Source organism: Spermophilus citellus, assembly GCF_964194105.1.
Source record: "Spermophilus citellus genome assembly, chromosome: 15".
Taxonomy (NCBI): Eukaryota; Metazoa; Chordata; class Mammalia; order Rodentia; family Sciuridae; genus Spermophilus; species Spermophilus citellus.
The window spans coordinates 44,716,798-44,858,566 of NC_138195.1; the positions used below are offsets into that span (position 1 = coordinate 44,716,798).

The following is a 141,769-nucleotide window of genomic DNA, read 5'->3' on the forward strand; positions in this document are numbered from 1 at the left end:
TGGTGAGATTCACTGTGGTGCATTTATATATGTACATAAGAAATTTATGTCCAATTAATTCCACTGTCTTTTCTTTTCCTATTCCCTTCCCTTCCCTTCCCTTTATTCCCCTTTGTCTAATCCACTGAATTTCCATTCTCTCCCACTCCTCTTACTGTGGGTTAGCTTCCACATATCAGAGAAAACATTCGACCTTTGGTGTTTGGGATTGGCTTATCTCACTTAGCATGATAGTCTCCAGGTCCATCCATTTACTGGTGAATGTCATAAAGCCATTCTTTAGGTCTGAGTAATATTCCTCTGTGTATATATACCACATTTTCTTCATCCATTCATCTATTTGAAGGGCATGTAGGTTGGCTCCATAACTTAGCTATTGTGAATTGAACTTCTATAAACAGTGATGTGGCTATATCACTGTAGTATGCTGATTTAAAATCCTTTGGATATATACTGAGGAGTGGGATAACTGGGTCAAATGGTAGTTCCATTCGTAATTTTTTGAGGAATCTCATACTTTTACTTACCAAGTTCTTTCTTCCTTCTTAATGTTCTTCTATTATTGTGTCCTTTGTACTTAAGAGAATTTCCTTTACCTAATATATATATTATACACATACATATGTATATATACATTCATTCATACATACATACATATGAGGATATGAGGGATTGAACCCACAGGCACTTGCTTAACCACTGAGGCGCATCCCCAGCCTTTTTAAAAAATATTTTATTTAGAGACAGGGTCTTGCTGAGTTGCTTAGGGCCTCACTAAGTTGCTGACTGGCTTTGAGCTTGTGATCTTCCTTTCAGCCTCCTGAGCTGCTGGGATTCCAGACATGCGCCACCGTGCTAGACCTTGATGGATATTTTTAATTAGGTTTAGGATGCTGGGTTGACTGTTCTGAACAATGTCCCACCACTTCCTTTTAACTGCCAAGATTTCTTATTTGAAAAAAAAAAATTGTTGTCAATCTAGTTTATTTTCTCCTCTTAGTTAAGCTCTTAATTCTTCTCTGACTATTTTCAAGAATTTTTTTCTTTTATTTTCCCCTTTGTCTTTAGTTGTCAGACATATAATAATGATGCATCTTTTTTTAAGAAAATCATTTTTATAGTCCATGGGCCTTTAATTTTTTTTTTTTTTTTTTTACATTTATTATGCCGTGAATTCATAGGGAATAGGTTCCAGCAGTTTGGGCTCCTTTCCATTTGTTCTCACAAACTTCTCTGGGTGGGGCAGGCTGGCGCTTCAGCTGAACCCAGGTACCTTTCTCTTTGGCTTCCTTCTTTTTCTGATCATTTTCCTTCACACGTTTCAGGAAGCTGTCTCGGCTCTTAGATGCTTAATATGCTCAGTACGCACATTAATTCTCTTGGCAAGGATCTTGCCCTTAACTTGCTTATTCACAACAATGCCAACAGCATGCTGGGTACCATTGTAGACTCTCCCAGTTTTGCCATGATAACATTTGTGGGGCATTCCTTTTTGAACAGTACCCATTCCCTTGATGTCTACAACATCACCCTTCTTGTAGATTCACATATATGTGGCCAAAGGAACAACTCCATGTTTTCTTAAAGGCCTAGAGAACATATATCGGGTTCCTCTCCTCTTTCCTTTGTATTCGTCATTTTGGCAAATTATCGGAAGATGCCGTCCCGGCCGAAGCTAATAATGATGCATCTTGATGTGGATTTCTTTGGATTTATTCTGTTTGGTTTGCTCATCTTCTTAAATCTGTAGGTTTATGTCTTTTCCCAAATTGGGGGAGTTTTCAACCTTTACTTTAAGTACTTTATCAGCCTGGTCTGTTTCTCTTATTCTTCTGGGACATTTCTGATGACATAAATGTTAGAAATCACCAAGGCTCTGTTCATCTTTTTTCTTTTTGCTCTAAGTCTCTGTTTTTCAGGCTGTTTTCCAGTTCCGTTTTCCAGTTCACTAATTTCTTCCTCTCCCTCCTCCATTCTTCTTTGGTTGAGCTCATGTATGGAGATTTTTCACTTCAGTTTTTGTATTTTTCAGTCCTAAAATTTCAAATTCATTCTTTATCTCTTCTATTTCTTTCATTCTTTCTTTTTTTCCTCCCCCTTCTTTTTCCTCTCCCCTTCCCCCTCATCCTTTTCCCCTTTTCTTTCTTTCTTTTTCTTTCTTTCTTGGTGTGTGTGTGTGTGTGTGTGTGTGTGTGTGTGTGTTACTGGGGATTGACCCCAGAGTGCTTTACCATGAACTACAACCTCAGCCTTTTTGAAACAGGGTCTCACTAACTTGCCAAGTCTGGCTTTGAACTTGTGACTCTTCTGCTTCAGCCTCCTAAGTCACCTGGATTCCAGGTGTGCAGCACTGTGATGACTATACCTTCAATTTCTTTGTTGAGATTTTCCCTTTTTTTCTTTCATTTGTGTTTCTAAGTGCTCATTGAAGTTTTTCTTTTTTTAAAGAAACCATAGATGCTATAACATATATGTCAGATAATTCTAACATCTCTGTCATTTCAGTGTTTGTATATATTATGTTTTTTTCCTAGGATTTTTCCATATCAAGTATATTTTCAAATTTATTGTTATAGAGGCCATATTTGTAATGTTTCTAGGAATTATAATAATAATGTTTTTTTCATGCCCGATGTTGGACTGAATTTGTCTCCTCCCCCCTCCTTTCCTTTTTTAATCCTGCAAGGGGTTATTATTTTCTATTAATTATTTTTTCAAAGAACCAATGTTTTGCTCTGTTTGTCCTCTTAATTATTATCATTTTTCTACTCTCCTTGGATTTAGTTTGCTGTTCTTTTCATAGCTTCTTGAGATGGATATTTAAGTCATTGTTTTTAGTTATCTTCTTTTCAAATATATTATATCTTTAGGGCCATAGTTATTGGAGAAACTTATTGGCCAAACTTATTGGAGACAAATGCTACATCAGTATGGCTTTAATTTGCATTTCTTTGATGAGTGAAGTTAAGCATCTTTTCATATGTGAAAGTGCCATTTGTATAGTTTTTGTTACCTGTTAGTTCATTAGTCTTCTTACATGGACAGATGGAGATTAGAGAGATTATCCTCTTGTAATATGAGTAATAATTTTATCTGGTTTCTTTATGCTATAAATTCATATTCCAGATGCTTCTCCTGCTAAACTGTTACTCCAGTGGGGATGCACTTAGCTTTGGAGCTCAGAGAGGAGATCTCACGTCAACTCAGTGTGTTTTATTGGGCTCTCATTTAACCCCATGAAAATTTCCACACTACAGAGCCCCAAAACACAGATCCAGAGAGACACAAGCATCCATTCTCCAGCTAGTGACTGTAGGTAAATTTTGATTTACCTACAACCATGGGGCTTTTTTTTAAATAATTTTTTTTAAAGAGAGAGTGGAAGAGAGAGAGAGAGAGATTTTTTTTTTAATATTTATTTTTTAGTTCTCAGCGGACATCTTTGTTGGCATGTGGTGCTGAGGATCGAACCCGGACCGCACGCATGCCAGGCGAGCGCGCTACTGCTTGAGCCACATCCCCAGCCCCCATGGGGCTTTTTGATGATTAAATAGGAAGAAAGGGGAAGGGAGTAGGAAAGACAGTAGAATGAATCAGATATAACTTTCCTATGTTCATATATGAATGCACAACCAGTAAAATTCCACATCAATACAACCACAAGAATGGGATCCTAGTTAGAATAAGTTATACCCCGTGTATGTATAATATGTCAAAATACACTGTAGTGTCTGTCATGTGTGTCTAAAAAGAACAACAACAACAGCAAAGAGCTAGTGCCTATCTGATCACCTAGCACAGAGCCTGGGCCACAGTAAAGGCACAATGTAAGGTATTTGTTTTTGATTACTGTTCCCAGAAATGGAACAAGTGGCTCTTGTATTTTCATGTTATTCCCTGCAGTGTGGAGGAGAAAATCCCGTGAGCACATTCTCCTGGCTCATCTTGACGTCTTTCCTCCTCCCTGTTGGATTGCAACCAGTTCCGATGGGTGCTCTGATGAGGGCTGGCTGCTCTGAGGTTGAGTCTTTGCCAGGCTCTTGAGGTGCACCTACCATGGCATTTCCTGTGCCTTTATTGTCCCGAGGTCTTTGCGACGAGTAGGGCAAGTCTGCCAGACTTTCAGAGAAGGAGGGAGGAAAGAAGGGGCCCTGGCTAAAGACCCCACACAGCTCAACCCTCTGTCTCCCCTGGGATGACCACATTGCCTGGTTACCTGTCATCTGAGGACAGGGGCAGACTGCTCTAATCCAGCACTTAGGAAGGTCACTGGACTGGAAGAGCAGGCAGAGCAGAGACAAACCCTGAGCTCTCCAGAAAGTCCCAGGTCAGGAACCAAATGAGCTTCTTAACCTGTATCGCTTTCCAACTTAAGTCTCTTCTCCCTCCACTCCTCCTTCTGCCTTCGCACTGCCTGTTGATTCTTATAATTATATGTATCTCTTCTGCAGGCCTGTGAGCTTCCAGAGGTCAGAGGCCACACTGATCTGGTTTATCATCAAGCGTAGGACCCTGATATGTGCGGTGGTTTCATGGGTGTGTTTGTTTTGCACTAACTCATCAAGTTCCTGGTACAGTGCCTGGTGCCCAGTATTCACTGAATAAGGAAAAAGTGAATGACTGAAGTAATGAATCAATCAATCCTAGAGTCTTAGGTATTTACCCAAAACCATTTGTCTCCTGCATCCTCAAACCCTGGCTCCATTCTTACCAAGTGTTTGCTGGTATTTACCAATACATCACCTCTCGTGACAGAGCTCTTATCTGCCCAAGGCTTTCTCTTCATTTTCTGTATAGTTTTGTTCACTGGAAAGTTGTTAATATTGAGGTGAAATGTATTTCCTTGGGACCTTCAAGTGGCTATTCTTGTTCTAGTCTTTATGGCCACACAAATCAAATAGAGGCCTTCATGAGATGAAAACACTCCTGATGTTGGAAGTTACTTCTCTCACCCACCTCTTCTCCAGGATAATCACAAAATCATTTATTAGACATGTATTTGTTGAGCATCTACAACCAGAATAGGTTAGAGAGTACAAAGGTGAAAAAATATAATACCTGAGTTAGTAGTTACTGGCCTTCTGGGGAATCAACGAAACTAAGATAGACATTGATTAAGTGTTAGGAAAATAGGGAAGAGAGTCTAAGCCCCCCCTAGGAACCTTAGAGAGGCTCCACCAAGGAGTGGGCTACAGAACTTACTACAAGTAGGCTAGAAAGGGGGTGGATAAGCCAAGAAAAGAGAATAGCATATGCAAAAATATGGGGTTGTAAAAGCCTGTGGCATATTATGGGAATTCTAAGTAGTTCCACATGGCTAGAGACACCAGATCTCCAAGATTTCAGAGTAGTCTGATTCATGACTCTTGTCCCAGAAAACTTAAGGATCTGTCTTCAGTCTCAAAAGTTCTCAGACTGGATGAAAAATTGTAGGGTCACTATAAGTTTGGTTGGGTCGCAAAGTGTAAGGGTGAGGTGAGAACGGAAGAGAAGAAGGTGGAGAGAGGCAGAGGCGGATCCTAAGGGGCCTGGTGTGTGTACCAAGTTCAATAAAAACACTTTATTAACTGGGCTTTGTATGGAGTCCTTCCCTTCACTGTGACCCGATGCACAGGGATCTCCACCATCCATTGACAGATGATCACGGCTATGAGTTGCTGCTGAAGGACAGCTTACAGGTAGGTGCTTTCCACATGGCTTGGGGTAAGGCCCAGGCAAGCTCTGCTGACCCTTGTTGATGCACGTGCTGGAACTGATTCTCTGTGTTTTAGTCAGCTTTTGGGTTGCGGTGACTAAAAGACCTGACAACAGCAATTTTAGAGCAGGAAAAGGTTATTTGGGGGCTCACGGTTTCAGAGGTCTCAGTCCATAGAGAGCTGGCTCCATTCCTCAGGGTTCGAGGTGAGGCAGGACATCATGGTAGAAGAGTGTGGCAGAGGGAAGCAGCTCACGTGATGGTCAGGAAGCAGAGAGAGACTCCATTCTCCAGATACAAAATAGGTACCCAAAAGGCACGTCCCCAGTGCCCACCACCTCCAGTCACACCCCATCCACCTTCAGTCACCACTCAGTTAATCCCATCAGGCATTCATTCACTGTTGGGTGAAGGCTCTTGACACCCAGTCATTTCTCCTCTGCACTTTCTTGCAAAGTCTCACATATGAACTTTTGGGGGACACCTCACATCTAAACCATTACGCTCTGCCAACAGACCTTAGGTTTTGATTTGTTTTTACCGTTGTAAGTTTGAGTCCGGAAACAACACTGGGTAATATCTAAACGGCCTTCTGCTCCCAGCTAGAAACTTTGTAAAGAGGGCAGCTGGGGTCAGAAGTAGGCCTATTAGCTATAAAAATTTGTTTTAAAGGAATGTTAGGCAGTGTCACACACCTGTCATCTCAGCTACTCAGAAGCCTAAGGAAGGGGAATTGCAAGTTCAAGGCCAATCTGGGCAACACAGAGACATAAGAATGCCGCAGTCTGGCTGGGCACAATTCATGAGCCACTTATCAAGCAGAAATGAACTTTATTTTTAGAACACACACACCACACCACAAGAGCTCTTCAGGAATTCCCTCAGAGCCCAACTGCTACCACCGGCTTCCCACAAGCCTGTCAACCCCCAACTCCTCCTGCTCTTGAGGCCAATTGGCTGGGTTGCATGGGCGGAGCCAAAAGAGTCCCCCAATAAGCAGCTCCATGGTCTGAAAGGGCAGGGAAACAGCCCAATGAGCATCACCGCAGAGGAGCCAATCAGCTGGCAGCTGGAAGTTTGCTGGGGCCCCTTGGGCTGTGGCTCTCAACATAAGAAGACCCTGTCTCAAAAAATAAATAATTAATTAAAACAAAGGACTGATATGATTTGTGTATTGAAGGGACGTGTGAGAATGTTCTATGAAATAAGTTTAATGGACTTTAAGATAATGATGTGATTACAGGGACATGGAACTGGCTGTTTGGATGGACAGCCAGTAGAAATGGCTTAAACATTTGAAATATTTGAATTAAATGGATAGTGGATAGTTAGAGTGGACATCTGAACTGTGTCTAGTGGTTTCCTCCCAGTACCCCCTGCAACATCTGCCCCTAAGTGGCAGGCATTGGGTTGCATCCAGAGCTGAAAGTCAGAATCCCCAAGGACTAGCTTCAGGCTGCTTCTCCCTCTCCCAGGAAGCTGGGGGTAGGGGGCGGGGAGGGAGAGGGTGGCTGCAGCAGGGCTCTGGGTGCTTCCCAACCCGGTCCCTGCCCCACAGGAGGCTCAGAAGGGACCTGAGCTACTCTCTACTGAGAATGGCCCTGTCGCCCCGCCCTTTCCAGTCTCCTCAGCCGCACTAAGGGCTGAGGTTATGTCATTAGTCCCTTTTGTGCTGCTTTAATAGAATACCACAGACTGGGTAATTAATAATGACCAAAAATTTATTGGCTGATGATTCTGGAAGCTGAAAAGTCCAAGATTGGGGACAGGCATCTGGCAGAGTCGTTCTTATTTATTTAATTTTAATTTGTTCTTTGAAGATATATATGACTGTTGAGTGGGTTTGACATATTATACATACATGGAATATAACTTATTCTAATTAGAGTCCCATTCTTGTGGGTGTACATGGTGTGGAGTTACACTGGTCGTGTGTTCATGTGTGAACACAGGAAACGTGTGTCCGATTCATTCTACTATCGTTCTCATTCCCATCCCCCTCCCTTCCCTTCATTCCCCTTTGTCTAATCCAGTGAACTTCTATTATTACTTCCTCCTCCATTGTTGTGTGTTAGCACCCACATATCAGAGAGAACATTCTGCCTTGGTGTTTGGGCATTGGCTTATTTCACTTAACATGATAGTCTCCAGTTCCACTCATTTACCAGCAAATGCTATGATTTCATTCTTCCTTAAGGCTGAGTAATATTCCATTGTGCATATATGCCACAATTTCTTCATCCATTCATCTTGTAGGGCATCTGGGTTGGTTCCATAGCTTAGCTATTGAGAATTGAGCTGCTATAAACATTGATGTGGCCCTGTCACTATGGTATGCTGATTTTAAGTTCTTTGGGTATACACCAAGGAGTGGGGCAACTGGGTCAAAGGGTGGTTCCATTCCAAGTTTTCTGAGGAATCTCCATACTCCTTTTCAGAGTGGTTGCACCAACTTGCAGTGGCAATTTGCAATTTACTGTGTCCTCCCACAGTGGAAGGGCAAGGGGGCAAGAGAGGACAAGAGGGGACCAAACTCGTCCTTTCGTCAAGACTCCACTTCTGCGATGATGATAACGGCATCACTAATCCATGTGTGAAGCAGAGCCCTGGTACCCCGCTGGTTCCCTCTAAGGCTCCACCTCCCAACACAGCTGCATGGGGGATCCAATTTCCAACACATGAATTTTGAGGACACACTCAAACCATGGCAGGTAAGTTTGTACACCTAGGTACATTTGTTGATATAAAGTGCTATCAACGGTGAACAACAGAAATTGACTGCCTCACCCTTCTGGAGCCTGGAAGTCTGAGACGGTGTTCACAAGGTGGGTTCTTCCTGAGGGCTGTGAGAGGGGCATACCTGCGTCTCTGCCCGTGTGCCCTGCCTTCTAAAACCATCATCCCATCTCTGCCTCCCAGCTTCAGGACTGTCCTAATTTCTCCTCTTGATTAGGGCACCACCCTGTTCCAGGACCACATCCTGACTAATTACATCTGCAATGATCTATTTCCAAATACAATCACGTTCTGGGAAACGGGGGTTTAGGAGTTCAACACAGGAACTGTTGGGGAATATAATTCCAATCATCATACTCAAGGTGGATGGGCATAGCACAGCACTATTCGTTACTGTTGCAAACAGCTCTACTTTATGGGAAACCATGAGTCAGAAAGAGTCTTATGGTTGAGGAAGAGACACCCCAATTCTACTGCACCATGTTAAAGGCAGAGCCACAAGGTGAGTGGGCTCCTTACCTTGAGCCACATGTGTGACTCCTGCCTCACCCCCTATTCTTGGCTGGAGGGCACAGATGGGAGCCTGCTTTTTAGGCACGGGGTGACCCATGGCTTGGGAGTGTTGTCTTAATCTGTTGTCTCACTTTCCAGGGTTTCATCTTCTGAGCTGGTACAGTTGGATCCGTTGGAACCTGATCCCTGCCACTCTCTGCCAGGACCCCGCTACTTTCTTTCTTTACCTGGGCAAATGCAAAAAGCCTCTTCACTGGTCTTCTCATGTGGGTCCTCTCCCAGCCACTCTCCAAGCTGTGCAGAGGGACCCTTTTAAAACACATAAGTGATACTGTAGCCCCTTGATGCAAATAATCCCAATGGTTACTTGTGGCTCTTTAGCTGAAGATCAAAACACTGTGTCCTGTGGGACCCTGACAGGAGGCTTGCCTCCCACTCCCGCCTCAGTTGCATCTATTGAAAAAAAAAAATTGAACTGGTGATGTTTCTTTTTTTTCCTTTCATGGCACCGGGGGATGGTGCTTCTAGATCTGGGTGGGGCTGAACGATGGTGTTCGCTCAGTGAATATTCATATAACTCTACCCTTGGGAGTGTTGTGCAGACACGTCTGCACATGTGTATGTTGCAATTTAAAATACAAAAACAAAACAAAACTTCAAAACAATCAAAGGAGATGCCCAAAGTTCTGGAAATTCCTTGGTGAAGCTCTGCCTTATAATCTTTTGGATCTCTTTGGACAATCAGTGAGAGACTCCCCCACCCCCACCCCCACACCTCCATTTTGGGGATAAACCAAAGACAGGATTAAAAAACAGAAGTGATTCATTCAATAACATCATGGTCACAAGATAAACTCTGCATATCGCAACAAGAAAACAATATGGTCAAAATCCTGTGATCTTTTTGTCCAGAAATTGTGCTGACGGGCAGTTTCCTGTTGCTAACTGAGAATCAAGCACTCTTCCGTCCGCCCCAGTGCTCAGAGGACATGAAGGAGGTGCTGTGGATGGCAGCACTGTACATCTTTCTTCTGCTATGGGGACATCATTCCCCATGGAAGCAACAGTCCTGTCTTCCCAACAAAGCTTGGGCGAGCAGAGGGCTGCCAGAAACCTCTCTGCATCTGCCACCAAAATACAGGCGCTCTGAGCAGCCGGGGCAGATGGAAAAAAGGAAGTCCTCCTCACAGTACGCTGAAGGCCTGTGAGTCAGGGACAGCCCTTGAAGTACTGAAACTGCTTCCATTGTTTAACATAAAGAACCCAACTATGGGCTGGGGACACAAAGCCCTGGGTTCAATCCCTAGCACCAAAACCAAACAAAAACCAAACAAACAAAAAACCCACCAAGTAGGCCCCACAAAGAGAAGAGAGGCCCTCCTAGGTTCCCAGGACATCACAATATTAAAACCCAGAGAGGGCTTGGGGTGGAGCTCAGAGTATTTGCCTAGCACGCGGGAAACTCTGGGTTTGACCTACCCACTACCAAAAATAAAATAAATGTTTAAAACCCCTTCAACGATTTCCGTCTTGGAAAACTGAAGGTTGGGCCTCCTCTACCACTGTCTTGAAATCGGCAGCACCCATGACGTCCAGCCGGAGCCCCTCCTCTCTGTGCCCTGTGCTCCGCTTGGCTTCTTCCCCATGGTCCTCAGGACCTGCTCATGGCCCTAGAGTTGACTTATTTATTATGATTATTTATCTGTCTCCTTCCATGGGGTGTCAGCTGTGTGGGGCAGGGTGCTTTGATTTGCTTAGTGATCATTCCATGCCCTAGCATTTAATATGGCAACCTCGCCTTTCATAGCTGAATGAGTGAATGAATGAAGGAGCCCGAGGTCTCTATTCCCAAATGGCAAGTGTATTCTCTGCTGGGCCACTGAAGTCAGTGCATGTGCCACACCTTTACCTCTGCCCCTCACCTCTGCTCTTGCCGACCTGCATGCCGGGCCTTCCCTCCCTGGCTGCACTGGCCTCCCTGCCCCCAGAGTTGGCTGGGCAGGTACCTTTGATCCCATGAACCTGATCCCTGCCACTCTCTGCCTGGTTAACTCCTGCTTGCCTGCACTCCCAGCTCAGACCGTCCTGCATCCTTCTGCCTAGGTCAACCCCCCTGAGCAAGGAGGAGAACTCTGCCCTTAGAGTTTCAAACCTACTAAAGTAGGTTTTTAAAGACATAAACGTCTTCTCATCCTCTGTGGAGAGGGCCTCCCCACTCCCTCCCCTGACCTCTGAGCTGGGGCTATAGGTGCTGCCCAGCCTCCCGAAGGCCTGGCCCTCTGAGTCAGCCCTGGGAACGGGTTCTGCAGGGCCAGGCAAGGAGAAACCGTGCTCCAAGGCTGGTAATTACCCCATTGATCCTCTGTTTACCCAGGACTTATTTTACCTTGGGCCTCTTCATTAGGTCCCATCTGTGTCAACAAAGCAGAGAGCCCGCCTGGCCTCCCAGGGCATTCTGGCAATACCGCTCATCCTCACAGCAGGGACAGAACAGACACCCTCCCCAGCCAAATAACCTTGTGACAGATGGTCCTTCCTGGGAAACTGGAGAGAGAGAGAGAGAGAGAGAGAGAGAGAGAGAGAGAGAGAGAGAGAGAGATAAAGTTACCAAACAGGGGCTTCTGGGAAGCAAACCCAGTGGGTCCCAGAGAATTCTAGACTGATAGAGGTGGACAGTAGTTTCCTCTCTCTTCCAAACTTTGAGATGACAAAATTGTAGTTTAGAGATAGTAAGGAGGGTACCCAAACCCACACAGCATAGGAGTCTCAAAGTCACTGCAAGAAACCATAAGTTTCACTACATTTTCTGAGTGTGGGCTTTTGGAGCTGGAATACCGGGAGATCTAGGTTCAGTCTCTTCCAGTTGCAGTACTAAAGCCTAGAAATAGATGAAATTAGAATTAACAGGTGTTTTCCAGGAGTGCACTATTCACAGATGTCTAGGCCCCATGATTCCCTCAGTCCGCAAGAGAGCTCCAACATGGGAATTTGGAAAATCTCCTCGCAGATTCTGGTATTCAGTACTAGACAACAAACACAGGCCTGGAGGGTGCTTCGGTCCTTTTTGGCTTGATGAATATCCAGCCGGAGTATATTCCTGAGGTCAGCTTGCAATGGCATCCTCAGCGGGGCCCTCTGGCTTCCAGAGAGCATCCTGGGAATGAAAAACTGTCTGGTGGTCTCGAGGATGTGAGCCCTCTGGCCCTCGGTGCTGGGACACAGCTCCGCACAATGAAAAACTGTCTGGAGACCTGTACCTCTTCCATCCTGCCAGGGCACTCACCTGCATGAAAAACCAGTTCGTAGGCACAGGAGCCAAAATCTTGACTTTACATACAAAAAGTGCCATTCTGTTTTTGTAAACTACAGTTTTTTTAAAAAATTGAATCATTTTATTTTTTATACAGATGGAACACAACTTTTCATTTCCCTGGTTGTTCATGATGTAGAGTCGCACCATTCATGCAATCATATCCATACATAGGGGTGATAATGTCCATCTCATTCCACCATCTACCTCCCCACCCTCCCCACTGCTCAATCCAAAGTTCTTCTATTCTTCCCTTGCCCCCCTGTCCCATTATGGATCAGCATCCTCTTATCAGAGAAAACTTTTGGCCTTTGGTTTTTAGAGATTGGCTTATTTTGCTTAGCATGGTATTCTCCAACTCTGCCTATTTACCCATAAATGCCATAATTTCATTCTTCTTTAAGGCTGAGTAATATTCCATTGTGTATATATACCACAGTTTCTTTATCCAGTCATCTATTTGAAGGGCACCTAGGTTGGTTCCATAGTTTAGCTATTGAGAATTGAGCTACTATAGACATTGAGGTGGCTACATCACTGTAGCATGCTGATTTTAAGTCCTTTAAGTATAGACTGGGGAGTGAGATAGCTGAGTCAAATGGTGGTTTCATTCCAGGTTTTGTAAGGAATCTCCATATTGCTTTCCTAAGTGGTAGCACAATTTTATTCCAGGCATTTTCTAGAGCACAATTACCACGTGAAAAGTTGCATGTACACTATTCTTCATTGTGTTTAGAACTTCATCAGCTCAACCATAGTGTTGGACAATAATATCACTTGTGGCAAAAATGCTCACATGGTAATTGAGTCACCAAGACACCTCCTCTTTCCTGATCTGCTTGGTCAGCTTCCCATTCATGGTGATTGTGCATGCTGTATGACATTCTGATCTAGTTTTTAATGCTCTGGTATTCGAACTAAAGGACCAAGGTCTCTCTGACCTTCTCCTGCCCTCCTCTCTTGCCCTTCTTTCTCCTCTGAAGTATAAAAAGAGACTTTCTCCAAATTTCCCTTATGCACTTGACAGATCCTACTACAAGTAACTCAATTGCTATGCACCCCCCTCAGCAATCTCATCAACCAGGGAAAAAGAACTAATTGTGTCACAGGAGAAGACACTGGAGGTGACACCACCAACTCTGTCACAGGCTAGCACTTGTACTTGTTTTTGAGGTGGGGTACTAGGGATTAAACCCGGGGGTGCATTAGCACTGAGCTACATCACCAGTTAATTTGCTGAGGCTGGCCTCGAGCTTGCAATCCTCCTGCCTCAGTCTCCCGAGACACTGGAATGACAGACATGTGCCACTGTGCCTGGCACAGGCACCTATACTTCTGAGAGTTGTTAGGCCACCTTTACTACCCAAGAAAGATATATTTATCTGTATACTAAGACAAGCTTTATTTACCATAGATGTCCCCATACCTTGTGTCCCCTACCATCCCCCCAGAAGCCCCAAGCCCCTCTTCCTTTCTGTAACTCAGGATGCTATATAAACTTCAACCATGTGGTTCTCCTTGAGCCTCATAATTTTGTGGGGCTTCTGTGTCTATGCCCATAACCAACATGCTTCCCCTCCAGTTAATCTGTCAGTTTATTCATAGACAAATTATCAAACCTTTAGAAGATAGAAAGAAGGTATTTTCTCCTCTGTAGTTATAGGAATTTGATTTTAGAACAATGAAAGGGAATCAGCCCGAAGCAGTGTGCATGCCTGTAACTCCAGCTACTCAGGAGGCTGAGGCGGGAGGATCTCAAGTTCCTGGTCATGTTGGGCAAATTAGCACTGTCGGGGGCCATTCTGACGCGTGATTGGGTGACTCCCGTTAAGGGCCTGAGGCGCTTTGGCTGTGTCAAAGCTTTCCCGACCCTTTCCTGATGAGAGAGCCCATCCGTGTGGGGTGTGCCTGACCACTGACCCCGGGGACCCAATCACTGACCCTGACCTTGGAGTGCAGCCCCCCCTCAACCTTCATTGGATGGAATTCTCCCCTGAATCTCTTGTTCCCCAAATAAAAGGCTACTCCCAGGCGTGTTCGCTCTCTCTCTCTCTCCTGCTAGCCCAGAGTAATCCTCGCTGCCCTGCTGGGCGGCTAGAGGTGGGAACCAGAGAGGTGAGCCGTCTCGGACCTAGCAATATAAATAAGGTAACTGGTTTGTGTATTTTATTTCGATCTCTTCTAACTAACTTTATGCCTAGAACCTCATTAATGAAACCACTGCGCAGGCCACGTGGTAGAAGCACGATCTTGTTTCAGAATCAAATGTGAATAGTGGGGGGGGGGTAGCTCTGGGGTAGAGTGCCCTGGGTTCAATCCTGGTAGCAGAAAAAAAAAAGTTTGTTGTAAACAAGGATGTTGGATTTGTTGATTCGGGACTTGACTGCTCTGTGGCTCTCGGACAAGCCTAGCAAAGGCCTGGGATATCCTGGAGAGGGCAGAGGCTCAGTAATCGTCATGTCCCGATCAGATCCTAAAGGGGATGGGAGCCAGACGTATGGCAAAAGCTGGACTGGGCTTAGCTGATCACAGAGCTCTGACTGGGATCTTGTTTGCACACATCCATGGTGTGGGGGAAGGGTTCCATTAATAATTCTGGCATGCCTCCCCTGGGTCAGGTCCCACGTGTGATGCAGTTGTCAAGCCAGTCCTAGGGGAGATGTGATTCACCCTCTTTTTACAACTGCAAAATCCCAACTCAGACGGCTAAAGAGCCTCGCTGTGCCTTGCTCGGCTTCCCTGGCAGCATATGGCGGAGACGAGGAAACTTGATAAGGTGAAACTGAAGAACACAGCCACCCAGGAGAAAAACCCACTGCCTTCCAGAGAAACCACGGAATGGAAGAAGCAAGCAGGCCAATCCGAAAGAGGCGAGATGCACGGTGCACACCGCAGAGCTGGCCACCGAGGGAAGGAGGGCTAAAAGCTACTGGACGTGGGAGCCTCCTTATCTCACTTATCTTTTCAGAGTAGGGAATGTGTGCTCAAGTCTGAGGGGAAGGGATGTCATTATCTTGGCCATGGGTGGCTGTCATTTTGTAAGATGCAGAGAGGTTGGATCCAGTCCACTTTAAATGACTCAGCTGCCCCTTTCACATCAAAGAATCAAGAACTTCTGAAAAGGAAGGCCGTGCCTGCCTCTCCCATCTGCCCGCCTCCTGCCTGTCAGGGAAGGAAAAGGAACTTCCATGTTGGTGAAGGAAGCAGCTCTGGCCAGGATGCTGGTGAGCTCCCGGGTGAAACCCAGAGCTCAAACTCCCTCACGCTGAGAGTATAAACCACCCCTGGCCTGTCCCAGTGCCATGAAGTGAGGCCTCCTCAGCTAGCACAGACTAGCTACGCACACACATCACCAGGCTTTGTTCTATCAATTGCCATGGCTTCTGGGGGACCCCAAAGAAGCCATCCAGCTGCTTCTCCCCAGTTTGATCCAACTGCATAAAATTCATTACTCTTGTCTCCATCACTTTCTTCTGCAGGCAGGCCGCTGAGTCTGGCCAGCTGGGATCCAGGAAGCCGCCCTGGCTGGGTGGTGGGTCCAAGTTGTCCTGCAGGCTGTACAATCAATCCAGTTAATCAGAGTGCCATCTCGTGTGTGTGTGAGTGCAGGAGTGCAAATGATTTTAAGTATTGGGATGAACGAATGTTAAATACGCAAGTAGAAGTTTTTAAAATTTGGAGGGAAAAATACAACTCTGCTGAGGACCACACGATAGCCCCCGAGGAGAGGCCCATCTGGCCGCCTTCAGAGTTGTTTTGTCATCGCAGGTCCCAGCTGGCTTCCTTCTGCCAGAGGAAGTTTGTGTTTCTTTGCTTTTTGATAAAGTCGCTGTTTTTGATGTTTTGCTAGGGGTGACAGGGCGGCTCCATGGTGGCCTCTTTGGGAAGGGTGGGGTTTCCTTGGGAAATAAGTCTCAGTCCTCTGAGGGTTTGGCCACACTGACTTGGGTTGAATTGGCACCTGGAGTATGTACCTGGGAAGGCATTAGAATGCGGTGACTCTGTCCCTTGATGCTCACTGCAGTGTGGTCAAGTCTGGGCACTGGCTTCCTGCGTGGGTGCTCCCACGTCTCTGTTGGGATCTGCCCAGCCTGCTACTGGAACTGACTTCTGGGCTTCTGTCCTTGCTTGGGCATTCTGCCTTGGGGCCGCTCCTGTGGGTCATTCCTTTCCAGTAGAGGCTGAGAGGCTGTAAACCCCCTAACCCTGGCTGTCCTGGGGTGAACTTCCAGCTGAGCAAGGATATCAGGGACAGGAGAGGAGGCCTGGATGGGGGAAGTCCTTCTTCTCAGAGTAGGGAATGTGTATGAGAGGGGGGGATGTCATTATCTTGGCCATGGGTGGCTGTCACTTTAAGCAGAACCAGATTTGCTGGCATGAAAAAAAATTATTTTTAAACAATCAGTAGATGCAGGCACTGCAGTGAGATCAGCCTCAATTAAAGATGTCACATGGGAAAAATCCTACGGCATCTTCCTCCACTCTCCCCACCCCACCCAAACCCACTGCCATCGACAGGAATGTCAGCTTCTCACTGGTTCCCCACAGAAACTTCCAGTTCCTCCCAATTTTTGGTTATATTGGAAGGTACCAGGAGGGTACCAGAGGACAGTTTGGGGAGCATTAGCCCCGCCCTCCCCTGACACATACATTTTCTTCATTAACCTCCTGAAACTAACCCAAACACACAATCAATAAAAACATTGTGCTTTCTCTGAAAACAGGGTGTCCAGGGAAGAACTTCTCAAATTTTATTGCGCATATACAGCACCTGGGGATCTTGTTAAAATGTAGATTCTGATTCAAGAGATCTGAATTGGGGCCCCCCAAACCTGCATTTCTAACAAGCTCCCAGAGGATACTAAGGCAGCTCTTGAGAAACCACACTTTGCTTCTGGAAGCTCCAGGCAACCCCATCCCTGCCTCCCACCAGTCAGCTAAATGCCTCCTGATCTTCTTCCACAGACTTCTGGGAGGGCTGTAGGATAGGAAGAGGGTGCCCTGAAGTCAGAGTCTTTCTGCTGTCTCCTCTGTCTCATACCCACACACCTCGGAGACTCAGATTGCCAAGTCCAGACCCAAGCCATAGTCTCGGCTCAGCAGGGAGTTTCCAGGGGTTGCATCCTTCTCTGGGCCTCAGTCTCCTGATCTGAGAAAGAGCTGAAGGCTCCTTTAGCGCCAACATTGTTTCTAATTTATCAACAAGCATATCTGAACCCTTCCGTACACATCTGAGGCCTTGGCTTCCCATGCAAACTCCACCCCATTTTGCTTATGCACCTTTGAAGGATCATTACCTCCTCCGGTCTTGGTGCCCTTGTTTACCAGGTAGGGGATGACAAGGCACCTTATCTGGGCAAGTCAGGATGTAAACAGGGCCTTGTACCGAAAGGTGCCTAGCATAGTTCTTGGCAAAGTAAGGATCAGTCGATGCATTTGGATTGGTTCATGCTTGTGGGGAGAATCAGGCTGCCTACCCTGTGTCGCTGTAGAGGGGAATCAAACTGGACCCTGCCCTCCAGTCATCAGAGTGCACAGATTCTAGGTGAAAGGATGGGAGGTGGCAGCTAAGGAGACCGGGAGGGGATGCCTTTCCTGTGATCTGAAGAAGAAATAAAAGAAGGGTAGGGGATGGTGAGTGGGAAGGGCATGCCTGATGTAACTCCTGATGAGCAGGCATTGGTAGGAGACCCCTGACCATATTCTGACTCAAACACTGAAAATGCATGTTTGTTGGGGGAACCGCAGCAAGAGGGGCAGGAGTATGGCGGTATCTAGATTTGGGGGCTTTAGATGGTAGAAATGTGTGGGACTTCTGATGGGATGAGGGTGAGGAAGGTCAGGGATAATCTCTGCCTGACTTCTTCTGGGCTTTAATCATTCTGGCTGGGAAACTGGAAAGTGCTGACAGGGTGTGCAGCAGAGGGCAGCTGTGATAACAAAGAATTTCATCCTAAAAGCACCCAATCAGGATAATGATGGTGGTGATGACATGCCCTAATTTTAATGTCATGACATTTCACCAGGGGGATGGAAATGGATACCCTCACTGATGACATTTCTGTTTGGAAGCTCTCAAGATTCCATGTAGGTGTTTTAAAAAATTTAAAATTTATTTTATTTTAAAAATTTATTTACTGATAAAAACATACTGTTACCGCTGTTGAAGGGTGAGGAGTCCTTGCTTCCCCAATGTTGAAGAATAACACCAGAGAAGCACGCCGAGGCAAGGTCAGAGTAGAAATTAGAAGTTTATTAAAGGACAGCAGAAAAGACTTCTCCTGGAGGAAGAAGAGGACCCAAGAAGAGGACCCAATCCTTGAAGGATGAATGTGTTCCCCTTTTTATGGTTTTGGTGATGGAATGTAAGGGGGAAGGGTTGGGACACAGGTGGGCCAAACAAGTAATCTGGGCCGGAAGGACTTCATTATCACTTCTTTGGGATGGGCTATCTCCATATCTGTTGGGGGCTGTTTCCTGGGTTCCATTAACCTTTCTTTGGGGTGGACTTTGGCCTAGGGCTTTTCCGGGATTTCATTAACATTCCATGAGTTGTCCTGCGTTTCCCGCCATCATTGTCAGCATGGCCTCCATTTTAGATTTCACTCGGTATTAGACCCGATTTACCTAGCTACACTGACTACCTAATTTTAAATCTGGCTTCAATACTGTATGCAGGTCCTGGATGCAACTATGCTGCCTTTGGCTTCCACTTAATCAGTGTCATAACAATATGGGCAAAATCATGGAAAACCTATTTAATAGTCAAATGGAAATGAAGGGTGCCCTTTGTGACCCTGATGGGTCCTTTCACTTGACTGTTGTTAGATGATTCTCAACATTGCTAATAAAAATAAAGTGGGCAGCATGTTTGCCCAACCCCTGGTGTAGGAGAGGAAGGAAAGGGGCACTTGGGCCCTTTAAACAGTCTACATGTGCCCTTTTGTCATGCACTCAATGGAACAAATAGTCTCTGAGCTAGGAAAGTGACAAGGGGCAACATACTTTAAAACCTCCAAGCCCTCCCCTAGAGACCATGTTGGCCTAGCCTCTCAGGGGCTTAAAGTTACCAAAAGTGACCTAAAGTTGTTTTTAACAACGTGGCTTGAATGAGAAGCTGGTAACCAACAGGGACCAACTGCAGTTCCAGGCCTCAGTGCCGGAGACCTTCCCTGGAAGGCCCGGGAACCCCTGCCTGGCCAGCAGGCGGCGCGCACGCGCTGTGGGGCCCGGAGGAGAAGGGGGACCTGGTGCCGCGACGGGACGTGCTCGCGGCCGGCAGCGGCGGGACCGCGCACGCCGGGGCTCCGGGAGGCAGCTGGCTCCTCCAGAGCCACTTCCGGGAGGGGCGGGGCCGGCGGCGGTCCGACCTCCAATCTCTGCGGCTGCGGCCACCCTGGGAGCTCCAGCCCCGCGCTCCGCGAGTCAGTCGTGCGCTGAGGAGGAGACGCGGGAGGTGGGACGGCCGGCGAGGGAGAGTACCCTGGGCAGGAACCGGCCAGCTGGTTCCGGCTGAGGAGGTGGAGGGGCCCCGCGGGCTCGGGCTGGGGAGAGCCGGCCCGCAGTGAGCCCGGGAGGCGGGCGGCCGAGGCCCGGCGGGCGCGGGCCGGGGGTCCGGGCTGAGCGGATGGGAGGCCCGGAGTGGACGGAGCGCGGGAGCAGGGGCCCGCCGCCCGGGCTCGCTGGCCCTTCTGTTGTGGAGGGAGCCGGGGCGGGGGGGACCCCAGGTCCGACCCTCGGCCCGGGTTAGGTGCTTGGGGGGCTGGGACTCGGAGACCCCTGACGAGGGTGGGCGGGGCGTGTCCCCTGGTGTCTGCCCGTGTGCACTGCTTTGTGGGAGGCTGGATCTGGGTCCGTGTCGCCTGCTGTGGGAGGAAAGCAAGTTGCAGCAGGATTCTGATTTTCTGGTTTGGGGTGGAGTGTGATATCAGGGAGTGAAATCGAAGCGATCCAGAAAGGGAGAATATTCTGTCTTGGCTGCTTTGGTGAATCTGGGTGGACCATTGGGGCATTCTCAAGCTTTAGAAATAAACAAACTTGTTTCCCTTTTTCAGAAGCTGCAAAAGTGGGGCGCCGAGAGGACGTCGGAAGAGGAAGATGCCTAATACCGACCTTCTGATGTTGGTGAGTCTTTCCCCGAGGTCGTCCTCCTTAGACGGTTCTTGTTCCTGAATTTTTATTTTTAGTCGGAAGGATCTGAGTGTGGGGATTTTACCCCTGATGTTTTCTTTTGGTAGCCGAGCGTTGTTGTCATCTTTTTGGGGAGATTCATGATCAGGATGAATAAATGATTGACTGAAATATATTAATACAGCACACAGAGACCTTAGAATCCCCGCCTCTGTGCTGGAGATCAACTCGGCACCTTGCCCACACCAGGCAAATTCTCTACCACTGTGCTGCATCCCCAGTCCCTTTAAAATTCTTAAATCTTTTTGAAAATTCTTGCAGGTGACTTTAATCTCTTTATTTTATACTACCAGAGCAGTTTAAAAACTCCTGTTTATTCATTTTATGCTGCTCTTTCATGTATTAGATTAGCAGTATTTGTCTCCTAGAGTTTTGATTCCTTGGAAGGCAGATAACATGGTTTACATGTTTAGAGATGAGTGAACAAGTATCAAAGGGCTCTGAATATAGTAAGTGCTTAATAAATGCTTGTTGAATTTTTTTTTGAACTAGTCTTAAGTTGATGCCTGATTTTGTGGAAGCTGTTTTCTTGCTTCCTGAAATCTTTTTTTAATATTTTTTTTTGTTATAGACCGATGCAATATCTTTATTTTGTTTATTCATTTTTTTTTTAATGTGGTGCTGAGGATTGAACCCAGTGCCTCACATGTGCAAGGAAAGAGCTCTGCCACTGAGCCACAACCCCAGCCCCTCCTGAAATCTTTGTTTTTTTTTTTTTTTTCCACTGAGCAGCAAGAAAAGCATTACAAAATGCACAATGACATTCTATTCTTAGGACATTTATGATTCCGTGATTCTGTATAGGCTCTTTAGCGTGAAAGTTGTGGGGAGCCCACAGCAGTACAGAAAAAGTATCTGGGTTTAGTGTTTTGTTGAATAAATCACTACTCTGAGTCTGGTATCTCCTTGTGCACTATCAGTGATTTAAGAACAAGTTTTCCACGGCTGTGGTTATGGCTCAGTGGTAGAGTGCTTGCCTAGTATATGCAAGGCACCACATAAAAATGAATAAATAAAATAAAGGTATAATTTTTTTTTTTTAAATAACAAGTTTCTCTTTATCTCATTAACCTAGAGAGTTGGTTGTTGTCATTGAGAAATTGTCAAAAACTAGTTGTATAGTTCTTATATTAGCGCTGACTTGCTGTAGTGGTAAACCTGTAAAGTCTTCAGGAGGGATAATGAAGAGGGAAACTAAGTTGTGATCCCTCCTGGTTTAAAGTGGTTTTTCCTGAATGTAAGAGCAAAGGAATACTTGGTTTATATACAGAGCCTGATGATAAGTTCTCAAAATATATTCTTGCCCCAAGTTTCATGGATTTTCAGTAGATGATAAATAGCCTTATATAATTTAAAACTTGTATTATAAGAGCATTATGTTAGAAACATTGTAAACTGTAAATAAGAGAAGGAGACAAATCTCTCATGTCCTCTCCTGCTTGCAATAATTTCATCACCCAGACATAATCACTATTAGCATTTTGGAATGTTCATGCAGAATGGCTTATAACAATTGGAAGTTTTTTATTTTCCTCTTATAGATTGATATGTTTACATAAATTATAGATTTCTATATTTAAGTAGGATATTTCTCCATATACAGAGTTGTGCTTATTTCTTCTAGGGCTTATGAGTGTACTTTAGCAGTCTAAGCAGTGATTGCATTTATTTAGAGTATTAACTTTGGAGTCAGTTTTCTTTTGAAATATTTCTCAGCTATTGCCATTTTACTTCCTCACCTAATAATCTAGAATGTTCAGTATTGCTTTGCTTTTTGCTGTAAGGATTAATTTATGTAGGTGTGAGTGGCCCTTGATAGTTATCATTTCCTGAAGATAATGTACAGGTTGTGTGAAATGCTTGTACTGGAAAAGCTGTCATCCCCTCCTTGATTGCAGTGTTCTATAGGCTAAATGGTAAAGAACCAATGGCCAGCACTGGGGTTCTCAACTGGACACTAAACTGTTATGATCGAAGTTCAGCATGCTCTAAATAGTTTATGTGATATATAAGACAAGTTCTTGGGCCTCTGACTGGGAAGAAAGGATGCAAGTGAATGAAAAAAAACCTCGGTGCAGGGCAGTATCTCATAGACTCTCACAATTAAAAACTGTTAATTATGATATTGGGGATGATGGGAGGGGAGGGGAGGGGGGATAGTAGGGGATAGGAAAGGTAGCAGAATACAACAGTCACTAATATGCCATTATGTAAAAATGTGAGTGTGTAACCGATGTGATTCTGCAATTTGTATTTGGGGTAAAAATGGGAGTTCATAACCCAATTGAGTCAAATGTATGAAAGATGATATATCATGAGCTTTGTAATGTTTTGAACAACCAATAAAAAAAATTATGATATTGATCATATAATTATATGATGCAGCTTCTTATATTGCATCTCTGTTAAATGGATACCCAAGTCACTCATCCTTTCTGCTAGCAGAATAAGAGGAGCAAAAGCCAGGAACAAATACAAGGTGGAGTCAGCAATAATAGCATCACTCTTATAGTTAACTTTTATTGAGCATGTATTATATACTAGGTATAAAATATATATATTCTACATATGTACTCAATTTTCATAAAAACCATTTGAAAAATATGCTGGCATCCTTTTTTAATAGTTGAAAAACTATACTTATAGCAGATATCACAACAGTGAAGTAGAGGGCCAGATCATACCTCAGATGGTCTGACTTCAGATCCCTCCCTCTTATCTACCTTGTGCCAATGGTGTATGTTCATGATATGGAACTGAGTTTGCTGACTATCCACTGGGACTGACAGGAGAGGGTTAGTGTAGAACACAAAGATTGGATTGCTCTGCCCTCTAGGGAGCACTTTGGAAATGTTGGGGTGAGGGAGAAGGGAGTCTTTGTCTTCTAATATAGTCTTGTCTGAAAATACATTTCATTATAAAATTTTCTTGTTAGGAACACTATGTAGAAGAAGGGATTGAGAAGGAGGGAGGAAGGGATGGCCTGGGGAAGTACAGAGGAATGAAATCTACCAAGTTATACTGTGTCCTTATGTGAGTATACCGCAATGAATCTCATGTCTGTGTGTGTGTGCACATGCGTGTGCATACACACACACATGATTACATATAATTATAATGCACTAATTAAAATAGCTATGATAATAATAGAAGGGAGATTAGTAGAGCAGAGCAAGTGGTTTGAGGGAGGCAGGAGGGAAGGTGTTGGGGAGTGAGATTGATTATTTTATGTTATGTGCGTGCACAAATAAGATATAATGAATTCCACTATTATGTATAATCATAATACACCAGTAAAAAAAGAAAAACATTAAAATCTTGTTTATTCTACATTGTAGTTAGGTCATTATATTGAAATTTAAAGTTTGTATCTCTATAGATACAATATTATAATCTTTGGATTTCACTTCAGAATAGTAAAGGGGCATTATAAAATATTTGTTATTAAAAAAGATTGGGTTTGATAGGGGTGAAAACTGCTTGTGTGGACAGATGCTGAGAGAACACCTGAAATCATCTGACACTCACACATAACAGCTGAATCCACACGAGGGAGCTTGGGCTGTCACTCCTCAGTGCATTTCTGCTCTCAATTTTGTCCTCATTTGAGGAGGGTGGTTTGCCTGCCTTTTCCCATTTGCTCACATGTGCATGTCAATGACTGTTAATACTTTCCACCTGTGTCCCAGTGAAAATAAAACAAGTATGTTCCTCTTCTGAGAGTCATGATGCTTTCAAAGGGAATTCAAATCCAGCAACTTGGTAGCCTCCTCTCTCCTTCAGCAGCCTTTCTTTTCATCCATATTCTTCTAAGTGCCAGTGGGCGGCGTTACTTTGCAAGTTGCCAAATACTTGTAGTTTAAAGGAAAAGGTACTTAATAAAGCCAGGTGTACCCCTTAGATCACTTTTCTATTTTCCCATTCAAAGATGATGATTAAATTAGCTGGTATCACAGGTAAATCAAGGTTAGCATTTGTGGCCTGGTAGTACTTCGTGGGGTTTGAGTGGTAATTGTTTATCTAGGGCAGTGGTTCTCAACCTGGAGCATGTTTGCTCCCCAGGAACATCTAGCAATCTCTGGAGACCTTTTTGGTTGGCACACCTGAGACCTTCATCTGTTGGGTGGGAATGAAGAATGCAACCAAACATCCTACAATGTACACAGTTCACATATAGAATGATCTAACTAGGGATGTCAGTAATGCTGAGGTTGAGAAACTGTAGTCAGAAGTTCCCTAACAGAGATAACTGGGTGTCAGTGTAGTCTGTGCTTTACTGTAGATTGGCAAATGAGTCTTTTCTTAGAGTTGGTGGGTCTGTTCCCTTGTTACTTACAGTTGTTGTGACTGTGAATCAAGCCCTGCTGCTTTAGAATAGACCTTGGAGAGTGTGTAGCATGGACTGCAGCAGAGCAGAATTCTTTTTTTTTTTTTTAAACTTTTTTTTTTTTAGATTTTTTTTTTTTTTTTTGAGAGAGAGAGAGAGAGAGAGAGAAGAGAGGGAGAGAGAGAATTTTAATATTTATTTTTTAGTTTTCGGCAGACACAACATCTTTGTATGTGGTGCTGAGGATGGAACCCGGGCCGCACGCATGCCAGGCGAGTGCGCTACCGCTTGAGCCACATCCCCAGCCCCAGAGCAGAATTCTTAAGAAATGCTTTTCTTCTCAGTATTTCATCAGTCTTCTTGATTTCAAGAACAGCAAACCTCCCTCAGTTTGGGGTTTTAGTTCTTGGTTCAAAGTCAAATCTTTATATGTCTTTGAGTTTTATCTTTGAACTCCCTGAAACCTTTTTCAGGATTTTTTCCCTCCTGAATTTCAAATGGAATGTAAGCAATAAACTGACATTAAAAGCTCATTCATATTATTTGTGCCTATTTTTTGTTTGTTTATAAAATTAGAAGAAAGATAAAATTCATTGGAACTGGTAGATAGGACATTTAAAATTTATTGACATTTGGGTGGCCATTATAGGATGAACAATATTTGGTATTGTTTCAATCTTATAAATGAAGTGGTACTATGATAACTTCTACAGCCTTTGGTCTAAAGAAAAGGGGAGTTATAAATAGATAAACCCCCAAATCCCAGTATTTGGTTTAGTTTTGCAGTCTGTGTGTCAAGAATTTTTAGTAACATTTGCCTTCTTAATTCGGCATTGCCCAATCTAATATCATATACAGTTTGTACACCTAGGTGGCAGAGTTAAGAACCATCCTGGGGTTAAGAATTTTCTATAGAGAATTGATTTGTAGTGAATCAGTCCACTTGTGTAAACATCGAGAACCCAATTACTGAAAGGAAAACCATACTGTGGGGTGAGGGGAGATAGGAATCTTCTGGAATGATGCAATAGTGAAAGCTGTAAGTAGTGTGTTGAATGTACCTCTTCTCTCTGCACACCCCCACAGCGTGATTGAGGTTAAGAGACTACTTAGGAAGGCTGGTCAGGGTTAAGGAAAACCAATAGGGGATGGCCAGACGTCCCAGGGCTGGGGGGAGCCTTTGCCATTCTTAGGCCTGAGAGGGCAGGGAAAAAAGTAGTTTCTGGAAACTTGACAGAGTTTGGCTAAAGGAGGGGCTAGCCTGGAGGATTGCAGCCACTGTCACCAGTAGCCCAGGAGGAAGGGCATCATGTTTTCCCACCCTCTGATTCCCTACCCAGCCCGGCTGGAAACCGGAGGAGAAGGAAGCCTGGGTTGATTAATTCTGAGGGCAGCCTTGTGAGACGCACAGCAGAGTTGAGAAAGTTGAATGGAGGATCTGGAGGAGAAAGGAAGAGTAACCAGCATGCTGAAGTTGAGGTCAAGTTAGTTTTAAAAGGTACAAGTTAATGCTTGAGCAGAATCTTAAAAATGGATAGGATGTAACTGTTATGGAAAAGAAATATTCCCACTGGTCACAATGGAAGAGTAGATTCAGAGGCAAAGTGTTGTTAAGGCTTTGGCACGCCCAGAGCTGCTTTGTTCCAGTGGTAACCTTAGCATCCTAATTGCCTTCATGAAGGGCCTTTCAAAGGCCTGTGGTCCAGCTGCCTTGGTGCATAGCAATCCCTCCTACACTGCCCTGTTGGGTGTGAGTGCTGACAGTGCTCTCGGGGAGTCTTTCTGCTGTTGGATGACTTCATTGTGGGAAAGTTTTTCATTTGTCCAAATTACTGCATGTGTAAGGATTAGGCTTGACTATATGTAACAGAAAAAGCTTAGTAGAGTTTTTAAAAGACAAGGATGTATTTCTTTAAAGTAAGAGAAATTAGGAGTAGGCACTGTTGCCCCATATGACCATTCCTCTGGGTCTTTGAGGTTCCAGGCCACCTCTGTCTTGTGATCCCACCATCAGTAGTGGGATCCCCTTCTGGTCGAGGGTAGCTGCTCTGGGTTCCACTTAATGAGGTTCATGTTTCATTCAGCATGATGAGGAAAGGGAAGAAGAAGGGCTCATTCTCTATTGAAATTATAGATGCTTTTATATGAAGTTTATTAAACATACAGAAGAGCCTTTAAAGCACATATCTATATTTTACAGAATAATAAAGAAAACAATCATGTAATGTGCATGTTAAGAAATAGAACATTTACCCTGAACCTCTTGTGCCCACCCTGTTACAGACATCTCCTTCTGTTCCTTCTAGGGGTAACCACTGTCCTGTTAGGATAATTATTTCCTTGCCATTTTTTTTTTAAGCCGTGTTATCACCTATGTGTGCATCATTAAGTTTCATTTCTTTTAGTTTGAAGTAAATGGATTTATGTGTATTTTTTGTGATTTTTTTTCTTTGTTGTTCAGTATTTGAGATTTGTCCACATTGTCACATGTCACTTAGTTTACTCATTTTCATTGCTATATGGCATTTCGTTTTAGGACTAAACTGTAATTTATCCTCATTTGTACCCAGGAGTGATATTGCTGGATTGTAAAGCCCATACACCCTTGAATTTGCTAGATGCTGTCACACTTTTCTAAAAAGGCCAATGCATACTGTCAACAGTTTGTGGGAGTTCTTATTTCTGTACAGGTGTGATGAATTTGACATTTATAAGTCTTTTGATTTTTTTTTTTTTTTTTTTTTTTTGCCAGTCTGGTAGGCAGGTAAGACTTAATGTGGTTTTCATGTGCATTTCCTGGTTACTGTTGAGGTCAAGTACCCTTTTAAATGTCTGTTTTAAGTTTGAATTTCCTATTTTGTGGATGTCTCTTTAAAACATGTGTTTTAACAATCGTCTGTTTCTCCTTGTGATTATATTAGATTTTGTTGTAGTATATGTTGAAATTTTGTGCTAGATGTGTACATATTTTGGATTGTTACATCTTACCTAGTGAGTCAAGTTTTTAATCTAATAACTTTTTAAAACTTAATATAGCCACATTAGTTTTTTTGACATGAAATAGGCATATGTAAAATTTGATGAATGAATGAATTTCCTGTTGTATAGGCAGAAGATGCAGAATAGTCCTCCTAGCCCCGTCTTCTGTCATATTGTCATTTGTGTGTCCTGTTGTCCCATGAAGTGAGTAAATTATATTTGAATTAAAAAACAAAAAATACAATGAAGGGCACAAATCTTAACTGTATAGGTCAGTAAATATTTCCATATGGATGCACTATACTACTGTCCAGATGAAGGTCTAAAAGTTTTCAGCACTCCAGTGGGCTTCCCACATTCCTTCCCAATTGATATCTACCAAAAGTAATCATTCTTCTCACTGTAGATTAGGTTTGGTGATTTTGAACTTTAAATGGAAACATACAGTATATTCTCTTCTGTGAATGACATTTAAAAAAATTTTAATTTGTGGTACTGAGAATTGAACCCAGGGTTGCTCTACCACCAAGTTACATTCCACCCCACAACCACCACTTTTTTAAAATTACCAAGCTAATTCCTAACCCTTCTCATTTTTTTTTTTTGAGATAACATCTTGCTAAATTGCACAGGCTGGCCTTGAACTTGTGATCCTTCTGACTTAGCCTCCTAAGTAGCTGGGATTATAGGCATGCACCATTGTGCTGGTGCATTGATCTTTTTTTTCAACATTTTGTCTGTGAGATCTAGCTAGGCTCTTATGTAGCAATGCAGTGTATAATATATACAATGTATAAATGTATCACAATTAATTTATTCATTCTGTAATTGAAGAACATGTGTGTTTATAGTGTTTTGGTTATTATGAATGTTACTGTTACATTCTTGAACTTGCCTTTTGTAACCCTAAAACATAAATATATAAGTACACTTCCTGTATCACAGTGTTATGCCAAACAGGTTTCCAAAGTGGTTGACCCACTTTTCATACCTATTGGGTTTTCTTAATATAGAACTTTTAGATTTAGCTTTGGGCAACAAATGTTAATTTCTGTCATCTGCAAGTAAACACTTGAAGAGAGCACCAAGAACCCTTCCTGAAGCAGCATAGGTACTTTGTAAATGTGAGATGCCCTTCCTTTTGAGTAGAGCCTATATTATAATATTTATAATATCTATAAATATTAATAACATTTGATGGGAACAAAAAAGCCTTGATTTTTATTATTTAAAGGGTCCTGTTATGGTCAAATTTAGAGTTGTAAAAAAACATTTTTAATAGTTAATTTCATGGCTAAAATCATAATCCTCTGGAACATTTTAGAGTTGAAGTAGCTCTTGTGGTTTATTTACACTCTATGCTCACTCAGTATTGGGGAGCCCATGGTATCTGGATGCTTCTTCTGAAGTATTTAAATGTGCTGTTTTGAACTGCATTTTGGCAGATGGTTCTAAAATCGAATAGATTTAGTTTCTGAATTCCAATCTTAATGGTATCTAGTCTTTGAGACATTTGAGGCAAATAGAAAACAAGTGTTCTAACTCTTAAGAGAAAGCAGTCCAGGGCAGATATGAGAATGCTGTGGAGGACTTGTTCCTTGTCTAGTTTTAATTTTTTTTATTTTTAAAAATGTGTGTGTGTGTGTGTGTGTGTGTGTGTGTGTGTGTGTGTATGAGTCTTTTGTTTGTTCAGGGTGGAAGAAAACTTGGGGTGTATCACTCAGTCCATTTTGAAAAGCATTTTCTTCAGATGATTTTCCAAGAATCATGATGCAACAGTTAATAGCTTCTGTTTGAATGACTGAAAATATACAAGTTTATGATTTGCAAACATAGTGGGTAAGTGATTTAATTCTATTTTTTTGGTAGGTAAGAGGGCACATGCAGCCTTCTGACTGATTCAGTAGGTTGTTGACTCAACATAATTCTTACCAAACTGAGGCGCAGCTCCTCACTAAAATGCATTTTATTACCACCATCTGCAAGAAAATGTAACAGAGGTGTGGGAGTTGACCTGTTGAGAGCCTCTCTGGCTTCTTTGTCATTTTGCTTGAACTCAGCAAAGGTTGCTTATCCTAGCTGATTGCTAAGAGGAAAGGAAAATGTTTACCGTCAGAGAATTCAGGCTTATCAATATTTATTAAGTATTTATTATCTGCAGTCATTTTCTTACCTCATTTAATATTTATAACAACCCTAGGAGGAGATGGTAGTGGTTTTTTTTTCCCCTGTGAATTTTTTATTTTTGCAGATGAGCAAATTCCAGTCACATAGAAGTTCAGTAATGTGACAAAGTCTCACAGCTTTTTAGTAATTGCTAAAGTTGGAGCTTTTGATTACCAGTGGTGACTTTTTAGGGCCACATAGCTGCCTTTCTGCAGAACACATCAACGTGTCTTTCAGAGTCATAGAAGTGATGAGAAGTCAGTTCTGGGAGGAATCTAAGGTGACTGTCTTTCTCACATGTCCTAGGGAGTTGCTGTGGTGTGTATTCAGGAATTGCCAAAGAAAAACAATGGTTTTACAGAGTTTCATCATTTTAACAGTAATTGTGTTTCTAAGTTCTTAAAAATAAGCTTTTAGACAGTAATGACTTTCTTTGTCTAGTTTTATACATAATTGTCCTACAAATTTATTTTTCTCCTTTTTTTTTCCCCTCTTTTTCAGTACCAGGGATTGAACCCAACAGATACCCAACCTGTTTTTTTATTTTTTATTTTGAGATGGGGTCTTGCTAAATTGCTTAGGGCTTTGCTAAGTTGCTGAGACTGGCTTTGAACTTGCCATCTTCCTGTCTCAGCCTCCCAAGCTGCTGGCATTGCAGCCGTGTGCCACCACATCCAGCCTGTTCTGCAAATGTCTAAGTTGCTTAGAAATTTATGTTCGATCTTATTTGGAGTTCAGAATTGTACTCTCAATTCTGGAATTGCAGTTTCTGCTGTCTTTGGCTCATTTGGAAACTTTTCAGAAGAGTCCCCCCATCTTTTCTTAAAGAAAGCTCGTTAGTCCAAAGAATCTTAGGGAGCTAGTCTTAGCTGAGAGGACATCCAGTGATCACAGATGGCATTGCTGGGTCATGGTGCTTTTTAAGTGTAAAGCGCAGTGAATGTTTTGTATATTCAGAGATTTGTGCAGCCATCACCACAGTCAATTTTAGAACACTTTCCAAAGAAACCTTGTATTCTGCAGTCATTTCCTTATTTTCCTCTACTTCTAGGAAACTACCAGTCTACTTCTGTCTGCTGATTTGCTTGTTCAGGACATTTTATATTTAAAAAAGTTTCATTGAATTTCATATATGTAGTTTCTCATGATGTGATCTTTTGGGATTGACTGTTTTCATTTATTACAGTGTTTTCAAGGTTCATCCATGTTTAGTATGGGTCAGAACTGCTTTCCTTTTTATTTCGGCTGTAGGGCTTTTCCTGGAGAATTTTAAATAGTGGCTATATACAATAGTGTTTCTAAAATTCTCACCTACCAAAGACATAGGAATCTTGGGCTTACTTTAATTGTAATAGGGCCTTTTATAATACCAAGGCTATGCATTGTTAATTAGGGAATATGGGCCCCAATGACTGGCCTTCAGGACGTCCTTAACTCTTTTATAATTATTTATACAAGCTTTTATGTTTCTAATCATTTCTGGGGAGGGGTTGAGATTGGAGGAATTATAAAGATCTCTAGCTTTTGTTAAAAGATAATGTTCATCAAGTGAAATCATGACCTGCATATAGATATAAAATGAACAAGTTGAGGATTTTATTTTAAAGGTTATTTATACATGTTATTTTTTACATGAGTGCCACAGGGGTTATATGAGGATTTTATGTACCTTTCTATCAGTTTTTCTGTGAACCTAAAATTGTCCAAAATGTCTTATTTTTAAAAAGAAGATTTTACTCAGAATGAGGAAGTCAGGCAGATGTTTTAACTAGTTCAAAGGCCAGTAATATTGAAATGAATATGCAAATGGAGGCAGAACTAGTTTCCACAGTGGAGAGGGAAGTCAGCTGAACCTTACAGGACCTGGCACAGTTCACTGGTTTATAGAGATGAAAGGTAATTTGTATTGCTGTCAGTCTTTAAAAATGGCTCCTTGGAGACTGGACTTGGAAGGCAGACTTTTCAAAGGCAATTTTTTTCAAAGGCTGAGGGTCAGTTGGAGACCCGCAGATAGGTACCTGTTTTATTCTTTAGAACAAATTTGCATTTCAGAAATCTCTAGAGAAGTAGCCTTAGCAACTTAGGTTGTTCAGATGTTTAGTATTTCTCATCTCTGATAGCAGCATGACTTTCAAAGGGATGGTATTTTTACAAATAGTTAAAAATTTGGAAAAATCTGTGTTTCTTAACTCCATGACAAAGGTTTAGTAAGACAGGTAAATGGAGGGAGAAACTCAGCTCTCTTCTTCCCTAGCTGTTGATGTGTTCAGAGAAATTAAGGCTGTTCTGGGTGAAGAACATGGGCTTATTTCAGTAGATCTTATTATCCAAGAAATTCCCTTTTCTAGTCTTCAAAAGTCAATACACTTCTTTTGTACTTTGAAAGATAGACTCTGTGCATATGCACAGTAAGTCACTTAGCTATATATTTTAATAGACTCTGAGAATTCATAGCAAATTTAATAAGACATCATATGCAAGCTTGAATGAGTTTTTCCCTTTGTCCTACCTAGTTGCCTTAGGCCAAGAGTGTATTTACCTAAAAAGCCCATAATCACTCTTTTCCTCTGTATTGCTTGGCATGATCTTCTGCTTATAGAACTTAATTTTATGCATTTTACTCTTCTCTCCTCGTTTAAGTTCCTTAGAGTACGGTGTACCACCGAGCTACATGATGTATTTTAGAAGAGAGGTTCTAAGAATTTAACTTGACATAATCATCCTATGTCTTTACTTCATTCTTTGTCCTGATAACAAGCAAGTAAATAAAATGACCTTAAAGCAATGTTTCGCCCATTAGGTTTTATAAGCTTAGTCACATTGGTTTTCTCTGAGTGCCCTCCTGATGATGTGGGCACATTGTATTCTGTCTCCTTTCTGTAGCCAGGATTATTTTGTGTCTCAGATGGAAAGATGCTTTCCTGATTATTCCAGTATTAAGTGTAGAGCTGTTAATTTTGGAAGTGCTTGTTGAATAGTACTGAGTATGCATATCTGACCCTGACAAAGTATGGCTGGAAGGGAACCTGTGGATTGTTAAACTTTTCAAGATGAACTGCTCAGTTACTGACATCTTGACTCACATAGTGGAATCTTAGGGGAAGTATGTAGTTTTGCTGTTGATTGCCTAAGAAAGTGATGATTCAGTCACTCAAAACATTTCTGAATCATACCAAGCATGGTGGTGCCCCTGTGCTTGCGGTTACTTGGGAGGCTGAGGCAGGCGGATTGCTTGAGCCTAGGAGTTGGAAACCAACCTGGGCAACATAAGAAGACTCTGTCTCAAAAGGAAAAAAAAAAAAAAAAAAAGAAAAATTATGTGTATGTGTGCGTGTATGTGTGTGTGTGTGTACACATTTTCCTTTCCTTTATCTGCAGTAACTACTGGTTACTTGGAATGATGTTTAGTTTTGTTGCTCAGTTCTCACTTCTTTAATGACCCAAGGGAGTTTTCCCTTTGGGCTTGTGATCTGTTTTGCTGATAAACTCTAATGCCTTTTGAAGCTCTAAAGACAATAGTGTTTTCTTACCTGTTTGCTTTGCACTTGAAGTTCTGCAGAATGTAACATGAAAGACAACCACGTTGAGTTACCTTTGGTTTGTGTATTTTTAGAACATAAGTACAGTAAGGATAAATATACTAACTCTTTGGGTTTATTTTATATTTTAACTTCACCCTCTAAACTGAGGTTTGGTCCTTAGACCATTTGATCTTAGGACTAAGGCAGTGGGTGAAAACAGGTTTTTCCTTTCCTCAACAGCCCATTCTTGCTTTAAAGCTCAGATTTCGGCTTTCTGGAAGAACTGCTGGATGTTGAATCATGCATTTGTATTAGAGGTGAAGAAAGTGGAAGGATTGCAGGGTGGAAGATTTTGATTTTCATTAGTGTCTGGCCAAAGAATAAATATTAGCCAGGAATAATTAGTTGATCTAGTGGATTGATGTGGCTAGTCTCTAATTTGGACAGTTGGCAAGAAAGCTTAGTGGGTATCTGTTTCTCCCTTGGAGATCTGGATAGTCACTAACTTTGATGATTGTGTCTAAGTATTATGTTAAGTTAGCTGTTGGATGATTCTTTTATAAAAGAAAGAGATGGGAACATTTTTAAATCATGGTATGCCTGTCAGAAACACCTGGGGGAGGTTTTTCAAAAGACACATTTCTGGGCTCCATACTGCACTTTTAAAGAACCTCTGGAAGGTTCATTAAGCTCCTTGGATGGTGTTGATGCACCTGGTTTAAGAAAAGTGTTGAATAAGAAGTTATATTCTGGCTGGGAATGTGGCTCAAGCGGTAGCGCACTCGTCTTGCATGCGTGCGGCCCGGGTTTGATCCTCAGCACCACATACCAACAAAGATGTTGTGTCCGCCGAGAACTAAAAAATAAATATTAAAAATTCTCTCTCTCTCTCTCTCATTCTCTCTCCTCTCTCACTCTCTCTTTAAAAAAAAAAAAAAAAAAAGAAGTTATATTCTGGCCAGCCTGTGGTAGTGTACACCTCTAAATCCAGAGACTTTGGAGGCTGAGGCAGGAGGATCACGTTTGAGGCTATCCTCAGCAACTTAGGCCCTAAGCAGCTTAGCAAGACACAGTCTTAAAATAAAAATTAAAAGGGCTGAGGATGTGGCTCAGTGATAGAGTGCCCCTGGGTTTAAGCACTAATAACAAAATATGCCTTCCCTGGACTCAAACTAGAGTCAGAGCCCATATCAGAATCTAACCTTTTTTTTTTTTTTTTTTGGTGGTACTGGTGATTGAACCCAACACCTTTTGCATGCCAGGCAAGTTCTGTACCCCTGATCTACATCCCTAACACTTTTAAAAAATTTATCTTGAGACAGGGTCTCTCTGAGTTGTCTAAGCTGGTCTCAGACTTAAAATCCTTATAGGCATGTGTTGCCATGCTCAGCTCATTTTGTGACTTTTGAAGACAACTTTTCAAAGAACTTTCTAACTTTCTTTCTTTTGGGAGCAGATGAGTAGTGTGAGTGGTGAAAGTCTGGCAGAATGAAGCTTGTAGTTTGAGAAGGCTATTCAGTAGCTGCCCACATCCCGGAAGAGTCCAGCCTTTGTGGACACCTCATCATCTGGCAGTGTTGGCTTTCTTGGGAGTAGCGAAGCCCTGGGCTCTTCATTTGGCTCTTGGAATAAACTAGATGAATGGACTTAGAGAATTGTTAGTTTTGAACCTATTGGTCTTCTGATTTGTACCACAAATAGTTTGTTTCTGGAAAACTGCAAAGTGGAAAATGTGGAAAAAATAATGTATTTTTGAACCAGGAGGTTTGAGTCCTTTCTATGGCATTTTGAGCTGTGTGATCTTTGGACTCAGTGCCCTTGTCTATGAAGTACATATCACCTCTGATAGCCTGTGGTGTGGCTTGTCAGAATAGTGCCTATGTGTGCAGTGTGGTTTCAAATAACCAGCCTTTCTCTTCAGATTCAACCCACTACTACTGTCTACACAGCTTAAATAAGAGAGATGTGGGAGAGGGGGAGGCAGAGACTTCCTAGGATATTAACAAAACAAAGCTGTCAAAAATCAGTGCGCCATTATAATTATTTTATTTTAATCAAACAAATGTTGAGCTCCTGCTGTGTTGAAGATGCTGTTTTAGGAGGTGCAGGGGCTATGAGACCTATATACTTTCTTTTTAAAAAAATATATTTTTAGTTATAGATGATACAATATCTTTATCTCATGTTCTTCTTTTTTAACATGGTGCCGAGGATCGAACCCATGCCTCACCTGTGCTAGGCAAGTGCTCTACCATTGAGCCACAAACACAGCCCCTATATACTCCCTCTTATTTGCATTCTTATCAGCTCCAGTACCATAAGAGAGGTCATGTGTTGAAATCTTTTTCTTATTCTCCCTCACTGGGATTAAATGCTTTGCCTCTAGGTCAGATTAACCCACAATCCAATAGGCTAATGTAGTTTGCCCCTGTTTAGCTCCTCAGAAATAACCTGAATTGAGGCATCTCAGGTATTTAGCATATCAGATATTCAAAGAAGACTAACATGGTGTGAATAGGGAAGGAACTTTCCCAGAGCCCAAGTTTTATAGTTAATCTGCAGAGATCAGTAACATTAGACTTTACTGTTTTGAGTGTCTCCTTGAGTAAGTGACAAACTTTCTTGGGACTCTCTGCCCCAAGTCTCTGGTGGTCAGCAATCTGCATTGGGTCAAGCACATTTGAAAGGTATGTGTTATTTTAGGAGCCCAAGGAAGCTGGCTTGTGTGCATTTTGCTTTTGACTGTACAAACTGTAGTTTTGTACTGTGTAAAAATCAACACTGAAATTGCTGTTATGAGAAATAGTGATTATATTAAATTCTCATGCCAGCTCCCTCTAAATGTTAATCTGTAGTTGTAACCTAGCTACACAATTTTTTTATACATTTGTTTATTTTTATGTGGTGCTGAGGATCGAACCCAGGTCTTTGCATATGCTAAGCTCTACCGCTGAGCCACAACCCCAACTCCTAGCTACACCATATATCCGGGATAGATTCTGCCCAGAATATGAATCATAACAGGAAAGCTCTTGGGGTGTCAATGGACTGAAATGTGTTAAGGGATCCTCTGCCCAGGGACACTGAATTATGGGTTGAAAGAGTGCTGAATACTGAGTCAAAGGGCTTGGGTTCCTAGGTTTCACCCAGCATGAGCCTGTCTGTGCAAGGTCAGCCACCCATTTCTCTTCGGGCCTCAGCCTGTGAAGTGGGAATACTGAACTTGATCTCTAATGCTCTCTTTCAGCTCCTAAATCTGATGCTTCCCAAGGGCTGGGGTATTGCATCAGGATCCAACCTGAGGTTTGTGCTGTTTTCAAGGCCCAAAGGAATTACCTTGTCCTTTTTTTCAAGATAGGATGCGTTACCCCACAGAGCCCAATAATTCAGTGAGCTCTCAGTGCTATGAGGTGCTTCTCCACTGGGGACTGAATCTAGATTGTTTGTAGTAACCTAGAAGGACCTTAGAATGATGCCAGGAGATGTAATTTCTATGACCAGCTAGTCACCTACTCAAAAAGTTGTCAAGACCCATCCAGTTACAACCTAATTCTGTCTTCAGAATTAGAGAATTAGAGATTATCTCCTCTTAAAGTATCCCTTTTGAATTCAGGGATTCCCATTATCCTCTTAAGAATCAAACCTATTAACAAGAAAATATATTTTCATTGAATTTAATTATATAAATGTTAATGAGGCATGTCTTCATATTTTAATTTAAAAACATTTAAAAAATTAGATTGCATTTGTTGTTCTTTGCTTTCTCCCTAATATAGGTTCTGTTATTTTTCAGTTTTGTTTTAGGAAGAATTGATTATAGTCATTTTTTGACACTGGTAATCTCTAATTTCTGAGCAAATTAGAAGTTAGTATCTGCAAAAGAAAAGCTGATCTGAGTGATTATTCTTTCATCTTTGCATCATTGTATTCATTATTATGCACACTACTTTCGTGTGTGTGGGGGGGTGGGTAAGAGAGAGATATGCTGGGGATCACACACAGGGATTTACACATGCTGGGCAAGTGCTGTACCATTGAACCACATCCCCACTCTTAACCCTTTGGGTTTGGTAACAGCTTTACCCTACTAAGCAGTTCTTCATAGGGCATACCTTTGATGACAGACTCTGTGGTCTTTCCAAGATTCTGAATGGTACTGCTACTGCTTTGTAGGATTGAGGTTATTGATAGCAACAGTGGGCTCTAGGGGATGGCCACCAAGAACTGTGGGGGGTAGACATTGCAGATTTGGTTGTTTCCGTGGATGGCCCTCGAGGGAACTCAGTACTTGCAGTAATTGTCTGTACCACATTCTAATTACTAAGGGTATTGTCCTAGTCCATTTGGGCTGTGATAACAAAATGCCATAAACTGAGTGGCTTATAAACAACAAAAATTAATTTCTTACAGTTCTGAGGGCTTGAATGTATAAGATCAAAGCAACAGCAGATTGGGGGTCTGATGAGGGGCTAAAAGGTCTCTCTCATAGAAGTGAGTTCATACAAATGCTTCATAGAAACTGTCTTCTTTCTGTGTCTTCACCTGGTAAAAGGGATGAATTAGCTCTTTGGGCTCTCTTGTATAAGAGCACTGCTCCTATGATGAGAGCCTCTGCCTTCCTGACCCAATCATTTCCCAAAAGCTTCCACTTCTTACACCACCAGCGATAGAGCAGTAGGTTTCAAGGTGGAATTTTGGGGGAACATAAACATTTGGTCCATGGCAGGTGTAAATGTTTTCAAGAAGCACCCGTTAAGCACCTGGCCTCTCTAAGCTTTCATGATCTTATAGCAGTGCATATGGATAGGAGCAGAAATATATGAAAAAGAGAAGAAATAATGCAGGTGAAATTTGATAAAAATCAATCAGTCTAATCAAGAAAAAAGCAAGAATACAAAAATTAATATCAGTAGAAAGGGAGCTATCAGAGTAACCCTACAGATGCTAAAAATATATTAAGGTAATATTACTATTGTATACCAACATATGCGATAGCTTACATAATATGGTCTATATTAGAGAAGAATCCATGTGCTGAGAACAAAGTGTATTCAGTCATTGATGGATGAAATATTCTATATGTGTCTGTTAGTCTTAATTATCAATTGTATTTTTTACTTCTGTAGCTTCTTTATTTAGTTTTTGTTTGGAGCATCTATCCAATAGTGACAAAGGCATGTTAAAGTCATCCAGGATTATTGTGTTGTGGTTTATTTGATTCTTGAAATTGAGAAGGGTTTGTTTGATGTACATAAATGCTCCATTGTTTGGGGCATAAATATTTGTGATTGTCATGTCTTGTTGGTGTATAATTCCCTTAAGCAGTATGAAATGGCCTTCTTTGTCCTTTCTGATTAACTTTGGCTTAAAGTCCACTTAATCTAATCTGATTGCCCAAACCTTTTTTTTTTTTTTTTTTTTTTGGACCGGGGATTGAACTCAGGGGCATTCCATCACTGAGTCACATCCCCAGCCCTATTTTGTATTTTATTTAGAGACAGGGTCTCACTGATTTGCTTAGCGCCTCACTTTTGCTGAGGCTGGCTTTGAACTCATGATTCTTCTGCCTCAGCCTCCCGAGCCACTGGGATTACAGGTGTGCACTACCATGCCCAGCTCCAAGCCCATTTTAAATATAGGCCTACTGTCTTTCTTCTGGCCTTAGTACTCTGACTAATGAGTTTATTAATTTACTTGGCCCTGCCCACACTGTCCAAGTTTTATTCAGTACAAGTTGTGTGCTGGGCACTGTGCTGTATATTGGGGCTTGAGTACTGGTAAGACACATGTGGTCCCTACCGTCCTCTAGCTTTATTTTTACCACACGGAACCTCTGCCATTCCCAGTTTCTTTTATGCTTTTGCAGCTGTTCTTTTCTCTTCTGGTGTGACTTTTTTTTTTTAAGCTTTTCTGCCTAGAGAATTTTCTTTTACCTTTTTAACTAGCTGAGGTTTTATCCTAATTTTCATTATCTCAAGTAGAGTGAGGTAGGGCTTCCTCAGTGATTTCTTAGAACTTACCTATGTCCTTCTATGGCTTTTCCTCTGAAGAGTTTTTGTTGTGTATGTGTGCACGTGAGAGAGAGCCTGTGTAGGTATGCATGCACCAGGTATACAGCAACACACAGATGCCTCTCCTGCTAGGTTGTAATCTCAGTAAGGACCGGGAGCTATGCTGCTTACCCAAAGCTTCTCCAGCTTTGTGCCTTCAAAATGCTGAATAAGTGAGTAATAAGAAGCTATCAGATGAACTCATTTTTGCAGGGCACTATGGGGGTTGTAAATAAAAAAAGAGCTAGTCTTCCTTCAAGGCCCTAACCTTGTAGCCAGCGAGATAAGAAATAGATGAGTAGACTGCAAGGCAGATTGGGATCAGTTCTATATGGAGCTTATCACGAGTGAATACTTGAATTTAAAGGGAGAGATGAATTCTCACAAAAAATATTCTGGTAAGTTTACAGATGACAGTGTTTTCTTCTTGTTTATGACAGGGATACATTGTGAGGGATACAAATGATGATAAAATATGGAACCTGATGTAGAATTTTACAACTCAAGTAGAGCCTTACAACAGGGATTAGCAATCTGTAGCCTACAGGCTAAATCTAGGCTATGAACTAAGTGATTCTTACACTTTTAAAATTGTTGGGAGGAAAAAGATTTTGATGTGAGAAAATTAATATGAAGTTGAGATTTTAGTGTGCATTATTAAATTCTGTAGGAACACAGATGCATTCATTTGTTCACATACCATCTATGACTGCTTGCACTGCAGCAGCAGCAGAATATTTTTGACAATGATTGATTTGCTATGTCTGGCCCTTTACAGAACCAGTCTGCTGACTGTTGGGTTAGAGAAGGTAAAGATTCAAATAAAGTAGAGAAGAAGAAAAATGACATTTTTATTGAGAATGGTGGCACACACCTATAATCTGAGCTACTCAGAAGCCTTGGGAATCACAAGTTTTAGGCCAGCCTGGGCAACTTAGTGAGAGCCTGTCTCAAAAATTAACTAATTAATTAACAGGGCTGGAGATTGACCTGGATTTAATCCCCAGTACTGTCCAAGAAAAGGGTGGGGGGAACAGAGAATATTGGCAGTTGTATAAAAGCTTTAGAACTCATATGATGATCAAATTTAGCCCTCTTATTTTGCAAAATAAGCAGAAGATCAAAAATTGTGTCAAAGTCCACAGGGCTCACAAGTGGCAATGTTACACTGGAATGAATGGTACAGAAGCTTTCAGGGCTTTAGAGGATGATAAGATTATTGCTGAGGTAGGGCTGCATCATGAATGGGCTTGCCCTTGAAAAATGAGAGCTGAGGAACAAAATAAGAACAGGCTTCTTTTCTGACTTTGAATGTAATGTTTCTTTTTCTTTTTTTCTTTCTCTTGTATTTCTAGAAGGCCTTTGAGCCCTACTTCGAGATTTTGGAAGTATACTCCACAAAAGCCAAGAATTATGTAAATGGGCATTGCACCAAATATGAGCCCTGGCAGCTGATTGCATGGAGTGTCGCATGGACCCTGTTGATAGTCTGGGTGTACGAGTTTATTTTCCAGCCAGAGAGTGAGTATACTGTTCCTTCTGTAAAGGCATAGTGGAGTGTCACTAGCTGTGGAAGTCATGGCTGATGGGTTTGGACTAATTTCTTGACTTCTGGTTCAGTTCCAGTTTTTAATTTTTTTTTTAAATGGAGAGTGATAGTGTTTCCTGGTTGGTAAAGGAAACCAAATAGGATTTTTTGGTAACCATTACTGTTTATATTGATTTTTTTTTTTTTTTTTTGCATTTATACCTCTAGCCCCTGGCAACCATCATTCTGTACACTTTTCTTTTAAAATAGTGTATTTATGAAACCAGACTAAATTTAGAACTTTTTATATTTCTTTGCTATAATTAGTATTAATCTTAGGTATGCTTTAAAAAGTTTTGTTAATTTGTTTTGATTAACAAACAAAAATCATATCTATTGTGTATCACATGCTGTATTGAACTATGTATACATTGTGGAATGGCTAAATTGAGCTAGTTAACATAGGCATTACCTAACGCTTTGCATTTTTTTACAGTTAGATATCTACTTTCATTTTCAGTTTTGCAGCTCACTGTGCCAGGCATGTAACTTAACTGAGGCACAGCCTTCTGCACCTGGTATTTACTTACCTCCTTTTTAATGTTTAAAAGGGAATGTATCCTTGCATTCCATGAGAAAAGTTAATGGCAGTATATTAATAAGTTGTGCCATCTAAATCTTTGTGGGCTGAATTCCAAGCCAAAGTTGTTTTGTTTTTATTTGTTTTTGTGTTTTGGTACCAGAGACTAAACCCAGAGGTGCTTAAACACATTTGTGCTGAGCCACATACTCAATGTTTCTTATATTTTATTTTATGACAGGGCCTTGCTAAGTTGCTTAGGACCTCACTAAGTTGCTGAGGCTGGCTTTGAATTCGTGATCCTCCTGCTTCAGCCTCCCAAGCCACTGGGATTACAAGCTTGTGTCACCATACCTGGCTGTTTTGTTTTTAATAATACATATTTTTCTTTTTATAAAAATAGTTCATGTTTATTGTAGGAAATCTAGATATATGAATAAGCCATAGGAACAAAATTAAAATCTTGCTACCAAAGGATACCGCTATTTGTATCTTTTTGTACGTCTAATTTCAATCAGGTTAACCCATACAAAAGGTAGTTTTTATGTCAAAAATTGTTGAACACTAATAGTTTTATACTCCTTTACACATACACACAAAAGCAGTTATTATTTTGTAAATTCCACATTGAATTTGAGATGCAGATCATAATATCTTTCCTCCAAAGATTAGAGATAATTTTGATGGAATCGAGGGGTTTTATTTCCCCCTTAGCACCTTGATAAGGTAGAAATATGCTACCTATTGCTAAACAATCAAGTTATTTTTAGTGTATTGCACTGAGGAGTCTAAAATCTGGACTCATATCAAATTTGGCTGATTTTTACACTCTGCATTCCTTTCTGCGGGGGAGACAGTTGTTCTGGAACCTCAGGGTGGAGACTAGTGAAGGTAAGAAGTGGGAGCAACAATAATCTGAGCAGAGGTCAGCCGTTCTGGAAGGCACAGTCTTCCTAATTCTCTGTGGTGATCAGTCATAGCTATGCCTCCATACTGTAGTGTTGATTCTAACTGTGGGATTGTCCATAGCACATTAATGGAAACCAGTTTTATGGGGGGTCTTTAGCCTGGCTTCCTCACAATCAAATGGGCATAATATTACCTGCCCTAATTAGTCACAGGTAATATGAGCATCATTTGTGTGAAAGGAATTTGTAAACTGTCAAGAGCCAAACATTGTTATTCTTACATTGGCACTTCTTATTTTAACTTAAAAAATTCTTATTAAAATCCTTTCTTAAAAATTGACAAAAATTAGGGCTGGAGTTGTGGCTTAGTGCCAGAGTACTTGCCTCGCACTTGTGAGGCACTGGATTTGATCCTCAGCACCACATAAAAATAAACAAAGATATTGTGTTCATCTATAAACTAAAAAATTTAAAAATATTTTTAAAAATTGACAAATTATATTTGTGATGTACAAAGTGATATTTTGAAATATGTATATATTGTGGAATGGCTAAGTCAAACTAAACATACACTTTATCTCCCATGCCTTTTTTGTGATGAGAACACTTAAAATCTACTCTCTAGCAATTTTCAAGTATATAATATGTTGTTATTTACTGAACTCACCGTGCTGTTAATGAATCTCTTGAAGTTATTCCTCCTGTCTGACTAGAATTTTGTATCCCTTGACCAGCATCTCCTCAAATCTCACTTCCCAACCATCCTTGGTAACCACCACTAAAAAGTTTTGTTTACTTTTCTTTCTGTACCTCCAGGGACTTTACTTAAATTCACATGATATTTCACTTTAAATTTCTCCATTATTATGCTGTATCCATTCCTTTTGCTCTGTCCCTTTTTTTCCTTACAACTTTCAAAGAAGTAGTTTATTCTTTTACTTTCCTCCGTGGACACATTACTATACTTAAGGAAGGTTGGCCCAGTCTGCTGATTTTTAGATAATTTTCCACCTCATTAATTAATTAGTTAATTCATCTGTTAAAGAAGCAGTTCTGAGTCTTTATAAGTAACATCGTTAAAGTTGAATAAGCTGGGTACAGTGGTGCCCACATGTAATTCCAGGAACTCAGGAGGCTGAGAAAGAAAAAGAGTTAAATAACAAGCAGCTTAAGAATCCCACTTTGTTATTATTATTTGATAATATTTAAAATGTGCTTGGGAAGAATTTTTAATAATGTAGAAAATGCTCACAGTGAGAAGATGATGTGGTTACATAAAGAAGGCCTCGGTTGTGTATTACAGTGTGTAGAACTTAGGACTGGAAGGAAATGCTCTGAAATTCACACAGAAAAGTAACTACAAATTAATGGTTTTAGTTCCTTTGTCTTACTATTCAGACTGTGCCTTGGTGACTGGTTTTGTCCCAGGCATCTACAGAGTGTTGATGATAGAGGGAGGTGGAAAGACAGGGAATGGCCTGAGCAAAAACAGAAGCCAAAACAACTAGCAGAGCTGCAAGCTGTCATGTAATAAAACAGGAGAAGAGGGAGGTCGCTCTCCATGGTAGTGGAATGGAGAGCGAGTGGGAATGCCCAGGTCTCCTAGAAATGCAGGAAGTTCGTGCCTAGATAACAGCTGGGTCTAGATTATTACAGTCTAATTTGGGATAACAGAAAATTCCTACTGTGCTTTTGAAGTAGCATAGATTCCTTGAAGTTCTGGACTTAAAAAATGAAGACTTCAGTTAAATCCCTGTTGTCATTGATCTCATCTGTGGCCTTGAGCTAGTGCTCAAGCTGGATCTTCGGTGCCTTTTTTTCTATTGGATGGTGTGTAAAACCTTTTAGACCAACTTCAGAATATTGTTGTCAGTCAGTTGAGACATTTTTAAATGTGAATATATTAGAAGGCATATCTGTCTATTTAGATGCCTGCAGTGTATTTGTAATTATTATAATTAACAAAATCAGATTTCTGTGTTTATCCTTTATATACTGCCTGACAATATGGACTTTGGTTTCTATGATTTTCAAGCTCTTTTTAGATCCAAAAAATGTTGCTAGGATCTGTGTTGGTTGAGAGACTGGAGCATAGATCCAGAAAACAAAAACAAAAACACAAACATGCTCAGCCATTTGGTTCAGGGAAAGGAAGAGAATTGTTGGTCATCTGTGGAAACCCTGGGAAAGTCAAGAACTCTGAGAAGAATACATCTGACATTTAACTGAGCAATTCTGCTTCTGAGTCTATCCTGTAGATATTCTTGTATGTATGCACTATGGTAAATGTTACAAAGTTAGTTGTTTTAGCCTGATTTGTAATAGTATTATTAGAAATGATCTATATATCTGTCAGGGGAAGGTTAAACAGATCATGGTACATTCATATAGAGGGATAATTTGCAGTTATAAAAATGAACAAGTGAGGTAGCACTGATCTTTTGTCTTTCTTTTTTTCATTGCAGTACTAGGGATTAAACCCAGAGGTACTGTTCCACTGAGCTATGTCCCCAGTCCTTTTTATTTTTTGAGACAGGTTCTCTCTTGCCAATACTAGCCTTGAACTGGTGCTCTTCCTGCCTCAGCCTCCCATGTAGCTGGGATGACTGACGTGGAAAAACAAAAGTCTCATAAGGTGGTAGACGGTTACCTTTTGTGTAATAAGGGCAACAGATAAGAAGATGCCTTTTTTCCTGGTACTGGGAGTTGAGTCCAGTGCCTCATGCATACTAGGCAGGCACCCCACTGGGCTATGCCCCCAGCCCTTTCTTTCTTTTCTTTTGAGTCAGGGTCTTGCTAAGTTGCTCAGACTAGCCTGGAACTTGTGATTCTCCTGCCTTAGTCTTCCTGATTAGCTTGGATTACAGGTGTGCACCACCATACTGGCTAGGAATGTACCTTTGCTTTTACTTCATATGTGTAAAGAAACCATTGAAACGTAGGCTGGAAACTAATAGGGCAAGATGAGGCCTGGAAGAGAAATACAAGAGAAAAACTTTCATTGTAAGTATGTTTAAATTTTTGACTATGTAAAACTGAATTTAAAAGTTTTTTTTTTGGTAATAAAAAATTCCATAATTCATAGGCAAGTGAGGTTGTGAGAGACACATTGAATAATTGCTCTCTTGGTCATATCTATGAAAATTTATTTGACTAATTTTCTTATAGGTTTATGGTCACGCCTCAAGAAGAAATTTTTTAAGCTTACCAGGAAGATGCCATTTATTGGTCGCAAGGTAAGTGAACTTTCCTTAGGTCTTTTCTTACCCCTCAATAATTATACTTCTTTCTGTTTTTGTTAGATTCTTAAGGTGGAGGGGTGATTTTGTTCCTTACCTCCAGGGAAGATTTGTGGCAGTATCTGGAGACAGTTTTAGATTGTCAAAACTTTGTGGCATGGTATTGGCATCTAGTGGATAGAGGCCAGGTGTGCTGTGACATATCCTGCAGTGTACAGGATACACCACAGCAGAGATTCTCTGGCTCCAGATGTCAAAAGGGATGTCAGGGTGGTGGCACATGCTTGTAATCTAGCTGTTCAGGAGGCTGAGGCAGAAGAGTCTCAAATTCAAGGTTATCCTGGCCAACTTAGTGAGACCCTAATCTCCAAACAAAAGTTTTAAAAGGGCTAGTGTATAGATCATGAGGATACAGATCAGGAGTAGAACACTTGCCTACAAGAGAGTCTGAGTTTAATCTCTAGTGGAAAAAAAAAAGTCAAAAGGGGACAAGGTTGAGAAACCTTAACTTAACCCTTTCTCCAACATATTTGGCTATAGGAGGGATGATGAGAGGCCTGTTCCAGAAGAATTTGAAAATAGAAACCCTGAAGTGTTACTGAGCTTTAGAACATCATTTGGCAGGGCTGAGTTGGACATTTATCTAGGGGTTAGATTGGGATTGGCACACTTCTATAAAGGCCTACCTAGGAAGCATTTTAGACTCTGCAGGCCATACTGTGTTGCAGCAGGAGGACACAGGTTAAGGAATGAGTCTGGTTGTGTTCTGGGAACACTGTTCACAAAAACAAGCCAGCTTTGGCCTCTGGATGCAGTTTGCTTATCCCAGGTTTAGAAATGTCGAGAGATAACAGCCATTCTCTTGCTCTTTGAACCTGTTTGCCCTCTCCACTGTGTCCTCTCTATCCTCACCCACACTGGGATAAGATATGTTCCTTGGTGTCCTCACACTCCTTGTCACAGGCAAAGATAAAACAGGGCAGGCCTCTTGCAAGCTCTAAGGAAGGCAGTTGAGGCCTTGCTATTATCATACCCTTCTGTACCTTGCCCCTCACCTTTCCTTTGATTTTTTTCCAACTTTACCTGCCTTCAAGTGTTTTTTCAGTTTATCCTTTCCTGGGTGGGGAGGGGAGAGGCTGGAAGATAGGCTGGCTCACAGAGGTTAGCAGGATTCCCCCTTAGCATTCCCTGCATTTTTTTTCCTCTTAGGCTTCTCATTTTCTTCTTCAATTTCAGGATTTCGAGACAAATAAATGCTAGGGTTCCAGAACCCATCTTTAAATTTATAAAATAACAGAATTTGGAGATCCTTAGAGATGATCTGGTTACCCTCCATTTTTCAGACACAGATTCTGAGGCTTAAAGGCAAAAAGTTATTTATTTCTTCTGTATGTACACATGCAAGAATCTGTTACTCACTTATGCAACACGTGTTATTGACATTTGCTCAGTGTCATCATGTACTTCCCTGGTGCTGGGGATAGGGTGGTGAACAAGACCAAGTCCTTCCTCCTTGTGAAATTTATAGTTTAGCAATGATGACAGAAAATAAACAAGTAAACAAGTTCATAACAATTTTTTTTTAAATAAATGAACAGATTAAAATTGGGTAATTGATAGAAACTCTGAGGCAGGAATTGGAGGTGGGAAAGTGCTTGCTGTGCTTTCTAATATTCCTCTCATTGCTGTTTTTAGTCTGCCTTCTTTTATTATAGCATCATAGTCCACACAGAAGCTCAGCTTTCCTGGTTTCTTCCTGTTGCGGGGTCACTGTGTGTTCAGCATAATTTTTTATTTACAACTTTTAAAATATTTCCATGTCCATAGATGCCTCGGCATTGCCTGAGAGTGTGGACTCTGCTACCTGCCAGTGCTAACATGGGATGCTATGTAGACATGCTTTAAAGAAGTGTTTTTCCTGTGGTTTCTCTGAGGGCCTAAGAAGATCTTGTATTCTAATCATCCATGACTTGGACTGAGAAAGTCTAAATAGTTTAGAGTGAGATCTTGGAATTAGACTTTAACAAATACATCACTGAAGCTCTAGCACTGTAACATGGCACAAATTGCAGCACTTAGCCCCTCCCCAAACTTACTATCAGAGACCTGCCTCTTACTCTGCTCTATTTTTTTTTCCCCTAGCACTTTTCATACATGGCTTTTCATTTTCTGTCTCTTTGACTAAAAGTACACCTCTTGAGATCAGGAGTGTTTTTTTTTTTTTTTTTTTCCCCCCCACTGCCTAAGTTTGTTTTGTTCACTGTGTAACCCTGACCTGCAGCAAATATTTGTTGAACAAATAAGTAAGAGAATGAATGAAAGAAAATGGCTTAGAAGCTGTGGTTATGAGAATGGAAAAGAAATAACCTTAATTGATAAATTACTTAGCAGAAAGGCCCTTAGTTCCTATAGGATTTCAGGGTCAGACAGTACAAGCTGTTGACAGCAGCTTGAGGAGGACACAGTTATCTGGCAGTTCCTGAAGTCTTGTGCTTATACATGGGCACTTGAAGGGGCTCGGGCACTTGAAGGGGCTCACCAGAGTCCTAATGTGTACTGTGCATGTCTTCTGAAATTGCTTATCACTTGCACAGTGAGCAAGATCCCTTTAATACAGTGTGGTGGGTTTCTTGACTCTACTTTTTCTTTTTCCATATATGCACTTTAGGCTGCTACCAAGACAGGGACAAAGCCCAAATATTGCATTCAGATTATTGCTGATTTCAGCAACTGCAAACCAAGTAAGGCAGTGGTGATGTCAGCGTGGCAGAGAAAAGGGGTGTAGAAAGAAATTGAGCATATCTTTGACCTGTAGAGAGATGGTTGACTCTTCAAACTTCTAAGAGACTGTTGAATATGCTCGGTAAACCGTCAAAATATCACATCTTTTTATGAAAAAAATAACCTGGTTCAGTACTCCTCCTGCATTGCTTATTGTTGAGCAGTTGATTGACTGTCTAATAACTGGCATTTGTATACTCTCTATTGCGTCTTGCTAATTTTTTTTCTCTCCTTTTTTTTTAAACTTTGTCTTTCTACCTTTAAAGATCCAAGCCAAGCTGAACAAGACTAAGGAGGATATCAACAAGAACATGTCATTCTTGAGAGTGGACAAAGAATATGTGAAAGTTCTCCCCTCCCAGGGTCTGAGCTCATCTGCAGTTCTGGAAAAACTCAAGGAGTACAGCTCTATGGGTAAGATGCTGTTCATGTGTGTGTTGTCTCCTTCCTTGCAGATGCTGATTTTGTCTTTGTTTAATGTTCATGTTGGTTAAGAGTAACTCATTCTTGCACAGCTAGGTGCAGTGGTGCAACCTATACTCAGCGACTCAGAAAGCCACATCAGGAGGGTTGCAGTTTCAAAGCTAGCCTCAGCAACTTAGCAAGACGCTTTCTCTGAAATAGAAAGGGCTGGGGATGTAGTTCAGTGGTAGAGCACCTCTGGCTTCAATTCCCTGTATAGCAATTAAAATACAATAGCTGGGTATGGAGGTGCACACATGTAATCTCAGCAGCTTGGGAGGCTGAGGGGCAGGAGGATGGTGAATGCAAAGCCAGCCTTAGCAATGCCAAGGCACTGAGCAACTCAGTGAGACCCTGTCACTAAATAAAATACAAAATAGGGTGGGGATGTGGCTCAGTGGTTGAGTGCCTCTGAGTTCAATCCTCGGTTACCCCCCAACAAATAAATAAATAAATAAAATAAAAATAAAAATAGCTCATCTCTAATCCTTATATTTTCAAGAGGGCCAAATTACATAATTTGAAAATTATTTTTAGATTCATCTTTCATCCATAAAGCAAGCAAATTTCACAGTGGAACTTGGTTTCATTTCTTTCTGGAAGCATAAATAAAACAGATACATTTGTGTTTAAAAAAACAATATAGGTAATACAAATGGAACACAGAATCATATTGAAATTACAAAGTCTCTATGAAGGCACGAAAGAAAATAAAAAAGTCATTCTGATTTCATAGTCAGAAGGTGAACACAGGTCACGTATATCAGATCGGTAAAAGTAGGTATGGTCTTTCTCTCTAGCTCTACCTGATGTCTCTGTGTATCTCACAGTTACACAGTGCTTTGTGTGTGTATGTGTGTATGCACGTGTGCATGAACATATATGGAAAGGATAAAGACAACAAATAGCTTGAGGTTTAAGAGTGTAACCCCTGGAATCGGCCTGGATTCCTATACTGGTTTTGTCACTTACACGGTAATCCTGGGAGAGTTATTAACCCTCTGTCTGGCCCATTTGCTCCATCTCTACAGTCTCTACTTCCCTGGTGATTGTGTGGGGATTAAATTAGATCATACATAGAAATGTTGTGTGGCATACCTGGCATGTAGCAGGTATTCAGTAAATGTTCACAATTATTGCTGCTATTTTTAACACACATTCATGTTTATTGTAGAGTAAGATTATATTACAATTACTTTGTTTAAAATATGCTTTTTAATTTGGCTTACTTTTTGATTTATGGAAAAGTAGCAAAGATGATACAGAGATGTCCTGTGTGTCCTTCATCTAGCTTCTCCTGATGTTAATGTTGTACATGACCGTGGCACATTTGTCAAAACTAAAAAATTCATCTGGGGACAGGACTATTATCCAAACTAACATTCCGTGCAATCAGTTTTTCTTTTTCTTTTTTTTTTTATTTTTAGTTGTAGTTGGACACAATACCTTTATTTTATTTATTTATTTTTATGTGGTGTTGAGGATCAAACCCAGCACCTGGCATGTGCTAGGCGAGCACTTGACTGCTGAGCCCCAGCCCCCCATTCAATCAGTTTTTCTACAAATGCCCTTTTTTCTACTCTGGAATCCAGTCCAGAATATTATGTTGCGTTTTGACAACTTTACAAATTTCTAATCGACGTGTATTGAATTACTGGTGTTAGATGGTACAGCATTAGATATAGTGCAATATGTGATGGTATAGAGCAGGGTTTAATACCCTGAGACTCTGTTTAAAGATTCACATGATTATGAGGGCTGGTTGCTGCCACCATTCCTTCCTCTTTGGTTTTTAAGTCATGGTTCCTTACCATACTCTCTAACATAGCAAAAGAACAGGAGATAAAGCCACATGTCCTATTCTTAAAAGGCTGGTGACTGTGGGTCTGAAGATACATCTGGTACCCAGCAGTGTCCTCTAAGGAAAGAGTGAGAGTCAAGCCAGTAGTGAGTCAGAGCTTGGCAGATGACCTTAAGAGTGAGGAATTTGTTAGTGTACTTACTTCTCAGCCTTCTGTCTTGTAAAGCTGAAGGAAGGTCTTTGTTTTGTGGGGCCTGTGGCTCTGTGCAGTTTTCAGTTAGTGTGTTTCTGTGAGAGCTGTCTCACTATTCACTTTCAGTAGGGCACAGTCACGCTGTAGCAAAAAAGGACTCGAGACACCCACATCAGCAGATGTGTTAGTATAAGGTGGAATGTCTCTGGAGAGCACCAAAGACAGGAAGTGGGAAGTCCGACCCTCATTCTGATCCCCCTTTTAACCAGCCTTGTCTCAGGGTGACTGTGTTCCTCATCTTGAGTGCTTGGCATATGCTGCTGGAAACAGGAGGCTGCTTCTCTGTGGGTTTCCAGGCTTGTAGAAGAAAGGGCCCTGAGGCCAGATGCTTGCTGCTTGTCCCTCCTCATGGCCAGTGCTCGTGTGGCTCCAGCTCTGAGGATAGTGTCCTGAGAGTTCGCACTTTTGTGTTGTTCTGCCGGCTTGCCCACAGCTGTACTCACACTTGTGACTGGACAGGAAGGTAGGGAAGGAGGGTTCGTTTACAGAAAACAGTCACTCTAAAGCCATACAGAGAACAGAGAATAAGTATAGGTAGCTTTTCTGCTGAGAAGGGGCTGAGGAAGGGGGCAGCATTATCACTAGACTGTCTGAACAAGTTTTTTTCTTTCTTAATTTAGTATAAGAATGACATGTGTCTTCACCCAACTTTTGTTTTCTCCTGTGCCCAGAGGGGTTTCTGCGTATTTGCTCTTTTAGAACCTAGCTGTCTTCCCTGGGCACTGCCTGCTGATCAAGTGACCTTGACTTTCTCCACAGATGTCTTCTGGCAAGAAGGAAGAGCCTCGGGAGCAGTCTACAGTGGGGAGGAGAAGCTCACGGAGCTGCTTGTGCAGGTGAAGATGCAGCTCTAGGGCCTGGGTGCTGCTCTGTGTACTTGACCTCATTTTTCTCCTCCTCCTTGTAATTAATAAACTTAGTTAAGAAAAAGCTGCTTGTTGAATAAAACCACAGAGGTTTAGAAATTTTCTCTTTACACAGACATTCATGAATATGCATAATATTGTTACCTCTTCAGTCTGTAACAAAAAGTAAAAATGTTATTTATGTTTCTGTGTTTTGGAGAATCGCTATGAAAAAGGCAGAGTACTAGGGAAGGTAGTCCTATCATTTGAGCTTTTAATGGTAGGCCAGATTTGATTTGACAAGAAGACACAGCATAGGGTCATTTAGTCATAATTTCCTCAAATCACACAACCTGAGATGAGCAGTATTCTTACTTATACTTCATATTATTCTCATTCTTTGTTGACTTTAGGATGGTCCTTAGCTTCTTTCATTTCTAATAATTTTTTTCTTTTTAAAATTTATTCATGGTGCTGGGGATTGAACCTAGGGCCTTGTGCAAGCTAGGCAACTGCCCTACCACGAGCCATGTCCCTAGCCCCAGTCAGTTTTATTTATTTATTTTATATGTTTAGGTTTGGATTAAACCCAGGACCTCACACATTCTAGGCAAGTGCTCTAACACTGAGCTAATCTCTAGCCCTAGATTCATCATAACCCTACTTCATCATATAAAGTTAGGATTTGACTGATGATCTCTAAGGCCTTTGTGTTTGATTACTGTAATTACAAAATTGCACACAATTTACTCAGTGTTACAGTTTTGCTTAGCTATATGTTGCCTATGCTGTAGTCTGTCTTCTATGCTTAAATCTTTCAGTTAGCTCTCCATCTGTCAGATGAAGCCTGGATCTCAAGCATCAGGGAATACACAAGCAGCTCCCTCCTGCTGTTTTAAACACTCCCAATACCTTCCCATGTAGATACTTACCTTCCATTTTTCTTTAATCAATGCACTTACTCTATTTCAATGTTTTCTTCCACATTTAATTCCTCCTGTTCTGGATGAACCTTACATCTCTCAAGGTTCCACTCAATGAACACTTCCAGAGTGCTCAGGTGTTAGTTATGCCCTCCTTAGAGGCCCTCACATTGTGCACGTAAACCCAGTATTGTACTCAGTAATAACTGCAGCTTTGTGCCAGGTGCTCTACGAAATGCTTTACATGCGGTATGTTGTTTAATTATTGCTAGAGCTCTATAAAGTGTGTACGGTGATTTTCCCCCTTTGCATATGAGGAAAGTCAGTCTCAAGGAGTTATTTGACCTACACAGCTAAAAGTGATAGGCAAAGCTACGATTTCAAACTGCATCTGTTGGTGTCATAGTCTGTACATTTACTACATTTATAATTCTTCCCTTACCACATTATAAAATCATTTATGCATGTCTGTCTCCTCCGGTATAATTTGGTCTTTAGTTGTAGAACATATCTTACCTTTTTTTCCAGCTCCTAACATTGGGTCTAATACTTTGAAACTTTTATTTAGTGCATGATTTTTTGTCCTATAGAGTGCAGTAATCTTATCTCACATTTTACACTTCTTTGCAGGCTTATGGAAATTTTGCATGGAGTAACCCACTACATCCAGATATATTCCCAGGACTACGTAAGATCGAGGCAGAAATTGTGCGGATGACTTGTTCCCTGTTCAATGGAGGTCCAGATTCCTGTGGCTGTGTAAGTATACAAAAGTGACATATACTTAGCTTATATAATATGTTTTATTATATAAGTAATGTATGGCTATTGTAGAAAGATCTAGATTAAGTGCAGTTTTAAAATGTTACTTGTAATTTAGTAATCCAGAATAGACACAGTACTTTTATTTATTTATTTTTATGTGGTGCCAGAGCCTCACACGAGCTAGGCAAGCACTCTACCACTGAGCTACAACCCCAGCTCTGGTATATATTCTTTTAGACATTTTTTTCTCTTTACCTGTTTAAAAAATTTTTAAACCTACCTAGAGTTTCTAGCATGTTTAAAGAATATTCCAGATCCACCAAATGTAAATATTTTGCCAAATCTGTTCTCCACTGCTTTCGTTCCCTCCCTCTTTCTTTTCAAGCTTAGTCATTGACACACCTACCTACCACCCATTTATCTTAATTCTATTGAACCCTTTAATAGTGTTTTTGTATTTTTTTTATACTTTTATTTTGTTTATGTGGTGCTAAGGATTGAATCTAGTGCCTAGGCAAGCGCTCTACCACTGAGCCGTAACCCCAGCCCCAAGTAGTGTTTTTTTAATTACTATATTAGCATCATAAAAATCAGCATATTCTGGTATTCACTAGTTAACCAAAGTGGTATTCCTGGTATTTCTTTTCATAGCAAAATTCTGAAACTGTTAGGAACTGAACTAATCACAATACAGCAGCAGGCCCTACTGAAGGGGTAATGACTTAGGGGACATGGTGACGTTCTTGCACCAGGTGGGTATTCTTCTCACTATTAGACAATGAACTTTTTAAAGTGACCAAAAGTTAAATATCCACAAAATAATTTGACCTTTTCTAGTAAACTTGAAGATACATATGCCTTGTGACCTAGAAATTCTGCTACTCAGGATAGACTTTAGAAAAATTAGTGCACATGGGTATCAGGATATATGTACATGAATGTTCATAGCAGCATTATTTGTGATGGCGAAAAACTGGAAGTAATTCAAATATCTCAGTTCATTGTAGTTTTTATTCATATTCACACTCAAATTACCCATTTTTGGCCAGTGGAAACATCTTCATTTTGGCTCTTGGGTCCTTTTTCATGATTCAACTAACCAAGTAGCCTTTGAAAACTTCCTTGCAGACTCAGAATCAGCTGTTTCTTCAAGGAGCTCTGGTTTAGTTACAGCTATGTAAAATATTTACATGGTTTCAGGGTCACATTTATAGAATATGACAGATTCTGGAAAAACTTGAACACAACCAAGAAGAAGAAAGAAATAGAAAGTACAAAAGAGAGGCTAAGACATAAGAGGGACAGAGAGAGAAGAGCCAGCACATGTGATTTGGCTGTTTGAGAACAGCCAGAGAAAACAGATGACCTGTAAAGGGAGAACTTGAACAACTGATGTTCTCAGTAGCAACTCATGGGGGCTGTTTGGGTAGTTGAAAGATCCTCTATGAGCTGGAGAATTATTGGAGGTGGATGGTAAGTAGAGAGTTTTATTAATTCCCTCTTTAATCATGGCTAATCTGCTTAGTTGTTCCATTGGGCTTTTGAATTCACTTACTGTACTTTTCATTCTTTGAGAATTCTGCTCTTATTTTATGATATTGTTGTTTGCCATACTTGGGATTGAACCCAGGGCTTGTATATGCTAGGCAAGCACTCTTTCTCTGAGTCACATCTCCAGTCTTATTTATTTATTTATTGAGACAGGGTCTTGCTAAGTTGCCCAGGTTGACTTAAACCTGCCTTAGCCTTCTGAGTAGCTAGGAATATAGGCATGTGCTACTGTGCCCCATTTGTTTATTTTTGTTTCCTTGTTTTAAATCTGCCTGGTTCTTTAAAGTTCCTTTCCTTGGTTTATAGATTATTTGTTTAAATATGTTGCACATGCATACTTTATATTCTGCTTGATGATTTTTATATCCATGAGCCTTACCTGTCTTACTCTGCTCCTTTTCACTTTTTATTTCCTTTTATCCATGATTGCTCCCCTCCGTCCATTTGAGTCACTCATTTTCCTGGGAACTTCACCTATAGGGATTCTTTGAGCCTAGATTGAAGTTAGTTCTTGCAGAGAACATTTTGAATTACTTTTGCCAGTTGCTGGGAGGTCACTGAGTATTGTACAGTTCTCAGGTTGGAAATAATTTTGTAGCACGGAGGTCATGTCAGTTCAGACCACAGACTCACATAAAGCTGTCTTGTCTCAAATTCTAGAGTCTTTTTCTTTCCCTTAGTGTGAAATTGAGAAAGGCAACATCCTTTTGTTCTAGAGGAGTTTGTTTCTCTTGCACCTAAGAGTGTGTGGGTCTTCAGCCATCTTCTGTTAGGGCCCTCCTTGGACAGGCCCTCAGATTAGCTCCTGGTCCACAAGCTGTTCATTTGTCTCCTGGGGTTGTTTCCTCCTCAGGAAAAGAGCTAGTTTTGGCAGTCACTTTGTCTTACAGGATTGTGGATTTCACTTTGTTTTGGAGCTTAGTATATTTCTTTATGTTAACTCAGTGATGGGTGTAATTTTTTTTAGGTGTAGATAGATAGAGTACCTTTATTTTATTTATTTTTATGTGGTTCTGAGAATTGAACCAGTACCTCATGTATGCTAGGCAGGAGCTCTATCACTGAGCTACAACCCCAGTCCTGGATGTAAAAAAAATTTTAAAATGTTTTATTCGTCTTTTACTCTTCTCATTCTTAATTTTTCAACCTTGAAGCTTTCCTTTTATTAACTGTGTTTGCCTCAGCTACTGTGTATGAGAGGTGACTCCATACATTGAAGAAATCTGGTTGTCATGTGGAACATTGCTGGCTTATACAAATACATCAGGACCAACTGCGTCTGAAAGAAAATATCTTGTTTTCTTAATATATATGTTAGAGTGAGAGTTTTTATACATGCTGAAAGAAGTTGAATAACATAACAAGTACTTAACTGGCACCTCCATTTTCTTACCTCACAATTAAATATCTGTTTAGATAGAAGTGGGAGAGTAACAATATATATATATATTTTTTTATTGGTTGTTCAAAACATTACAAAGATTGGGCTGGGGATATGGCTCAAGCGGTAGCGCGCTCGCCTGGCGTGCGTGCGGCCCGGGTTCGATCCTCAACACCACATACAAACAAAGATGTTGTGTCCACCGATAACTGAAAAATAAATATTACCAAAAAAAAAATTTCTCTCCTCTCTCTCTCCCTCTCTCTTTAAAAAAAAAAAGTAACAATATTTTTAAAAGCAGAATTTAGGAATCAGAAGTAAAAATTTAGAAGTAAGATTTAGGCATTCTGCTTTCACAGTACACTCATGCTTGCCCAACAAAGTAATGATGTTGATTTGATTAGTTATTGATCAAAAAACAGGACACATGAAGTGGGTGAATCGTAATTTGAAAATGTTTTTTGCTTCGGTTATTACCAAACCTTAGGAACCTGAGATTGCTGGAGATTGGCTGGCACTTCCCTGACTTTCTTCACAGCTGGCTGGCTCCTCACATGAGATTCTGAGGTTTTGTGCTAGGCCACAGGATGGCCTGCTGATGTGTAGAGCTGGTCTCAACTCTGAGCACTTTGTCTTCTCCCGCATGGAAATGCAGAGACCTACAAACAAGTGTCCCATGCCCGCTCTGCATGTGTTATTCTGCGGATGAATCTCACATGTTCCATGAAGGCTTCCTGAGTCAAAAAATGGCTTAACTTTTCTGAGTTAGTTTTCATATAACCCCTGGTCACTAGGATTCTGTATCCAATGGTATTTTTGCCCTGTATATGGATGGATATTAGGAAATAATCACCCTTTCTCTTTCCATCTTGTATTAAGCTACACTAAATATCAAAACATAGATGGGCTACTACTCACCATCAGATGCTAACATAAGACATTGAATGAATTGTTAGGGATTCAGTTTTCTTACCTTTGAAAAGAAAAGCCTGAGATGGTATGAATTTTCAGAGATGGTAAATCTAAGAAGATATTCTGCTAGCTAAGTGCTGTAGTCTTTTGTTTGTTTGGGAATTATTCATTCTCAGATATTTTTAGAAGATAGCCAAGTGGCTGTGATATGCCTGTGCTGGTCACAGTTTACGGAGATCAAGTCAGGCATCAAGAAATGTCAGGAAGAAAAGGCAGGAACCACCCCTAGACCGACCAAAGCAGCTGTGTCCCCATGTCCAGCATCTGGTCCCTCTGCCATCGCCGCCGTGCCCAGGAGAAAGGCTGAAGGGGATGTTAAAGGAGATGAAGCCAAGGTGAAGGATGAACCATAAAGAAGATCTGCAGGGTTGTCTGCCAAACCTGTACCTCCTGAGCCAGAGCCCAAGCCTAAAGAGACCCCTGTAGAGAAGGGAGAGAAGGTACCCACAGGGAAAAAGGGAAGAGTGACGCTGGCAAGGACGCGAATAACCCTGCAGAAAGTGGAGATGCTTTGATAACTGTCTATTTCGGGTGACTGTTCAGTTTGAAATACTATTTTTATCAAGTTTTATAAAAATACAGAATTTTGGTTTACTTTTTTTTTTTAAGCTATGTTGTTAGCACATAGAACATGTCATTGTGGTTTTGGGGAAAGGAGCATACGTCACTAGTAGAATGTCTCCAAAGCTGGATTGCTGTGGGGGAAAACATCTTTCCCTGATAATTTTAAAAGACTTCCCCCTGGCTCCCAGGAGGAGGGACTCCCTGATGTTGGCACACAGAGCCTTGGCACAAAGCCTTGTGGTATGGAAAACTCAAATTCATCTTTATATCCTTGTCTCCCTCTCTGCCATTGGCATAGACTTAGCTCTTCTAAACTCAGACCTGTTGGGACCTGACTCCCAAGAACTGGTTTTACCCGTGTGTAGGGCAATCTGGACTTTCCAGTGACATCATTGAGATTGTGTCCCTCAGAAAAGCAGCAGTTCCTTTTCTGGATTGTGGATCTTCAGATTAATAATTCTGCCATTTTTATTTCATTTTCTGAAAGTCAGGGTCAGCTCTTGAAAAGTTGTTAACATGTTAATGTGAAATGTCAACCCTCACTCTAAGTTTTCTGTATTCAGACCATCAAATCAAGATTTCATTGGGTTTTATAATGGCTTTCTGATTTTGATAGTCCATCTAAGAAGGGAGTTTGAAAGTTTATACTGTTAATGATTGTTTGTTCATGTCCTGCCTGAAATACCATGATTCTTTTTGAAAAGTATCTTTAGTAAAGCTGGATACAGTTTGGCTTGGGGGGAAAAAAAAAAAGAAAGAAAAGAAATGTTGACTGAGGGTCTGTTAGGTGTCAGCTCTCAGCTGATTTCTAGGAATGTAGTTAGGAACAGATTGGCCTCTACCTTCAGGGGTCTGTAGTCAAGTGAGGAAAATAGAATAAATGAAAAGACTTCTGCATGTTTTTTGAACTCTGGTAAAGAAATTCACCTGTCAGTAGGGCTAAGCCTTGCTTTCAGAAATCTTTTATTTCCCTTAAAAACATTAGGATTTTTGTTTTGCTTTCAGATAAGTAAAGCAACAAACTTCTAAGTGGAAACTCTGCATTTTTCTATCTTCCAGACTTGTCAAAGCCACAAGTTCACTTTGGAAAGTCCAAATTTCTTTTTTCTGGTCTTCTAATGTATTGCATACTTTACTAGACTTGTAACTTCACAACTTCACATTCTTCAACAGGCTTTGAAATTTTAAATTAAAATTAATAAACAATCCTGGGCTGGGTGTAATGGTACACCAGTATAATTCCATTGACTTGAGAGGCTAAGGCAGGAGGATCACAAGTTCGAGTTCAGCCTGGGCAACAGAGCAAGCTTCTGTCTCAAAATAATAATTTAAAAGGGCTGGGGATGTAGCTCAGTGGTGAAGGCACAATCTGCAGTGCCAAACCCCCCAACACAAAATATCAATAATATGGGGCTAGGGCTGTAGTTTAGTGGTAAGAGTGTGTGCTTAGCATGTGTAAGGCACTGGATTTGACTTCCAACCATGAATAAAATAAATCAGTAATCCTCATACTTGTGAATGGGATAAAATGCACTATCCTTTCTGAAAATAGATGAATTAATGCAGAAAAATAAGTGGATTGTAAACAGGGTGAATCTGGGCAGATATGTGTTTCTCCAGACAGTGCTAAGCACTCACTTATTTAGAGTGTTCTTTCTTTTTCTGAAGCAAGATTAGGCTTTGCAACATAGCCAGTGTTCCTTCTGGAAGACAGAGCAATGTCTGCCCTGTAGTATGGATCCAAATCCTTATCTGTTTCTGCACCAAACAGTGTCAGGATTAGGGCAGGTAGTACATTTTGATATCTGTCCCTAACTCCCCCTGTTGATGGCTTCTTTTCTTTATTATAGGTGACCTCGGGGGGAACAGAAAGCATCCTAATGGCCTGCAAAGCTTATCGGGACCTGGCCTTAGAGAAAGGGATCAAAACTCCAGAAATGTATGTATCTGCTTCCTCTCTGAGATTGTCCCTGTTGAGTGCTGCTATTTGTCTGCTAGTGGCCCATTTCCTGCTGCCTCTCTTCTAACAATCCAGTCTCCTCTCCCTCTCTCCTGGCTCCTCTCCCCGTCCTTTCACATTCAACAAAATTCTGTTACTGTTACATACCGTTCCCACTCCTGCAAGTTTGTGTGTGATATGTATTACGAGTAAGAATGACATCCTGTTTCCAAAAGTGACAGAGTTGATTCCTGTGGTTTGAATCCTATGGTTTTTAAGTTTTCTGAAGCCTAAGGAAAACTGTCTACTTATCTTAGTTCAGTGGAAGTTTCTCAAATGTTTCAGGCTGAATGTATTAGGGTGCTCCCTAGAAAAAATTCAATCCGAGGGTTATTCTGGAAGGAAAAATTATTTAAAAATCTGTTTGAGATTTACTCATGTATCTACCTGTGAACATAATTTTCGTGTTTTGTTATATATGTTTTTTTTCTATAGACTATCTCCTACAGTCTAATTATTCTGCACTGTTTGGGTTAACATGTTTTCTGTAAGTGGCAGTGACGAAGGAGTTTCTGTTACACGTGATCTTAGAATGTGACTCATACTTAGCCTAAGAGAATAAATCAGGCTGCCATTCTTGCTTCATGTGTAAGTTTTTGGTGCTTTATACTTACCATAATAAGAGTTTTCTGTCTTAAAGGGAACAGAGCAGTTGTGAGGGTGAGTGAGGAAAGTCAGAGAGCAAGTGTGTCTATGCACAGCTCCTCTTGCAACACTGTTTGACATGCTGCTTCCAAGAGTGAAGGAGAAGTAGAGATTTTAGTTTCTCATAGGCTCATGATCTTTCAGAGTTGGGACGGACAGTTGACCTGGTGCATCCCTGCCAGGAACCCTGTGTCCCTGAGGGAGCACAGGTCAGGAAGCTGCTTTTCCTTGAGGTGCCTTAGCATAGCCAGCCTTTAGAATGCTCCGCCTTGTCCTGCTCTTATCTAAGCCCCTTGAATTCCTCCTGCCATGCCTAATTTGTGCTTTGATTCTCTCCCTTTCGATTTACTTCTGAGTTCTTTCTTTGGCCAGAAGGATTTCCTAACTAAATAGTGGGGAGAAGGTTTCTACAGAAAATGATCAGACTTCTTTTTGTTTACACTTAGAAAACAATGTGAATACTTACAGTAATTTGAGGAAAAAATAATCAGAAGTTTACTTCTGATGAGTTAGTTGGCTGCTAACTGGGCCTCTCTTGAACCCTGTCAGGTCTGAGTTTCATTATTCTCCTTTCCCCCAACCTCTAGTGTGGCTCCCCAAAGTGCCCATGCCGCCTTTGACAAAGCTGCCAGTTATTTTGGGATGAAGATTGTGCGGGTTGGCCTGAATAAGATGATGGAGGTGGACGTGCGGGTGAGTGCTCTGGAGGCATGGGGGCAGGATGTGCACCACTTTCCTTCCCAGTCACACACAGACAGCCCTACTGTCGCAGAGTACCAGCAGCTGCCCCTGACCGTGGTGATGGACTGTGCTTCCATCTTTTCCTAGATCTGTGAATCCTAGAATATAACCAAGCCCCTAGGTTGGGATCTTAAAGACTTGCATTTTGCTTTCAGCACCTTCACTTTATTTTCCTTTCTCTGGATTTTACTTCTAACATGAAGTCAATGTGAATGAGCCACTCCAAGACTCAGCTGTGGTTTTGATTGGCCTGAATTAGTGCCATTGTCATTCCCAGTAGTAATTGTTTTTAAGCTTCACCTTTGTGTGGAAGAATATTTCTAGCTGCAGAGTGCTGTCAGAATCACACTTGAGAACCTTGCGAGAGTCCAAGGGGTTGTGGAAGCTGCTTTATTATTGTAGTCCACAGATGAGGAAATAGACTGTGAGGTTAAATGATTTACTATTGCTTAGTACATTGTGGGGCTGGGACTAAATTTGGGCTCTTTGCCTCTTATGTCAGTATTTCTTTTCACTTCTTATCTTGTGCTCTGGACAATTCCCTGAATAGCCCTCTCTGTCTCCCATGGTGGGAGGAAGTCTTTCCCCAGGCTGCAGCAGTGGAGGGGACACTGGTGCAAAACACTAAGCTGTGGCCCAGATTGCACCACAGCAGAAGAGAAGAGTAATTGTAGATTACTCTTTTTGCAGAAACATAGATTCCCATGTTTCTTGAAACTTTAAATCCCTAGGCAATGAGAAGAGCCATCTCCAGGAACACTGCTATGCTGGTCTGCTCTGCTCCACAGTTTCCTCATGGTGTGATAGATCCTATCTCCGAAGTGGCCAAGGTGATGAGATAATTGAGCTAATACGGTGGTCAGACTGATATTTTAAAATAGAATCAAATGGAGGGTTGGGGATGTAGCAGAGTGGAAGAGGACTTGCCTAGATGTGGGGCCCTGGGTCCAATCCCCAGTACTACAAGGAAAAAAGAAAAAAAAAGCAGATGATATAAAAATAGAATCTAATGGTGCAATACTTATCGGACAGAAGTGGTTTTGATTTTAGGTTTAAGCACAGTGGTGATGAATTGCTCTCATCAGCCCCTAGGGTAAGCCCTGCAATCCTGTTTGGGACCTCTGAAAGTCATTAGTTTATGCTTTGGGGAGTGTAATTAATACATGACCAAGGTGTCTCTTTAAACTAGATATTCTGAAATAGTGTTGACTTTTAGATTTAGATCAGGAAGTAATCTGCATTTAGGAACATGGACACCATCGACTGAAGGCTAAATACAATTGAAAGATAACTGTGTTAGAAATATAAAAAATAGCCAGGTTTGACCACAGGGGAGACATGGTACAGGATGGCTGTGCCTTCATAGCCCACCTTTCCACCCATGTCCTACAAAGTTTTTATTATAGGGTTATAATGAAATTCTCTGATGTTCTTTGTTTTTTGGAACCAGCTGGCTGTCAAGTACAAAATACCTCTTCATGTAGATGCGTGTCTGGGAGGGTTTCTCATCGTCTTTATGGAGAAAGCAGGATACCCACTGGAGAAACCATTTGATTTCCGGGTGAAAGGTGTGACCAGCATTTCAGCTGATACCCACAAGGTGAGTTAGGGAGGAAATCAAATACTGACAGTTGGTTATTTTGACTGTTATCTATAAAATAAATTGGCTAATGCATTAGTTTGTCCTTTAAGCATAAAATTAAATCTGGCTCTTTGTTCTCATCTCGTCAACCATTCAGGTGATGGGATTGTAGTGGTACAGGTGGTAAGCCATAGTGGAAAGGATCTGATGTCTTTGCCTCACAGTGGCTAAGAGACCTTCCCTGTCACTCACTGCATGTAACCAGGGCATGCCAGCTCAGTGGCCATTGTAACAGGGTTCGCTGAAGCTTTGAGGCTACTTGAGGTGGTGGTGGAGTTGGCGAGTGTTGATCCTGGAGTTCCTTAGCAGGTGGCTGTTGATGCTACAGCTCCTGTGCTGGGGCCCTGGACTGAGTACTGTGCATGGCTGGGGTGCACTGATGGGAGAATCCTTGGGGAAGAGGGTGCCTGTGTGCTCAGGTGTTTGGCTTATGATGTTTGAAATGCCTGTACCTGTGCTGTTGGTGAGCCGAGGTGAAGTTGAGATCAGCTGGCCATTCTTGACAGTGTATCCAGATGTAGGAGTATTCAGCTTCAGGAAGCTGAGCCTTGTTGAGAGTGCATGTTCAGAGCTTGTTTTAAATTAAGAAGATTTAATAACATAGGGAGATTTGTTTTTCAAACTCTAAATGATCTGCAGTCAGTTTTCAATCAAGATCTGTCTTGCCTTACCACACCAGCTGCTTCTGGGCCCCTGCTTCTTCACCATGCATTTTTGGGTGGGTCTGGGGATGAAATTGGTTCCATATTATCTTCAGTAAGGGTTAATTAGGAGGGCACATTTTCTATTAGGAAACCAGTTACACAGTGTATGTCATGCTGGATTAAGTATCTTTTCGATTCTGAGCACCACAATGTTCTTAAAAAGAAATATAATATTAAGCAAAAAAAGATGGGAAAGTGGTCAGATTGTGATTTTAGTTGCTCTGAGTGACTTCATGCTTTCCTGGTTTCCAGTAGAAATTCATCCTTGTTTCCATCCTGATGTATCATCCAGAGAAAGTTTTTAAATAAGGAAAACCCCATGCTAGGCTCCAGAGGAAACCCATCAACTGAGCGAGGCACCATTCTTCCCTGGCCTCAGTTCCTCACCCCTCAGTTCCTCAGTTCCTCACCTGGCCTCAGTTCCTCACCCCTCACTCACAGAGAGAATCTGAACTCCACCCATTAAGCTCCTTCTGCCTTTCAACACTCTAAGTGTGAACACTTAGTGTGAGGGCCGAACATCGCCGTGCCTAGTGCTCAGGGCCAGTACTGCTGGGCAGAGCCACTCTGACATGTCACTTTCTCTCCTCAGTACGGCTACGCCCCCAAAGGCTCGTCAGTGTTGTTGTACAGTGACAAGAAGTACAGGAGCTACCAGTTCTTCATTGGCACAGATTGGCAGGGTGGCATCTATGCTTCCCCAAGCATCGCTGGCTCACGGCCTGGTGGCATCATTGCGGCCTGTTGGGCGGCCCTGATGCACTTCGGTGAGAACGGCTATGTTGAAGCTACCAAACAGATCATCAAAACTGCTCGCTTCCTCAAGTCAGAGTATGTGTGGAGGACGGGGACTCTGCCTTGCCTCTTGCTCTTTCTGCTAGTTGGCTTAAGGCATCTGCCTGGCCATGCCCCCATAGCCTGACCCCTTTGACATCTCCTGGGAGATCTGGGTAGAAGGACAGTAGCTCAGGTGTCAGTGCTGGCGGGAGGAGATGCTTCCCTTCTCTGCTGTGACTTGGGAGTAGGTAGAGGGATAGAAGCCAGTGGTTCTGATTCTTTAGGTCTAGATGGAGTTTGGATTTGGGATTTGTTGTGTTCTGCCTGTGATTCTGGTCTTCTAAGAAACACTGATCCCGGCCTAGCTGCTTTAGTGTAGAAGATGAGAAGACCAAAGCCCTAGAAGGTAGACTGTGTTATAGGGAAGGCTTTGGATGATTGAGAGATGATAGCCAAAGGACGTATGTGGCTGAATTTCCTTTTTGTTTGCTTATTTTCAGACTGGAGAATATCAAAGGCATCTTCGTTTTTGGAAATCCTCAGCTGTCAGTCATTGCTCTGGGCTCTCATGATTTTGACATCTACCGACTGTCTAATTTGATGACTGCCAAGGGGTGGAACTTGAACCAGTTGCAGTTCCCACCCAGGTATGCTTGAAGAAGCCTCTTTTCCCTCCTTCACTCCATGGCTTTTGAAGAACTTGGGTAGCAAGGTAACCTGATGCACAGTTTGACTGCTAGAGCCTAACATTTTCTTGGTGACCTCATTATCTGTAGGATTTCTGTCTCACCACATGCAATTTAATTAGGCATTAAGAGATTTGCTGTCGATTTTAGCAGAATCAGGTAGCAGCCACCTGAGACAAGTGGTCAGCTATGAGAACCACCCCCCACTCTCTCTCAAGTCACTATACTTTCTGATCTCTTTTGTATACAGTCATGAGATTGCTAATAAAATACTTGTGGCCTGGTAATATTTACTTCACAACCCTCTAGAAAGGTCTCTGATCATCCAGGCCTGCCCCTGTGTTCTTCGTATGCTTTTCTAACCTGTCTTTCACGATACCCTTAGGTCCTTTGCTCCAGCTGAATGGGTCTGCTCAGTGTCCTTTACATAGAGCCTGCCTTTCGTGGATGGCTGCCATTGCCAGCCCTATCTCCTTTTTTTTTCTTCTGGTACTGGAAATTGAACCAAGGGCCTCTCAAAGGCTGGGCAAGTGCTCTACCACTGAGCCATACCCAGCCTTTTCCTCTTCATAATTCTGCCCTTATCCTCCCTTCAGGGTGAAAGAGTTTCCTCATTGCCCTGGAGTCCTTTGAGACCCAAGCCACATGGTCCTTTCCCTATGAAGGCTTTTCATCTAAAATAAAGCATCCCACTGGTGGTCCTGGGGTTGGAGGAATCATGATGGACAGCTTGAAGGGAGGGGTGGCACAGGACAAGCAGCTGTGTTCATTCTCTTAGGATGGTTCTTGACTCTGCCAAGAAGCCCTGATGCCAGCCTATGCTCGACAACCCAAGGATTTGAGAGCCCTGACCCATAGGACTGGGAACAATGAAAAGAGGCAACCAGTCAATTCCTGTATTGGGAAATGCTTTATTTTAGAGCATATTTTTCTTTTTTCAAGGTTTCTCTCTCTCTCTTTCTCTTCCCATAGTATTCATTTCTGCATCACATTAGTACATACCCGGAAGCGAGTAGCAATCCAGTTCCTAAAGGACGTCCGAGAATCTGTCACCCAAATCATGAAGAATCCTAAAGCCAAAACCACGGGAATGGTGAGGACACATGGAGATTTTTTTCCCTCCTTGGAAGGTTTTGGCGTTGGTGTGGGGGTCTGAAAGAATCAGACACTTGGGAGTATGTTCCTGTCTCTGTCCCTTTTCACAAACTTCCCTCCTTGTTAGTTAATCGTTGTGGATGATCTCTCCCTGCCCATTCCCAGTGTTGTCTGGGAGTCTCAACTGACATATATTACATATAAAGCTTCAATAATTATGGATTAGAAAGTGCTGTACAAAAGCAGGTGAAAACAGTGTCCATTTGAAAAAATAATTTGACACAGAAAAGTCAACAGACACATTTTCTCTGGAGTTTTTTTAACAGCAAATCCTGTAGAATAGTTCCTTTATGCAGAAAGGCAGACGGGAAAATACCTTTGCATAGTACACTGTGCCAGCTGTTTATCTGATAGAATGAGCCTGAGTCAGGAAGGTCAGTGGGTGCACATGGAGAGCTAGGACTGGGGGAGCAGGGATCATAACCACAGTTTCATTCTTGTTTCTTATTTGTCACCACTAATAACGTGTCCTTGATTGGATTTATAGGGTGCCATTTACGGCATGGCCCAGGCAACTGTTGACAGGAATCTGGTTGTGGAATTGTCCTCAGTCTTCTTGGACAGCCTGTATAGTACGGACGCTGTGACCAAGGGCAGCCAAATGAATGGTTCTCCAAAACCCCGCTGAGCACGGACCCTTTCCAGTCCCAAGGAGCGTCTGGTCTTTAGAAGGTTGTCGGGGGATGGAACAGGCTGTGTGCAACTTTGACATTTGTTCCTGCTCCATAGAGCACCACGAGGTAGACCACGAGACAGCTTGTGCCTCAGGATGTTGGTTCCTCTTGTTACTTTTTAATGATTTTTAATTTGAAGACCCCAGAGGATTCTACTGCATAATGATTCTTCCTTTGTCATAAATGTTACCCTAGGAATTGTTTTAACATTTTCCTTCTCTAACTTCTCAGCTTTTGTCTTTGCTCAGTTCTTATGTGGTGGCTCTGGCCTGTCTTGATTCTGTAGGGAAGCTGTAAGATAGCAAAAGGGTTTCCTTGTTACCTAGGTAGATGTTTTGGCTAGCTAGGCAGCACAGAGTATGTAACAGGTATTTCCTTGGGTAGGTGTTAGGTACATTCTAGGTAGGAGTCTCTCGCAGCCCTCTGCTCAAGAGGATTTCAGTTATCTTTCAAAATCTCTTTCATTGCAGCTTGTTCTGTTTTTCCAGGACACAGATTGGCCAGGTTGCTGTTCCCTGTTGTGCAGCACTGGAGTGGTTGACCATGTCTGCTCCATTGCCCATGGCAGGGTATGGAGTGCTCCATTGTCCTCTTGTGTGCTGACAGGCCCTATGAAATGTTGGTGTCGCCATCTTTGGAGATGCTTATTTGAAATGATGTGCCCGTGGGTTTGTTACTGTTTCCCTAGAGTACGAAGAGAATGGTTTCCAGAGCATCTAGGGCTTTCTGGCTGTGGTGCTGCCTCCCTGCATTGGCAATGGCCAGAGTATACTTGAGTCCTTTCGGTGATGAGCAAAAACCAAATGGTTTTCTATACTTCCCTGAATATCAGCATAGGTGAGCATCCAGGTTCCAATATGGATGGGTCACCAAAGTTAGTGGTGGTTCTGCCTCGTACTAAGGGATTCTGTCTGCTGAAGGAAGGCTCAGAGCACCTCCACAAGTTGCCTTGACTTACCCTAGGTGGGTGTGGAAGGGCGTGGAGAACATTTCCTCTCTCCACATCTTCTTGCCTCTTCCTCTTTGATTTACTTTCCAAAGGTACTAGGCAATTTAGCCTCAGGTACTGGATGCTCCGCAGCCCGGGCTAAAAGAGAGCAGCAGGGGAACAACAAACATTTTGGAATAGGAATGTATGACTTACAGCAGCCATTATAGTCTAGGGCCTGGAGTTCCTCCAGGAGACTAGTTGCTCAGGGTGTGCAGGGGGAAAGAGCCAATCCTGCGCTCACTTCCTTCTTTTCTCCCTTTTTTGGGACCCTGATCTAGGTTGAGACACTGTCCTTCTCTAGTGACATTATACAATGTGCCTTTCTCCCCAGCAGTGAGCTCTTCCTAACCCAGTCCTAGGGGAAGTGGACCAGTCTTAGAAGTCCTTGTTCTGGTGGCAAGAACTTAGGAACAAGTCCAGAGCAACTTCACTCTGTTCCCTCCCCTTCTCAGGGACTTGTGCCTCCCAGGCTGCTGTCCTCAAGCTGCCCTCAAGTTCCTTAGCACGTCTGTCACAGGTGTTCTTTAGCACTGTACTTTTCACCCAGTAACTGTGACAAGCTGGCCACATCATTGCAGGGCTGGTGGTGTGAGTGTGTGCTCACGTGCTTGCTTCCCTCCTGTTTGCTCTGCAGTGCGTTGTGGGGTTCAAGAGCAGTTGATGTACCTTTGTGTGTGTGTCAGGAAGAGGCTGAGATCTTTAGGATGTGGGAGTCACACGCTTCCTCCTACTTGCTGAACTGGTGGGCACTTCCTTGAGAGAGTAGCTGTGGTTGGAGCCAAGAATTGTCCCAGGCCTCCAGGCATCATGTTGGAGGTGGTCCAGGGACTCGGGGCCACCCAACAAGCTGCACCATGGCTTGCTAGCTGCTAAAAAGGAGAAGCATATGCCCTTTCTGTTTCCCCAGGACCAGACCCTGAGCCACTCACTTCCTCTGTACTGTGACAGCACTGGTGCTGGGGGTGGTGGTGGTTTTCAAAGGGACCGACTGTAACCACTTTAATTTATGATTAAGAGCCTTAGTTTGACTTAACACTTGTGTAGGCTTTCATTTTGTGTAGATTTGTGTGTGTGTGTGTGGGGGGGGGAGGTGTGTGTGTGCACATAATTCCTAGTATGTGGCTCAGGTGAGTAGGGTATCTATTAATGGTATCATGTTGCTAACAGATGTCACTTTGGCTTCTGCAAAAACCATACTGTCTTGTTTCTGCATTAGAAGTAAGTAGTCCTGTGAAAATACTGCCACGTCACTTTTAATATTACCAGTTTTATACTTGGAAAATGGTACTTGCCTCTTTTAAATCTTTTTTGTCTTCTCTAACTTCCCCCCTCTTAAAAAATACGCTCCCTTCCTAATTGCAGCAATAATCTCTTTAAAAGAAATTAAACAATTAAATGTCCCACTGTGGATGGTTGCATTCATTTATTTACTGGGGTGCACACAAACCAGATCATCCATGCCCTGATGGCAGCGCTCCAATGGGCTGTGGTGAGGGATCGCCCCCTGGTGGTGAATCGTCATGTGGCTGCTAATTGGCAGAGCCAAGGGACACAAGCTAGCAGCAGTCGGGCTGGTGTCTAGGAGCTTCAGTAGGTAGCTGATTGGTCTCTCTACACCAGAACTGGTAGGCACACCTGTTCTGGGAGTCCTGGAGGACAGGACATCAGTTCCCCAGGACCAGTGCTATCTTCTGTTTCCTGCCATCTTCATCTCCTCTACTTGCCATGTACCAAGGAATAAGCCACCTGGATGGTCTTTGGCCAGCTGGGCCACACAGCTCTATCTGACCAAAGGACATGTCATGGCTCTGAGCCTGGCATTTGGTCTTGGGGCTGACAGAGCTCTGGTGATCTTCACATGTCACTACTGGGCATCTTGTTCCATTCTGAAAGAGGAAGAGGAGGCTTCTCAAGGGCTGGTCAGGATTTAAGGCTGTCTTCAGGTAGCCTAGCTTTCCATTCTGGTTTTCATCCCATTCAGACTTTTCCAGAATGAAGGTAAGGAGTGCTGGCTTTGTTGTAGCTACTGTCAAATGGCCTGGTCCCCTGAGCCGCATATAATCCCTAATGAGAGGCCAGGCTGTGCTTGTAGCCGGGGCCTGGCCCATCTAACAGGTAGTGACTGGGAGGCCTGGCACTGCCTCTGCAGCTCTAGACCCCTTTGCCTTCTCTGTAGGGTTCTTGGAGGCACCAAGCAGCTTCTAGCTGGTCCCAACAGTGACAGAAATAATGACAGGCCATAGCCTAGGCGGGCAGAAGGCTTTAATAGCCCTTTTTTGACTTGGGGTTTTAATGGCCTTAGTTTTCACTTGTGCTTTTGTCCTTGACATCATCTTTTCTCTCCTTAATATCCCCTCTTATTTTCAATTATTGGGATTAGTTTTAGAATAAACGTGTGTTTCTGAAAAGTGTTGCCTGTGTCTTTGTCCCACACAAAGTTTCCTCATACAAATGGAGGGCTGCATGGATGTCAATTTTTTGACTCTTGATCCATGATAAAAGCAGAGGCACAGTCCACAACTCCATGTCTGGTGTCTTCTGTCCCGTAATCCTCTGTCATCAGATATAAGAGACCACTGTCTGAATCTTGCTGGTCTTGATGTTAAGAATTGCAGAGAAATCACCATCCACATGGGTCTTGATTGTCTTTTACAGCATGTAGGCTAGGAAAGGGTCCTGCTAGCCCTCTTTAGACAGTAAGCTTATTTCTCAGCCACCAACCTCTGCCTCTTTTGTGGTCCTGGGGTTTGACTCATCTTGACTGCCTGAGTTGTGATCTTGCAGGATGCCTGCTCCTAATGACTCTGGCATTTGCCAGGCATCTCAGGGCCCAGGCAGTGCTTCAGGTTGGCACCACAGGTGAGCAATCCTGGGAGAGAGCTTCCCTGTCTGTCTCACAGCACATGCAAGGTGGGGGTCTATGTGGCATGCACACTGGGGTGAAGGTGAGTCTGCTCTGACTGTCCCCTTCCCAGTTATGGTACATCTGCAGACTATTCTGTCCTGGAGTTACTACTGGGGACCAGTCCTGTGCAAATCAGCCCTTAACTGACTCCTAAACCACAGCTCATTTCCTGTCTTATAGAATAAAAGCAGGTGAGCCCTGAGACCTTGGCTAAGATTTCAAGAAATGCAAAGGTCATCAGGATTAGGAGCTCGCCTTTGGTGTTACAGGTCAGTATATGAGGTTAAAACAGCCAGTATACACACAGAGAAGGAAGGGACTTCTTAGGAGGAACTGACTAGAGATCAGCAAGTCCCAAGATCTGTGGTTGGCAAGCTGGAGCCCCAGGAGACCTGAGGTACAGCCTCAGTCCAGAGGCCAGCAGGCTTGAGACCCATGGAGCAAGGACTGTTCAGTTTGAATCTGAAAGCAGGAAAAGACCAATGGCGCATCTCAAGGCAGACAGGCAAGTGTTCTCTGTTTGGAAGTGGGCCAGCCCTTTTGCTCTATGTCAGCCTTCTGCCTTAGGGAGGGCACTCTACTGTACTCAATACCAACACACGAACCTCATCCAAAACATCAACACTGATACACCCAGAATAATAATTGACCCAAGGTCTGGGCACCCCATGGCCCAGCCAAGTTGACACATAAAATTAGTCATGACTGCAAGAAGAAGACAGCATCGTCCCAGACGGTCTAGATGGAGGTCCTATGCCCTATTCATCTTTACCTGTGTTCATGATGCCCCCTTAGCCGTCTCTGCCTCTCAAGAACTCTCCTTGGGTCTTTGACTCAGAATCATCCTTGTCACCATCAGTCACTGCTCATTTCTTATCCTGACATTTAGCCTTAACCTAGTTTTCCTCTGCCTAGTCGATAATCTTCCTGATTGAGTCCCCTACATGATAATGAACCTGAAGTTGCCTGGTGTGTGCAAGGCCCTGGTTCCATCCTCATTAGGACCACATGATGCATTAGATTTTATTAGAAGAATAAAAACACATGTGTTTCCTAAGATAGGATTTTATTTCACCCTGTGTCACAGCTGCTTGGGAAACGGATTTGGGATCAAGACACATCCTGGGAAGAAAATCACTATTGTTGCTGGGAACCTGCCAGGAAAGGAAGGGCTCACTCTAATGTAACAGCCCAAGGATGAAGAGTGGCAGAGGGGAAGGGGCTCAGTTCCTGGTGTTGGCAGTGACGCTGCCATCTTCCCACAACATGGACTCCGCCCCTACATGGAGGCAAGAAGGGTGGACACAGGAGAGCCGATTTCAGCAGTCTCAGGGACCAAGGACTCCCTACCTGGATTCCCAGTTCAGTCACCCGCCCTTCCCCTGAAGAATGCAAAGCAGGGCAGGGCCTATGTCATGGACACCGCTACTTGTTCGATGAAGCTGGCCAGATTTATGTCCCGTTCTGAAAGGCCCGCACATTCATGGGTGCTCAGGGTGATGTGCACCTGAAACAAACAAACAGAAGTTCAGGGCAACTCCACTGACTTCACCTAAGAGTAGGAGACTCACTAACTTGGGCTCAGCCTCACTAAGCGCTGCAGAACAGCAGCTGGTCACTGCCACCTTTCCTGGGTCCTGCTGCCTGACAGGTCTGTGACAGCAGTGCAAAGCCATCTTGTACTGCACCTCTCCTTAATGTTTTTAAACAGGCCAGCAGAGTTCTTGGCACATGCTAGGTATGACTATTGACTATCCAATTGATTAAGCAGACAGATCTGTTTGTTATGCATGGGGATTCTCAGTTCAAATTTATTACTTTTTTATTCTTGTATCCCCCCAGAAAGATTAAAACCACGTGGAGCTATTAATAATTATGCCTGATTCCCACAGCCTTTCCTTTCTTGGGTTTTGCCTTATCAATATCTACTTTAACCACAAGTATCTCAAAGTGTTTTAATTTGAATGTCCTTAATTTGTAGTGAGACTGACCACTTATTGTTGATTCTACGAAGGAGATAGACAGATTGAATGGACAGTCAACCTGTGGTGGGGGGCAGAGTCCAGTTCAAGGGAGAGCCTTCAGAAAGCGCCCAAGTGCTCAGATGTGGATGGAGACAGAGCACAGCACAGGCACACAACCTTGCTCACCTTGTTGTACATGTTAAACCACTCAGGATGGTGGTCCAGCTTCTCTGCCTGCAGGGCCACTCTGGTCATGAAGCCAAAAGCCTATTTAAGTGAAGAGAAACCCAGGTTAGCGCTCTAAGAGAAGGGACTCACTCCTGGGCACCTTTTACTGGTCGATTGATACAGGAGGCTGGACTAGCTTCCCTTAACTCTAATGATTTCCCATGACAACCTGCCCCTGCTCTGAGATCTGACTTCCAGGTTGTCTCTCTATAGCAGGAAGAAGGTCTTTTACTAGGATCCCTAACAAGTTCAAGAGGTTAAAGTCTTAGTCTTTTGACTATGAAAACATCCTCAGATGTACCTCTGTTTGCTACTTGGGCTGTCTTTTCTGAAGACTGTTCCAGGTAGGGAGAGTCCAAGACCCACATTCCTACTCTGTGATCCCTGAGGACGCCACTTTCCAAGTTATTCAAGGAAATGAATTTTCCCACCAGTGGTGCCTGAATAAACTGGATTAGTGTGTCTGGCACTGTAGGACTTGAAGGGAGGGTCAGGTGTGGCCCACCAGCCCCAGAATGGGCAAACCCTCCCACCCTGGACACACCCTATTGAAGTCTTTGAAATGGAACTGCTTGAAGATGGCATCTCGGCCTTCCATCTCATTCCACCCCACAGCCCTCAGGTTTGGCAGCAGCTGGTCTCTCTCCTCAGCACTTAGTCTGTGTGCTTTGCCAGCCTAGAAGAGGAAGAGAGCAGAGGCCCGAGGGCATTTCTTTCATAGGTCAAAAGAGAGGGCCCCAGACCACAGGGAACTTAGCCAGCCTGTGCTGGCTGCTCTGGACACGGATGACCAAAGGGCAGCAGCTCTCCAGGCAACAGACCAGCAGGACTTGAGAGGAGTGCGTCACCCAGGAGGTGGGGTCTGGGCTCACTCACTGATAGGCTCTCAGGTGTTGAGTTTTACACTCCCCTCAGAGAGAGATCTCAAAGGAAGTGTAATGCCAATCACAGGACGAAGCAGCACTCCCCCTCCAACCCGCCAAGTCCCCAAGCCCCCCAGCTGTGTGGATTATATCTATGATGAGGAGTAAAAGCAAAATCCAACCCAGATCTCACACAAGGTTCAGGAAAAGGGCACCAACTATCAGGCCTCCCTTTATCAATCTTCCTTTTTTTTTTTTTTTTTTTGGTACCAAGGATTGAACCCAGGGACGCTCAACTAGTGAGCCACATCTCCAGCCCTTTTTATTTTTAGATAGGGTCTTGCTAAGTTGCTGAGGCTGGCTTTCAATTCATGATCCTCCCACCACAGCCTCCCGAGTGGCTGGGATTAGACTTGCACTGCCACTCCGGGCTCCAGCCTCCCTTGGTATCAACTCTATCCTCTCTGAGCCCCCCACTCCCACCCCTCCAGAGCTTTCAGAGAAAGCGGAGGTGTAGAAAGGAGACAGGGCTTCTCCACCCCTCTCTCACCCCAGCACTAGGAGGTTCTCAAAAGTGTGGTCTGTGCATCTGCATCCCTGGGCTGGGCTGGGCTGGGCAACAGCATGTAGAACGCGTTTCCAGTGATTCTTAACCACACTGCAGTTGACACCCGTGGCTCTGCGCCCCAAAGGCACTTAACCACACCACCACCTAGCCTCTGGTCCCCAGCTGCCAGGCCTAGGTTCTCAGGCTTTCTGTCTCCTAGAAGCTTGAGGAGCTCTGGCCACAGGGCTCAGTCCCAGAGGGGGAGTAACTTGTCCTGAGGCAGCTGGCAAACCCCATCCTGTCTGTCTATTGGTAGGGCACACTGGAGGAAGCCCGAAGTGACGGGTCAGGCCACGAGTGAACCCTCAGAGAAGAAACCAGGGTCAGTTCTGTTCTTTAGAGGGACCCACGAGCTTAAAGGACCCCAGAAGCTAGACTTCTAAAATAAAACCACCCAAGAGCAGACAGGGACAGGGGCCAAGCTGAAATCAGTTAGGTCTGGGGAGAGAAAGCAAGGGAGTTTCCTTGAGGTTTTAGGAAGCAGCCCACAGTCTGGACACCCTGGGGGGAGTTGGCCCAGCTGGTTTAAGTCTCAGTTTTCACCATTTACCAGACAGGTGGCCCATTGGCACCTGGAATTCTGGATTCATGAGTCAAGCGACAAGAGCTCTACCTCACGAATCATCCAGAAGTGCCAGTGCAACACTTCAATAAACCACACGGCTACTAAGTAAATGCATGGGTTTTTAAAAATACCTCCTGGGTCAGGTGCAGTGGCATAGGCCTATAATCCCAGAAGCTCAGGAGGCTGAGGCAGGAGGATTGCAAGTTCAAAGCCAGTCTCAGCTTACTGAGGCCCTAAGCAAGTCAGCGAGACCCTGTCTCTAGATAAAATATAAAAAGGGCTGGGGATGTGACTCAGTGGTTGAGAGCCCCTGGGTTCAATCCCCAGAGGCCATGATGGGTTCACTGCATTGAGCTAGCACTTCGGGTAGAAGATCTTCTCCCTCCAGAAAATGTGGGATCTTTCTCCGAACTGATGAGGCTTGGTCCTTCTCTTGCCATGGGCTACAGACAGGGACAGGGATGGCAGCTGAGATGTGCATCGCCCACCTGACAACCAGGTCTCCTTTCCAAAGCTGGCCTTTTCTGGGGCTGATAAGCCTGGCCTGTTTCCAGGCAACCAAATGTCAGCCAAGACATCAGAGCCCTGAAAGGGGGCGGGCAGGTACAGGTGAGCTCCTGAAGGGCCCCTATTTCTTTTTAGAATCTTCTAGGCCCTCCAAAGTCCCATAGCCTGGGCAGACTGACAAACCTGAACTCTGGGGTCAGAGGGAAGGAGCCTTGTTTGCTTAGTAAATCAGGGTCAGGCCTAGACCCGCCTCTGGTCTCTGGGGGAGTGTGGAGGAGTGTGCGGAGGGGTTACTGATTACCCAAACCTGCAGCTCTCGAGTCTCAGCCCCTATCCCCAAGCTGTAACTGCCAAAATGCCCTTCCAGTCCTGGATGCTCCCAACGAAGGTTCCTGGCCTAGCCCCTCCGGGATGCACAGCCAGAAAGGGTCTGATAGCCCGCCCCCGGGGGGGTGGGGAGGAGTACAAGAAGGATGATCCAGGGCCATCAGGAGCCCACGCGGGGCACTGACCTCCAATCAGGCGCAGGGGCGGGGTCTGAGGCCAGGTGTATTGGTACCAGGTCTGAATCCCTGCTAGACCCCCAACCTTAGTGGGGGCAGGAAGGGCCCGGGATCAGGCCCTGGCCAGGCGCGCACAGCAGCTGCCCCCGGTCTCCGCCCCGCCCGCCTCTGGCGCGGCCGCGCAGCTGTGCGACAGGGAGCCAAGGCCAGGCCCAGCTGCCGCCTCGCAGGGCCTGCCCGCCACCGCCCCTCAGCAGCCCGGTGGCCACCCCCGCCAGGGAGACCCGACCGTCCAAGGCGGGCCACGTAGGCTCTGCAGAGGCTTGAAGGGACCCCACCGCCCTCCCCACACCCAGCTCGTCCCCGCCCCGGCGCGGCTTGATCTCGAGCTCACCATGTCGGGCGCGGCGCGCGGGCAGGTGGCCGGGCGGGCAGCAGGTGGCGACGGGCACGGCGAGCGCGCGGGGCGCTCTGGAGGCTGCCCCGGGGCGGAGCCGCGCTCGGGCCGCCCACTGGTAATGATTAACGGCGGCCGCGCTCAGCTCGGGGCCTTCCAGCACTTTCCTGGGCCCAGAGAGCCGCTCCCGATGGCTGGCCCTTCTGAATCACGCCCCCGGTTCCCGACTGGGTGATCCTGGGCGCTACGTCACCTGACTTTATCTTGAAAAACCATCGGATATAATTGACTAGAATAAATGGCACATATTTAGAGCACAATTTGACATGTGTCCGCCATGGAGCCATTACCACGATCAAGATCATGAACACATCCCACAGTACTAAAAGTTTCCTCATGCCATTTAGGAAACTCTCCCCCTCCCCAGGCGACCACTGATGTAATTTGTCACTATACTTTGCATTTTCTAGAATCTTATGTAGAGTAGATGGAACCGTACTGTACCCACTCAGCATAAGTCTTTTGCGGTTCATCCATCTAAGTCTTAGAATCAGGTAATGCCACTTCTCTTAACATTATAAACATTTTTTTTATTAACTTTCTTTTGTGTGTGTATCAATAGTTCCTTGTTTCTATAATAAAGTAAAATATATTTATTTAATAGTCTTGTTTTGTATGGGTACACCCCAAATTGTTGAGCAATTCACTGTTGAGGGACCTTTGGGTTGTTTCCAGTTGGGCTATTACTAACAAAACCCTTAGGAATTGCATGCCCAAGATTTTGTATGGACACCTGCTTTCATGTTTCTTGGGTCAATACCTAGGAATGGAATGTTTGGATCCTATGACTGTGCATGTTTATAACCTTGGGAATAACACTGTTTTCTGAGAGGTTGTATTATTTTACATTCCCACTAGGCCGGAGTTCCAGTTCTACATTTTACACTCTCCCAGACACTGGTGCAGCTGGGGTTTTTTTCTCCTCCTCCTCCCCGCTCCCCCCTCCTCTTCCTCCACCTCCTTCTCCTCTTCCTCCTCTTCCTTCTCCTCCAGATTGAAACCAAGGATGCTTTACCTCAGAACTAAACTCCCAGCCCTTCTCCACCTGGCTTCAAACTCAAAATCCTCTTGCTTCAGCCTCCCAAGTGGCTGGGATTACAGGCACGTGCCACCACATACTTGTGGATTTATTCTGCACTTGCTCTTCTGTTCCATTGATGTATTTGTTCATCTTGACACCAATACCACACTGTCTTGATTATTATAAGTTTATTGTCATTTTATTTGAATAAAAATAAAATTTATTTTTTAATATAAATAATGTGGATTGAACCCAGCGATGCTCTAATGTTGAGCTACAGCTACAGCCCTTTTTATTTTTTGAGACAGGGTCTCACTAAGTTGCCAAGGTTGGCCTCAAATTTGTGATTCTCCTGCCTCAGCCTCTGAGAGAGCTGGGATTACAGGTGTACACCAATATGCCTGTCCTATAGCTTTAAAATAAGTCTTAGAATCAGGTAATGTCACTTCTCTTAACATTATAAAAAATTTTTTCTATTAACTTTTTTTTTTTAGTATAGGGGTGTTGAACTCAAGGGCACTAAACCACTGAGCCACATCCCCAGCCCTTTTTGTATTTTATTTAGAAACAGGGTCCCTCTGAGTTGCTTAGTGCCTTGCTGTTGCTGAGGCTGGCTTTGAACTCGAGATCCTCCTGCCTCAGCCTACTGAGCTGCTGGGATAATAGGTGTGCACCACCACACCCGGCTTCTATTAACTTTTATTCTCGTAATCCATTCTTCTTCTCCCTATAGTAGCAACCTCTCTAATGTGCTAATGTAGTTTTATTTGTACACATTCTTGCAAAATTCATGTTGTTGCCTCTTCTGTATGCATTTTTAAATTTCTGTAAGTGATGGTGTTTCCACCAGGTTTCACTTGGTGGAAAATTAAGACTTTTCCAAGCATATATTTAATCTGCAGTACTAAGTGTTGTCACTGCTGCTTGGTATTCCATGATGAGTCTCCACCGTGGTTGAATATAGTACCGCTCATACTTAACACCACCGCCACCACTCTCGGGTCCCTGGAGTGTGGCAGGTGGTCGGTCCCTCATGCCTGTGCATAGCAGCAGTACTTCAGTGAACAGCTCCAGGAGCTCCCTGGTCTGCAGGAAGCTTTTTAACTTCAGTAACTGCATAACACATCGGCCAGCAATTCCCCTCATGGGTGTGAATCTCAAAATAGTTCCAGATGTTGTCCAGAATGGCCTCATCAGTCCAACTCACCTGTGCTGCGTGAGCGTTCCTATTTCCCTACACATCTCATGTGTACTTATACTTGGTCTCATCTGCCTTTTTATTTATTTTGGTTAGGCTAATAGCTATAAAATGAGCTTACTGTTTTACTCTAAGTTTTTTTTTTTTTTCCTGACCATTAGCAATTTTGCACACTTCATATGCTTGTTAGCATCTGGGGCTTGTTATTTGTAAACTGCTTTTTAATATCCTTTGCCATTTTTTTTTACAATTTATAGTTCTTTTTTTTTAGTTGATTCTGTAGGCATTTATATTTGGACATTAATTGCTTATCAATTTAAGATGTTGCAAATATTTCCTTCCATTCAGCCATCCGTATACTAACTTCAACTTTGATGTTCTTTGTGGGTAGAAATCTTATATTTTATTGCAATAAGACTTATTTTCTCAACCCACACTGCCTTATAATTCTGTGTTTTTCAAGACACTTAATAAGCTGGATGTGATGGTGTACATCTGTAATCCTAGTGGCTCGGGAGGCTGAGGCAGGAGGATTGCAAGTTCAAAGCCAGCCTTAGCAACTTAGCGAGGCCCTAAGCAACTCAGCGAGACCCTGTCTCTAAATAAAATCTTTAAAAAGGACTGGGGATGTGGCTCAGTGGTTCAGTGCCCCTAGGTTCAATCCATAGTACCAAGAAAAGAAAAAAAAAAGATTTATTAATAAAGTCCTCTCCTCCCTGGGTCACAAAAATATTCTCCCTTTATTTCTGTTAACTCCATTTTTAGATGTATGACTTTTTTTTTCCAGTATGGGGGGTTGACCTCAGGATGCTCTACCACTGAGCTACATCCCCAGCCCTTTTTATTTTTGATTTTGAGACAAGTCTCGCGAAGTTGCTGAGGCTGCTCTCCAACTCCCCGTCCTCCGGCTCAGCCTCCTGAGTAGCTGGGATTCTAGGCACGTGTCATGACACCCAGCTTGAAAGTTCCCTTTTCATTACTTGGGATATTAGCTAGTCTCCACATGGTCCCTCCACTGACCCTTGACTCCCAATGATCACACTCTATGCAGTTCTTCCTTGTTGAATCGGGTGGCCCTGCATGACCAACTGAATATGGTAGAAATATCACCATGTAACTTCCAAATCAAGGTCAAAACCAGCCAAGGACTTCTGTGAATCATTGGCCAGCCATGGAGCCTTGGTTATGTGAGTTTTCCCTACCACAGAGCCCCAGCCCCAGCCCTGCATGCAAGTTTTTGTAGAATATCTTCCGTTGGCAGTTGGTTGAAGGGACATATAATAAACCCACAGATACAAAAGGCCACTGTGCTATAGGCTCAGCCCTTTCCCCGAGCTCACCAAGAAAGTAAGGGAAGGGCAACAAGGAGACTGAATTCTACCTGGGCAGGCCTGTTCACAGGGACACAGGTGACTGGTCACTTGGGTGGCACTAAGAAGGGGTGGCCTTCATAAAAGAGGCTAAGAAAACATTGGTTCAATTTGAACCAACTGCTGGAAGCCGGGTGTGGGCTGTCTGTCGGTCTAGATAGCCGGGGCTAGAGCTGAGGAGAGCTGGCCACACTAACAGGTTTTATCCTGGTAGGGAAGGGCGACAGAGGGAGAGACATCTCCTGGGAAGTGCCAGGTTGGAGGGCACTGGCTGCTGCCACTGTGGGAAGACAAACCAGTCCTGTGCTGATCTAGCCCTGACCCAGTGCAGAGTGACCAAAATCTTTTTTTTTTTTTAAGTGCTGCTTGAGGGAGCACAGAGTAAAAGTGGTCAGCCTGGAGGAGAGGCCAATGAGCTTCTGGTAGAAGAAAATGCCCTCTGACCCTGGCAAGGCTCAGGAAGCCATACTGGGCCCAAGTCCTACACCAAATCCCATAGAGGATGGGACCGCTGTGAAGAGCTGGAAAGGCCACCTGCCAGGACCTGCTGGGAGGGTGAGCGGGAAGGCTTAGCACTGGGCTGCCCGGGGCAGCCAGCTCACATCTCCACCACTTGCCTAGCACCAGGTAGTAGCCGCTGTCACACTGGAAGAAAGGTCCAAGATGGGGAATTCCTAGAGAGACACCCCTTCCCTGAGGATCAATGAAGAAATGGCAATTAACATCCCACGGAGAGAACCCTGCAGACCTCAGGGACCCACCTGAGAACAACACGGGCATGTGGGTCCCTGGAACTCTCTGACTTTGCTGATGCACATGCAAATTGCTTTAGCCACTCTGGAAAACAATCTGGCAATTTCTTAAACACACAGCCCTGAACCAGCAAGTCCACTCCCAGAGCCATGGAAACATGTCCCTCCAAAAACCTCTGTGCTGATGGTTAGAGCAGCTACACGTGGAAACACCCCAGTGGCCTGAACAGGAGTAAACCAACGTGGTGCAGCGGTGCCCTGGAGTCTACTCAACAGTGAAGGCACCGGCGACTTTCACCTTCAGCAATAGGAATGGATCTCAGACTCAAAGGCAGCCATACTGTATTCTTCTAGGACATTCTGAAAACCACAGAATAATAGGGAGAGAAGAGGTGAGCGACTACAAGGGCCTGAAGGTGGTAGGGGCATCGGGGTCCACCACAGCAGGGCACAGGGAACGTTCTGAGGTAATGGGAGTAGTCTGCCTTGACTATGGTGTCATCACGTGACTGGATGCCTTAGTCATAAAGAATGGATATGTAAATTAGGTCTCAATAATCATGACTTAAAAACAGTTACCACCAGAAATTAGTGACAAAAGAAGGCCTTGAGTGACCACGAGTGATATTGTATGTTTTGGTCCATGTATTGGGTACGTTGGTCTGTTAGTTTGTGAAAATTATTCAGTCTGAACCTCTGTGAATTATGCAGTTTTGTATGTATGTTATATCTCCATAAAAAGTTTTATTTTCTTTGATACCAGGTATTGAACTCGGGGGCACGCTGAGCCACATCCCCAGCTCTATTTTGTATTTTGCTTAGAGACTGGGTCTTGAAAGAATCCTCCATGCAAGACACTTTGCCGGGGAGAATTCCAATTTTATTGCAAAAGGCTGTGTGCTTATATAGATCTAAGGAGAGATGGCAGGGCTTAGCTAAATGGCAGGCCACCCGTTTATTGACAAGTTCTTCCAGATATCAGTTCCGGAGCCCAGGAATTAGTTCTTACTGGGGCTAAGGTTCCCCACCAGTGAGATTTGAAATTGGCGCCAGCGGGAGAGTTCACACCCGTGGGAACTTTTCGCGCCAATGAAAAAAAAAAGGGGAAAGTAGGAAGAGAAGGTCCTTAGGCGCCATGTTGGGGTTTTTCTCTGGGGTGCGGTTGCCGTTATACTTTTCCCAACAGGTCTCACTGTTGCTTAGCACCTCGGTTTTACTGAGGCCGGCTTTGAACTCGCGATCCTCCTGCCTCAGCCTCCTGAGCCTCTGGGATTATAGGTGTGCACCACTATGCATAGCTTCTTTCCCTTTTTTTTAGAAATTAATTTTAACATATAGATACAAAACAAATATAGATTCACAACATTTACAATAAATCATTCAAATAACATTGTAAATCGTTTTTTAAAAGTTTATTTCCTCTTTCTTTCTTCCTTTTTTTTTTTTTTTTAAGAGAGTGAGGAAAATGACTCTTGAGTAACCTCGGAGAGAGAAATGGCATGTAATGAAGTCAGTCCTAAACTTGTAGTGACCTGTGATAAGACTGAGAAGAGTAAACTGTGAGTTTAAAAATGAACAGTTCTGTTTTTGAACAGAATTTAGAGGGCGTGGTGGTGGACACCCGTAGTCCCAACAGCTCCAGAGGCTGAGGCAGGAGGATTGCAAGTTCAAAGCCAGCCTCAGCGACTTAGTGAGGCCCTAATCCACTTAGCAAGACCCCGTACAATTTAGAGGAAATGTAGGAGGCCCGGGACAGTCTTCCCAGCTGGCAAAATGGTTTTCCAAGTAAGAATTGTCTTATGGTAAAGGTCAAGAGGAAGCCAGAAGACTTTCTGTTGGGACCTTGGAAAGATTTGAGGCTCTGTTGCATTCAGGGAAATGATCAGGTTTCTAAGAATCTCCGTGATGACACTCTTGGAACGACATTGCCAAAGAAGGCTGATGAAAGCCTTATCGCTTCTGTGGGAAGCCGTTCTCGCACGTGATTGGGCACCTCCCGGATTGGGTGTGAGGCGCTCTGGCCAAACTGTGTCGGAGCTTTCCCCACCCTCTCCAGGAGCGAGAGCCTGTCCGTGTGGGGGTGTGACTGACCACTGACCCTGGGGCCAATCACTGACCCTGACCTTGGAGTGCTGCCCCCCTCGACCTTCATTGGATGGAATTTCCCCCTGAATTTCTTGTTCCCCAATAAAAGGCCACTCCCTGGCGTGTGCGCTCTCTCTCTCTCTCCCTCCTGCTAGCCCTGAGTAATCCCTGCTGCCCTACCCGGTGGTTCGAGGTGTGAGCCAGAGAGGTGAGAGCCGTCTCGGACCTGGTCGTAGAAAAAGGTGATTGAGTCTGTGTGTTTATTTCGATCTCACTACTTAACTTCTATGCCACGAACCTCTTGAATGAAACCAGTGCGCTGGTTGCCTGGTGAACGCTTCTAGGGCATGAACTGAGCCCCAAAGGACTCCTGTGACGCCTCCTGTTGGAGACTAGAGGTCAGGGATACCTGGATTTGTTTGGACCATCTGATTGTCCCATTCTACCCTAGAATTTTGCCCCTCCATTAAAGTGACTTAGTAGTCACCTCTTCCAAGGACCAGGGGCAGATCTAGGATTTTGATTCTTCTCAAGTTTTGTTCTTTAAGACCCGGAGGCTGGGGCTGTAGCTCAGTGGTAGAGCACTTGCCTAGTATGTATAAGGCGTTGGGTTCCATCCCCATCACCACGTATAAAGAAATAAATAAAATAAAGGTCATGTGTCCAATACAACTGAAAATATACTTTTAAAAAAGAAAAAGAATACAAACTACAGAAACAATTTTAAGTACCTAACATAAATTTTTATTTAGAAGGAGAAAGAAATTCACAACAAATTGGAGATTTAATAGAACTACTACAAACACCACAAAGTTCAGAAAAATAATACTTTTATTAGTTGCTTGGCACATGGCTATAGCAATGTTCGTTTCCTGCCACATTGGCTGTTTCCAAGATCTCTTCATATGATGGTGGTTTTGCATTAGCAGTTTCTTTCTTTCTTTCTTTTTTTTATTCTTTATTTTGAGATAGGGTCTTGCTAAATTGCTTAGGGTTTCACTAAGTTGCTGAGGCTGGCTTTGAACTTGTGATTCTCCTATCTCAGCCTCCAGAGCTGCTATGATCTCACCTGCCTCATTAGCTTTTTGTTTGTTTTGGTACTGGGGATTGAACTCAGGGGCACTTGGCCACTGAGCCACATCCCCAGCCCGATTTTGTATTTTATTTAGAGACAGGGTCTCGCTGAGTTTCTTATGGCCTCCCTATTGCTGAGGCTGGTTTTGAACTTAAGATCCTCCTGTCTCAGTCTCTCAAGCCAGTGGGATTATAGGCTTGTGCCACCTGCCACCAGCTGCATTAGCATTTTTTTTTCTCATGCTGGGGATTGAACCCAGGACCTTGTGCATGTGAGGCAAGCTCCAAAGAAGCTACATCCCCAGCCCTGCATTAGGATGTTTTGGTTTTTTTTTTTAGAGAGAGAGAGAGAGAGAGAGAGAGAGAGAGAGAGAGAGAGAATTTTAATATTTATTTATTTATTAGTTTTCAGCGCACACAACATCTTTGTTTGTATGTGGTACTGAGGATTGAACCCGGCCACACGCATGCCAGGTGAGCGCGCTACCGCTTGAGCCACATCCCCAGCCCTGCATTAGGATTTTTAAAGAGAGAAAAGGAAAATAAATCTGGGTAATCAGGCTAGGAAAAAGGCATTGTTTTTATTATGCATAGCTTGAATGCATAAGCTGTGACCTTGCACAGAGTATGTTTGCTGGTTAGTCTTGATAAACAAACAAACAAATAAATAAAAATTTGAAAAATTTGCCTTGTGCAATAAAAAAGAAAAAAATTGATAGTGTATTTGTAATTGGCTGTATTATATAATTGGCTGTATTATATAATATATATTATATTCTTCTTCTAACAAGAAGAAAACATCCATTTTGATTAGGTAATGATCAAAATAAAATTGTCTGCTCATACATGTCACACACCTGCTGATTGGAACAATTTTCAGGGATACCAGCACTGTGCACAGCAAGTTCTCTTCTCTTACCCACAGACTTCTCTGCCAGGGGCCATGGGGCATATCTGACAAGGAGAAGTCTTCCTGGAAGGCATTCCTGTCACCAAGATGACAGTGGCTGAAAATCATAGAGATGTATCTTTCTAAGCACAGATTAAATATATCCTCAACTTGTGTGGCCCTTAGCCAGGGTCCCAGACACACCCAGTCTCTACACTGACAAAACCCAATTTTCTTAGGGAAGATCGAAGTGGAAAAAGACAATGAGCTTAACCCACTGCACTTAAAATACCTGTCTTTTCAGCTTTTGCAAAAACATATGACATACCAGGCGTGGTGGCACATGCCTGTCATCCCAGAGGCTTGGGAGGCTGAGGCAGGAGGATCACAAGTTCAAAGTCAGCCTCAGCAACTTAGCAAGGCCCTAAGCAGCTCAGCAAAACCCTGTCTCTAAATAAAATATAAAAAAGGCTGGGGTGTGGCTCAGTGGTTAAGCGCCCCTGGGTTCAGTCCCTGGTACCAAAACAAACAAATGAAAAACACATGACATGTTGGTCCTCAGACGGGTCCCATTCAAGGAAGAGTTCCCAGGCTCAGGCCTCACTTGCTTCCCAGGACACCCACATTAGCCGTTGAGCCCGCTTCCTTCAGGCCATGTTATGAGGTCCCTTTCCTCCGTATTTCATTTCTTTCTCTTGTACCTGAAGGATGAAAACGGGGCATCTCGGGTCTCCACAGTGCCTGGCACTCTGCCCTGGATTTAATACCTTTCCACAAACGTTTCCCAAATCCATGTTTCTGTTTTTGGGTGGCAGCGATGGCCACTCAGCACCTTATAAACTATATTCAAGAAGAAACGTTTAACAACGACGACTCTGACACTCTGCCATTTAGGTAGTGTTCATCTTTTGTCAGGCCCTGGGCTGAAAATCCAAAGTTTTTTTTTTTTTTAAAGCTTTTAAAAAAATCATAGAAGGAAACTTGTATTCATGGTGAAGGGGACCATATGGTCGGGGTATGAGGAGAAATGCCCAAGGTCACCATGCAGAGGTGTCCACTGCCATTAGAGAGAGCGTCTGCTCTGAGGTCAGGTTCCTTCACTGCCATGGTTGTGAGATTTACCTTTGGAGTATCAGTTTCCTCACCTGTAAAATGGGGATAATAATAACAGCTGTCCTGGAGGATTTATTCTAGTGATTAACTGAGATAGTCCATATCCGGTGCCTAGCATTGTCATCCAGGTCCTCTCCACCCAATGCTGAAGGTCACCTTCACAACGTGGCTTTCTGCCTCTTCTGCCTGCAGGATGGGCTTTGCCCAGGTACTAGGCAGACTGCAGGGGACGGGAGTCAGTGTCCTACCCTCAGCCTTCCAGTGTCCAGCGGGAATTCCGGGATGGAGACCCTCCCTCAACACTCCTCTGGCACTACACATGGTCTCTCTGTCTCTTGTGGGGTCCCCAGCAGGGTTCTGTGATCAGCTGCTCACAAGCCCTTTCATTTTGTCCCCCACCACTAACCCACCTTTTTTTTTCTCTTTCCTATTTCAAGGTTGTCTTTTTCTCGTGGATTTGTAAGACAATAGCCCTTCATTTATTCTTTATGTTATAAATATTTTCTCCAAATCTCATTTGCTTTTTGGCTCATTGATTCAGAGAAATGCTTAATTCTTAGATAGCCAAACCTGCCTGACTTTTCCTTCATGTTTCTGGTTTAGGAAAGACTTTCTGGCCCCAAGATTAACAAATACATGTCTTTTTTGGGGGTGGGGTACAGGGGATTGAACCCAGGGGCACTTAACCACTGGACCACACATCCCCAGCCTTTATATATATATATATATATATATATATATATATATATATATATATATATATATATATATATATATTTAGAGAGAGGGTCTTGCTAAGTTGCTAAGTGCCTCACCAAGTTGCTGAGGCTGGCTTTGAACTTGCATTCCTCTTGTCCCAGCCCCCAGTTGCTAGGATTACAGGCATGCGCCACCCGGTGACAAATGTGTCTTGATTGCATTCTCAAACTTTACAGTGAGTAAAAAGTTGGAAAGAGGCTTGTTTCTCTGGGATTTACTTTGGGGCCTCATGTGAGGAGCAGTAATAACATTAACAATGTTCGTTGTTTTACTCTCTAGGAGGGTCAGCACGCATCCGAGCAATTTTGTTAATACACTGAGGAAGGAGATTGGGATGATGCTCACAGGTGTCCTTGCAAGGACGCAAGCAGGGTGACACATCCTCTGCTCGTGTGCTGCCTTCCCATAATCCACTCATTAGTTTCCTCATTCTTCTCTGCTCCTTTGATCTGGCAGCTCCACCCTGTTTTAATTTCTCTAGCTTTGTAGTTCGTTTTGATGGCTGGTAGGTCACATCCTACCTCATTTTTCTTCTTCAAAACGTTCTTGCCTGATCTTGCTTGTTTACTCCTTCGGGTGAGCTTGAAAATCAGCTTGTCAAGTTCTATAAAAATCCCTTTAGGAGTCTGATTGGGAATGCATTGAATTTATAGATTTAATTTGGGAGGAATTGACATCTCCGTATTATCGAGTCTCCCCATTGTGGAACATGATATATCACTCCATTTATTCATAGCTTCTTTATGTCCTTCAGTAAAGTTTTATCGTCTTCCTCATATAGGACTCGGATATTTCTCGTTACGGTTATCCTTCGTTTTTTTTATAGTCTTGGTTGGCCATTGCATATGGGATGTTTTCTCCATTACATTTCTAATGGGCCCTGGCTGGGCTATGGGGGGTGTGGCTCTTGATGTGTTATCTTGTCTCCAGTTGGTACATCAGCCCTCTGCTGAATCCTACTATTTGCCAGTGGATTGGAAGACCTTTGAACCAGTACTGCCCAGGCCGCGTGGGGCGGGCCTTCCAGTGACTGCGTTTGAACTCACAGGAGTTCCTAATTCTGGCCCCGAGGTCTGTTCCGTGCCCTGTCTCCGAGCTGCCCGGTGCTTGAGGGCAAGCTCCCTTTCCTTCCTTCCTTAAGAGTACTTGATTCTAGGTGCCAAGCTCTGTGGCAGGGGCTGGGAAGGCGGGGAAGGAGATTGGGATGATGCTCACAGATGTCCTTGCAAGGATGCACGCAAGCAGGGTGACAAGATTCTCAGACTAACATGGGGTAGAGCCTGGCTTTAGTGCCATCTGTATCTGGGGGCTTCTCTCCTCCTCAGGTGGCTCACGAACCCCATGGGGTTTGCCTCGTCCCAAAGGAGGGCTGCCACACTCAGTGACCCAAGAGCCCCGCGGCTGTCCCTGGATGCTGTCCTTGCCTTTGATACACATGGTGCTGTTTTGGGGCCCTGACTTCCCACCTATTGTCCCACTGTGGGGCTGGGAAAATCTTCTGAGTCCTGCATGGAGATGGCAACCCCATGGGGAACCAGCCTTCAATGATAGGGCCCCGAAGGAAGGTCCCTTTCCCTCAGGGACCTCTCTGCCCTCCTTCTCTAAGTGCATGCAGACTCACAGCCAAAGGACAAGGACAGCGGGGTAGGCCCTGGCCTGGTGAGCCCTGAACTGGCCACCTCTGGTCCTTCCCTTAGGCCCATGGAGCTCCTCCAGGCCTGCTGTTCCCTTCCCTCCCTGCCACACGAACGCCTCTTCCTACCTGGCTGTCCCAGGGGACACGAGCAGAAGCTCTGGGGCACTTGTTCTCAACTGGAGTGGCTGTGAGTTTTGTTCCCTAGGCGACGGTTGGCAGTGTTTGGAAACGCTTTCTGGTTGTCACAACTGGGGATGGGGTGCTATTGCCATGTAGTGGGTACCGCCCAAGGGTACTGCTAAGCGTCCTGCAGGGTGTGGCGCAGCTGCTTGCAAGAAAACACCAGTAATTTCCAGCTCCAGGACCTCAGAGGTGCTGAGGCCGAGAGACCTCTGTCAACTGGGCATTGTCCAGAAGAAACTCGACAGACACCGCACTGGGAGCCATGTGTGAACTTTAAATTTTCTAATGGCTCCATTTTTAAAAAAAGCAAAAGGAAACATGAAATTACTTTCGATGTCCTCTTCTATTTTACCAAAATTTTATCATTTCAACATATAATCAGCAGAAAGTTGAGATATTAAATGTTTATACTAAGTCTTTGAAATCCAATATGTGTCTTACAATTAGGGAACAGCTTAATCTGGATGCTAAATTTTCATCAGAAATACTTGATCTATATTTAGATTTCATAAAATTTGCCATTGAAGAAGTAGATTTGCACACCCAAGTCATTGGAGTGTGAGTATTTACATGTGAATTAAAATTAATCAAAATTAAATGAAATGTCAAATTCCTTGGTCTCTTGGTCATATTTCAAGTGCTCAGTGGCCACATGTGACTGTTATGAAGCTAGGGCCTTCTGAGAAACTGAGGCAGTGTGAAGATCCCCTCTTCAAACCCCAATTCTTACCATCAAGTCAGAAAGATTTCAGACAAGTTGCTTAGAGTAACAGGCATGAGCTTATGGAAGGACAGGAAAGGGGAAGGGGACACTCTCAAGGGAGAGGGTGGGTCCCCTCAGAGAGAAGAGGGATCATGAACCTCTCCTGCATTCCAGTTTTATTGGGGACCCCAGAGAAGTTTCCAGAGTCCCACCCAGATCCACCTTTTGACTTTTGAATGACAGCTGGTGACATCAGACTTTCAAGTCCCTGTTGTGGCACTGTAGGTCTCCTTGGCCCACGCTGCCCAGTTCTGACTGGATTCTTAACCATATATTCCTACAGATTTTATACTTAGGAGGGACAATCCTTATCTCTCAGAGTTTCAGGATCTGATCACAAAAGTCTCCTCCTTCAGGGAAACTTAGGTTCCTCTTATCAACATTGTTTGGGGCCTATATTTCTCCTGCAGGTAACAGAATGTGACGCAGTCTGTCAACTGAGCCAGGCAGGACTGCAGGTAAATTGCTTTTTGGGAAAGAAAGAATGTAGGGGTCAGCACGTGGACGCATTTCCTAGAATTATTCTGTTAACTCTGTTCCCGTGGTTCTGTCTGTTCCCTAACACGAGTATAGCTGCTGTATTGGACAGCACAGTTCTGGATGTTAGAAATAGAAAGTCCCAGTTTCTTCCTCAGGGAGGCAAAAACTGCTCCATGTCCTTCCCCAAGGACAGAGGGGACTTTCTGCCACTGGTGGAAGCTAGAACACAAGTTCACTTGGTCATGGGTCACAGCAATGCTGAGAGCCAGTGTTTTCTGTCAGGGCCTCCTGATCTGGAGAGAGATGGTCACCAGTGCTATAGGTGACAAGCACTATCATCCAGGGCGTGTGTCAGGCTATATGTAGCAGGTGACATTGGGTAACTCTCCATGTGGGTGGCTGGGAAGCACTCACCCAGGAAGGGGGTTTGTTTCCCCCTGAAAGATGAGGGCTTGGTGAGGTAGAGAAGGTGTGGTGGAGTCACGGGCACCCCAGGAGGGAAGGCAGCCTGAGCAAAGGCCCCCGGGTCTGCATGGGCACCGCATGCTCCTAAGGTCAGTCCCTAGAGAGCTGGAGCGATGGCAGGCTCTGCATGTTCTCCCGTGAGCTTGCAGCCTGGAGCTCAGTCTCAGCTCTGCTCAGGGCAGGGGGAGGTTGACTGCCCCCCCTACGCCCCCCCCCCCCCCCCCCCGCCCCACTTCCCTTCCAGCCGTCCTGCAGCACTTCTTTCCACCAACAGGGGGCAGGGCGCCCTCAGGAGATGATACCCATTCTTTGGGATATTGCTACCAAGTTGAAGTCTTGGGTTAGGTGAGACCTTTCAATGCTCAGTGGACATTTTCAGGCTGTGCTGGGACCTGTGTGAATTAAGATGAGCCCCATATCCTGTAAGATGTGTGCCCAGTGTCCCAGGCTGCAGAGATTGTGGGGACTCCAGGAGGCAATGGGCCGTTCTGTCAGCCGGGAGGCCAAAGGAGAATTAGGACTAGCTTCCCAGAGGAGATGACTCCTGAGCTGAGCTAACATGAGAAGTGCCCCCTCTACCAACGGAGAGGTGCCCTCCAAGGGGAGGGGCAGAGCAGGAGGCTAGGCGGTGGGACCTGGGTGTCTGGCAGCTGACTGCTCCTGCATCTTGGAGGGCAGGGGACAGGCACAGGGGTGATGGGCCATGGCTTAGAGAGCCCAGGAGCCTGGGGCAACAGGGAGAATCAGACAGACTCTCTTTTGGAAACACACACACACACACACACACACACACACACACACCTTTTTTATCATAAAAAGCTTTCACATATGCATCAGAATACAGAGAAGATTTCATGAACCCCATGTCCCCATCACTTAGCTTCAACATGATCACATCCTGCCATTTTGTCACCCATTCTCCCCCTCCCCATCTAAAATAAACTTTTTTTTAATTATAGAAAATTTGAACCCACAAAAGTAGGGAGAGGAGTCACGATCCCCACAAACCTCCCCAGCTCGACAAGGAGCACTAAGCCCACCTTGTTCAGCTCTATCCCTACCTGCGCTCCTTGCCCGTACTGGGCCTGGTGAGGGGCAGGCGCTGGATTATCCTCCCCGGCTTCTACGGAGACCATTTCTGCTCTTTCTTCCCTCCTCAAAGTCAGGGGCGGGGGGCTCTACCCACCTGAGACACCAGCCAGCTGCCCTCTGGGGCTGGAGCCCTGTGTCCCCCCAAGGAGTGTCTTTCTGGGGAGGAGGCCGGGGGTCACCCTCCAGGCCTTTGGCTCCCTTTCCTCCTGTCCTTGATAAAGAATGCTCCTCCCCTCCAGTGCCCGCCCACTGAGCAGCTCCCATTAGTCCCAGCCCTGCCCACCCCACCTCCCCTGCTACCTAAGTGGCCCCATCTGTCTTCATTACCAGAGATCTGAGCAGCCAGCCCTCCCCATCGGGGCCTCCCAGGGATGGGCACCCGGTCCTGAGCTCTGGGCCGAGTGGCTCTGGAGGGGGGTGGACATAGCCTGGCAGGTTCCCCTCTATAGAGGGGAGGGTTCTCCAGGCCCTGGCCATTGTAGAGCACAGGGAATCATGGCTCCAGGGGTCAGGGGGACTCAGGGGTTGTCCCTGGAGACGAAGAGACAGATGACCACGGGGTGAGGGACTCGCCCAAGATCCCTGCCCGTTGGAGGTCAAGTGGGCCAGTCCCCGGGGCCCCCTGCCCTGCTTCCCCCTGCCCCTGCCAGGCCAGCTTCTCCCCTCTGCTGCGGAGCAAGGCCCAGGAGGGACAGTTCTGCTGCTCAGCAGCCCACTGAGGGTCTCCTCTAGCTGCACCCCCACTTCTGCCTTGCTGCCCTCCTTCCACTCCCCTGCAGGCCAAGGGAGGGAGCTGGCCACCCTGGCCATCCCTGTGAGTGGGTCCCAGAGTGCAGTGGCCCTGTCTTTGTCCCCTGTCCTCCTCCTGCAGGATGGTATAACAGGACAATCTTCCTCCACCTGGTTCTCCTCCCAGAGTCACCTCAACTCACCTTTGTGGGGGAATGGGACAGGGGGACAGGGAGTGCAGACACTTGGATTCAGGTCGTCAACCTGCCCACTGCCCTGTGATCTTCAGTAAGTCACTTCGATTCTCTGATCCCACACAATGATAATAGTCCCATTAACCCCGCCCTGAACAAATGAGTCAAATCTGGAAAGACACCCCTGGATAAGTATAAGGGGTGGGCCTGTCCTGAGACAGCTAGAGAGCTTGACCAAATTACCGAGTGTCCTGAAGCCAGAAGACTTCACAGTCCTCTTTCGCCCCAGAAGACTGTGAGTCTTAATTCCAGCTCTTGTTGATTTGCTGTGTGGTTCCATGTAAGTGGTCTGACCTCTCTGGGCTTCATATAAACATGGAGATCAATGCTTCTCTAGGCTATGGTCTCAACCTCCTGGCAACAAGGGAAAGCTAAATGCAGAAGTGCTTTAAGATCCTTGGAAGAAAGTCCATCCATAAACGTAAGGGATTAATAACAACCTCTAATAATCCTGCGGCCTGCCGGCAAAAGTGATGTCGCCCAAGCTGGGCGGGGAGCAGCCTGGCAGCTGGGGTGGCTCTGGTCGGGCTCTGAGGCTGAGAACCCGCATCTGTCCATGTGGGTTTCTCCTCTGCAGACCAACCACTCATTAGTTCCTGCCCAGGGTGCCCAGGAGGTGGGCAGGGAGGGAGCCGGGCTGCCCGTCTGCCCTGGGTGGGGTGTGGCAGGGCTGGGGAGGACGTTCTCAGCACCCATTTCTGCTGCTGCCCCGAGGCCCACGGGCAGCTAGTGCTCTCGTTCTGGGCCTCAGTTTCCTACCAGAGCTGCCGGTGCCGGAAGGCGGGACACGTGGCCCCGGATCACCTTCTTCTGTCCTCACCATGTCCTGGGCACTCATGCAGTGTCAGCACACCTGGGAAGGCCACGCGATGCGGCCTTGCATCTGGAGCTGGGGAATCCCACTGGCACTTCTCGGTGGCCAGGTCCTCCTGGCGGTGCCCAGAGTCAGTGGGCACCTCCTGTGATCGGAGCCTTTCCCCCGCTGGGTGCTGTGGGGTCGCAGTGCCCGTCCTGGGCAGGGGAGACCTCCAGGGGCCCCTGTGCTGCAGGACAGTCCTCGGGTGGCTCCGGGTGGCGGCCGGGGGAGGACAGCCCCTCTGCCCTGTCACTTTCCGCCTGGCGGAGGCCTGCGGGGACTTCCCTGGGTGCCCGGCTGCAGGCCCCTCTCCTGGGCGGCTGCCCCCATTCTGTCTTCTTCCTCACGGCCTATTTTTAACTTTGGGCTTTGGGGGAGGGAGGGAGGGAGGCGGCTTCGTGGTGACCCCCCTTCTCCTTGGTCTTTGTCTCTTTTCCTGTCCTCCTCTGTGGCTGTCCCTGCCCTCCTCCGGTTGTCCCACCCTCCCAGGTTGCTCATGGCTGTCCAGTCCCTCATCCCTCCTCCCTGTCCTCACCAGCTGCCCCTCCTGAGGTCCCTCCTCGGCCCCACCCCATCCGATGTCCTCTCCCCACCATCCCCCGGGGCAGCAGATGGTCCCTGGTGCCCCTTCTTGCCGTCATCGCTCTTGGCCACGTGGCTAGTTTGGTGGATTATTCGTGGTGGCAGCTGACTCGGGTGACCCCTTCTTCCTCCTGGAAGCCTGGTCTTCTCTTGGTGTTCATGACCTTGAGCTGCCTGAGGAGCAGGGCATACTTTTGTGAGTGCCCTTCAGTGTCCCTTGAATTAACGACTGTGGGTGCCTGGGCAGCCCTTCCGCATTCTTTGGAGACCAACCCCAGGATTCCCTGGACCTCCCCCGCCCCCTGCCCACCTCCCGCGTCTCAGTCCCTCTTGTCCCTGTGGGCTGACCCCCTGGTTTCAGAGATGTGCATGTGACCAGGCCTGGCCAGAGCAAGCCCAGCTGAGGGTTCTTGCTGGAAAGAAAATCTCGGTTGGATGGAAGCAATCTTTCCTCTTGGAGCCTCCCCGGCCATCTTGGCCACTGCAGGAGGGAACAGGAAGGAGAATAGAGCCAGTGACGGAGGACCCCCAAGGCCCCACCGTAGCACCTGGGCCCACTGTTCCTGATCTCAGCGTTTCAGCTACATGAACTGACACTTTTCCTCTGAAACCATTTGGAATTTGTTATTGACACCAGTTACTGCAAGAATCCTGACTGTCACTGGGGTTCACTCTGGTGTCTCCTCCCAGTTCACCCCACCTCTCTGCCCCGTCCTTTCCTGTAGCTCCTCCTTTCATGATGGCTAAGAACCCACCAACTCCCAGCCCAGGCTGTGCCCTTGGGCCTCAGGCCTGTTATCGGTTGCTCCAGATGCTGTTGACGGAATGCCCTGGAGGTTCTCAGAACACAGCGTGCCTGGAGCTAAACTCACCCTGCTGACCTGGGGATCGATGTCCACTCACACATCCATCCATCTGTCCACCCACCCATCCATCCTTCCACCCAACAACAAAGATGCTAAAACTATCTTAAACTTACCAGATGCTTGCTTGGCACCAGGTGGAGTTCTAACTAATGCACCTGTACTAACTTATTTAACTCTCAAAACAAATCCTATGCGACAGATGTAGCGTTATCGCCACCATCTTAAAGACCAGGAGATGAAGGCCTGTAGGGGTTAAATCACCTGCCGAAGGTAAGTGGAGAAGCCAGAACTCCTTGCTGTTCAGGCAGGAGACCAGGGCATTGTCCCCTGGCCCCACTCTCCCTGATCTGTCACCACATCCAGCCAACTCTGCCTTCAAAGTCACCTCAGACTGACTCATTTCTCTCATCTAATTTACCTCAGGGCACTGCGGCCTCTGGTGTCTCGCGCTCTCTTCCCCCTCGATGCTCAGTCGGGTCTGCCCTGCTGGGTGACCCTCCACAAGAGCCCGAGGCCCAGGCAGGTGGGGACCTTGCTGAGAACTCACGCACGTGCTGTGGAGCTAGGCCATGTGGGTCTCTCGTGACCCTGTACTCAGCTCAGTGCCTGGTCCCCTGGGCACTTTCTAAACACTGTGGAATGAAAATAGGCACAAGTGACAGCTTGGGAGTCACCGGATGCCTAGTGCACTTGGACTCGGCCAGTGGCTTTCGGGAGGAGGTGTCCCTGGTGTACTGAAGCCCCCGGTCATGGGTGTCCTCTCCCTGCCGTCCACTCTAATGGGACAGCTCCTGTAGTCTCAGCACGAGTGAGGGCGCGTCAGACACCATCAAATGCCTGAGGGCCTTTCGTTCAGCTCAGCACCTCTGTCCACCCCCCCAACAGTCTGAGTCCCCCAACCCTCTCCCTCTCGGATAAAGAACACCCAGGGCTGGGGGAGCTGGGGGACTCTGGGTATCTGTCCCCACTCTCACCCCAGGTGGTTGCCCTAAGTAGGGAACCATCTGCTGATGTACCCTTGGCCCTGAAGCTGAGGTCAGTTTGGGGTGGCAGAGGTACAGAGCCCACCTTTCAGGCTGCCATGATGAGTCTGGGGTCTGGTGGGAGTGGGGTTCCTTCTGGCAGGCCTGGGGGGCCCTGTCTGCTCTGTGTCCAGCTGTCCCAGCCCCAGTCAGCAACATGGCCTTTGGGAAGAGGCTGAGGCTGAGGCACGTGCTGGAAGGGGCTGTTCCCATACTGGACTGGCCTTGGGAGTCCAGTGTGGCAGCCATGGGGTGCCCCCCTCAGACCTCCCTGCACGAGAAGCTACCTAAGGGACACCCTGGCTGCACACCTGCAGGACCTACGGTGGCATCCATGGTCCACCTGCCTTTCCCCAGGCTCTGGCCGAGGGCTGAGCCCAGGGCTGCCAGAGCCCAGCCGTGTTGCAGACGCGGAACTCACCAGGTGGGCAGCTTGTGCCCGGGTCCCCTTGGCCTGGCTGAGATGTCCTCAGGGCTTCCCTGGGCCTGAGACTCGTCCTCCCCTCTCCCCTTCCTGCTCGTCCAGGTGTGTTCTCTCATCTATCGTTCGTGGACTGTCCAGGAGGACCAGATGCCTACTCAGCCTGAGGAGGGGACAGTCCCCCCCAGCCAACAGGTTCCTGCACCTCCCACAGCGCTGGCAGTTGTCGGGGTGGGACGCTGCCCAGGGGAAGATGCAGCTGTCCCGGCAGCAGCTTTGGGGGCTCTGGGGACAGTGCTTAGGAGGCCTGAGTTCCATGCTCAGCCCCAGGGTCTGACTCAGACACACACCGGCTCTGGCCTCCTAGTTGGCAAACAGGGGCTGTCTGGGCCTTGCTGGAGATCCCTGTGGGCCTTGGTCTAGTCGGATCATAACTTCCCACTCCTCTGTGGGATTGATAGGATCCCAGGGCAGAAGGGCCTCTGGAAATCATCCAGCTCTACCACTTAAATTGACAAGGAGGCACAGAGAAGTTAAGTATCTTTCCTAAAGCCACACAGTAGGTCTGAAGCAGGCTGGCCAGGACCATGGCCTGTCCTGGGCTCTTCTCATCTGACTGCTGTTTCCCTATGACCTCAACAAAATCAGAGGGTCCTTCCTCCAAGAGTCACACGAAGGTCAGAGCTCAGCATCCTCCTCTCAAACCCACAGCCCTAGAGTCCCAGAGCCCCCACCTGATGTGGCAGGGCCCTCCCCAGCCTGGCGTGACCACACTTTTTGGATCTGCTGACCCTCCTGGCTCCTTCCCAGGTCCCCATGAGCCTTTTCCCTTGTCCTCCTGAGGTCCTCTCTTCTTGCTGATGGCACGGGGACTTCTCCAAGAGGCTTCCCGGGCACCAACTCAGCAAGCCCACCCTGGGCCCCTTGGCGTGAAGCCCCACTTCTGCACCATGGCCCGGGTAGGGGCCTGGCTCTGAGAGCATCCCCGCCTTAGAGCCAACCCGCACGCGCCTCAGGGCTGGGGGTCACATCTTGGCTGCACCGCTAGCAGGGCGGCCAGCTCGCTGAGCTCCTAAGGTCGGGGGAGAGCGGGTTCTAAGTCAGACCTGGGTTTGAGCCACAGCCTGGCTGGGCAATGGCTTCACGTCTCTGGGCCTCAGTGTCCTTGTGTATAAAATGGGGGATTAAAACCCACTTCAGATGTCTGAGGATGACGCTGGATAATGTATGGAAAACCCGGGACAGCGTGTGGCCCAGTCTGTCCTGATCCTCTCAGCTGCCCCTCCCATCCCACCCTGCCTTAGGGTCTGGCTCAGGGGTGGGCACCACAGGAGGCCACCTGGGGGAGACGGAGTGAGACCTAGCTCTGGATTCCCAGGGGGACACGGCCAGGGGGCCAAGAGGTGGGGGTGCAGAGCTGGAGAGACGGCAGAGGGAGGCCGTGGCAGGGGGTGGGGAAGGAGGGACAGAGGGGGACCCCAGGAGGGAGGCTGGTTAGAGACCCAGGAAGAGACCCAGCGGAGGTGACGGCTCCGAGTGGCGGCTGAAGAGATGTGCAGAGATGAGGGACATCCCGACCCTCACAGGCAGAGTCGGGGGATCACAAGTCCAGGGACTGGGCAGATGGCGGGGAGGGGGCTCCCTGAGGGGCACCAGTCTGCAGGTCCTCTGGGACTGACTGACTGACTCCCCACCATGGGGAGATTTCCTTTGGGGATGCAGGCCTTTGGGGGCTCTTATTTTCCAAGGTCACATCCATTTGTGAGCCCCATGAACGCCACCCTGGAGTCCTGCTGCCCAGGGCTATGGCCAAGGAGCTGGCTGTGCCCCACTCGGTGGGGGCTCTGGGACAGGCCATGCAGAGACCCCCAGGCCCCTGTGGAGGAGCTGGGGTGCGGCAGGGGAGGGACATCTGTGCCCTTGTCCTTAGGCCAGCCGGCTTTGAGGGCTCCTGGAGGGGGCGACGGCGAGCGGTCAGCTGCGGGAGTCTTTCTGGAGTGGAGAGCCCCTTCTGTGTTCGTGGCTTGACAGTCTCCACGGTCAGGCAGCTCCCAGCTCCTCAAAGCCTGCTCCGATGGTGAGAAGGTCCTCGCCGGGCTGACACTGTCGCCGTGGCAGTCTCCACTGTGTGGTGTGCGATGTCCGAGTGCGTGGGCGGGGAGCCAGCTGTAAGGCAGCCCGAGGCCCTGGGCTGCCCAGAGAGAGAATTCTAGCAACTTTTCTCTGTACCCCCAAGAGAAGCAGAGGTGGCGTGTCTCTTCTCCCCTTATTTGATCATAAGCAATTCCTGCTCCGCACAAGGACTTCTGACCAATCCATTTATACAGAGATGCTTGGAACTCAGTCCCTGCCTCCCTCCGAAGAGGGCAGTTGGAACCCAAAGCGGGTCACTTATGGTGGAGTGGCAGGCCGTGGGGTGGTGAGAAGGCTGGGGGAAGGCCACGTCTCTGGCTCTCATTTCCCACTGGGATCTCTTCCTCTCACCAGAGCTGGAGGCTCTTGGCAGGGACAGAACAGCTCCCCAGCCAGGCCTTTGTACCCGTGAGCCTCAGCACCAAGCAAGTCCCAGCTCAGGGAGCAGGTCCAGCTGTGGGTGGCTTGCTGTCGGCCACTGGGCAAGTCACGCCTTTTCTGGGCCTGCATTGCCCATGCAGAAAAGGCAGGGTCTTCGAAGGCCCTTCACTTGTGACCATCTGAGGTTCTGGACCTTAGACCCTCCTTAGGACCTGGGCCAGGCCTTAAGTGCAGGACAAGGTGGTTGGACTCCTGAGAGGTCTGAGGCCAGGAGAAAACCAGACTCCTCCATCTGGAAGGAACAGGAGCGTTCTTGGAGCCAGAGGCCTCTGACCCTCTTTCATCCAGTTCCCTCGGTGACAGGTACAGAAACAGGTCTGGGCAGAGGAGAGGCTGGCCCGAGGCCCACAGCAGGTTAGCCTGGGGCCTCCTGCCACTCTGTGTGGTTAGCTGGGTCTTGAGGGTAAGTTCTGGCAGCCTCCCTGATGGAGGTGAAAACTGAGATAGGTTCTGGAGGAAAGAGAGTAGGAAGAGGTGGAGAGGTGGGTGTAACTGGCAGGTCTTCCTGAAGCCCTGGGCAAGGCCAGGTGTCTGGGTGGGCCACCTTGTGTTTGGTCCTTGATGGACAGTGACAGAGGAATCCTCTAGGGCCGTGGCTTAGCTGGGCTGGATGCAGCTGTAAATCTGTGTAATGTAAATGCATCCCAGGCCCCCCAACCGCCACAACCCAGAATAGGCAGCAACATGTCATTTTAACAAGGCTGCAAATTTCCTTGTCACCCAGGAGGTTGACAGCCATCGCCGGCACCACCTCATTGAATCCCAGACCCTCGGGGGCCTCCCCGGGCTGTGGAGTGGGTGCAGAGGGCACAGGTAGCAAGTCCAATCCACAAGGCTGGGGAGGGGGTGGCCAGCCTCTGAGGTTTGGTCTCCCAACCCCCCTCCCTCCCTCTGGTCTCCTGGGCTCTCTCCTCTGGCAGCCAATCCACTGTCCTTGAGTCTTCTGTGCCAATTTTCCTGTCCAGATCTCCACCCACACGGGCACTGCTACCCAAACACCGCCGTCTTTCCCTTTGACTATCCAGAATCTTTTTTTTCAATAACTTTATTTTGTTAATTTATTTATATGTGGTGATGAGGATCAAACCCAGTGCCTCACACATTCGAGGCAAGTGCTCTACCACTGAGCCCCAGCCCCAGCCCCAGCCCCAGCCCTGACTATCCAGATTCTTTCTTCAAGCCTCAGTGAAGACTTCTGCTTCCAGGAAACCTCCTGTGTTGTCCTAGGCATAACCCTTAGACCCCCCCCCCCCCAGGGAGCTGAGCACCCACGGTGACTTCTGACGCCAGAGGTCTGGCTGGTGGATGCTCAGAGCACCTGACAGGATCACAGAAGGCGGCCTGCAGGCTCCGTGCAGCTACTGAGGCAGATCTGTGGTGGATTGGTGATGTCTGCCATGGTCAGGGGTGGGGCTGGAGGGCCTGTCTGCTTCTCACTTCTTTACTCCCTTCTGCCCAAGGGAGGCATATCTTCCTGACAGCAGGCACCCCGCCTCCTGCTTCCTGTGTCCCTCCTCACGCTAGGCACACATGAGAAGTCCGAAAACCTGAGTCAGTGGAGGGTTAGAGAGTAAAGTGCTGCCACGTCCCACGAGTTGGGGAACTGGGTCACAGGGTCTGGAGGGGAAAAGGCCTTTCCTCGTGGTCCTGGAGGAGGGAGGGCTGGGAAGGCCCTGCAGGGGACCGAGGGGGCCCCTATGTCCTGATGCAGAGTGTTCAGGCTGGGAAGTCACTGGCAGTCATGGTGACTGAGCACCTGTGATGAAGATGAAGGAGAGGGGTCCCAGAGAGATCGGGGCTGGCACCAGGAGGCAGGGCTCCCCTAACCACAGGCTTCCTGGCCACCAGGTCTGCCGGGGAGCGCAGTGTAGAGGGAGAGCGGGGGCTGCTGGCCTGGGCTCTCGCTAGGGCCCTCCCTGCCTGGGGACAACACAAAAAAAGACTCTCAGGACCCTGTGGCACTACCCTGGGCCAGCATGGCACACTGCTTGGCTTCCTCTCCCCCCAGGTGGATGCTTTTGTATCCCACCCTTTCTGAGATCAAGACTCAGGCGTGGGGAGCCCGAGCAGTGTAAGGCCATGGCACAGGCCGGGCTCACAAGTTTTCAGCTTGGCCACTGACTGGAACCCTGGGCCTCCTGCCCACTGAGCCTCAGCTCCCTGGTCCCCAAATACAGGTGGAATCTAGGCAACTCCAGAGCCTGTGTGGTGTCAGGTTCTTGCTTTGGTGTAAGTGGCTGGTGGCAGAACCATCCCGGCAGCCATGTTGCCAGGCAGGGGAGCACCTGAAAGAGGGGGTGGGAGGCTGGGATGCTGCCTGGACAGGGCAATGGTGTGGTCCAAAGAGGCCTGAGGGCCTAGACACCAAGCCGCCTCTGCCCTCCCCTCCCAGGCCAGCTCCTCCCCCTCCCCCTTCCCTCCTCCTCCTCCTCTTGTTCCTCCTTCTCCTCCTGCCCTTTCTTCTCCTCCTCCTCCTGCTCCTCCTCCCCCCTCCTCCTCCTTCTTCTCCTCCTCCTCCTCCTGCTCCTCCTCCCTCCTCCTCCTCCTCCTCCTCCTCCTCCTCCTCCTCCCTCTCCTCCTCCCTCTCCTCCTCCCCTTCCCTGTCCTCCTCCTGGGCACCTCCTCCTGCTCCCCTCCTCTGCTCTCCTGCGGCAGCTGTTAATTCCACCCTCTCTCGGTGTCGTTTGCTGTAGAGTTGGCCCCCAGCCAGATTTGCATTGATGGTTTATTGATTTAATTAAGCAGGGGCTGTAAGGGGTGTCCCCCTCCTTGGTATGAGGCTGGGCAGAGCCGGGATGGGCATTCACAGGGCAACTGGCTGTTATTAAATACCCAAGGAGGCTGCTGGCTTCAGGGGCAGCCTGTTTGGGGACCGTGGTTCCTGCGACCTCCGTCTGACCATCCCTCTGGAATTCCAGCAGTGGTGCCATTGCACATGGTGGGCCCAGCTCGATCACAGCTCAGAGCCTCTGCGAGGGGGAGAGGACCTTGAGGACGGTGGCAGAAGGGCCAGGGAGCCTCAGCCCTCCCTCAGGCTAACCCCTGCCCTGGTCTGGATCTGGCTCCCGGCCCTCCTCCCCCGCGGGATCCACCCCAAGCTCTGCAGAGGTCCTCCTTCCTCCTTCACCAGAGCCGCAGTCCTGGAGGCCTGTGCCCATGCTCCCTGCCCACTCTTGCTTGGCATCTCCAGATGCCAACATGAAGGGGCATTTGCTGCATCTGCAAAAGAGGAAGGAGTGACTTTAGATGACCTCCATACTCCCCACCGCCTCCCCCAGCTGAGTCCCGGCCCAGCGGCACCTCCGGCTGCTCTCCTGCGCTCTTTCTGGATGTCAGGATGAGGTTGCTCAAAGCCCTGTCTAGCTGGGTCTTTCTGCGAATGCCTGGGGAGATGTTCTTAAGTTGGGGGGTGCGGAGCGCTGGGCTGGTAGGGTCCTCACACCCCATGGGGCCAGCCAGTCCACAATGGCTCTGCCAAACAGGCTCCTCGGTCACACTGAGGTAGAGTTTGGTTTGACATCCTCCCCACCCCGCCTGTCCCCAGAGCTCCAGGGAAAGGTCTGCCTGGGCAGTGGGAGGAGCCTGGGGACAGAGAAGTACAGGAGGTCTTTGGCCCCATCCTTTGGAGAGGAAGACTGAGGCCCAGGTTGGTGGGACGGAGCTGTCCACACTTCTCTGGGAGCCGGGAGGCTGGGCGAGGGGGCAGAGCACGGCAGTGGTGTCTGCAGGACCTGGGTGCGGGGGACATGCCTCGTGGCTCAGAGCCTAACAGAGCCCTTGAGAATGCCGAGGCCCAAGGTCACAAAGGCCCGGTGGTGTCTCATGGGCAGGGTCAGGGGTGTTGCCTCAGTCACCCAACCTGTCTGCTCCCAGGCCTGGGCACGCTTCGGGGCTCCTGCAACCCTGGATGTAGGTTCCCAAGCCCATTTCCCCAGCTTGATGCTGTCCAGAGGGCCCAGCCCATTCCTGCCAAGCTGTCCCAGGCAAGTGGCCACCAACCCTGGTGTGACGTGATCAGGGCTGTTACCAGGTGGGACTCCTGCCACCCGCTCAGCTCTCTGAGTCTCAGCCCCCGCTCACCCTCCCTCTTTTTATACTTAGCCACCTGGACCAAGGTAGGCAAAGTTAGCTTGCTGGGGACCAGGTGGGAAGTGAGGTAGCGGGCAGGAGGGCGGACAGGAGCTGTCCCTTGAGCCTAAGCTAGCAGCACATCTGCTCCGTCTCCCACCTTGGCCGCTGCCTCCCACCCCAGCCCCTCTCAGCCTCTCATGCCTGGCTGCCTGCTTCTTTCTGGAATGTTCCTTGTCTCTCCCCTCCCCAGTCTGCCTAGTTCTCTCTGCTGTTTTTCTCAGCTTCCTGCATCTCGGCTTCTTCCTCTCTCCTCCCTCTTCCCTTCCTGGGTCTCTCGGAGTGGGTCACCTGGGCCCCTTAGTGTGCTCAGGACCCCTGGGGGAGGGGGAGCCTAGATGGGATCGCTGGGCTCAGGGTGCAAGGCAGGGGGACTTGCCTTCCCAGTCTGACCTCCCTGAGCCTCTGCCTCCTCATCTGCAAAGTGGGCAGAGGAGCGGTGGCTGGTCTGGGGGAGTGAAGGCTGAGGACAGTGCTCTGCCATGTCCAGGTTCACAGCTACCACCTGTTCCCAGGCCTGGACGCACCTCAGGACTCCCAGCAGCCCTGGAGGATAGAGCTTCCCAACTTGTTCCCCAGCTTGAACCTACCCACTGGGCCCCATCTGTATCCATTGAGTCGTCCCAGGGAAGTGGTCTCCACCTGGGGGCGACATGATCACTTGCAGGTCGGTCACAGATGGGGCTTCTGACACCCGACTGAGCTCCCTAAGTTCAGTTTGCTCATCTGCAGAACAGGGAGAGTAAAGCCTTCCTGGGCCCGGACAGCAATCCTGCCCGAGAGGCACAGCCGGGACAGTGGACTGGCTCCTCCACTGAACCCTCCCCTGCCACACCTTTCCTGGTCCCGCCCACGCCCAGCACCTGCATCCAGGTGGTTTGCTCACTCTTCCTCACCTGCAAAGTTGCAAAAGCTCCCAAACTGGTCGTTCCATCTGTCTTGCCCTGAAGTATTTCTTGGTATAAAGTGCTCATATTCTCAGTGTATAGCTGATGGGTTTGTACATACGATAAACTGTGCAAACGGCCCACAGATGCAAGACTTCGATAGCCCAGGAAATGCCCTGTGCTCCTTCCAGCCAATAATCTCCCCAATCGATGCTGTTGAAAAACCACTATTCAGACTTAAACCTCCAGAGTTAAATTCATCTTTCCTTGAGCTTCACACAGGTCTCCTGTCTGCCCTCCCTGACACCCATCCATATGGTTGCACGCATCTGTACTTTGTTCTTTTCCCTTGCTAAATAGTATTTCATTGATTGATTGTACCATCATTTATTTATCCATTCTGTAAGAGATGGGCTTTGGAGTTGTTTTCTGTTTGGGGCTATTAGGAATAAGATGTTGATGACCATTTTAAAGATGTTCTTTGGCAGTCATCTGCTTTCATTTCTCTTGGGTAAATACTTAGGAGTGGAATTGCTGAGTTATACACAGGCATGTACTTAGCTTCAATAAATATTGCCCAACTGTTTCCCAAGGGATTAGACTAATTAATACTGCCACCAGTGGTGTATATTCATTCTGGTAGCACCACATTCTTGCCAACACTTGGAGTTACCATTGTTTTTTAATCATAGCATGTTTGGTGGGAGTATAATAGCATCTCATTGTGGTTTTGTGTTTCCTTAATGATCAATGTGGTTGAGAACTTTTCTCCTAATTATTCCACAGCTGGATACTGTCTTTGTAGAGGGCCTATTAAAGTCTTGTCAAAGTTGTAAGAAGTGGATCATCTGACTTTTTTCTTGATTTAGAGTTTCTTCTCTCTCTCTCTCTCTTTAAATATTCTGGACTTGAGCCATTTATCAGGTATGTGCTTAGGAAAGGTGCTTTTCTGTCTTCACCAGTCACCTACCTCCCTATCGTCTAAAAATCCCTTGCCACCCCCAAAGTTTCCAGGGACCTCAATGTGAGGTGAGACTTCACCTCTTTTCCACGTCATCAGGGCTTGCTCTCCAAGACCCAAATCAAAGTCCACATCCAGAAAAACAGCCTCTTTCTCCCTTCCCCACTGTGGCTACTCTGTTCTGCGAGCATCACAGGACGCCCTAATGGAAGGATGAGGGGTGTCTTGGTTCCTGTGTGCAACACTGGGGCAGGGACTGTCTTCTCACCCCCACCTCTGCCCTGCGCCTACACGATGCTGGACCTCAGCCAACTCTGTGGTGGGCTTCCAGAGGCAGGGGGGAGTAGGCTGAGGACAGGTGTGCAGGGGCAGAGGGACAGACTCAGGCAGTCCCAATCCCACCTGTTGATCCTGCAGGGTCCTCAACATCCCCTCCCAGAGTCCCAGTGGAGGGAGGTGGGAGAGGAACCAAGGGGTGGATGAAGAAGAGGACACTGTGCCCGGGACAGTCCTGGGTCTGGTCTCAACCAGCCTCCAGGGTGCTGTGTGCCCTCAGATGAGCCCCTGGCCATCTGTGCCTCAGTTTTCTCCTACGTGAAGTCGGGAGGGCAGACCTCCCGACACCAGATTCAGAATGTGACTACAGAGGTTCAGAAAAGCAGCCGTCCTCCTGCCGCCTCTGCCTGCAGGGGGCGCGTCAGCCTCACCTCAGTCCAGCGAGGGGAGGACCGGGCTCCGGAGGCACCGCGCATGCTCAGAGGGGCAGGGGCGTGCCCGGAGCCGACACCTGGCTGATATTAGCACCACTACAATCCAGGTGGTGTCCTCATGTTCTTTTCTGTCCTTTTCTGAATGTTCAAAATATTTCGCAAGTAACATTTTTTTTCTTTATTGAAGTATACTTGACAAATAAAAATTGTATTTATTTATGGTGTCAGTGTGACGTTTTGATGTATGCACACAGGGTGAAATGTTAACCACCATCAAGCTAATTAACATATACATCACCTTGAATAATTACTTCTTTTTGCTGGGGAACATTTAAAGATCTACTTTCTCAGCAATTTTCAAGTACAGTATACAATATATTATTATTAACTATAGTCACCATGCTGTGCAGTAGATCCCTAGAACTTATTTATTCCATCTAACTGCAATTTTGGACCCTTTGATCCAATCTCAATTTAATTAAAAAATTCTTAATTAAAAAAAAATCATTCCGGGCATGGCGGCGCATGCCTGTAATCCCAGTGGCTCTGGAGGCTGAGGCAGGAGGATTGTGAGTTCAAGGCCAGCCTCAGCAATTTAGCTTGGCCCTAAGCAAATCAGTGAGACCCTGTCTCTAAATAAAATATAAAAAAGGGCTGGGGATGTGGCTCAGTGGCTAAGCACCTCTGGGTTCAATCTCCCAGATCCTTACCAAAAAGAAAAAAAGAAAAAAGAAAAACCAAACAAACCAACATGGCATAATTTGGGTTCTCCTGACTCCCAGCCCCAGGCTGCCTGTGGGGACTCCCATCTGTGGCTTGCTTGGGCCTTGTGGGTGGATTGGGCTGTCTTCCTGGGACGCTGTCACCTGTCTCTGCACCCTTCACATGTGGCCCCTCGTCAGAGGACTCTGTGAACAACTTCAGAGACAGCTGGCTGAGGCCAGGTGTGCAGGGGCAGAAGGACAGTGACTTAGCACCTGGGACTCTGCCCCAGGGTGTGGGTCAGGCCTGGGGCAGTGGCAGAGAAGGAAGTGACAAAGGAGCTTGGCAGACCTCCAAAGGTCACAGATAAACCCACACAGGTCACAGCACTCAGGTCTCACTGAACAGATGGGAGACTGAGACACAGAAGGCACCAAGGACTTGTCAAGGTCACGGGGAGAGGTGTTGGGGTCAGGTTTCTACCACTGACCTCATTTCCCACTTCTCCCCCAATTGCTGGAGTCCCGAGGCTTACCCTTGACGCTGTCCTGCGACCCTCCAGACCTAGGGTGGCCTCTGTGCCTGCCATTTGGGCTTGGAGGTCTTTGGAGTCATGGGGAGTCTCCAGAGGAGCTATCCCGAGGAGCAGGCGTCCCACGCCTACCCGAGTATTCTGGGATGCCTGTGTCTCTGGACTAACCTGGGCTGACCTTCCTGATCTGGGGTACCTGGAACAGTCTGAGATGACCTGTGGGCTGGGCTTCACTGGAGACTTGCTCCAGGCTGATCTGCAGGACCTGGGGTGGGGGGATGCCTTCTTCCTGCCCTGGGGACAGACAGGGAACAGAGCTCTGGTCCTAATCCCCTCTTGGTTCTTTAGTGGTGGGAAAGAGACCTCGGTTTCCCTTTCTGATAGGAAGGATCTACCAGAAGCTACCCAAGAACTTGGCGCTCCTTCAGGAACGAGCACCTTGGGTGGCGTGGGGGGCCGGAGCCAGCTTCCACCTGGGATCATGTGGGAAAGGAGACAACCGGCTCCTGCCCAGTCAGCTGGGTGGGGCCGATGGACGCCACAATGGGCCATTGTGGGTTCTGGAAGGATGCCAGACACAGGAGCGTGCCCTGCCCTTCCGGATTCTTCTCTAGAAGGACATAGAGTGCCTCCAGCTCCATCCCGGCTCCACCAGGTCCCCGCGTCCCCAGGTCTGCTGTCCACATGCAGCTGTGTCTGCCCGGTCACCCATTGGTTTGGAGGGGTGGAGGGTCATCTGCCCGTTTAGCAGATGAGGCAACCGAGGCTCAGGGAAGGGAAGCACCAGGTCAGAGTCCTAGGAGCGCCTGGCCCCGGGCGCGAGTGCTTCCCAGACTCCGCCACCTCCCAAAATGCCTGTCCTGGTCTCCTTGTCCCGCCTCTGCCACCTTCCCAGGGGGAGCTGAGGCAAGAGCCGCTGTGTCCACTGCTCCTGGCCTCGGGTAACCTTTGCAGCCCTGCGCCGAGGGCCTGGTTTCCTCGGGATCTGCTGGGCCTGCTGGGGAGAGAGTCTTCCCAAATCGTGTGCCCCATGGTGACGCTGCGTGGGGCCACCTGGCTCCAGGGACAACACACTGTGCCCCTGTCTCTACTGAGAAGCCTGTGCTGACCTCAGAGTGCTGCCCATGCCCTGAGCTGGGGACACTCTCGGCCATCCAGAGGCCCTGTGCTCTCCCGCCACCTCCCCAACAATCTGACTCTGTCCTCCACACCTAGTTCTTGTCCCCCCAGGGAGGGGCAGACACAGCCCCCCGCCCCTTTGCTATTCCTGAACCCACCCAAGACTGTCCTCCACGTCCTCCTCCAGGGAGCCTCGGATCCCCACATGGACCTGCGGGTCAGCCTGTGAGCGCCCAGGGCCCCCTGGAGCCCCTGGGAAACTGCTCCCTGGGAGCCCTTAGGGCAAACCCCGATCACGCCCTGGAGGTGCACATCAGTGTGTGAGAGGCCAGGAGGACAGCTGGGGTCCTTCAGTACATCCCCTGCCTCTGGGAAGGCCAGCCTCTGCCATGGAGGCCACAGCCCAGGCACTTCTTCACTGTCTGGGCTGGTTGGGACCTCTGTACCTGGGGACCCTGGGGACCCTGGGGACCCTGGGGAGAGACACTCTGGCTGCTGGGCCTGGAACTGGTGCATGAACTCACCAGCCCGACTGACTCCTTCTCACGAGTCTCTGCTTCTCAGCGCTCGCTCTGCTGTGGGGCCGGAGGCTGAGTGGGCAAGCCCATCTGGTGGTGTCCAGGGACCTGGGCAGAGACACACTCTCTAAGGCTCCTGGCAGCTCTCAGGATAGACCCCGGCTGCCACCAGTGGTCTGGAGGGCCAGGAGGATCTGACCCCAGCCCACCCCAGCCTCACTCTGGGCTCTTCCTCCCCCAGGCTCCCTCCTGGTCATCTCCTCCTGGACCCCCTCCCCTCTCCCCCAGCCCCCTCATCGGGGATGTGGTCGTCCTCTGAGCCAGCTTCAGACCTCGCCATCCCACCGGCTGCTGGCTTAGGGAACCCCTCTGCTTCTCCTCTGTAGCCGCCACCTCAGTCCCCACAAAACAATGACTCCTGGCATTGGCTGTTCAATAGCTCCCCTGTGGCTTTGTCCCGCGCTGTGGACTCTCTGTGACAGTGTGGGCCCTGCCCCTCCTCGAATGGATGAATGACAAAATGAACGTGTAGAAGAGACTGAGGGGAAGTTCAGCCAGGAGGCCCGTGGGGGTCCAGGCCAGGGAGCATGGGCACAGGAGCCTGGGCTTGTCCTGAGTGGTGAGTGTGGATGGGTGGCCCCCCTGGGCCAGGGCTTGGTCGTGAGAAGTGGTCAGAGCGGGCTGGGTTGAGGGAGGGTCCACGGGAAAGAGATTTTTAGCTTGAATAACCGGGAAGACGGAGATACGGGGAGAATGGAGAAGCAGGTTTAGAAGGAGGCGTGGGGGTCCAGTTCTGACCAGCTAGAGCTGCCTATGAGACCCCGCATGGGGGTGAATGGTGGGCAAACGTGAGAGTCTGGAATTCAGGGGACATGTGGCCCAGGGGACAGAATTGTTAGATAGATGGAATTCAAAGCTATGAGTTAGATGAACTTAGAAAAGACATGGGAAGCCTGCTCTCCAGGGCTTTTAGACTTAGAAGGTCAGGGCTGGAGGACACAGGGAGCAAGCGGCCACAGGACGGGGGAGAGGGCACGGTGGCAGGTGCCCACTGGTGGGAGAGGAGGGCTGGGAGACCCCAGGAGGCCAAGGCAGAGCAGGTGCAGAGGCAGAGTGAGGGATGACAGGTGGGCTGTCGTAGAGGGCTCTGCGCATCAGCACAGAGAAAGGTCGTCTCATCTGTGGGCACTAGGGAGCCCCTGATGGTTGGTAGACACGGCAGGACGAGGCCCACTTAGGAACTGGACAGGAGAGAGGCAGGCCTGGAGCGGGGGACTAGGCTGATCCAAGGATAGGGGCTTGGCAAATCCCAAGGTGACCTTGGACTTCAGCTTTCTTTTCTGTCTAGTGGGGTGAAAATCCTAACCTTGCACCACAGGAGGAGCATCTGGTCAGGGGCGCCCACCTGGATGCCACAGCCTGCCATTCCAATGCTGGTTGCTAGGTGGCAGCCAGCACCTGGCTCCCCACCACAGACCTGGGGAGGGCCCAAGAGGACTTGCCTGTGTGGGGACCAGGCTCAGACCCCTGTCCCAGGGTCCAGCTTCAGGGTGGCATCTTCTCTCTTTACTGTCCCACCAGCTCAGGGCTCCAGGACCCTCGGCCCTGAGGGGAGGCCATGTGCTAGAAGCTTGCCATCCAGGCTGCCTGTGTGGGACTCCCCTCTGGGGCAGTTCTGGGGCAGGCTTGGGGCGCAGGGGACCCTCACGAGGTTGCCAGATGTAACCAAAAAATTGGAGCACTGGGGACACCTTTACACTGGACATTACTGGATTTAATCTGAAAATCAAATTTACCCAGCAACCCTGACCCTGCCGCACTGGCCCTCTGGGGAGCAGGGCTAGTTGCTAGTTGTCCCCAGCACAGGACACAGGCCCGGGCTGCCAGGGCTGAGGCTGACAAGGTTTCAACCATGACCACCTCCCCGGAAGCCTGTCCCCCTGTAAGTCTATCCTCCCTAAGGGCACGGGCTGGACTCTGAGATGCAGAGGTCACTGGCTGCTGCCCTCACATTCTCTGGGACTTATGTCCACCCTCCCAGGCCCAGACCACTGGCTTCTCTCTGGATCCTTTGTAGAACTTGGTGGTCAGGCCACATGGAGTTCCCAGCTCCTGCCTGCTCCAGGAGCCTGCCCTTTGCTTGTCCCTGTTGTGACTCTGGCTGGACATTGTACAAGTCACCACCCCTGACTGGATTGTGAGTGTCCAGAGGGACAGGTGGCTCCAAGTTTCCACGGGTGTTGGCTGGGAGCCTTCCCTGGGGTTGGTGTATGCACGAGCAGGACACGGAGAAGGACCGGGAGGAGAAGAGGGCACATGGACAGGGAGGCCTGCGCCGTGGGCAGGATTCTGGGGGCAACCACTGGGGGCCAGGAGGGAGCCTCAGCCATGTGGACCCACCGCCCTCTCCTCACCTCGTGGGAAGGTGGGGCTTTAGGTGGAGACTAGTTGGCTTCACCCCTTGCTGGACACCAGGTGTGGAAGCTGAACCCGAGAGGGGCAGCGATAACCCAAGGACACACAGCATCCTGCCCCCTGTCTGACCTGTCCCCCTGTGTCCTCTAGGTGCTGGTCTGCCTCTGGCTCTTGGGTGCTACCCCTTGTCCCTCAGAGGTCCCTAGGAGACCCTGAACAGGCCATCTGCAGGGACGGAGCCCTGGATCCTGATTCCGCGGCCTCCTCTGCCCTCTCGCTAGGAAGAAGATTCACGAGGCAGGTGAGTTAGTTTAAAGGGACTGCAGTCTTTTTATCACCTTGATGGCCACAATGGATTTTGTTTCAGGGAGGATCTGGGAGACTTTAATTAAATCAGGAACTCAGGCCCCGCCAGATTCCTGGCTGCTTATCAGCTTCTTAGGGCCGTGATTCATTACCCAGGATTATTTTTTCTCATCCCTGAAATAATCTTTAAAGGCCTCTATCAGGAGATTAAAGCCATAAGTCACACCTGCCCACGTGGCTGCTTTGTTTCCTCGGCACATGGGCAGCGTGGATCCACCCAGAGGACCGGCCGCGCTGCCCAGCCTGGTAGCCCCTCTGCTGCCTCGGGTGAGTAGGGAGGATCTGGTCAGCGGGCTCCCTGGCTGGACAGAGGCTCAGCTGGAGTCCTGGGTGCCGGGAGCTTGGCTAGTGGAGGGGCCTATGGCTTGTCTCCTTGTTTCACTTAACACTCGCGCTCTGGCCCCCTCCTGGCCTGGGTGCTGGGCAGACGAGACAAATGGCTGCCTTCTGGGGATACAGACAGGTGGGCAGTCCACCTCTTCCTCTCTATACCAGGGGAGTGGGGCTTTCTCCCAGTGGGCACCAGGATTGATTTTTTTTGGGGGGGCGGGGGGCTACTGGGGATTGAACTCAGGGGCACTCAACCACTGAGCCACCTCCCCAGTCCTCTTTTGTATTTTATTTATGGACAGGGTCTCGCTGAGTTGCTCAGGCCCTCGTTGCGTGGCTGAGGCTGGCTTTGAACTTGCCATCCTCCCACCTCAGCCTCCTGAGCTGCTGGTCTGACAGGCGTGTGCCCCCGAGCCCGGCTCAGGGTTGCTGACTGGAGGTCGTGGGCTCTCAGCTCCTCTTGAATGATTCACTGTGACTCTCCCCTGAGCCAACTTGCCGAGAGGAGGGTGGCCTCCGCCCAGGTCACCAAGCCCTAGAGGATAAATGAAGCCCCCAGTTCAGCCTCTAATGTGGGCGACGGCAACTATGGGGGTGAAGAGGGAAGGGCGGGCTCCCTGGAGGAGGTGGTGATGGGGATGAGGTTGGGCTGCAGAGAGCTTGGACCTGGAGCATGACCTGCCTTTCTCTGGTTCCAGAAAGGGGCCGAGTAGATCCTCAAGCCTGGGCTTCGAGTGCCCACCATGACTCACTGCCAAGTTCACTAAGTTGCTGGTCACTCAGCCAGCGTCCAAGGCTTTGGCACAGTGACCGTACTGTGTGATGTTCTTCAGGTAGGTCACTGGTGAGGCACCAGCCTTCCTCTATCTGGCTGGGCGGGGGTGTCAGGGGGGCATCTCCCAGAAAGTTCCCTGGTGAGTCTGACCCAGGACTCAGAGCTACTTCAGGCCAGGGACAACAGGGGTACCTGTGTACATGCTGACACGTGAGGGAAGTGTCTATGTGGAAAGGACATGGTTCTAGGTCACAGAGATGGGGTAAAGGGACCAGGGAGTCCAAAGCCTGGGATGAGATTCAGCCCCCTGAACCCAGCTTGAGCCCTCTACATTCCAGCATGATTTTTTCTTCCTGTTGTCTTCCAACCCCTGGGCCTTTGCACATGCTGTTCCCTGCCTTCCTCTACCCCACATCACCTGAGTCATCCAGCAGTCTCAGCTTCTGCCTCCCTGCTCTAGTGAGGCCAGGTCCCTGCTCTGCCCTCCTAGCTTGGTACCCTCTTCCCCAGGAGCTGATTTTCATTGTGACTTGGTGGGGTCATGCTCCCTTTGGGCAGCCAGGCCTGTGGCTTTGGGGCCACTCTGCAAGGGAAGTTATGTGCTGAGGGAGAGGGGGCAGGCCACACTGGGGGGACGTGTCCTAGAGAGGGAGGTATCCTCCTGCACGTGGCTGCCTGAACACACAGGGGACCTTGGGCTGCATGGGCTGCAGGGGACCAGTCAGGTTGGTAGGGAAGGGGTCAGAGGGGTCACTCCCAGCTCCTTCTCACGAGGCCCTTGCCTGGGCAGCACAGGAGCCCATGGGAGAGTCTCCCCAGACCTGGGAGAGGGGGACAGCAGTTGAGCAGGTGGAGACCGGGCACACGTGCAGTCTGGCCCGGCAGCCTGTGACCTCTGTGCCACTTCCCGGCCTGAGTGGTGGTATTTATGTCATGATCCGTCTGTGTCACCCTGATGAAGCAAAACTCAGAAACCTGTGTGGGGTCTGTCCAGTCGAGGCCAGTCAGGATTTCTGTCCCCTGTGCTCCATGCTCTGCGTGTGCCTGGAGAGCCCTGGACTGTATTAGACAGTGAGGGAGTCTCAGGGGCTGTGGCCTGACCTGTGGCTCATGCCCATGAGGGGTGAGGCCTGGCTTTCGAGAGGCGATTAGCTGGTGGCCCCCGAAGGGCAAAGGCCTTTGCTTGTAAACATAGCTCCTGTTTATTGAGCTCTCTTCGTGCCCCTGAACGTGGTGCTGGAGACACTGTGCACAGCTTCTGAACCTCACAGCGACCTTCCCAGTAGCTGCCACTATTCTGCTTAAAAGTGACGGCACGGAGCACAGGGCATGTCATTTATTGGCTCATTCAACCATGCTTTGACTTTTTTGGTACTGGGGATTGAACTCAAGGGCGCTTAACCACTGAGCCACGTCCCCAGCCCTTTTTATATTTTATTTAGAGACAGGGTCTTGCTAAGTTGTTTAGGGATTCACCGAGTTGCTGAGGCTGGCCTTGAACCTACAATCCTCCTGTCTCAGCCTCCGGAGCCGCTGGGAGCTAAGGCGTGCACCACTGCACCCAGCCAGCCTTGTGTCCTTCAGAATCTTTTTTGTGAGCCCTCCGTGTGTGGGAACCTGCTGGGAAGCTGGGGGGCTGGTGGAAACTGCTTGGCTGGGCCCAGACCTTGACCTTGGCTCTGTTGTGGGCTGCTCTCCCCTGTGTCATTGCTGTTCAGAAGGTGGCACATCGCTGGGATTGATAAAGGCCCCCGTGTTCCTGAGTGAAGAGCCCAAGGAGATGATAGTGCAGGGGACGGGCTCCTGGGTGGCCGGGCTGGACCAGGGCTGGAGGCAGAGCCTGGTTCGTGGGACGTGTGGACTCCGATCTTGGGCTGGTGGCCGTCCTGGGCCCCTTGCCTCACAGTCTCCACGCCCACAGGATCCTGCCTGAAGATGCAGAGCCTCAGTCCTTCTGTTCCTGCCTCCCCTGGGCCCTCAATGCCCCACGTCCTCAGGCAGCAGACCACCCACTCTGTCCCTGCCTCGGATACGGCACGTTGGGCTCTCGAGACTTCACCGAGCATCTCGTGTGACATCAAGCTGGCAGGCGCCGGGCAGCACGGATGGTCGAATAACGAAGCCCACTTCTGTCGGTGTCCAGCCCAGTGTCCATCCAGATCCTCTCCCCACCTTCCCTGGGGAGACCGTCCAGGGAGTCCCTGCAACACGTGGTCACAGCACATGTGTCCTTGGCTGGAGGTGGCAGCGGGAGAGCTGAGGGCCACGGAGGAACACACCTTGGGAGTCCCCGGCTGGAGTTGGCCTCTCAACTGCTCCGAGCCTCAGTTCCCTCCTGCGCACACAGAGGCTCCTGAGTGTCCCCCGAATGAGGCTTTGGTGAAGGGGACAGAGATGATGTGCACAGAGTCCCTAGAACAGCGCGGGCACAGGGCAGATGGGGTGACATGCCAGGGCAGGGAGGAAGTGGGGACACGCGGCGTCCTGCCGCAGAGCGACGGTTGAGCAGCATGCTTCATGGTCCTGCCGCTCCTGGCCCTGGGGAAGGGAGGCATGGTCTCGGCCAGGAGATGGGGAGGTAGGGCCAGGTCCCCTCCCTGAGCCTCAGTTCTTTCTTTATGAACAGGAGGCTGACCTGCCACTGCCCACCCTCCCGGGCCCCCCAGGAGCTGGAACAAGGTCTGGTGGGGAGGCGGTCTGGAAGCCCCAGAAGTTCCCCTGCACGGCCCCCCATCTGCTCATCGCCGTCTACACTGCAAGTGGCAAAAAGGAGGGGTCCAGAGGCGGCCTCAGCTGGAAGGCTCCCCTCCTGTGGGTTCCGGCTCCTGCCCACTGGCCTCCCGGGCTCTGGCCCTCGCTGCTCCAGGACCTGCTCTCTGGTTGTTCTCTGCTGTTTGAGTGCCCAGGGTCCAGCGTGATGGCTCCCGAAGCCCCGGCACCGCCAGCTCGCTGGGCCACGGCTCTGACCTCCTCGCCTGCTTTGTTACACTGCTGCAGGATCCAAAGTGACCGGTGTGGACGTGGGGGCACGCAGCCCCCTGTGAGAGCTTAGGGAGGAGCGGGCCCCGGGCTCTCCAGGGCCTTCCCTTCTTCATCAGCAGCTCCCTCCCTCACCTGGGGAGAGAGGAGATCAGAACTTAAGGGAGGGTTAAGGGGGAGGCCACTCTCGGGGCCGCCCTACACCCTCTAAGGTCAGTGGCAGACAGGGCTGAAAACCGAGGCAGCCAATTGTGTGCAGGTATGAGTATGTGATAACGAATACATCGTTATGTACAATTACATGCACCAGTAAAACTATGGGAAAGAATAAAACCCTGGGCGGGGGCGGGGCAAGAAGCTGCAGAATCCTTCTTCTACTTTGGTACCAGGGATTGAACCCAGGGGGGCGTAACCACTGAGCCACATCCCCAGCCCCCTTTTTGTACTTTATTTAGAAACAGGGTCTTGCTGAGTTGCTTAGTGCCTCCCTAAGTTGCTGAGGCTGGCTTTGAACTTGCAATCCTACTGCCTCAGCCTCCAAGCCGCTGGGATGACAGGCGTGCCTCACTGTACCAGCTGCAGAATCCTTCTTAATCCAAGAGCCGGGGAACCCCAGTAGATCAGCATGGAGGGCTTGAAAGGGCTGAAGGAGTTCGGAGGTGGGGAGGCTCAAGCATGACATGTGGGAAGAGAACCTGAAGCTGCTGTATAAAAAGAGGAGGAAGACCAGGAGGAGGAGGAGGAGGAGGAGGAGGAGGAGGAGGAGGAGGAGGAGGAGGAGGAGGGATATGGTGATACCCCATGTGCCCTGTTTTCAGATCATTTTCACCCTGGGGTTGGGATACAGAAGGGCCGGTTGCGGGCAGGGTGGCCCACACATGTAATCCCAGCAACTTGGGAGGCTGAATCAGGAGACTCACAAGTTGGAGGCCAGACTGGGCAACTTAGCATGATCCTGTCTCAAAATAAAAAGCGCTGGTAGCTTAGTGGTAGAACATCCCCGGGTTTGATCCCAGTTCCACAAAACGACTAACCCAATCAACGGCCAGTCTCCAGAGAGGTGCAAGATGGGAGCCTTGGGTTTGGAAACTCTGTTACCTTCTCCGACCCTTAGTCCCAAAGACACTCCAACACTTGTCACTGCCATCTCCTTCATTGAGGCCTCCTCTGTGCCAGGCCTTGATCCCCGAATGTACACCTGGGATCTCTAAATCCCCCCTGTCACCTGCATCCCCATTTTACAGATGGTGAGGCAGAGGCTGCTGAGACACTGTGACTTGGCGGCCAACGATGGCACAGTTAGATAGGAGCTGAACCTGCAGGGCCCCCGACTGTTCCTGCTGGATTCACCCAGGCCACTAGCCGGGTCCCCAGTATCAAATGAATTCCGTGATGATTTGTAAGCACAGCTGAGTGGCGTTTACAGAGCATGTTGGGAAGTGATAAAGCACACTTCTGAGGGAGTCACAGAGCAGCAGGGTGCAGCCTCTCACCTCCTCCTCTTTCTCTAGCAGCTACGGGTGGCCAGGACTCTGATGGGCTTTTATAGGACAGGTTTATAGCGCAGAGATGGGGACAGGGAAGGAGGGAAGCGCTGTTCCACCTGGGGCTCAGACAGGGGCTGACAGACCCTGGGGAAGCCTGGGGCAGGGGTTCTGCACCCTTGCCGAGCCCCAGAGGGAGCCAGCAACCTCTGACTGGGGGCTCTGCGTGGTGGCAGGGACCTGGTCCAGCTGCTCTGGGGTTCTGGTGGGCAGCCTTGGGCTGAGGACCTTCAAGAGCCATGGGACGGCCGGCTGGTGAGTCCAGGAGTCTGCGGTGCTTCCTGGTCCCCGGTGCTTGCCTGGAAGCAGAGTCACCTGGGCCCAGGTGTCGTGAGGAGCAGTCCCCGCAGCCACAGCAGAGGCAGGCTCAGCATCCGATGCCAGCTGTGAGGGCGAGGGTGGCATTTAGGGCCAAGAACCCTCTGCGCCTCCCTCTCCTCCCCCACGTGGAATCTGCTGCCAGACCCTTGAGAGCACAGCGTTCCTGTGTGTTAGGGCCTGTGCCTGTCTCCTTCACTCTCACCTGCTCCCCGCCACTGGGGTCCCTCCCTGGGTGACAGCAGTCATCCCCGCTGTCCCTGGGTCCATCCCTGACTCCCAATATTGTCTGTCAGCGGACTCCAGCTGGACCCTGTCCCTCCCGGAAGGCTGTCCGTGAACTCAGGACACTCCCCTCACCTGCCTTGCTCTCCAACCCCCCAGGAGGGCATGGGTGGCCTGGTGGATTCAGACAGAGGGGCCCAGGGGTGAGGAGGTGAGGGGGTGAGGGGTGAGGGAGTGAGGGGGTGAGGAGGTGAGGGGTGAGGGGGTGAGGAGGTGAGGGGGTGAGGAGGTGAGGAGGTGAGGGGGTGAGGAGGTGAGGGGTGAGGGGGTGAGGAGGTGAGGGGTGAGGGGGTGAGGGGGTTGAGGGGGTGAGGAGGTGAGGGGTGAGGGGGTGAGGAGGTGAGGGGTGAGGGGGTGAGGGGGTGAGGAGGTGAGGGGGTGAGGAGGTGAGGGGTGAGGGGGTGAGGAGGTGAGGGGGTGAGGGGGTGAGGGGGTGAGGGGGTGAGGGGGTGAGGGGGTGAGGGGGTGAGGAGGTGAGGGGTGAGGGGTGAGGGGGTGAGGAGGTGAGGGGGTGAGGGGATGAGGGGGTGAGGAGGTGAGGGGTGAGGGGGTGAGGGGGTGAGGAGGTGAGGGGGTGAGGGGGTGAGGGGTGAGGGGTGAGGGGTGAGGGGGTGAGGGGGTGAGGGGGTGAGGGGGTGAGGAGGTGAGGGGTGAGGGGGTGAGGGGGTGAGGAGGTGAGGGGTGAGGGGTGAGGAGGTGAGGGGTGAGGGGGTGAGGAGGTGAGGGGGTGAGGGGGTGAGGAGGTGAGGGGTGAGGGGGTGAGGGGATGAAGGGGTGAGGGGTGAGGAGGTGAGGGGGTGAGGGGGTGAGGAGGTGAGGGGGTGAGGGGGTGAGGGGGTGAGGGGGTGAGGAGGTGAGGGTGAGGGGGTGAGGAGGTGAGGGGTGAGGGGGTGAGGGGGTGAGGGGGTGAGGGGGTGAGGGGGTGAGGAGGTGAGGAGGTGAAGCTCCTGGGGTTGAGGGGGTGAGGGGGTGAGGGGGTGAGGGGTGAGGAGGTGAGGGGTGAGGGGGTGAGGAGGTGAGGGGGTGAGGGGGTGAGGAGGTGAGGGGGTGAGGGGTGAGGGGGTGAGGAGGTGAGGGGGTGAGGGGGTGAGGCGGTGAGGGGGTGAGGAGGTGAGGAGGTGAGGGGTGAGGGAGTGAGGGGGTGAGGAGGTGAGGGGGTGAGGAGGTGAGGGGTGAGGGGGTGAGGGGGTGAGGGGTGAGGAGGTGAGGAGGTGAGGGGTGAGGGGATGAGGGGGTGAGGGGGTGAGGAGGTGAGGGGTGAGGGGTGAGGGGGTGAGGGGGTGAGGGGGTGAGGAGGTGAGGGGTGAGGGAGTGAGGGGGTGAGGAGGTGAGGGGTGGGTGAGGGGGTGAGGAGGTGAGGGGGTGAGGGGTGAGGGGGTGAGGGGTGAGGAGGTGAGGGAGGTGAGGGGTGAGGGGATGAGGGGGTGAGGGGGGTGAGGAGGTGAGGGGGTGAGGCGGTGAGGAGGTGAGGAGGTGAGGGGTGAGGGGGTGAGGGGGTGAGGGGGTGAGGAGGTGAGGGGTGAGGGGGTGAGGGGATGAGGGTGAGGGGTGAGGAGGTGAGGGGGTGAGGGGGTGAGGAGGTGAGAGGGTGAGGAGGTGAGGGGTGAGGAGGTGAGGGGTGAGGGGGTGAGGGGGTGAGGAGGGGGAGGGGGGAGGGGTGAGGAGGTGAGGGGTGAGGGGTGAGGAAGTGAGGAGGTGAGGGGTGAGGGGGTGAGGGGGTGAGGGGTGAGGAGGTGAGGGGGTGAGGGGAGAGGAGGGTGTGAGGGCTGAGGGGTGAGGGGTAAGGGGGTGAGGGGGTGAGGGGGTGAGGAGGTGAGGCTCCCGGGGTTGAGGGGGTGAGGGGGTGAGGGGTGAGGAGGTGAGGAGGTGAGGGGTGAGGAGGTGAGGGGTGAGGAGGTGAGGGGGTGAGGGAGGTGAGGGGGTGAGAGGGGTGAGGGGTGAGGGGTGAGGGGGTGAGGGGGTGAGGAGGTGAGGGGGTGAGGGGTGAGGGGGTGAGGAGGTGAGGGGGTGAGGGGGTGAGGGGTGAGGGGGTGAGGAGGTGAGGGGGTGAGGGGGTGAGGGGTGAGGGGGTGAGGAGGTGAGGGGGTGAGGAGGTGAGGGGTGAGGAGGTGAGGGGTGAGGGGGTGAGGGGGTGAGGAGGTGAGGGGGTGAGGGGTGAGGGGGTGAGGAGGTGAGGGGGTGAGGGGTGAGGGGGTGAGGAGGTGAGGGGGTGAGGGGTGAGGGGGTGAGGGGATGAGGAGGTGAGGAGGTGAGGGGGTGAGGGGATGAGGAGGTGAGGAGGTGAGGGGTGAGGAGGTGAGGGGTGAGGGGTGAGGAGGTGAGGGGTGAGGGGGTGAGGGGGTAAGGGGGTGAGGAGGTGAGGGGGTGAGGGGGTGAGGGGGTGAGGAGGTGAGGAGGTGAGGCTCCCGGGGTTGAGGAGGTGGGGGCTGTAGGGTGAGAGTCGGGCTGTGATGTGGTTCCCGATGTCCACTCCCTGCTCACCCACAGCACTTCGAGGGTGGACATCACTGTCTGGAAAAGACTAACCCATGGGGTGTGACCACAGCCTTCAAGGGTCTGAAGGACAGTGACAGGGAAGAAAAGAAGGCCAGGTGTCCATCAGCTCTCAGAATGGGAGAAAGCTGGGGAAGGGGCGGGGGAAGTGGCCGCTGTCAGCAGGTTTAAGAACTTGCTAGTGCTGAGAGATGTCCGCCATCCTCGGCCGGGTCCCTGGCCGCTCTGTGTGGCTCTCAGTGGGCCTTGTGTCGCTTTCCCTCACATCCCACACGCCCTGAGCAGCACGCCCATTCCTCGTGGCCCACTGCCCCGCCGCAGTGTGTGCTGGTGCGAGCCAGCATCCGGCCACACGCACCTTCATGCACACGTGCGCCTTTGTCCCACTCTGAGAACGACCACGGAGGACAAGGACAGGGCTACATCAGGATGGAAAGCTGCTGGAGAGACTGGTTTGGGCGGGACGCAGAGACTCGGGGAGCAGCGGGCAGGGCCCCTCTGTCTGTGAGGAGTCCTGGTCCCTCAGATCAGCCCTGCAGGGCGCCAGGGGGACTCTGCCTGAAGGGTCACCCGGCCCTGCTCCCCCCTCCCACAGCCGGGTTCCAGCAGTGGCTCAGCTCTCATGGGCCCACAGGCTGAGGTTGAGCTGGAGGCCTCTTTAAAATGCAGGAGGGAGAGAGAAGGTGACTGGCCCAAGGTCGTGCTGAAACCAGCAAGGAAACCCGATCTCCCCCGAGAGGCTGCGGAGCAAGGAGCTGCGGCCTCCACCAGGAGCGTGCTCCACCTGGCCTTGGCCTCCCTCCCCGGGCCTCAGTTCCTCCTGTCAACAATGGCTTCTCTCCGGGCCACACTTTTCAGCCTTTTCCTTGCCTCAACCCCTCTGAGAGATCTTTAGCCAAAGGGCCTCAACTGACTAGGACTCCTGTGTGTCCTCGGGGAAAGAGAGGCTCCTGGGGACAGAAGGCTGAATTCTGGGCCATGGTAGGTGATCCTGATGGGCCCCAGAGCCAGGGTGAGCCGTGCGAGTGTCCTCTCTGAACCTCGGAATTGTCCTCTCCAGTGTTCTGGGGCGGCCAGGCTCTGGTCTCTGTTCCCAGGGAGGGGCACATGCTGCTCAGCGCTAAGAAGCCCCCTGGAAGCACCGAGGCACCTGAGGTTCTAGCTGCGGGGCCTGGTGTGACAAAGTTGCAGAGGGACCTGCAGGAGGGGGCTTCTGTCTGTCTGGGGCATGGGGTGTGGTCCTCATGGAGGCCAGAGCTTCCTCCCGGTGGCCTGGAGATAAAGGCAGAGCAGGAGGAAAGCCAGGAGCCCGGCAGCTCCCTGCCTTTGCTCTCTGGTGATCTCACCACCTCTGCCCTCTGCCCGCCTGACTCCTGGTTGTATCCATACCTGCACTCCACACCCTCAAGTCCTTTCCTGATGGTCTACTGCCCCACCTGGCAGAGCCCCCGGGCCCCAAGCTGTCTGTGGAGGGTCACGTGTGGATATGGGCAGGGCCATTGCAGCTAGGGGACAGGACTTGGCTGGTACTCTGAGGGACATGGAAGTACCTGGGGGAGTTGTGCATGGCCCCCAGAAGAGGGGGGCTGGAGATGAGGGAGGAGCTGGATTTCAAGACATGGAGAATGTTCTGTCCCCAGCTTAGGGATGCTGAAATGTAGACTGGGGACAGCCACTAGGGGACTTTGAAGCCATGGGTGGGTTAGAGAGAGCGCAGGGTGCGTGGCTGACTGAGGGTGAGATGTGGGAAGTTCTGCCTTCGAAGAGTGGGGTGGCCTCTGAAGGTGGGGTCTGGCTGTGTCACCAGGCTGGGAGGGACAGCCCAACCAAGAGAAGCCCCAACAGGTTTCCTTCCGCAGGGCGAGACACCGGGGTAAAACCAAGACACAGGATTCAGCAGAAAGAATGTGGTCCGCCATCCAGGACAAATGGCCGATCGCTTAAGCATCACTTGTAGGACATTCATGCAAAATCTACTTGGGACTTCCATTGGCTTCACAAGAGCCCAAAGTGGGAGCAGCTGCTGCCAAGTGTCTGGCACAAGCAGGAGCCTCAGTAACAGGGGACATCTGTCCTGCCGTGCTCAGAACATGGACCGAGGGACTTACCCTTGGATGGATGCCGACACGCTGTGAGTGTCTCTCGAAGGAGTGGTGGTGCCCGGGCCCCAGAGTCGGGGTGGGCAGGGTGGTGGAGGACGTCCGACAGGGAGGGAACGTGCTGGTGTCTGTGTCTGAGGTCTGTCCTGGGCAGAGGAGTCCCACCTGCTCCAGGGGATCCCTGCAGGCAGCGCTAGCTCCAGAGGTGGGGGGTGGGGAGTGGTAACTTCCTGCTTAAATGAGGAAGAAGTCACCACTGTCCCTGGGTGGCTGCTGGAGATATCAGGGTGACTGTGTCACCACCAGCAGGAACACAAGAAAGGGTGGAGGGCCACTGTCACGTGTCCTGGACATTCAAAGCACCCAAAGGACATCTGGCCCGAAGGAGTCCCAGGGAGTGAATGATGGGTCCTGATCCGGCTGACGGTGGGGACGGTGGGCCGGATCCTGAGAGTCACAGGGGGATGATGTCAGAGGAGCGCGGGAGGCTCAGGTTAGCGCCACTCTGGGCGGCCGAGCAGTGACACCCGCTGCCCTGTGGACAGCCAGCAGCCTGTCCTTGGAGGATGGGGCTCCAGGCCGGCTCACCTTGGGCAGGGGATGCGAGCAGATGACCTCTGTGGTTCCCCGGCGTCCAGCGTTCCTTGGCAGAGAAAGCACCCGCAGAACTCTAAGTGGCACACAAGGTCACCGAGGACGAGCCGAAATCCGGATATAGCTGTTGGGAGGAAGGCGGCAGGCGGGGGGACGGAGGTCCTCGGAACAGATGAGGTGGGGCACAAAATTAACGAGGCTGGGAAGGGCTGAACTCGGGGACTCATTTTTAAAAAACTGTCTCTGAGCAAGAAAAACGAGGGAAAGAAACGTGGGCACTGAAGAGATCATGGAGATTGTGAAGGTAGCTATCAACCGGCCTCCTAGAGAACAAGGAAGAGATGGAGATCAGCAGGTCTCAGGTGACCTCTGCATGCCATGCAGGGCAGACAGGAGTTGGCCGATGCAAGGCTGGTGTCGGCAGCAGGGGTGACTGCATCCTGCCCGTGCCTGGAGGGCTCTCCACACGTCAGTGCTTTAGTCGGCCACCCTTAGGCCCTGCGCGCTGCCTGGCTCATCCTACTGCCTGCTCTGCGCCCAGGACCTTCTTCTCCAGCACCACTTTTCTGCTTTGTGCCTCTGGGGTCCTCCCCAAGGACCCAGTGGTGTCCCCCTCTCCAGGAGGCCTTCTCCAGTGGCTCAGAGTCCACACCGAGTTCTGCTCTAGACATTGGGGGCCAGCCACCCGCTTGGCATGGAGATGGACACACCTTCTCAGGGACCCCAGCGGCCTGCACAGGGGGCTTTTCAGAGATGACCACCGAGGGTCCATCTGCTTGGCCACTCTGAGGTCCCTGGAATGGTGGGAGTAGGGGATGCCTGCGTCATTTCCTGGGGGACTGGTGACCTTCACTCTTGACCTTTGGGGAAGAGTATGGGCTGGTGGCTGGGTGCCTTGGGGCCCTCCCCTCCTCTGGCCCAGGCCAGGTGGCCTTGTCCACAGGGCTCCCTGGGGACAGAGGCTCTGCTGGATTTCTTTCTGGTCCGATACTGGGCAGAGGGCATGTGGAGTGGACGGATGGTGGAGGGACAGGTCCGTTCTGCCGGTGGACCTGCATGCGGCTGGCCAAGGGCACAGCTGGCGGTGCTAGAGGAACCCTGTCCTTGGCTAGGCGGGAGGGTGGGGGAGGGGAGAGGGAAGGGGAGGGAGGGATGGGGGAGGGGGAGGGGGCAGGAGTCAGAGCTCTCTCTGACTGAGCCTCCAGGTCCCCGAGGAAAAGAAAGGCCCTGTCTCTCAGCCAGAGGTGCTGCAGGTCTGGTGTTGGGTGTCAGAGAATCTGTCTTGGATCAAAGGAGGTGGCGGAGGGCCTGTGCTGGACAGGTGTGGACTGTGCGTGTGTGTGTGTGTGTGTGTGTGTGTGTGTGTGTGTGGTGCTGGGATGGAGCCTGCTAGGCCAGCGCTCCACCACTGAGCTCCCCCCTGCACCTGGACCTCAGGCCCCTGCTCTGCTGCGTGGGGCTGACCCTGCTCCGGCTGCAGGAGGGGCTTGGGAGGCCTGGGGAGGAATCTCAAGGCCCGACCATCCTACTCTGGGCCCAAAGGAGTGTCCCTCTCAGCCGGGCCCTGGGTCCTGGAGTGTGGTGGCTCAGGCTTGAGCTGAGCCCCGCCAGGGAGTGGCTCCACCCTAGCCAGGCCAGGGGGAAGGGCAGAGGCTGAGCCAGGAGCTAGGGTTCAAGATTCCCGATGAGTCCTTATTCACTGGGGACCTGGCTAAGGATGTCCCTGCCTCTTCAACCACGCCTGCCTCTGCTGGGGACCCTAGAGGCTGAATTTGTCAAAGCCCATGTGTGCTTTGGAAAACCCTACCTAGTGTCATGGTTCACGTCCTGAGTGTCCCCTGTCCTGTCTCACCCACTTCGTCGGATCTTCTAGTCTCAATCCCTTGTTATAGATAGGACCCGAGGCCCAGAGAGGGCAGGGAAATCATCCAACATCACACAGCACAGGAGAGGGGCAGAAATGAAAAACTGGGCCCTCCTCCTCCTGAGCTTCTTCAAGCCAGGTCCCCTCTCTGGGGGCAGCCCTTCCTTCTCTGGAACCCCCTCCCTCTCCTCTGGAGCCACTGTCTTCCCAGATGTGTGTGGCAGGGTGGGGTAGGGGCTCACTGGGAGTGGGGTGCTGAGCTTAAGGGTTCCAGTTGCCCATTCACCAGGCCTGGGCAGCAGCGTGGGTGGAGGACAAGGATGGACAGTCTCTGCACCCACTGCCTGGACCTCAGGAGCTGAGGACCCCAGGAGCCACTGCCATGCTTCAGAAACACCCACTGCCCTGGGGCCCAGGGGACAGGCCTCTTGCTGCAGAGCCCAGCTCTCCTGTGCCTGCCCAGGTGACAAGGGCCGGAGAAGCCAGGCTGGCTGAGTCCTCAGGAGCTGCCAGGGCCCCACAGTGTGTGGGTGGCACCCGGGTGGGGGCCCCCGCCTGCAGCGAAGGAGGCGACCTGGAGGTGGGGGTGGAACCCTCGGCACTTCACACCTTGCCTGGTAATTGCCAGATTGATTTTGGATCCCAGTCTCCAGGAGGACCCAAAAATCAATCCCCTCCACTGTGGCTTCTCAGGCTCAGGAGTTATTCTTAAAGCGATAGCTGTCCTGGCTGCTCTGCTAAACCCTGCTGTTGAAAAGCAGGCTGCGGGTCCCAGTGCGTGCCCGGGGCTGGTAGGGATGGTGACCCTCACCCAGATCCATTGTCCCTGTGTAGGAAAAATCTTACTCCCCAATGGGGAGCATGTCAGCCCAGAGGTAAAATCGGAGGGGCACTAAGAAGGCTCCCATCCCCGAATCGTCCTGCTGCCAAGATGCATGTCCATGATTCCACCATTAGAGAGTCATTCCTTTGGCTGAATTCAGGTCAGTGGTCCCAGCTTCCAATACAGAAGCCCTGCAGAGGGAATGCTTGTTAGGACTGTGAAATTACTGTCCCCTGTGTGGCACTCAGGAGCCTCCGGGGAGGGGGTTCCGCGGAAAGAGTGAAGGGAGAGTGACACCCCGGGTTGGCTCAGTCTTTGGGTTCGCTTTCCCCAAGGCACCCTAATTGAAAGCCCAGAGAAGTTTGGACTCAGGCCAGGATTCTGGGTGGTGGCCACAGCATGGGGACTCACTGGGAACCAGGACGTGTGGCTGGCCCAGGTAGGCTCAGAGCAGTCTCACATGTCTACCTTGGGCACAGTGTGGTCTGTCCTTTAGGACACTCATCAGAAGCCAGAAGGCCACCCGAGGAGACCAGGGAGGATTTAAGCAAAGGAACCTGGGGACGAGCCGCTGGGCTCTGGTGTGGAAGGCTGGAGAGCTGGCTCTGGGAGGGGATGGAGGGGGAACCTGGCTGGGCACCCGCTGGGTCTGCAGCCCGAGCCCAGCCCAGGAACGGTGCAGGGACACACGCTGTGGGAAGGTGATATGAGCTCACATGTGAGACCCTGCCAGAGGCTGAGAGGTGAGGTGGTGGCTAGAGGAGGGTCAGCCCAGCCAGAGCCTTGGTACCCAGATAGGGACGGACAGGGACGGGGGGAGGGGGGGAGGGGGGCCACTGGGAGGCAGGAGGGTGTGGCTGGAGGAGGCGAGGGCGCACCTTGGGGTGTGTAGTGAGAAGGGTCTCTCTCTGCTTCCTGGTGTGATGTCCTGAGCCACTGTCCTCTGCCGCAACCTTGGACCAAATGCCCAGCCTCACCTCGGGCCCCAAGGAACGGAGCTGGCTGTCTACAGACTGAGCCCCTGAAACCGTGAGCCCCAAATAACCTTTCTCTCTCTAAAATTGTTCTTGTCGGGTCTTTTGGTCCCAGTAGTGAGAAGCCCACTAGAACAGGACACTGTGGCAGCCTCATTTCTTAGGGGCCTGGGGTCAGGAGCTCACCCAAGGTCACCTGGCTGCCTGTGCCCAGCAGAGGCTGAAGCTTAGATCTGAGGCCTCCCGACTTCCAGACTCCTGGCTGCCCGAGGGTTGAGGAGGCTCCTGGGAATCTGGGGGGCTGGACGGGGTGAAGCACCCGCAGTATCAGGAAGCCAAGGCGAGGCTGGACGGCCTGCTGACCCCTGGGCCAGGGCTGGAGGGCAGTTCTGCTGATGCCTGGCCCCTGTCCTGTCCCCAGCCATCCGCAGCTGCAGAGATGCAGGCTCTGGGCTGGGTCACTGTGGGTCAGCCACGTGCTTGGGGACATGATGACATCATTGCTCATCGCCTGCCCGCGAGGACCGGGTTACTAATGAAGCACTCTGTGTTCCCACAGCCGACGACAGCCCCTTTACTGTAGAATCACAGATAGACACAGGGATCTGGGGCCTCTCCCCCCGCCCCGGCCCCACCACCGTCCATTACAGCTCTGTTCAGGTGTGACCCAGCTCTGCCAGCCTCTGTGTGTGTGTGTGTTGGGGAGGAGGTGAGGTAGCCACTGTGAAACATCTGCTGCAGGTAACAGGGGACAAGCTGTCTTTGCTGGGCCTTAAGCCCTGGGAGAGGGGGGCCATGTCTATTTTGCCAACTATGGACCCCCATGTGCCTGGCATGAAGTGGGTGCTTCATGAATGTTTGTTGAGTGACTCAGTGGATGAATGAAACAGAACTGCCTCAGCCCCTGAAAGTGAGGAAGGAAAACCAGGGCAGTGAAGGTTTCCCTGCCAAGAGGGAGACAGGGGAATCTCTCAGTGGCTGTCTCAGTTCTTGCTGTGTGGCCCTTGTTGAGTTACTAGATGTCTCTGGTCTCTGTGTGCAGATCCCTGGGAATGGCATTAACTGGGAAGCATGGCTAATCACACCTAATTGTCGTGGGGGCAGTGGGTGCTCCCCTTGGTAGAAAGTGCCCGCGGTGTGGATCCCTGGGGAAGCAGGGTCTCTCTGCCAGGCAAGTCCTGGCACATGGTGTCACCTGGAACTGAGGAGCACCAGAGTGGGTGGGCTTGGGGCAATGGCTGGGGGTCCCTCTGGCTCCTGAGTGAAGAGGGTGGCCAGGGCTGGGCCAGGGCTGGGCCTGAGGCTCCTTTCGGTCAGGGCCAGGCTCAGCCTGGGCCCAGGATGATTTCCCTTGGAAGAGAGTGACTAAGAATGACGCTGCTGTCCCGGCCACATCTGCTGTAAGCACCAGCCAGCTGACCCGGTGGACCCTGGGGCTTCCTGAGGCTGATGGTCAAGGAGGTGTCCTGCTTGATCCCAAGGAGTCCTTGAGGAAGCTCAGGGATGCCCAGGGGCTTCTGCATGTCCTAAGCGGGAGCAGGAGGGGCCTGTCCAGCTGACAGTGACTCTGCCCGCTGCAGGGAGGGGCTGTCACTTGTCAGCTGTGCGCAGGACTCTACAGTGTGTAGACCTCCTTCCTATCCGGCATCTCTTACCCCACCCACACTCTGAGGACAGGCATCAAAAGAGATGGCGCCCACTTTGCAGAGGAAGAAGACCGAGTCCTGGAGCAATTTCCCAAAGCCACCGGAGCTGGAGCCAGAGCTGGGGAGCATCCCCGGACTCTCCACCTCCCTCGGGGCCTCCACTGTGCAGTTCCTGATGGTGACCCGTTCCTCAGGCCAGCCCTGGGCACCCACACCCATGACCTTGCTGCCCACTGACGTCCTGCAGAGGCTCCCAAGCCAAGCCCGCCCTCCGCCCAAGCTGCCTGGGTCATGGGCAAGTACGGTGGCTGACATCACGACTGCATACCATTAATCTACTTAGTGAAGGGAGGTGTTAATTAAGAGTTCTCATTTATTGTGTCTTTGCAGACAGCTCTTGGGGGCTTCTGAGTTGTCAGTGCTGGTGACAGCAAAAGCGAATGGTATCACAAGTTATTAATAGGATGGGGAGGGGAGGGGCTGGGCCGCTGGGGAGGGGCTGGGGGCTGGGGGAGGGGGAGGGTGTCCTGCTCCCTCCTGGCCAAGCAGAGCTGTCCTCTGCGGATGGATCTGACCGCAGGCCTTCTCCAGGGGACCTGGGGTTCACTGCCGGGTCCTGTGGCACTCAGGATTCTGGGGGAGATGGTGGGCAGATGGTGGGTCCTGGAGGAGTCTCAGTAGCCTGTGCCACCCCCGCCCCCCAGCAGGCCCCAGCCCCATAGCTCCTGTGTGTGCTGAGGGGTGCTGGGTCTCCCCCAAGGAGCTCATTCTATGCTTGTTGGCTTGTCCCCCCGACCCTGAATAGCTTGGGGGTACAGAGGGTGACTGGTTTAGCCATGAGTCCCCAAAGCCCAGCACAGAGCTTAGATCTTTGCAGGTCAGCAGACGGCTGCGGAACGAGTGTGCCTCAGGGGGTGTCTGTCTCCCCCCTGGTCTCCAGGTCTGGACTTCCTGCTGAGAGGAGTCAGGGTGGGGTGGGGATGACGGGACTCTCCACTCCTCAGCCTTGCAGCCCTGGAGACCCTTCCCGGGAGAGCCTAGGTTTCTGCTGATGGCTAGGAAGGGGGCATCCAGGCGTGGGTCTCAGGTGTGGGAGGGCCTGCCCGGGGCAGGGTGGTGGGTGGGGAAGCTTCAGGAAACTACCCAAGGACCCACCATGGGAAAGGATTTTAACTATTTTTAGCCAAACAACAATGACTTTCAAGAAGCCACTCAGTACACTGGGAAGAACACAGTCCTGGAGCTCAGACTGCAGTTCTGCCCCCAGAGGCTGACTGGCCTGGGAAGAACACCTTCTGGGTGGGCCTCAGTCTGCACATCTCTGAAATGGGCTGAGTGGGGAACAACTCCCGGCATGCCCACGCCTTCCACAGTTCATCCAGGGTTGCTGTTGGTGGGGAGGCTCGGGGAGGGTGCCAGGCTCTTTTGTGGTTGACATCTTGAGTGACGATAGCTTCCCTGAGAGAGGGCTACTCACATTAGCCCCCATTACAGTTGGAAGAACTGAGGTTCAGTTGGGAAAACAATAAGTGATTTGCCCAGGAGCCACAGTCAGGGGGTTCAACCCAGGTTGTTCTTTCCAGAATTTGGGGCCGTATCTATGGACGATCTGGGATGGGGCAGGTACAGAAGAGACTGGTTTAGATGTTGACAGGAAGGGAGACAGCACCCCTCTGAGTTCACGGGCCCTAGCTGTGGGCTACTGGAACACAGGGTGCCGGGCACTGAGACCCTGATAGGGGCAGGCACAGCTGGCCTAAGAAGGCCCTGCAGCTGCCTGACCACGCTGCTTCCCGCCTGCGCCCGCTCCTCGACCTCAGAGAAGGACGGCTGTTCGGTCAATGGACGTTATGTCAGGGAGCCAGCCAGACTGGCCCTGTCCCCCAGGATCTGGCCTTTGAGTGGGGGAGGTGACCCTAGCAGGCCCCTGAAGGGCTGTGGGGGCTGTAGCAGAGGCCAGCTCAGCTCAGCTGGGGGCTCTGTGGCAGAGCCATGACTTTTTCCTGAGCAGGGTATCAGAAATGGTATCACTAAAGGGGTCATTTGCCAAAGTGACCCCTGAACCAAGTCTTGAAAGGTGAGAGGTGTCTGCAGGTAGAGGGAGGGGTCTTCCCGGTGGAGGGAGGTGGGCAGGGTCCTGGAGGGGTGGGTACGGGGTTATCTGAGGTGACGCAGACAGGGACAAGACCAGGTAGAAAGCTCTTAATGTCATCGGGAGGGCACTGGGGAGCCATCTGGGGGACGTGAGTAGGAAAATGGTAGATCACCCCGCCGCATTCCTGCTCTGGGTCCTGGGGCCTCTGCGCAGGGCAGGGACCAGGGCCTTCCACTTGGACTCACTAGCGTCCACCCTGAGACGGGATTGAAGTTCAGGAAACATCCACCAGGAATGGAAGGCTGCAGGGGTCACTGAGCCAGCCCCACAGTGGGTGGGCAGAGCCGTCCCCCTGAGGAGCTCCGAGGGGGCAGAGCTGGGCTTGGTCCCCCCGGGAGCGAGGGGACTGCAGCTGTGGACCACCTCCTGCCCGCCAGGTGTGGGCTGGAGCGGCGCCTGGGAAGCCTTGATACCCTGCCATTTTCTAGACAATTGGCAAAGAGGGTCCCGCAGTCAAAGTCCTCTGATAGAGAACTGAAGTTGGGGGGCGTTGGCAGCTGGGAGGGCTCCTGCAATGGTTGGGGGCAAAGGGGCGGAGCTCCCACGGCCCCCGCTACAGGAGCAGGTGGAGAAGGATTGGAAAAGGAGGGTGGGCCTTGGTCAGCTCCCCCAAAGCCCCAGTCACCAGCCACCTGGATGTACAGAACCCGGGGTCTGTGGTGGATGGAAGAGTCGCCAAGGCCTTAGCCGAGGAGCTGGACCTCAGGACAGGAGGGCATGGGGAATTTGGTCCTTTAAGCCCCACTTTGGAGAAACACAGATCTGAGTTCAAGAGCTGGCTGCTGCTGCTAAACTTGGTTAAGTTCCTTAGTATTCTTGAACTTCGGTCTTCCCCTCTGAAAAGGGGGAGATGTTAGTACCCCCGAGATGGGATCGTTGTGATCAATAAGCAAGATAAAGCATGTGAAGTATTTAGTGCCTTGAATACATTGTGTGCACAATAAATGTTTATGGTAATTATTATTATTCCAGTGATACATAAAAAAGGGAGGAACAAGACACAGGTTTGTAGAAAATGCTGCCCACGAACCAATCCAGAGAAAATTTCAGTGGCATGTCTCATCTGTGAGAGTTAGAAAACAGATTCACACCAGGATTTGTGAGCTAAAATTGAGCCATTAGCAATTGACTGTATATATCTGTGGGGACATAAATACTGGCTATAATGATCACTGATTATTATTATTATTTTGGTCCTGGGGATTGAACACAAGGGCGCTTGAGCACTGAGCCACATCCCCGGCCCTATTTTGTATTTTATTTAGAGACAGGGTCTCACTGAGTTGCTTAGTGCCTCACCTTTGCTGAGGCTGGCTTTGAACTCGAAATCCTCCTGCCTCAGCCTCCAGAGCCTCTGGGATTATAGGCGTGTGCCACCGCTCCCGGCACGATCATTTCTTTTTGTATGACACCTGTCCCTCTGTCTTGGTCTCTTTTCTACTGCTTAAATAGGATGCCGCAAACTGGGTAATTTATAAAGAATAGGTGTTTATTTGGCTCACAGTTCTTCCCGTTTCATCATAACATGGCAGACGGCATCACAGGGTGAGACAGAGGAACACGCCAATTCAATCTGTCCTCCTCTTGGGAAACCACCAGTCCCATCGTGAGGGCCCCACTCTGATGACCTCATCTAATCCTGATAATCTCCCAAAGGCTCTGCCCCCCCAGTACCACTGACATGTGAATTTAGGGACCAAGTTTCTAATACACGGACTTTTGAGTTTTGAGGACATAGTCAAACCAGGACCCTTATCAAGAACTCAAAGATCAGCTTCAGACATTGTGGTCAATATTGTGGGGTCTCCAGTCCGTCCTTGAAACAGGCTCTGAAGACACAGAGCAGAGAAGGGATCACTGGGAAATGGTCCAGATTCTAATTTGGGCTTTAAAGGGAGGTTAGATTCCTCGTCTGAAGTGTGAAGATAAAACCACATCGTCTCTGCCTCCTCCTGGGGCCTCGTGAGGATTAAATAAGATCCTGACAAACAGCCGTGAGTGTGGAACTGCTTTGGAAACTACAGACCACCGCTGACTGGACTCCCCAGTGGCAGAGAGCTGGGATTAGGGCCAGGGGACTTGAGTCCTATGTACACGGGCTCTGCCAAGGGGCCTGGGTAACCATGGCTACTGGAGAAGCTGACCACGACCTTGTGCCTCATCAGGATGAGCAGAGGAAGAAGGGGACCACGGGAGCCCTGGTCTTTAGGGGGTGCCTGAAGTTCTCGCTTAGGGACATCAGCAGGGCAAATTCCTGAGGCTGGAGGAGGGCAGAGGATGGGTTGGGAGTCATTAACAGAGGAGTCGGGGTAAAAGCACCACCATCGGTTGGGGACAACCTTCTTTCATGCTGGAGGACGTCTCAGGATGTGGCTAACAGGCTTCTTTTCTGTATCCAGCTGGTGAGGCCCAGGGAAGTGACATCTGGCCAGGTTGACAACACCAGCAGGTTCTCAGAGGTCACATGGTTTCTTTCCTCTTTGACTATGGACGGCCACACCGTCGAGCCCTTGACCCAGCAGGACTGGGCGGAGCCCCAACCCCATCTCAACAGTCAGTCTTGGGGTTCTGCAATGTGAAGCCATGAAGGGCCCGAGAGGCTGCGGGCCAGGGGGGTCTCCACTCCCCTGTCTGCTCTGAACCCAGAATCCCAGAATCCACTCAACCCTTTCACGATTTGCAGAAAGTCATGGCCCTGGCTTTCCTTTGTGGAAATAGGAAAATTCCGTGGGACAGGGAAGAGGGCACCCTCGGCTTGGGACGTCCAGGCGGATGAGGCCAGGAGAAGCTAAGGATTCCCACAATGCCCGAGGGCGGAGAACGCCAGGCAGATGTGTTGTCACCCTCTCTGAGCTCCCTTGGCCCCACAGAAAGTGCCAGATGGACAAATCCCCACATCCCTCCTGGACCCGACTTAGAGTACGGTGGCCCTGTGGGGCTGGTTTTCACCCTGGGGGCATTTTTCTATGACTTCCTGACTGGAGAGTCCCCAGATACAGGACGGAGGATTCTTAGTGCTGTTTAGAATCCTTCCACTGTGAGAGGAAGACCTGCACCGGGGACCCCAGGGCTGAGACCTGATTAGTTTGGGGACAGGAAAGGCAGTACTGAGAAGTTCTTGTTTAGATTCAGGTGTTGGTTTCCACTTTTAATTAGATTCAGGGACTTGGTCAAGCGGATTCCCTAGGGTCTTATTTTGTTTTTCAAGAAAATCCTCTCCAAAATTGGTTCAGCTTGTGATTTAAGTGAAAACCTCCAGGCTCACTGCTTTTCCAGTTTTTCTTCACATCCATTTAACACTCTGAATCCAGAAGACAATTTCTGAGCAGAGATCATGGGTGGAGGCCAGTGCAGGAATCCAAGGGTCAGAGCAGCCAGAGGGGCAAAGGACAGGGACTTGGGGGGGGGGGAGGGATGTAGTGGGGGAGGTGAAGGGGGGTGCTGATACATCGTAGAATGAGAATAAAAGGTTGTGTTAATGTTTAAATATGAGGTGTCCCCCCAAAGCTCCTGTGTGAGACAAGGCAAGAAAGTCCAGAGGTGACATTTCACTGGGTTAGGAGAGACTTCACCTGGGTGTTTCAGACAGGTTTCTGCTGCTGTGACTAAGGATCCGACCAGAACAACTACAGAGGAGGAAATGTCTATTTGAGGGCTCACGGTTTCAGAGGTCTCAGTCCATAGAAGGTCTTAGTTCTTTTCTCAGGGCTGGAGGTGAGGCTGGACATCATGGCGGAGTGTGTGGTGGAGGGAAGCCGCTCACATCATGGTGATCAAGAAGCAGAGGGAGACTCCTGCTCCAGATACAAGACAGACACCCCATAGCCACGCCCCCATGAACCCCTTCCTCCAGCCACACCCCACCTGCCTCTAGTCACCACTCAGCTCCTCCCATCAGGGATTAATTCACCGACTGGGTTAAGACTCTAACAACCCGGTCATTACTCCTCTGAACCTTCTTGCATTGCCTCACACGTGAGCTTTTGGGGGACACCTCACCTCCAAACCAGAACACTAGGCAATGCATTAACTGGCTTGAATGGATTGGGGGGGGCAGGGGGGGTAACTTTAGGCCCTGAGGGTATGGCAGGATGGGGTGGGTCACTGGGGGCGTGCCTTTGGGACACCATTTCGCATTTCGTTTCTGCTGAGTGGAATCTCTCCCTGCTTCCTGATTGTCCTGACCTGAGTCGCTTTCCTCCTCCGCACTGTTCTGTCATGACGTCCTGCCTCACCTCGGGCCCAGAGCAATGGCGTCTTCTGTCTCTGGATGGGGACCTCTGAAACTGTGAGCCCCAAATGAACATTTCCTCCTCTACAGTTGCTCTTGTCAGGTGTTTTGGACGCAGCAATGAAAAAGAGCTGACAAAAACAGGTAGATGATTCAGTGAGCTCGGAGCGAGGGAGGGAGAAAGTGGAGGAGAGAAAGAGAAGACAGGATGAGAAAAGGGGGAAAAGACCAAAGCACAGGGAAGAAAGGGAGGGAGGGCGGGGAGGCGGGGTAAGGTAGAAAGAAGGTCAAGTGCGGCAGGAGCGGGGTGAGCACCAGGTCTCAAGATCTGGGGTCCTTCCCCCCACCAAGCATCTGTGCTGCAGACAAATAAAATACAGCTGGGCTTTTTTCTCTTCTTAATTGACATCTTTGAATCTGTCCCGGCTTGGCAAATCAGGCCACTTATTATTAGCGATGACAAGGATAAATATCACAGGCATTCATTTTACATCTGGGTCCCCTGATAATAGAAGTCAACACACCAGTCCCTCTCCTTACTGCTCCTCGCCCCCTCCCAGGGCTCCCTTGAAGGGAAACTGGGCGGCCGGGAGCTGCCCATGGCTTGCAACTCCCCCCCCCTTGTGAACAGAAGGAAGGAACTGTCCACGATCTTAGGTGCTGAAAAGCCACTGGCTACCCCATGACTCCAAGGTGGAAGCTGGATGGCTGCACTCCGTTTACAACCTGCACAGAGCTGAAGGGTCCATCTACTGTCCCCAGGGCTGGAGTGGCAAGATTGCATGTCCCTGCACGGAGCACAGTCACCTCTGGCATGGAGTACACAGGTAGTCCCTCTGGGTCTGGGGATTCCCGCCTGCAATATGAAGGGCTGGGTAGATGCTCTCCCAGGATCCTCCAAGCTCCAGCCCTTTCCATTAATGAAAGTCTGTTAGTTGGTTCTCTGTGCTCATAGGAACAAGTCATAACCCCATAACCAGGCCTTCCTCTCAGACCTGACTCCACTGCTCACATTGCTCTCCCTCCAGCTCTTGAGACTTCTCTCTAGCCCAGCTGTGCTCCTCCTCTCTTCTCCAGAGAGCATGCCCACTGCCCTTCTTTTTCTCTGACCCTCCCTCCCTAATCTCTGAAAGACTGACCACCTGGGACCTTCATTTTGAACAGCAGTGGCCTTACCCTAAGTATATTTCCAGCTTCTTCATTGAAGTCTGGAGACCAGGCCCATGTCTTTATGATTCCCCTTAAAGTGCTCCCCGGCATCAGGTCCATGTTCTAAGTCATGATCAGGACTCACCAGATTTTCTTATGACCATGTGGATGGTGGTGGTTGGGGAGAGGGTAAGAACTTGTGGTACTTTGACCCAACAAATGCTTTTATTAAAACCATAATTGCTCTTTCAAGATTGTGCATGAGGGTACAGGCACGGGGGGGGGGGTGCATGCTTCTAATCCCAGTGGTTCAGGAGGCTGAGGAAGGAGGATCGTGAGTTCAAGGTCAGCCTCAGCAACTTAGCAAGGCGCTAAGCAACTTAGTGGGACTCTGCTCAACATGGGAAATAAGAAGGACTGGGGATGTGGCTCAGTGGTTAAGCTCCGCTGGGTTCAATTCCTGGTACCAAACAAACAAACAACCAGTAGAGTGAGAGGGGCACGAGGGATGGAGTGCCATATTCTCAGAGTCCCCCAGTTACTCTTCTGCAAACTCAGGGATCAAGGGCCTTAGGGACGATCTAGATTCTAGACTAACTCCTTCATTGAAACAGGGGGAACAGGGGCTTCCCTACAAAGGGGAAAGCATCAGCCGAGCTCGGCTCGGTCCTGGGCTGTTCCTCTGCCTGCAGCGCGGTTTGCATTTTAACAGACATAGTAGCGGGGCTGAAGGGCCTCAGTGACCCCTCTAATGGGGGGTGACAGGTGGCAAGAGAGCATTGGTGATACATCCCTACAGGCTGGTACTTCCTGCCTGGTGGAGAGTGCCCGTGACCTCAGTCAGAGGACCTGTGCAGGAGCGGGGACGTCAGGACAGCCCTTAGAAACTGCCCCCAGGGTTCTGCGCTCCCCCAGGCTGACGGGGGGGGGGGGCTTCATTTGTCTCAGGGATTCATCTGCACCCAGGGGACGGATGGCTCGGAGGAGCTAATGAAGCCGTCTTCCCGCCGACATGCCAAGACAGTGACGGATGGCTCTTGGGGAGAAGGCAGGTGTTGGCACATGGCCCATTGGGCAGGATAGAGAACTGCATGTCCCTCAATGTCATTGTGGGCCATAGTGACGGCTGGGCCCCTAGGGAGAGAGCGTGGAGGCTCTGGGGTACAGTGACAAGGGCCCCATGCAGAGCCAGTCCCCTTGGTGCGACAGGCAGATAGAATGTCAAAGTTAGAGGTGCTACCACCACCGTCCAGTCCAGTTAGCTTATTGTCCGAGTGGAGACACACAGGCCCAGAGAGGGACAGGAATCGACCAAGACCCCAAAGTGAGCTGCGGTGGAGATTCCTAAAGGGTGCTGGGTGGTCCGGGGAGGCAGAAGAGAGACGGCAGGAGGCAGCCAGCTCCACTTCCTCACCTGACGGAGGAGGATGAAGCCCCACTCTTGCTTGCTCCTGGACATCTCAATGATCTGTCTGTGCCTTGTCTTCCTCCTCACCCCGCAACCGGAGCCTCTGCCCACTCCCCCAACCTCCGAGCCTCCCTCTGCTCCATGAAGCAGTTGTCCTCCAGCCCCTCCCATTCGTTTGTCTGATAACACTTGGGTGGCAGGTGCCCAGATGCCATTTATAACAGCACTTGGCACCTGGCATTCTGAACTCACTGCTTGCACAGAGTCCCCCCGAGTGGTGCTCCACTCCCACGCCACATCATCAATGCCCCTGCCCATTATTATCCAGGGGTCCCCCCCCAGACAACTGTCTCTTCTATGGCCCATTCCTGACCTTGATGAGTGTCACACAGCTAGATGCCAGAGGCCAGCCTTCCTGGTGTGTGCAGAACCCGTCAGGCCCGAGGGAAGGGGCGATCCAAGGAGAAAAGGGCAGGTGAGTCCCTGGCTCCTTGCTGAACTCAGCAGCTTTACCAACTCTGGTCACTGAGACGTTCACTTCCTACTGGTCCAGGTGGCCACTCTGGCCTGAAGTGGACCCGTGGGATTTGAGAGGGTAGGACAGAGCAGGCCCCAGATGTGGCTGCTCCTTTCACCTCTGTGTGGGGATCCTGACCATTCAGGGCACTCTGTGTCGTTAGCCCACCTGACAGAGCCCTGGGAAGTGAGCTGGGCATCTTGGGCTCCATTTCCCGGATGAGGACACCGAGGTCCAAAGAGGGAACAAGTGGGTGAGTGGCATTCAGTCACTTATTTGTGTCCGTAAATATTTGTTGAGGCAGTGTGCTAGGGGCTGGGGTTGTAAGGCGAGCAAGTCAGACATGGCCCCTGCCTCGGAGGACCTCTCAGAGGGGTCAGGCTCCTCCGTTGCAGCGGCTCTGGTCTCTGAAGGGATATGCATTGGCAAGAGAGTCCACCCTCAAAGCTCAGGGCCCAGGTCTGTACCTCGGGCTCTTCTCTTCCCCTGGGGCTCTCTTCTACCCAGGACACTGTATCCTCGAGGTCACCTGTACCCACTACTCCCTCTGGAGTGTCTGCCAACCCCCACACAGTGCCCCATCTTCAGCTTCCCCCTGCAGATACTTCTTCAACTGCCCACGTTCACCTTCCTGTTACTCCCCGTTCCCAGGACATGAAAAGCAAAAGCGTGACCCACACCCACTTTTGGATGAGGGCCTGGCCAGCAAAGCTATGCCCCATTTCCTGCTGCCTCGTGCACAGGCATGGAGATGTCGGTTGACCTAGGGTCCAGAGAACCTAGGGTTTGGGGGAATGGAGTGACCCTAGTTTGGAAGCCACCACAGCTTCCTGCCTCCCACCCCCACCTCATCCTCTGTCTCTTCACCAAGGCCAGATTTGTCTTGCAAAGTGGTGTCATTACAAAAGCATCAGCCTCCTCTGGATGCCCGTGCTCACTCCCGCCAGCCCATCCGGGCTCAATTACAGCCGTGGCTGTCTGGGGTAATTAAGTGACATTAGGACGCATCCCCTGCTGTAATGCAGTGTTCAAAGCCCCGGGTTCCTTCGTCCCAGGATCTGTCATGGCTGCACCGAGGCCACGTCTGCCTAATGCACCCGCACTGTGATTGCGGCTAATTATTCCACAGACAGGTCTCATTAGTGGTGGGTTTGGTCTGGAAGGTGGGCAGCCGACTGCCTTCCCTGCCGCCCCAGCTCACCTGCTCGGTCACACCTGGCCTCCCTCCTCCCTCAGGGCTCAGCTTGCCTTGCTCTCTTGTTGAAGTGCGATAACAAGAGGGCAAGGGCGGTCCCCAAAGAGGGTTCATCAGGTGGGTCAAAGTCACAGGCTGAGTTATCCAGTCTTCTGGAATTTTCCGAGTGCTTTATTCAACTAGTAGGAAGTTAAGGCTTACCGACTTGCCCAAGGTCGACAACCCTTGTGACACGTGGCACCTTTCCTAACCTGCCAGGCTTGGAGAGGTGGGGGCCAGCTGGAATTATGCACAGCCAGGACCCATGTGGATTGGGAGGGAGGAGCACCCAGGAGCAGGGCTGCCTGAGCATTCTCCAGAGGCCCCCTTCGGTCTCCAGCCCTCATGAGTGTTACCCAGAGTGCTCTTCTCCTGTCCTCCGCCTCCCACCTTGCTCCTGGCTGAGCAGGTCTCACTTCCTCCAGCAAGTCTCCTGAGTCTGAGCTTGTACTCTTGGACGTGCTCCCAAGATACTCTGGACTCCCCACCTCTGCAGTTGTCACCCCAAGTTGTCCATGTCGAACACCCCGTGTGACTGTGTCTTTGAGGCGCGAGCACCAGGTTTTCCTCTTCATGGGCTCTCCCCAGGGGCCAGCACAACACTGAGCTCTGGTGGCCTCTGGTAAGAACCAGTAGAATGAAGATCTGGTGATTGGCAGAGGCTTGACCAGGGCATTGGCTGCTGTGGCAAAAACTGGCAGCGGCCACCCATACCCGCAAGTTTCTCTACGCCTGCCAGCGTCCCTTAGTCTAAGTTGGTCATATGACTCATTCCAGCCAATAGAATTCAAGCAGCAGGTCGATGTGTTACTTCTGGAATAAGGTGAATAACTGCTTTCCCACAACCCTCTTTCCCTGATGTGGCCGAGGTGATGCCAGAGGAATCTCGAAGCTGCAAGATGGCGGAGCCAAAGATGAAAGGAACCTGGATCCTTGAGTCACTGCATGGAGGAGAGACATCCCCCAAAGCTGCCCGACACGGATCAGATTTCCCACGAGGGAGACATGAACCTTGCCTTGCCAAGCCACTGAGATGTTGGGGGCTGTGTATCAGAGCTGCTGGGGGGAATTTCTCTGACTGATATAATGGGGTTGAACTTGATGGGATGCTCACGGGGAATGGCTGTATTTTTTCTCCATGCCTTTAAACTTGCTCCTACCCAGTCTCCTTTCCCTGCCTCTTGACATCATCTTGGATAGAGTCCCTAGTTTGGGGCCACTGTTGGTTATAAAGAGAATCTTGTTTTAGCAATCAGGACCCACTTTCCATCAAAGCCAGTTCAGTTTCAATCTAAGCTTCAATCTCACACCCAATTCTGAACCTCTGTCTTCTCCCCAGCGCCGGACTGACCCCTGAAGGAAGCATGAGTGGTTTTATTTTTCCATCTATTTTCTTGCCCTCCTGCTTCTGGATCCTCTAGGGCCAGGGCAAGGGAGATGAAAGAACAGGGTCTGGCACTCTTGTTCCTGTTGCTGATGTCCTTTGTGCCAGGTTCCCAGGAGCCAGTGTTTGGGGCAAAACATTTTGTGGGTCCTTTGGAGGTACTGGGTGGTCCATGATGTAGCACCAGGACATCCCTGATGTGGCTGATGTAGAACGCAGCTCAGAGTGACCTCCTGTTTGACTCGCCTTCTCTCTTTCTCCCACCAGTGGTATGTCCCAGCCGGTAGCATCTTTTGGCAACAGCTACCAGGAGTGCAGCCTGCTCACCAGCGGTGGGGGGGGGGGGCTCTGCAAGGTGGGTGCCTGACGGACCTGGGAGGTAACAGGTCTAATCTGATCGTAACTGTCTGTCCCTTTTTTTAGGGGCCTCGCAGGGGGAAGAAAGAAGCTGGAAAATAAATAGGACTCACAATTCTATGGCCATAGGTTCCCAACACCCAAGCGGAAGGGAACATTTTTGTCACAGGACTGGATTCTTCTAGTATTTACTAACTTGGAGCTTGGCTAAGTGGAGAGGTTGGGGAGAGAAAGAGTAAGGCAATGGGCTGTGGCTTTTGTAGATCAGGGGCTCTTTGGGGCATGTCATGCAAGTCCTCTAGGGAAGAAGAATGCACGTGTCCACGCAGGGACAGCATCGTCCATAAAATGTTAGGGCACGCCGAATCCCTGTTTCCTGTGTCTCCCGGAGCGTTCATGAAATCCCAGTTAATTACTTCATCGTATCGTCCCCCCTGAATTCTCCAGCCTGGACCTGCTTGGGGACCAGCTCCCACCCCTGCCTCCTGCTCAGGTTCCTGTGGCAGATCCCAGCTGGAGAGCTTGCTCTAGCACCAGGCGACAGTCCCTCGGGGCCTTTGCCTCTGCGGCACTCCTGCCAGGAAGGCCCCTTTGGTCTGGGTCCTTCCAGGTCTCACCGTGTGCAGAGCCCAACCTGCTCTCTCTTCTTGGAAAGTCACCCGTGGTAGGTGGAACTTTAAAGATGTCTCCCCTAGAGTCCTGTCCAAGGCTACTCCGTTGGACGTGAATCCAAGTGTGCTGTGGAGCGACTGTGCCAATGGAATTAACGTCCCTAATCAGCCTAACTTGGAATCGGGACGTTACCCTGGATTACCTGGTGGGCCCAGTGTAATCACACGAGCTGTCATCACAGAGGAGGAAGGCGGAAGAGTCGGTCAGAGACGCAGGGTGAGGGAAGGCAGCAGCGAGGTGGGCAGATGGAGGGTCAGGGAGACTTGGAGCACAGGAGGACTTGGCCCTGCGTGGCTGCTTTTGAAGTTGGAGGAAGGAGACCTTGAACTAAAGGCTGCAGATGGCGAAGGTTGAGGGATGAAGGTCAGTCAACATCTCTGAAAAGAAACTGTGGGTCCAGACACCAGACCCAGAGGCGCTTACTGCCTCCCTGAGTCTCTGTGCCTCTGTCAGCAGGAACCTTGGGTTCACACAGGGTCTTGGAGTTGGGGAAGGGACCTGAAATTGTATCCCCTCCACTTTCCCGTCACCCACTCAGCATCTCTGAGCAGCTTCTGGGAAATCCAAGATCCACAAAGTATAGTCTGGACTCCAGGGATTCATTCATTTTCAGAATTTTATGATGGAAGAACTGAGGCTCAGAGAGGGTCTGTGGCTTGTCCAGGATCACACAGCTAATATTGGGACTAGATAGAACCCCATGGTCTAGCTCCTGGCACTTTCTTCTACGTCCCGCTTCTCTGTGATTCGCAGAATCACAGAG

The 141,769-nt window shown here is 48.7% G+C and overlaps 2 protein-coding genes and 1 pseudogene across 9 annotated transcripts; 1 reads left to right on the plus strand and 2 right to left on the minus strand.

Moving 5' to 3' along the window:
• Positions 1–1,162: 1,162 nt before the first annotated feature.
• On the minus strand, positions 1,163–1,638 carry LOC308634526 (large ribosomal subunit protein eL21-like; annotated as a pseudogene). The gene has a single exon. The product of its transcript is annotated as a large ribosomal subunit protein eL21-like (transcript).
• A 17,957-nt stretch (positions 1,639–19,595) lies between these two features.
• Positions 19,596–69,454, plus strand: SGPL1 (sphingosine-1-phosphate lyase 1). Of its 6 annotated transcripts, none has more exons than XM_081267028.1 (15): positions 19,596–19,710; positions 20,309–20,378; positions 40,843–41,008; positions 45,672–45,739; positions 48,790–48,937; positions 51,799–51,875; positions 53,438–53,566; positions 59,891–59,979; positions 61,272–61,377; positions 62,157–62,255; positions 62,876–63,025; positions 64,364–64,602; positions 65,049–65,195; positions 66,207–66,327; positions 66,877–69,454. In XM_081267028.1, exons 2-15 carry the CDS (start codon positions 20,352–20,354, stop codon positions 67,015–67,017), a joined length of 1,707 nt encoding a protein of 568 aa, XP_081123154.1. In that variant the 5' UTR covers positions 19,596–19,710; positions 20,309–20,351; the 3' UTR covers positions 67,018–69,454. The 6 variants fall into 6 exon arrangements, with proteins under 6 accessions (XP_081123154.1, XP_081123158.1, XP_081123155.1 ...); XM_081267029.1 differs by having other exon boundaries at positions 19,636–19,774; XM_081267031.1 differs by lacking the exon at positions 19,596–19,710 and adding an exon at positions 19,796–19,818.
• A 2,547-nt stretch (positions 69,455–72,001) lies between these two features.
• Positions 72,002–76,766, minus strand: PCBD1 (pterin-4 alpha-carbinolamine dehydratase 1). 2 transcript variants are annotated; one of them, XM_081268792.1, is made up of 4 exons: positions 76,591–76,754; positions 73,696–73,827; positions 73,110–73,190; positions 72,003–72,466 (listed from the first exon to the last, which is right to left on the minus strand). In XM_081268792.1, the coding sequence occupies exons 1-4, from the start codon at positions 76,591–76,593 to the stop codon at positions 72,368–72,370; spliced, it is 315 nt and encodes a 104-aa protein (XP_081124918.1). In that variant the 5' UTR covers positions 76,594–76,754; the 3' UTR covers positions 72,003–72,367. The 2 variants fall into 2 exon arrangements, with proteins under 2 accessions (XP_081124919.1, XP_081124918.1); XM_081268793.1 differs by lacking the exon at positions 73,696–73,827 and having other exon boundaries at positions 72,002–72,466; positions 76,591–76,766.
• Between the last annotated feature and the right edge of the window lie 65,003 nt (positions 76,767–141,769).

Excerpts from the sequence above, each read along its gene's own strand:
- PCBD1 (XM_081268792.1), bottom strand. Across the intron at positions 73,191-73,695 it reads ATTTCAAAGACTTCAATAGG|GCTTTTGGCTTCATGACCAG; the intron begins GTGTGTCCAGGG and ends TCACTTAAATAG. Across the intron at positions 72,467-73,109 it reads GGTTTAACATGTACAACAAG|GTGCACATCACCCTGAGCAC; the intron begins GTGAGCAAGGTT and ends TGTTTGTTTCAG.
- SGPL1 (XM_081267028.1), top strand. The coding sequence starts at position 20,352 with ATGCCTAATACCGACCTTCTGATGTTG. Across the intron at positions 61,378-62,156 it reads TGATGGAGGTGGACGTGCGG|GCAATGAGAAGAGCCATCTC; the intron begins GTGAGTGCTCTG and ends TTAAATCCCTAG. Across the intron at positions 62,256-62,875 it reads CTATCTCCGAAGTGGCCAAG|CTGGCTGTCAAGTACAAAAT; the intron begins GTGATGAGATAA and ends TTTTGGAACCAG.